Source organism: Xiphophorus hellerii, chromosome 17 (genome assembly GCF_003331165.1).
Source record: "Xiphophorus hellerii strain 12219 chromosome 17, Xiphophorus_hellerii-4.1, whole genome shotgun sequence".
NCBI lineage: Eukaryota > Metazoa > Chordata > Actinopteri > Cyprinodontiformes > Poeciliidae > Xiphophorus > Xiphophorus hellerii.
In genome coordinates, this window is record NC_045688.1 from 3,259,579 (window position 1) to 3,403,757 (window position 144,179).

The 144,179-nt window shown below is 37.6% G+C and overlaps 1 protein-coding gene and 9 long non-coding RNA genes across 12 annotated transcripts; all 10 read left to right on the plus strand.

The window, feature by feature from the left end:
• The first annotated feature begins 3,656 nt into the window (after positions 1 to 3,656).
• On the plus strand, positions 3,657 to 66,223 carry phf21b (PHD finger protein 21B). 3 transcript variants are annotated; one of them, XM_032589762.1, is made up of 14 exons: positions 3,659 to 4,500; positions 37,333 to 37,377; positions 52,088 to 52,342; positions 56,864 to 56,956; positions 57,904 to 58,200; positions 59,120 to 59,242; positions 59,305 to 59,356; positions 59,432 to 59,508; positions 59,588 to 59,642; positions 60,557 to 60,573; positions 60,641 to 60,799; positions 60,871 to 60,937; positions 61,007 to 61,110; positions 62,608 to 66,223. In XM_032589762.1, the coding sequence occupies exons 1-14, from the start codon at positions 4,447 to 4,449 to the stop codon at positions 62,839 to 62,841; spliced, it is 1,632 nt and encodes a 543-aa protein (XP_032445653.1). In that variant the 5' UTR covers positions 3,659 to 4,446; the 3' UTR covers positions 62,842 to 66,223. The 3 variants fall into 3 exon arrangements, with proteins under 3 accessions (XP_032445652.1, XP_032445653.1, XP_032445654.1); XM_032589761.1 differs by having other exon boundaries at positions 3,657 to 4,500; positions 59,305 to 59,508; XM_032589763.1 differs by lacking the exon at positions 52,088 to 52,342 and having other exon boundaries at positions 3,660 to 4,500.
• Positions 66,224 to 71,653: 5,430 nt separating this feature from the next.
• LOC116736509 (uncharacterized) lies at positions 71,654 to 72,738 on the plus strand. Its single transcript, XR_004342589.1, has 2 exons — positions 71,654 to 72,072; positions 72,398 to 72,738. It is a non-coding gene; the product is annotated as an uncharacterized LOC116736509 (long non-coding RNA).
• A 1,943-nt stretch (positions 72,739 to 74,681) lies between these two features.
• Positions 74,682 to 75,766, plus strand: LOC116736499 (uncharacterized). The gene is made up of 2 exons (XR_004342582.1): positions 74,682 to 75,100; positions 75,426 to 75,766. It is a non-coding gene; the product is annotated as an uncharacterized LOC116736499 (long non-coding RNA).
• Positions 75,767 to 76,674: 908 nt separating this feature from the next.
• On the plus strand, positions 76,675 to 77,743 carry LOC116736501 (uncharacterized). The gene is made up of 2 exons (XR_004342584.1): positions 76,675 to 77,077; positions 77,403 to 77,743. It is a non-coding gene; the product is annotated as an uncharacterized LOC116736501 (long non-coding RNA).
• Positions 77,744 to 78,789: 1,046 nt separating this feature from the next.
• Positions 78,790 to 79,874, plus strand: LOC116736511 (uncharacterized). Its single transcript, XR_004342592.1, has 2 exons — positions 78,790 to 79,208; positions 79,534 to 79,874. It is a non-coding gene; the product is annotated as an uncharacterized LOC116736511 (long non-coding RNA).
• A 1,203-nt stretch (positions 79,875 to 81,077) lies between these two features.
• Positions 81,078 to 82,162, plus strand: LOC116736507 (uncharacterized). The gene is made up of 2 exons (XR_004342587.1): positions 81,078 to 81,496; positions 81,822 to 82,162. It is a non-coding gene; the product is annotated as an uncharacterized LOC116736507 (long non-coding RNA).
• A 1,553-nt stretch (positions 82,163 to 83,715) lies between these two features.
• Positions 83,716 to 84,800, plus strand: LOC116736498 (uncharacterized). The gene is made up of 2 exons (XR_004342580.1): positions 83,716 to 84,134; positions 84,460 to 84,800. It is a non-coding gene; the product is annotated as an uncharacterized LOC116736498 (long non-coding RNA).
• Positions 84,801 to 87,668: 2,868 nt separating this feature from the next.
• On the plus strand, positions 87,669 to 88,753 carry LOC116736508 (uncharacterized). Its single transcript, XR_004342588.1, has 2 exons — positions 87,669 to 88,087; positions 88,413 to 88,753. It is a non-coding gene; the product is annotated as an uncharacterized LOC116736508 (long non-coding RNA).
• A 1,202-nt stretch (positions 88,754 to 89,955) lies between these two features.
• LOC116736514 (uncharacterized) lies at positions 89,956 to 91,041 on the plus strand. Its single transcript, XR_004342595.1, has 2 exons — positions 89,956 to 90,374; positions 90,700 to 91,041. It is a non-coding gene; the product is annotated as an uncharacterized LOC116736514 (long non-coding RNA).
• Positions 91,042 to 92,594: 1,553 nt separating this feature from the next.
• LOC116736497 (uncharacterized) lies at positions 92,595 to 93,688 on the plus strand. The gene is made up of 2 exons (XR_004342579.1): positions 92,595 to 93,013; positions 93,339 to 93,688. It is a non-coding gene; the product is annotated as an uncharacterized LOC116736497 (long non-coding RNA).
• The last annotated feature ends 50,491 nt before the right edge of the window (positions 93,689 to 144,179 follow it).

The following is a 144,179-nucleotide window of genomic DNA, read 5'->3' on the forward strand; positions in this document are numbered from 1 at the left end:
TGCCCGCTGCAGGCTGTTTGATTTCTAAATATCCCACGTTAAACATTTCCCGTCAGGCGGACGGCAGGATCAGCCAGGCTTCGCTGGGTTCTGCCAGAAATGACAGATGGCCGGTCCAGGCCTGGCCCGAGGTGGACTGTGAGATAAAACTAACGTCCAGCTGATAGAAAGTCTGTCTGGGTTCCTACTCTGCTTTAAAGGGAAAATCCGTCTGAGGTAAACTTCACCTGATAGCTGCATGATTCTCCTCTTTGGGTTAATTCTGCAGTGGTTCAGAACATTGTTGATGTTATTTAATCAGATTGATGACCCTAAATTTATTTCTATTTCCACAAATGCATCCAGTATTCTTATGTCTTCCTGGCTGCTTTTCCTAATTAATTCTCTCCTTGTCTTACAACTTTAGAGGTTTGCAGTTCTGCCACATTTAGTTGGTTTTTTAAATTGTTTTATAACGTAACCCAGCCTTAAACTTCTTAACTTTCTATCTGACGTGTTAGCTGTGTTCTTCGATCTTCATGATCCTTTTTCTTTACTAATGTTCTCAGACAAACTTTATTTACCAATAAGGTAACTTCTGAAGGCCAATGGTTGATCTGGGTTGTTAAGGCTACCAGTGTAAAAAGGGCTGAATAAAAATGTATGCCAGTTTTCAGATTTTTATTTCTAAAACAGCATGTATTATTTTAATCTCCATTCTTTTGGTATAAAATTCAATAAAACACTTTGATGTGTTTCCTTGTAATGTTGCAAAATATGAAACCTTGTAGGATTGTGAGCATGAGCTTTGGTTGTTACTATATTAAGACTCATCTTTAGTTTAATCTTGTTGGTTGTTGTTGACTCATTTTTGAGCTTTTGTCTTCTTTCCGGTTTGAGTGAATTTTTCCAGCTATATTATGTTTTTCAGTCCATTCCAAGCTTTTCTAGAAGTTTGGAGGAAAACTGAAACAAAAGCTTTGTCCTTGTTCTCCATTGTGGATGATCAGTAGTCCGACCACGACCTGAAAAGCCACGTAAAATCCAAATAATGGTTGAACAGAAACACTCTGGGTGGTGGGGGCTCAGAATGACCTTCCTGCTGCAGCTCTGCAGGAAAGTAAATAAAAGTAGAAACAGTTAAGCAGCTGCTGTCTTCATGTGAAGTCTGTGTCGGTGACGGAGCAGCACCGGGAGGACTTCGGGAGTTTCAGTCGTTCAGCCGTGAAATGGAAATTAGCAGCGGTTGTAGCAGCAGAGCTGTCCGGTTGGGGGAGGGGTCAGCTGGAGGGAAGCTGCCGACACTGCTGTAACTTTACTCAGTCATTCTGGTCAATGTTTACACGAGCTAATCCATTTTCAGCTCAGCAGTGTTGTTGTAGTTAGCCAAACTGAAGAGTGTAGCTTGAACAGAGACGGATTCCTCTGTCCATGGTGCTACTTTCTCTTGTTTTACTTCTCATCGTGATTTTAAACATACTTTAAAACACCCAGAAGGATTGTTTAGCTTCTTATAGCCCCCATATTTGTTTCACTGGGATGTAATTGTTCATATTAAAGTTGGTTCCGTCGACTAAAACTACAAAATCAAACATTAACTGCCATTTCTGATTCTCATCAACTCTCAGATCACATACTCCTGCGTGCAACCCCACCCCCTCTGCTGCTGATTGGCTGTCCTCCCTGTCGCTTTAAGGATACAACTCCTGATTGGCTCAGCGCTCCCGCCCTCTTTCCGTCATTGACCAATCATCGCTAAGGTGAGGTGGGAAGAGGTAGGAGGAGGTGTTGGGGGTAAGGCAGAGAGAAATGGGGGAGAACCGAGAGGATTTCTGAGAACAACCTGAATCGTTTGACCTCTTTGTGTTTGCAGAGCCAACTGCTTCACAAAAACATCTTCATCTAGAGGCTTTTAAAAGTCAAATCTACATTTGGTCTTTTATTTGTACTTCCTCACTCTCTCTCAGGAAGTTGTAGCTGTGAATGTTCATGCTGCCATTTTTAAACCTGCTGTTACACTGTGGTAATGATCCATGTTGGAGTGTGAAGAAACAACAGAACTGTTTAAAAGTTAAAAATAAAGCAAAAATAAACCCCCCAGTTTACTAAAAAAAAAAACAGCAAAGCGAATCAAACCTTTATTAGTTGAAGTATTTTACTGGGATTTTATGGGATAGACCAAACAAAGTTGTGTATAAGCATGATTTAAAATTAAAATTACACATTGTTTTACTGGACTTTATACATATATATTAATTTTCTTTTCCAAAATAAATTCCAGTGCAACCAATTAACTTTAGAACCCAATTATCAATAAACTTCATCTGTGTCAAAGAAAAAGTTCTAGAAAATTTTAATGCAAGATAAGGTTATAAAACAATATCCCAAGGTTTGAACGTCTAACAGAGTGTGATCCATTATTCAAAAATGGCAAAATTATGACACAAAAGTGACAGGTTGGGTAAGAAGAGCATTAATGAGAGACACAGCTAAGAGGCTGAGGGTAACTCTGGAGGTGCTGCAGACACGTACAGCTCAGTTGGGGTTGGAGCCGCTGACAGTACTTGACATATTTTCCTTTTTTGTGTAGACTAGAAGGAAAAAACAAAAATATGTTTAGTTTGTTTCAAATCATAGGGGACTCAGCAAATACAGGGCAATCCTGGGAGAAGATATGTTCTCTGTTTACCTGAAAACAGGACAGAATACCTAAACTGTCAGCCAGCGCAAAAGTTGAATAGTTTAAGTTGAAGTGTATTTACGTGTTGAAATGGTCTAGTCAAAGCCCCGACTCAAATCCACCCTAGAATCTGTGGCAAAACATAATGTGTTCAGATGCTTTCCCCTCAATTTGATTGAGCTTGAGTTGTGTTGCAAAGTAAAAGGGGTAAAAATATTCATCTCTAGGTGTAAAATCCTCCAGTGGAGACGCTTTGGTCAAACTAAATCAGAATTATGGATGGTTTTGAAAAGAGCTATCAATAAGTGGAGTTATTTAAACTGAAAATAAAATGCTGGAGAATAAAAAGCAAACATATGTTCAGGAAAACAAAACACTATTTTTGTATTAGTCCAACACAGTAATATGAAGTGTAGTTCAAACACAAATTAAGTTTATTAGCTGAATATATTCCACTGAACTGTGACAGGAGTTTTCATGAGAAGGGAGCAGAATACAACAGCCTAACCAGAAAGACTCGGTTTCTCCTTATATTGCATGACTCCATGTAATTTTTATCCACCTGCTAAAAGCCCAGGCAGAACTACTGGCTGCTACAAGCTGAGGAAAATAATCCACAGTTAAATTTGAATTATTGAGCTGCAAGAAACTGAACTTTTTATGAGACAAGCAGAGAAATGTTAAAGTGGTTGGGATATAACTGTTCAGGGAGCAGAAAAAATGGATTCAATCTTCAATGGGAACTAAAGTGTAATGGCTGAACAGTCCAACCAGCATAATATTAAGACTGGTTAAGGTACAGATGTGTCTCTGCTCACCTTCCTGCTTCTTATGTGTAAATCATTTTGTAACTTTTTTAATCACCCAGTCAAACTAAACTTTATTAATGAAACACTAGCATTAAAAAAATGGATGATTTTAATCACTTAAGTTTTATTTTTTACAATTTCAGATTGAGATTGAGATCCTGCTTGAAACATATTTTTGGGGGTTAGGTAAAGTTAAATAAAATATTGTTTGGATATGTGGATCAGTTTAGACACCTAAATGAGAAGATATGCATGTTTTGTGCATTAATGTGGCAGTAAATATGGCTCACATAGCTGTATTTCTGTTTGAATTTGTTATATAGAAAAAATATACATTGTACAGTTGAATAATAAATAAAATAACATAGAAAAGCAAAATATTTATAACAATAAATGTTCATTAATACTACTAAAATAATATATAGACATGTAAATATGTATACAACGAAGTTATTTTGTCTCTACAGGTACAACAAAAACACTTTGTAGCTCAGAAATCACTCCTGGCTGTGATTCCTTTACTTTGCTCCATGTGTTTAGTGCGCATGCCCAGTCAGTGGGGGTCTGCTCCATCCGGGAACTTCAGAATTACCATTGACAGCCGAAGCGCAACTTTTCCTCAGGCAAAGTGAAATCAAGGCGCGGACTCGGACAAAATATAGTCCCCGATTTTTAACTCGAAATTACCGAAAGGAACGGCGAACCGGTACCGCTTTGGACCCGTCCAAGTTTGACTGTGCCCCGGAGAGCAGCCGTGCCGTACTCGGGCCCGTTCCGTGGGGTTTGGAGCACTTTTGGAGACGGGCGGAAAGTGGGTGATGAGTCCCAGCCTGTGTAAAAAGAAGCGAGAACTTGCTCTGCAGCCTGGAGTAGTTCTTCTTTCAATTGTTATTGTCGCTTTAAAAAAAATCTTTAATTCACTTAAACTTGGTCTCGGCCGCGTCCAAAGTGGGAGAAAAGTGTTTTCCTGGTGGGAACATGGAACTACAAGGCCTACAAGAGGCGCTGAAAGTGGAGCTCCAGTGTCATCAGGTAAGTGAAACATGGTGTTGTTTCTGTCCCTATTTATCGCTGTTTGGGAGAGTGAGAGATCAAACACTCCGAGGGGGAAGGAAAACTATGCGACATGCCGCTGGGAATGGGAATGTCTGTCACTTCCAAGATCAACAATTAAAGCTACTTTTCTGCACTACTTTGTCCGGTGATGGAGGCTGTTTTGTGGGAGAATTTGGAGTGTTGATGCGGGGATGCTGGCTGACTGTGGCGATCAGGACGCGACCTGAATATTTATGAGCTGCTACAAACTGAGCCCGCTTTGTTACCTCCCTGTTTTAAACTTCACACACTTTCAGGAATCCGTGATTTTTTTTTTTTTTTTCTGCTGCCGAATTGTTTTTGAAACTGGGACGGAGCTGGACCCACAGGTTAGCGGTTTGTTTCCGGGCTTCCAGCCGGTATGGCTGGCTGCTCGGCGGAGTGAGGCAGAAACTTTATCAGCATAAATCTGCTCCGGTTAACATCATCAACTCTCTCCCAGAAATAACCCAACCTGCCTTTTTATTAGCCTCACATCGACTTGAGTGTTGGGAAGTTTCCGTAAACAGCCCCCCGGGGGAGGACTGCAGCTCTGAAGTGTCCGTAGCTACGCACTGGATGGAAAAGTGGCCATCTTTTCTTCTCAAACTTGTGCAATGTTGAAAGATTTTAGCGTCCATTTTGAGTGGGTCGAACAGGACTGAAGTTGGTGTGCAGATGGAAGTAGTCCAGTAAAGGGCCATTCCGCAGTTTTTAAGGAGTCTAAGCTAGCTTTAGCTTGCTCTAGCTTGTCAAACTAAAATATTTGGACTGGTCCAAGTCTTCCTAGAAAAACCCAGTATTTAGTCGGGGTTGAACTTTGATTGACTTATTTTACACTCGTCAGACATTCTTTCTAACAAAGTTTATGATTTATGCAACTTTTATTAGTTTTAATTGTCAATTTATGAATGTTAAATATTTGATTCTAGTAGGTATGGGCATTTATTGTAGCAATTATAAGAATTTTGATTTATCATAATAAATTCCAAGTAATGATGCCAGGTTGTTACTATTTTATTCACTGTTTCTTCCAGGAGAGCATCAATTAATTCAAAAATATAATTAAATTATGTTGTTCTGTTGAGCTTACGGATAGAAATCATGCTGTCCCTGTTGTGTTAAGAAGCCTATTACAAAATGTTTTCTGTTTTTTAAGGACAGTATTGGTGTTTGTGGAGCTGCAATGCAATTACAGTCATATTTTTCCCTAAAACGTCTACGAATAATTTGTTTTTTATCATTGTGGCAACAAATACCACAAAATATTGTGATAATTTCAAAATGCGTTCTACCAGAGAAATGGCATTACGTTGACTAGTCCACTAACTGCTCTATATATTTATACCAAAGATATTCTTTCTGATTTATTTAAACCTTTATGAATTATAAAAACGTTTTTCTTCTCTTGGTTATATGGAGCTTCACTGCATACTAGTAGATGCAATATTCATATCAGAAAGGACTGTTTGGAGTGCAGTAATTGTTGGCTAAGAGTTATGAATTTGCATTTTTTACAGTAATGTAATATTTCAGAGATTTAATCTTGCAGATGCTTAATTCACATCACAACAGAAAATAGGCATAGTTTAAGATTAATGTAACAATATTTACTAATAATTTTGCCTTTGGGATATTTTCTAATACTTTGGTTTCTGATTAAAGATAACAGATGTAACAGAAGAACACCAAGGAAAATATCCCAAAGGATTTTCTGACATAAATAAAGCAAAAAGTTTGTTCTTCTATAAAAAAAAATAGTTTTCACAAACATCAGAATGAATTTTTAATCCTGCAGTTGATTTAGCATCATCCAGTTTAAACTTTACTTTAGATGTCACAAGGAATTCAGTCTTAAGTTTTTTGGCCATTTACAAATAAGATAAAGGTTGCAATTATTCTAAAGTGTGTTTAGAAGACTTTGTGTTTAGTTTGAAATACATCAGATCCAACTTGTTGTATTGTAAAGTAGATGAGTCCCTTTTATGGTGGAAAAAAGCATTAAAATTTACAAATACAATAGTTTTCATAAATCTGTGTTTAGAGTCATTTATACTGGTCTTGTCTAGATGCTATATATTGCAAAACTGTCCCATCTAATCTTTAATTTAAAAATACAAATATGGTTTCTTATGCATTAGAAATGATCCAGTCCAGTTTTGAGTCATTAAAGTATTTTAAATTTAAAAGTGGAGCTGCTGAAATCCAGCCCAGAGTCCCTTTAAAAACAGCGGAATGCTCCTTTAGTGAAGCAGCTTCAGTCGGAAGCTGCTAATCAGACACGAACTTCAGCAGGTCGACGTGTTTCAGGAGAGCCGGAGAGAGTATGTGGCCTGACTCAGACTTTTTCAGCTCCGCAGCAGAAACCAGCCCAGCCTGGATCCGTTTCGTGTTAAAACGCAGTTAAACACTTCGCTTTGGTTACTTTACGCTTCTGTCTGCTGGCATTATTTCTTCTTGGGTCACGTGACAAACAGCGATCCGTTTGATTCGCTCTTAATCACGCTTTCACTTTTCTTTTCTTTTCGTTTCTTTGTTGATCTTTTTTTATGTGCTGCTGAGGCTCCTTCGCGGTTCCGGTCGGTAACTTTGAGGGCGGCTCGGCGCGCAGTGCAGCCGGGGAGGCAGCAGCTCAGGGCGGATGCTGAGCGTTCAGCACCACGGCCAGCTCCTCCTGGTTCTGCTGCTGCACCGACCCAACTTCCACAGCAACGACATCCAACACTTTTCCCGTCATGCTTTGCTTGTTTTATTATTTTCTTTTCCAGCTTTAGTTTATGATTAAAACTTGTGTTTAAAAGAAATCTATCTTTGTAGAACAATGAGGCGTAGGAGGGTGAATCTTTTTATCCTTGTTTTTGTTTTTTGTTTTTTTCAGTTTTGTAGTGGAAGCTTCCATTTTGAGAGGGTAATGGGGGTGGCTTCTCCCCCCCACCCCCTCCCACCTCTCTACAACATGGAGAGTAAAAAAAAAAACTCTGCAGAGTTTAATGCAGGAGGAGGAAGAGGAGAGGAGGGGAGGGGGATGGGCCCCATTCATGCCTAACATTACCATTTTGATTGCTTTGATGCTGTTTTTGGTTTGGATGGAGGATGGAGGGGGAGGGGAGGCAGAAAGCCCAGTCAGCACTCGCCGCCTGGCTGCACCGCCACGTTTCTAACTGCTACACTCATCTCTTACTTTCTCCCTGCTAATTCATGACACGCTACTTTTCTTCCCCGTGAAACGATCCCACTTTCTCACTCCAGTCACGTTCAGCTGCATGTCTTTAAACCTGTAATGACGCTTTGCACGCCGTTTGAGGTGTCCCCACCCTGAAAAAGATAAAAAAAAAAAAAAAAAAAAAACCTGACTGCACTTGAACACACCAGAGATGACCTCTACCTGCCAGTCTGTTTAAAATGACACAGCAGCAGCAGGAGGGGAAATCGACTAGCAGCAGAAATGTTAATTTTAATAATTATTAGTTAAAGTAAGCAACTTTTTAATTTACATCATCCTATTTTAACGAAAAGGAGTTAAAACCACTTGGCCTTAAACTCATTTTATTTCATAACAATAAACTTAAAGTGATTGATATTCATAAAGCTGTGCATTATTGTGACAGGAAAGGAGTGTAGCATCAATTAATCACATGATAAATTTGTTTACAGAGATGTTCTAATCCATTCTTTTATTTGTTTTTATTTCCATTTTATTTATTGATTTTGGTTTTACTTTGGATATCTCAAATATCTTTCAGTTCCAGTTTTAAATGTTCTTCACAAAATTAAAGTTTATTTTTCTTCAGAGAGAAAACCTGCATTATTATGGCTTTCCAACCAAGGACTCAAGTCAAGACAAAAAAAACTTTTTATAAAACATTTATTTATATTGTTCTGCAATTCATTATGCATAAGTAAAGTGTACATGTCTTTATTCATTTAAAAAATGTTATTTTTCATAATTCAGCGTGGTTTGGGGTTGGAACAGATTATAATAATTTTAGTTATTATTATTCTAATAATAGTAATGTATTATTAATATTCTAATATCAAAATTAGTTTGATATTTGAACAGATTGATGTTTTATCTCAATCACAGAACAAATTAAACTCGTATCTCGAGCTTCTGCTATACTTAAACCATTTCTCGTTTGATTTTGTAAATGTGGTTGTTCTGGTTGACCTTTGGCCTTTGGGCTGCTCCAGAGTTCCCATGAGCCTCTGGGGTTGGAATTGAACTGAAAGTCGTGTTTGTTCCAGACGAAGGTTTGGGCCGTTGATGTGATGTTTCCTCAGGTTATACGTCTGAATTTCTCTTCATTTTTTAAAATATTTTCCGTTGCATTTGGGGAAAACTAACTGAAGGGAAACTTGTAGTCTGATTTTATGGTAAATATTTGATTCCAAGGTGCTAAATGTTGCTAACTATATAAATCCTTAAATACATTCTCCTCTGAGCTCGTTTTCTGGTCCACCATGTTTTTTTGGGGTAATCTGGATAGCTTTTTCTGCTAAAATGTTCAGATTTTCTCCTGCTTCCTGCACAAAATCAGAGGCCTTGTTATCTGATCCTTTCTGTCTTTTCATCCTATTTTAAAGTAAACAAAGTCTAAAGTGGGTTATTAGTTTGTTCACATTCTTTTCATTTTGTGTAGAGAAGATGACACACTTCAGAATAAAACAGTTTAAACGTTTAAAAGAATAAAAATTGATTTTTCATCTTGAATGCTGTAGTCTTGTAACTAATCATATTTGCTTCAGTAACTTTATTATAAAGTATCACTTCTCGTAATTGAGTAAAATGTCTGTATACTGTGAATAACTTCACTGAATGAAGAACAAACTTGTTTTAACCAAACATTCACCAGATGCACCTGCAGTTTTTTGTTAACATTTCATAAGTTTTATATTGAAAGAAACTGATTGAAATTTTTTAGTTCTCCTGATTTTGTTGTTTTTACAAAATTATAAATTAGATATTTTCATTTTGGGTTTTTAAAATACCCAAATATTTATTTGAAACATTCACTTATGAGGTTTTTATGTTAATTTTAACATTTAAGCTGAAACTTCCTGAGTAAAGTCAGCGGAAAATCTGATCTGCAGCAACACCATGAGTTGATAAAATCAGTTTGTATTTCTTGTTATTTTCAGACTCTGGTCGGGTTTCAGTGTCAGGTTGAACCTGTAGCGGCTCTGAGGGAATATTAAAGTCCACAGTGTTTTGGGGGGGAAACCTGCAGGTCGTTTCATGGCCCCAGTTTGAGGTTTGGAGGTGGAAGTTAATCCTCCTGTTGTTTCCTGCTCTGCTATTTATCGACGGACGGATGGAGATGGGAACGAAGGATGATCAGAAACTGGAAATAAATTAGGAGGAATGACTTGAATTTGACTCTCCTCGGGTTTAAATTTGGCCTTGGACGAATCGATTCCTCCTGGTTCTGCTTGGTTTGCTCTCCGTTGCGTCATGGCGGCGGGCCTCACCGGCCTGTCAGGCAGCAGATGGGGGGGAGTTGGAGCCTCCGCTCCGGCTTTTCCCCTCCGTGGTGAACCGGTGGATTTCTCCCTGAGGAGAGCGAACGTTTCGCTTCAGTCCGACGTGTTTCCGGAGCAAACCGTTTCTGAAACAAAACCCGCAGCTCCTTGACTTGAAAGCCGTCTGCAGGCAGCATCCGTAACCATGGATACGGCCGCTTCTTCCTCTCCGGCTCTGTGATCGTCACTTTTGAATGTTTTTTGAAATTTGCTTCGGAGCAGATCCGTTTAGAGAGCGAGGATGATGATGTGGAGGCATTTTAAATTTAAAATAAATGTTCAAATTAGAACTGCTGTGATTCTGGACGGATGGCTGAGCAGACGCTATCGCTAATTTCGTCTGCTTCCAGACCGCTGGGATATTTCTGTTGCAGGACAGGTTATCCGTGCCTTCTTAAAAATGTGTCTAAAGTTAAAACCTTGAAAATGTTTTAAATTCATTAAAAATAAAGTTGGCATTAAATAAGTTGATCACAAGTCTTAAATTTTTCTGTGGCAGGACTTTTTATGAAGTTTATTTTTCACGTGAAACTTTTCTGTCAGGCAAAGTTTGAGTCACCTGCAGACATCTTCATTACGTTCCGGCAGGCGGTTTAGGCTACCGTTAACAAGCTGCTAATATCCTTGCTGGCTTCATTTCAAGTTTATTTCTATCGCACATTTCGACAACAAGGCAGTCCAAAGTTCATCTTAAAAACGCCAACCTATCACAGAGTAAGTGTAAATTTATTGCTAGTTGGCCGGACTACATTCGTCTTCGCCAGTGGCTCACTTTTGTTGGTAACCCATGCTATGCAACGAGTAATACTGGGAAAACGAGTTTAGCTACTACTACTTAAAATGTGACGCGTATTAGTGCCAATGTAGACAGAATAAATGAGTAAATTTCCACCAAAAAAACTCATAAATTTTGAGATACATTTTTTTTCTTTTTAGAAATAGGAAATTGAAAAAGTCGAAAATTTGCCAGAAAAAAATCTAAATTTGAGATTAATTTCACATATCTTATAAATATAATAACACTTTTAAAAAACCCCCAAAAAACTAGAGAATTTTCTAAGCTCGTAAGGTTGAAAATTTTGAACTTTTGGAAATTTTCTGATTTTCAAAAGTCAAATTTTCAACTTTTTGAGTTCAGGAATTTCCACTTTTTCCTGGAATATCTCTGAGATTAATCTAAATATTTGAGTTTTTTATGGAAGTTTGCTCCTTTTTTTTCTATCTACATTGGCCCTAATAAGGCAATGTAAATATGCAATTTTTATGTGCATTTCTGTCATGCTACTGCTCTTAAGTTTCTTTCATAATGGTCTTAAGAAGTCTTAAATTTGAGTTGGCAAACCCTGCTAGAAGTGAATATTTAGAAGTTTGATTTCTTCATCTCGCCCTGAAAGCGGCTGCTCTGATTGGCTAGTTGCATCCGTTTTTCAGCTGCTGAGTGTCACACGCTGCCAAGCAGGAGAAATGGGGTTAGTCTGGAGCAGCGAGTTGGTGGAAAGTGATCCTGACCTTATTTAGGAAGCATTTTAATGATACATGATGCTGCTTCCTGCTCTGCTCGACTGGAGAAGCCGCTCGCTTTCCACTTAATCCATGTTTGCAACGACACGTGTAACCTCTCGCTGTAGAAGACACAATCCAGTTAAATCATACCCAGTTAGTTGTTTGAAAATAAACCGTGCTGTGTGAAAACGAGCTGCTGCGCCACATGAAGCTCCCATTTAACCCAGTTTCTCTGCAGATTATCCACCTCTTGTTTCCCATAACGCTGTTTATGCTGCACTAATTGGATTAGAGCGATTTATTCAAGCGTAATAAGCATTTTTTAGAGACAGAAAAGTGGAATAAAAAGGTTTTAGAAGAAGACCTGTTGGGTGAGGTTGGTGCTTATTCAAAACAGAAAAAAGGTTGCTGAGCGGCTGTTAACGAAGCAAACGGTGGGATTTTAGTGGCGTTCTCGTTAGGATCACTTTTCTGGCCCATCTGGACTCCTTCAGGCTTTCTCTGTGGCCATGATGAGTTTTTTCAACGGGAACCAGAACCAAACCAGATTATAGTTTACAATTTCTCAAGATTAAACTGTAATTTTCTTTTTCAAACCCGGTCTGAGAGTTTCACATGTTGATGTTAGAAGTATTGTTTTAGTTGCATCCTTTGCTACAAATGAGGAATCGTTCACTAAAGGAATGCTACAGTATTGCATTTTAGGCAATAAAATGTTTATTCTTTTATTTAAAAAGGAATTTAATCATTTTGTATTAGTGTTTTTGTGTATTTCTAATAATATGTAAATTAAGCCAAAGTGGTTAAATGAAAAGCCTGCAGAATGTGCTATTTTATAAAATAAATCATCTGACTAATTGATTACTAGAATGATCGTTAGTTGCAGCCCTAGTTGACTCAAGTGCAGCTACCTTTGGGTGAAATATTAAAGGAATGGGTGCAGCTAGCTTAAAGCTGACTGCGTGTTCTCATTCTCACAAAGTCTGGAACGATTTTGCTTAATTTTTAAACCATAAACGCTGCATCGGTCTGATTTCACGGTTTCTATCGCTCGTCTGAAGCTGCCCACTTTTGAGCCTCTCAAGTTACCTAGACATCTTCATTTTGCAGTTTTATCGACTTAAATTAGCTGTTAGCCAACAGGAGGCATCAGAGTTTATCAGCTGTTCTGTCAGGATTCAGCTGAAACATTTCAGGATGAAACTGGAGGCCTGTTTGTTTGTGAGAAGCTGCTTTTCGGCTTCTGTTTCATCTCTTGTTGTCTTCCAGCTTTAAGTCTGAGAGCTGAGATGAATCTGGAGGACACCCACGCAGCAGCAGCAGCAGCAGCTTCGTCTCAGAGGAGTAAATATCTGCCCTGCTTTTCTTCTCCTGATCCTGACTCTGCTGCCACTCCGCTCCCCCCATCCGGTATTTTAGTTTGTATTTCTTGCAGACCTGCTTTAATCAGCTCTAGGAGAGAGAGAGAGAGAGGTTTAATTAAGAGCAGCATTGCAAGAAACCCTGCAATGACTCTTCCTCTGGGATGATCCTTCCTCCTCCTCTTCTTCTTTAATGCTGCTCAGATTTAGAGGTGAAGGTTTCTCTGGAAACTCTGACCTGCAGCACTCAGAGTTTCCCAGAATCGACTTCAAAACGAAAACACGAGGCTGTCTGCCATCTTATTTACTCTTTCTACATTATTCTAACCTCTTCTTGAAGTTTGAGATGAAGGAATGAGACACTTTCCCCTCAGGAGGAAGTGACACATTTTAGTCTAAATCAAGTCTGAAATCAAGCAAAGAATTAATGTTGTGTGTTTATCAATAAAAAAAGAAAACAGGAGAAAACGCAAAACATCAGGCCTCAGAAATTAATGCAACTCCTATAAATGATTAGATGAATATACTAGGAAATATAACCTACAATATGTGTGAATATTTATACACATAAAATAAAAATGAGGTCAGATTGAATAAAAAATAAATGTTCAACTTAATATTTGAAAGCAGTTAAATTGTAAATTTTAACAAAAATACAAAGAAAACCACAAAACTTTAGTATAAAGGAGAAAAAAAACAAAAAAAAGCATTTTAATATATTTATTTTTTTTACAAAAAATTTAAAATGTTTGAACAAGAAACAATTCAAACATATTTTATTTATTAAATAAAACAAACATACAAAACCCCAAAACAAAACAATGAATGTTATCATATGAAAATCCATGGATGACGCATGAAATTGGTGCTCTGCTGTATTTAACGTGTTACATAAAATTGACTTTTCTGAGCTTTACAAACTACTTTTTAGCGCCATGCTCCAAAAACATGTTTGTAAACGGCTTCACAGAGAAACATTGTTGTGACGACTTCCTGCAGGGGGAGTGTCGGAAAGAGCAGGCGCTTCTTAAAGAGATTTCAAGCCATTAAATTATGAAATCATGTTTAATATAAACAACATTTTTATAACAACTCAAGGTAACATAGTTAGTTGATGTTGCCAGTTTATAGCAAAATGTTCCTGGTAGGGCTGTTATAAATGAATATTTTAGTAATTGAGTAATCTATCGATTATTTACGGCACCTTCGTTCGTCACACTCAGAAACTCATCCACCACCCATGTACCGCCACCCGTTTCTTCAGACTGGGATGATATGAAATTTATTGTGTGTTTTGTCCGTAAAGCTACACTTACACTGTAACCACCAACTACTCAGCCGCCCGCCGAGTTCAGTCTATCACCTGTATAAATACTCCTGTAGCTCTTCCCGCCGTTCGCTCTGAACCAGCAGCTCCTGGAGGAGAAAGGCTGCCGTACTCCAGGCATCACGCCAGTCATTTTAAGGATGCTTATTGGTTCCCCAAAACTGATGAAAACCTGGTCATTATCATCAATCAATAAAATCCCCATGGGCCAAACTTGGAAATTGAATGTTATGCTGCTAACACTTAGCTTTTGTCAACAACTCAGAGGCGGAAGTCAGAGCTCCACGTAACGCAAATAATGTTCCGACCGGAACACAGTGCGCAAAATAATAAAACATAAATTAACGAATCTTTGAGGCAGGTAAGTTTTCCTCGAGGAATTTTAATAATCGAGGTACTCAAATCATTCGAGGAATTGTTTCAGCCCTAATTCCTGGAAAATACATAATACTGCCCTTTTTATAATTGGACAGTTGTTCTTATTGTAATCGGAATAAAAGCCATAAAGTATTGTGACTAAACTTTGAGCCTGTTTTGCTCATCCCTGGTTATGGGTTCACCTTTGTTTTGTAAATCTCAGAAAAACTTCTTGTCATGAAGAATATTGAATTATTGTCATCATAAATTTAAATTGTGAAATGTAAAACTGACTGAATGTTACTTTAACAATTTTCTGCATTGTTTTTTCATCAGTAAAATCAAAAATATGATTAAATGAAGTCAATTTAGTGATATAAATAACACTTTTTTATGTCCTAAAGAAGCCGATTTTAAATCGATATGTTTCTCGAGAGCAGTATTTATGTTTGTGGGGCTTTGAATGCTGCGCTGCACTGCAAAAACACAAAATCTCACTAAGTAATTTTGGTCTAGTTTTTAGTGCAAATATCTTAGTATAGTGAAAATAAGACAAAACTAACTTAAGTAAGTTTTCATCTAGATATTGGAACTTGTTTTAGTCAATAATTCCTTAATATTGTTGAAAATTTACTAGTTCCACTGGCAGATTATTCCACTTATAACATGGGAAATATTTTTTGTTACAAGTGAAATATTCTGCAATTTTAAGAAGTTATTGACTTAAAACAGGCTTCTATGTCTGCTGAAAAGTTATTTGTAAGTTAGTTTTATCTTATTTCAAGTGTACTAAGATATTTAAACTGGAAACTAGAGAAAAAAAACTTGTTAAGATTTTGTTTTGCAGTCTAGTACAAAAAAGATTTGATTAAGGTAATTTTTATCGTTTTAACAATAGAACTACAAAATATTGTGGTGCTGGAGGTCAGGTTTGCCCAGCAGCTGATGAAGTTCTGCATCTTCATCAGTGAAGAGTGAATCTGTGCAAACAGCAGCAGAAACTCTGAGTGTCATCAGCTCAGCAGCGGCAGCAGCTTCTTTATTTGTTGCGCTCGCAGCCGTCCCCCCGGGGAAATAAGGGGAGTTTGTTTGTAAAATCCGGCTCCTTGCAGGGAGCAGGAAGTGAAAACGGAGCAAATATGGAGGCTGAGTGACGGAAACAAGATGAGCTTCACTTTCACTGCAGATCCGCCATCATCAATACGAAATATCCAATCAGATAAAATGTAAGGTCTGAATAGTGAAACCAGAACACAACTTCCTTCAAACCCTTCATAATAAAAGCCTCAAACCGTTACCCAATGTGCTGAACATTTAAGTGTCTTTTAGAGCAGTGGTCCCCTATTTAGTCGCGCTGACCGGTCAGCCCTGCGCAGTTTTGCTGCGGACCGGGGGGGAGGGGGTCGTAAGTATCGAGTCGGGGGCGGGGGGGTTAGGGCTTACCCCCTCGTTTTTCGCGTTGTTACGTTCCAAAAAGATCCCGCGATAGGCGAAATCCGCGAAGTAGGAACCTTTATTTTTTTTTACAATTATTATACAATGAAATACTCCATAATACATTGAAACCAAAGAACAAAACCTTTTTACAGGCCCAAACATTTAACAACTAAAAAGTACTGTATAAACAATTTTTTTTTTTTTTTTACAAATACTGTACTGTAAAATAATAATTTTAATATGAACTGAAGGCGGATTCCCGTGCCCGGATTGCGGAGATCAGCGCCGCCCCACCGAGACCTGAGTTATTGGATTAGAACCGGAGAAAATAAAAAATGATTATGAAAAAAAACAAAACAAAGTACAGTAGGACAAACAGTGACTCCCGTGTATTTCACTGCTCTTCTGACCGAGCCGCTGCATCCTGACTCCGCTCTGTAACGGGTTTTTCTTCTAAAGCCCGCGGTGCAGGTGTGTTTTTTCGAGAGAAGAACATAGTTATCGGTAGCTGTTGTCGCTCTTTTTTCTTCTGGGCAAAAAGATTCTTATAAACCGACATGCCACCATTGATTATGTTAAATTAAGCAAGCTGTTTTACATATGTGTACATATTAAACCGCAACGTTGTTGACACACAGGTAGAGAAGAAAGCGGAGAGACTGTTTAGCCAATCAGAATGCAGAACACAATGCATGATGCAAATCCGCGAAGCAGCGAGACCGTGAAAGGTGAACCGCGAAATAGCGAGGGTTCACTGTACTCCGATGTTGTTTTGTTACTCATTCTGCTGCAAGTTGGCTCAATTTTGACGCGCAAGACGTAACAGGTAAAATCCGGTTTAGGATTTTCAAAATAAAAGATCCGGAAGTAGTTCATTATTTCTTGCGTGGCCCGGTACCAATTGGTACGCGGACCGGTGGTTGGGGACCACTGTTTTAGAGTCTTGTTAGGGCAACTGTAGTCTTCTTTCAATCCAGAAGTTTTATGGTGGATTCCTCATTCCACAAGTCAGTGTGCCCTTGGGCAAGGCACCAATTTATATTGATGTAATAATCGTGAGTTTGATTGGGTGAAGTTTAAACCATTTTGGGCGGTCGGTCCGTTCATCTTCTACACTGTTGACTGGCTTCATGCAAACATGAAGCCATAATATAAAAATAATAAATATAAAAAAGTAAACCTATAATAAATATTTAAGAAGTAATGAATAGACACGTATTAAATTAATACAAAGTATAAAATAATAAAATAAATATAACAAATAAATGAATAAGTCTAAAATAATAATTATGTATTAAATAAATATAAAAAATATTAAATATAGAAATAAATTAAATATGACAAATAAATAATTGTAAATAAATACAAAAACGAAGAAAATAAGTTTCAAAAATCTCTCCAAGATAGAATACTAGCACTTACAGAAACTGAAAATAAAACACATACTATATTCAACTTTTAAAATAGAAAAATTAAATAAAAATAATCCTTCTTAATTTTGAAAAAATTTTAATATTTTAGGATTAAATGAACATTGATAGAAGATAGTAGTAACATTTGTTATTAATATGATTTAAAAAACTGTTCATGAAAAATACTTGAGTTGTAAAAAGACGAGATAACAGGACAAAGTAATGCAGTGCTAGTCCAATGTTTATGTAGAAATTCAGTGTTTGTATAATTTAATAATTCTCTAAATAATCCCAATAACATTTTGCAAAGTGCTGGTAGAGCACTATTTAGATTAAAAGTTTGTATCCTTGGAAATAAAAGCTACGCCTAAACAAGCAGACACTTTTGACCATTTTCTGGTGATTCCTGCCTCAGTTTGGTGAGCAGAGTGAAGACGGGCCGTCCATCAGAAAAGCCGAACCCTGCAGACATTTTTCTTGTCGTCAGGTTTTGGAGGTTTGCAGGTGAAATCGTCCCGGGGCTCCAACAATTTGTCATCTTCTTCTTTTTCTCTCTTCGGGGAATCAGGCGGTCACGTGGCGGCGAGCTGCGCAGCTCGGATTATCCTCCTCAAAAAGCCGTGAAAATCGCTGTAATAATTCAGAAATTGCCTCTGTGCGCCGGCCTCCAGCGCTCCGTCCTGTGTTTGTGTAGCAGAGACAAAGTGCCTCTTTGACTGCTGCGTAATTTGGATGTTTTGTTTTGTTAGAGGGTTTTTTTCTTTTCTGCCCTCTTTTTGTGGTTCCTTCAGAGCAACTCCGTGTCATCGCTCAATTTCATGCAGGCCTGAAGTTAATCCTCTCACTTTCATGGGTAGAAAAGTGGTCTCTATGTCTGTAGGCAGAAATATATACATTTATTATTGCACACACTTCTGTAGTGCTCATTAGTTCCAGTTTTTATTCATTTTTCTGATTATTTACAACTGGCTGGAGGATGTAGATGCACACTTAGCCTGAGGTCGTACAAATTGCCGCTTCATAATTCTTAGGCTCTTATTTTGAAACCACTTTTGAATATTTAAAGTTGTTTTGTCTTAGTTAAATTCAAATCAGATATATTAAATTAACCCCAAAGGGACATAAATACTGTTGTAACTCATAATATCCAATGTTCTTGAAAGACTTGTAGATGCTAATGGCTGTAGCTCCAGTAGCAGTCAGTCCTTCAATGAATCTGAAGAAGCCTCTGACTGAAGACATTCTGTTGTGTAACAGTAAATACGGTGCTAGAAGTTGTTCGTAATGCTCTCTGTTTCATGGAAAATCCTAAGTTTAATATATATTCTTTTAAAAAAAAAAGCTAATTTGGGACCACAACCTATCGCAAGTAGCTAAAACCTGCTGAAACTTGTAACTTCTGCTCCAAAAACAGTTTAACTGCATATTTTGATAGTTCAAACACCGGAATATACCTTAATAATCCTTGGTGGAAACTGTCTTAGCTTTACAGCAGAAGCTAACCTCTGCGGTTTCCTTATTGTCGCTTTTGGGGATTCGGCCAGTCAGCACCAAGGGAAATAAACGGCGCTTCTGGGTTGGCTGCTTTCCAAACGTCGTCCATTAGCGTGTCAAGCAGCATTTCCAAGTTTCTTTGTCTTACAAATGTTTTAGATGCGTTTTACAAAAAAAAAATCAGTGAATAGATAAAATTTCTGATAATAATTTGGGAAAATCTACGAATACTGAACCATAAATAAGCTTCAGTGTAGCTGGAAGAGTTGGCTAAGAACTGCTGAGAATGAATCGCTCAGGTGAAGCCTGGAGTTTTTTTCACCAATGCCCTCTTTGGGTTTCCATAGTGATGTCAGGGCGGCCATCTTGTTTGACAGCTTCTATTTATTTGGACATTGAATTCAGGTCAAATCTTTGACAAAGTATTAGGGCCAGATTAAGATTTTTTTTTAAACTTTTATTTACCAGAATAAAGACATAATATTAGGAGAATCAAATTCTAGTAATTTTATGCAACCTAATACACACAAAAAATAACAAATTAAAATGAGAAATGTTGAGCATCTTGTGAACTTATATGTTGATATTTAAGAGAAATACTTCATCCTTTAACACATCAGAATGAAACGATCATCAGTAGCAGGACTTTGAAACAATTCAGTCGTAACTCTACCCAAGCTTTTTCATTAAATTTATTTATTTTTTTGACTTTAAGATGTTATTCCAGTAAAATTGTCTTTATTCTGCTGATAATATCATGACTATGTTCTCATAATTAAACAATGTTTCTCGTAAGCTGGCCTTGACTCTCCACTATCCAACTCACAGAAGGGATGATTGAAATAAAAGCCATTTTTTGAAAATATTTTCACCCATTTTGATTTATTTTACCACAGAGGAAGCAAAAAAAACAATTGAATAAAATCAGACCCATGTTCAGAACAAATCTGCAGTTAAATAAGAAGAAAAACTAAACATTTTAAGCTGTTTCCATGGATTTAGCGACAAAATGTTGCTTTAACAAAGTAAAGTCATTTTCCGTCTCCTGAGGAATCAAACGGATTATTGCCGTCTCTTTTCTTTGGTCTATTTTTGTCATTTTTTTTTCAGTAGATTCTTCTTCCTGTTTACAACCTTCTCCAGCTACTTCCTCCTCGTTGCTGGTAGACATGAAACGTTGCGACCTATCGGTGACCTGTTGGTGACCTTTGGGGACTTCCTGAAGGGCTTCAGGTGGAGTTAATGCCGGGAAGCGTTGGGTCGCTGCAGCAGGATTCATTGATTTTCTGTCTCTCTGTCGTCTTCATCCTCATCCTCAGCCTTAATGAACTTCCTCTCAGCTGCGGCAGTTTCGTGTCACAGACAGCTGATGCGATTCGCTGCTTTTAACGTGACATCAGAGGGTTTGGAGACGGGGAATCTGAGACTGACAGTCATTTTTTTTCTCATCCTGCTCCTCCTCCATCTAGCGTAAGGAATGTTTTTCTGAGCCACAGACTGGCTGTTATATAATGTAAATATTCCACATGATGTGTGAAGCGTTCTCAACACGTTTTGGTGGTTTAGTTTCTGCTGCGTTGAGTCGCAGCTGCAGGGGAAACAAACTGTCCCAGATGAGAAGCGGCCACTGGTTTTGGTTAAATAAGACATGAAAACTGCAGATCGTTGAGTCTGGAGGAGATTCAGTTTAAAGGAAACTGTGGGTGGAGGAATCCACCAGAGAGCTGCAGCTATCACCGCAGAGGTTTCACTATTGTTGTCATGAAGGTCATTGCAGATTATCTTTGTATTCAGAGAGTACGGTGCAGCAAAAGGGACAAAATTAAGACTGTGAAGTGGCTAAATATATATCCCTCTGCTTTCCCAACATCCTTCCTGACGTTTTCAAAGACCAGAGTTCAGTTCAGTTCAGAACTGTCTAAAGTGGGCGACTGTGGCTCTTTGGTAGAGTAGTTGTCTTGCGATCGGAAGGTTGTAGGTTCGATTCCAGCTTCCTCCTGCCACATGTCGATGTGCCTCTGGGCAAGGCACTTGCCTACTGATCAGTGTATAGATGTGTGTGTGTTTGTGAGTGCATCTGGGTGAATGTGACTCCAGTGTAAAGCTCTTTGAGTGGTCAAAATGACTGGAAAAGCGCTATATAAGTTCAGTCCATTTACCATTTAAAGAATCGACTCTGGTCTGTTTAAAGTGAACAAACGACTCTAGTGGTTCTGGTTCTGAAAGGATTCAAGACTCTTTAACATTCAATTAAATCAAAGTTCTGCCTTCAGGACTTTGAACAGATTCCTAAATCTGAACAGATTCCTAAATCTGAATGGATTCTTGAACAGATTCCTAAATCTGAATTGATTCCTATATCTGAACAGATTCTTGATTGAACAGATTCCTTTTCTTACCCAGAATCTTGAAGATTTTCATGAGAGCAGATTTCTGATGGATCATATTTGATATATATCTATATTTTGTAATTTAATAACTTTTTTGTGATAATTTTAATTTGAGTGTCACTGACATAAATCTCTTGGAACAGAGACCTGGCCAAGATGGCCGCCATACAAAAGAATTAGAATCATCCACTTTTAGGCAGGAAGCTTAAAAAAAGGTTAAAGTTCAGATCAGAAACCGGTTCTGTTTTCCTCGATGTGCTGACCTTCCCGAACAGGAAGTGAGGTTGTTGAAGCTGCTGCTTTGAGGAATGAAAACTCGTCTTCAGCTGAAGGCAGCAGCAGCAGTCTGCGCTGCAGCGTCAGTCTCCACGATCCGGCAGCCGGAGAGGGAAAGTTTTCTGGCTCGTCTTTAATTTTTTATTCATCCTCTGAACTAAAGAGGTCAGCCTGATTAAACATGCAGCGCAGCGCTTTGGGGAGCGGAGGCTCCTCCTGACCCCATTCTACGCTTGTTCCAGCAGTTAAAACCAAGTTTATTGTTTTAAAACCAGCTGGACGTTTGTCTCTAAAGCTGCTGAATCAGCTGATCCTCCTGATGGGTTTAATAAATGTGTAATTACCCAGAAACCATTAAAAGATGCTAAACGAATTTTCCCGCTAATTATGGTGTTACTTTATCTCCTAACGGCTGCAGCCACGTTTTCATCGCCTTTCCTGTCCTGGATTTCAGCACTGTTACTTGTATCCTCTCTGATTTCACTCATTTGTCACTTTGTTCTGTAGTTTGGTGATTTTAAAGCTACTTTAGCCATGAAACGCTAACAGATGGTTTAATCTACCTAAAGTTGGTCAATTTATTTGAAAGTCACCTTCAATCTACAGTTCAAATACTATTTATTTAAAATGATTTAGTTTAAATAATTTGGTTTTGATTTTTTAAAAGTCAGAAATCTAAAAAATAAAAATATATTTAAAAATATAGTAACTTTTATTTATTTTTTCTTAGTCAAAAATGAAATAAGATAAGTAAATGATTATACTATGCTTTAATACTTTAGAAAAAAATTAGTAAGATAAAAATTTTTTGTACTTTTTAAAATTCAAAATAGAAAAAAATATATTTTTTTATAACAAAATAAATATGTGCATCAAACAAATGGGTTTTGTCTCCTATAATATGTGGAATATTTATTCTAAATTATAAAACGATGCAAAACTCTTTTATTTTGATTTTTATATTTTATGTAAAAAATAATTTCTTTGGTTTGTGTGTAAAGAGAAACCAGGATTGTTTTTTGTCTTTCTGCAGCTGGTTCCTTCTCAGCCCTCATTTTCTGTGTTGTGATGAGCTTTTTGGTGTGTGTGTGTGTGTTCGTGTTCATTAAGGCTTTTTCTGGAGCCAACAATGGAGTCTCTCTGCCAGCTAAACACACATCAGCAGAAAGAGGTCAATTATAGAGAAGAAGTAACAAAGCAAGAAGAAAGCCCCTGAGTGTTTGTCTTGATTAGTCTTTGTTATGGAAACCATTTCACAAATCGGACGCCTGCTGACATCCAGCTCTGATTTTCAGCCATGAGCTTTATGTGATTTTAAAAAAAAACTGCATAATTTTTCTTTTTAGACACAACTAAACTTCAAAGTAGCTGCAGGAAAATGTTTAATTTAGAAGGGAGTGTTTCTGTTTGCTGGTTCGTAGACGACGGAGTTCATCAAGGCTCACTTCAAAGCCCGTTTGAAAAATTGATCAGGCCGGATCGGAGCTGAAGTGGATCTCAGTCTGAGTTTTTCACTCGCTTTGCAAACAGAAATCTCTTATTAATTCAGCTAAAAAAAGCCAAAATTGGGTCTGAAATTCTAATTTGTCTCAACTGAATATTTTAACTGAATTATTCCATTTTATAAATGTCAAACAGTTACTTTTCTAAAAAGCAAAGTTTCATGTTTTTTCATCTTTTTATGCTGCACATCAGCTCAGTTGAAAATTTTTTAATATTTTAGCTTTAGTTTAAAATAAATTAAAACTTGCAACTGAAAAAAAACAACTTACAACTGACTTTTAATTTTATGTTCTATTTTAATAAAAACAAAATTGTAATAAAAATTATACTTGAACCTAACGAAAAACAACACTTTTTTTATTACAGAATAATTTTTCACCTCTTGGCGAACTTAAACATTTATGTTTGATTCATTAATTAGAAAATTATAATATTTTATCAAACTGTCGTATTAAGGTGTTGCTGCTTTGAATGTGTGAATTTTCTGCACATTTGTTGACGGTTTTATTTGTTTTAGTTTTAAATATTTTCCCACTTTGAGCTCAAAGCCTCTCTGGGACATCAGGACCAGACTGGGAGACGCCGTCCCATCCAGGTTGTTGTCCTCCATCACCCTGCAGGTCCACTGGGACTCCTTCTCTCAGTGAAAGGTCACGGGGTCACCTGCCTGGTAATAGCAAAGTGTGGAAATGTCAGTGAATTTAAACATTAAGAACCTGGAATTCTGCTGACTCATCAAAAATCTGAAACTTGAAATCAGTTTTTGGACAAAAGTCTCCATGATGTTGTCCTCCCCCCCGCTGACCGGGATCTGATCTAGGATCAGATGTTAAGGAGATGGAGGGATCTCCGTGGCGACTCTGGGATCACGCCTCCAGTAAGCCGCCATGAGCCGTCAGGTCTGCGCCTAGGAGCGTCTAATCCTGCCGTCCCCTCTTCAATCTGATCTCCAGCGTGGCTCCAGGCGTCGCTGCTTTAATGCTGATAATGCTGCTCGGGTCTGTGTGAAATCTAAGCTCTGAAATCCCTTTAATCAAAGCGGCAGCCGTACAAACACGGCCTGGAAAAGGGCCGAGTAACGACTTACCACCGCAGTGTTTCCTGGTTCTGATCCGATCTCCTCCTGAGACGCTAATAACGCCTCTGATTTCACTGAACACCGCTTTGTTCTTTTACACTTTGTTTTTAACTTTGAGCTATTTTCATTTTAACATAAATGCAACAAAATATGCATTTTTAACAACCTGCAGAAAACCTTAAGTTTTTCCTAAACTTTTTTATGTTTTTGTTCTGGTAAAGGTATTTTGGTAGCAAATATTTGATCCATAGCAGTAATATTTTTATCAAAATCTTTAGTTTGCCAGTGGCGTCCCCAAATGGGGGGTCAAGGGTGGCCGTGGCCCCCCTATTGAAAAACGCTGGCCACCTTATTGGCCCCCTCCAGAGTCATACAGAGTTCTCTTCTTCAATGAAGACATAAAAATATGTATATATTTACAGAGATAAATATTACATAGATAATTAGATTTTTTTTTTTAGCCTAAGATTTCTACTGGCCTGGTTTGGTCACCCTTATAAGACATTCGGTAGTGCTGCTGCTGTAGTTTGCAGCCTGGACTGGAGTTAAAACGTTGAGTAGCTCCGCCCACTTTCCCCACTTCCAGCCTAACGGCTCATTTAAGGCATTTCCTGCTCAATGTCCTCAACAAAGTTAATATTGGGAAACTTTTTCTAACAAAGATTTACCTAACCTAGTAAAACGATGTCTGCTCTCCGTAGATTGACTTAATTTGTAATGTTTTTTCTGCATGTTTGGTTGATGTTTGTGACAATGAAAGCGTTTTACTAAGCGTTTTGAGAAAGCGTTCCTTTGATTCAGTACTTGGTTGTAGTTTGTGGTGAAGGTTTTTACTCTGGACGTTCCTCCAGCGTCTCGACCAGCACTTCACTTTTCTTCTTCTTCTTGAGGAAACGTCCGTTTCTCTCCTGCCTCTCCATATTTTGGTCCGTTTCTGCCTGGAATTGGTTCTCCTGGTCCCAGTCCCAGAGCTGTGGCTGTAAACCAGTGAGGCAAACTCTTTCTGCTCCAATGTTTGTTATTGATGAGCGGATGAAGGTGTGATGAAGAACTGCTTGGAGTGCCGACAGTCTGTCTGCAGAACTCGGCTTTAGAGCTTAAAACATTGATGCTGATTTATTTATCCTGCTCAGATCCCACTTTTATTAATCTTTATTTTCAAATTTGATCCTAATTCTTAGTATGACTCAGCGTTTAATAGATTTTTTTTTTTCTGATTCCATTATTTTTGTCCTTATTTTACAGATTTTTTTAAACATAGTTTTGTCTCCGTTTACTCAAGTTTTACCCTGATTTTATCCTGTCTTATTTATTTATTTATTTATTTATCTTTTAAATTCTGGTTTATTTTTTGCTTTCATCCTAATTAATTTTATTTTTTTATTATGATTTACTACAATTTTTACTTTCATCCTGAATACTTTTTTATTATTATTTTTATTTCTGGTTTATTTTAATTTTTACTTTTATTCTATTCTGTTTATTCCAGTTCATCCAAATTTTTAGTCTAAGTTTTATTCAGATTTTTGTCCCTGTTTGTTATAATTTATCCCAGTTTTCTTTTAGTAATTATTTTTTATTCTCCCAGATTTTGCTCTGGATAGATTCTACTTTTTTCTACACCTTCTAACCTTTTTTTTTACCCTCGTTTTTATTTTAAATAGTTTTTGTTCCTTTTTTATCCTGATTTTATTCCACAGTTTTGATTTTCATCCGATTTTTATCCTGGTATTAAAGCATTGACTTTAGATAAGTCTGGAAAACCTTGCAGTAATGTCTCTAAATTCTCCGTCTGGTGTTTTCTCTGACAGAGCTGTAGTGAAACCTGTTATATGTGTAATTAATTGTCCCTCAGCTCCAGCTGTGTTGACCAGGCAGTAAATCCACAGCTGGATCTCTGCTGAGACGTTTGCTGTCAGGTTCGGAGTGAAAATGTGAAAGAGAGGAAGAAAAAAAAGTGATTCTGTGAGTCACTCACCTAAAAATATCAGGCGTTCAGCTTCAGTTCTTCCTGCCGGGTTGCGCTGACCTGTGAGTCAGCGCTCCAGCTGGAGTCGGCGCTCCAAAGAGGGAAACCTGCCGGAGAGGACGGGATGGGAGCGGGTCGGGCCCAAAATGGCCGCCGCGAACGGAACTGTAACTTGGAATGAAAAAATGGTTGAACTGTAACAGTGAAAATGCAGCATTGAGGACATCAATCTAAACTTTTTTAACATTTCCAGTTTTAAGTATTTGTTACCTGATATAAACAGACTAAAATTCTGGACATTGTTTCCTCTGCAGACGCTTTCTGATCAGTTTCTCTGTTTTTAGTCGCTTAAAACCACAAAGCTGCACAGCGAGTCTTCGTGCAAACACTTCCACATTCTGATTGATTCTCTGTGATGCTGCATCTTTAAAAAATTAAAGCTAAAACAGTTTTATATATTAAAGCTAAAAACAAGCTTGCTCCTGCCTGTTGGCTGGAGACTTTTAGCATTTCTGCGAACCTTAGTAAGATGCTCAGTTTTTCCTTGAACTTCAGTTCAAGAATAATACTAATAAAACTAATAGTTTTTTTGACAGAAATGTACTCATTGTTTTTTTTTCTATCTACAATGGCGTTAATACGCCATCCTAAGTATTCATGTTTAAAGTTGTTTTAGTAAAGATTAGGGCTACTGAAAAAAGTAAAAAGAATTTTGACTTTAATGTCAGAATTTTTCACTTTAACCTCAGAATTCGGACTTAAATCCCAGGATTCCAACTGTTTTTCTTAGAATTCAGAATTGTTTTGTTCCAGATTGTAATTTCTCCTCCGCAGTTTTGACTCTGAGACTTTTGACCCATGTGACATAAAGTTTGGACACCGTTGGGATAAATCATTCCAACATGGCCGCCCATCTTAAACCAGGCTGCTGTTGATGTTTGCAGAGTCTTGGTTCTGTTGATCCAGGCTGAACTCGTTGTGGATCAGAGCAGCAGCCTCTTCTCTCTCTGCTGCAGCCAGAAGATGGCATGATTCAGTTTCCTGTTCTGCCTCTATTAATAACGGCCATGCTTTAAAAGTCTGTAAATAATTTTAATTTAATTTAATTGGTTTATTTGGTAGGGACAGACATACAGCGACATAGACAAACTGAACAAAACAGCAGTCCCATGTTTACGTCATAGTGCAATAGCAACAGCTAATTCGCAGCACTTGTCCCTAGATGGGCTTTTTAAAAAAAACAAACCTCTAAAAGTTAAAATAATAATCGAAACAGTGAAACATGAAACATCAAAAGTGGGTACAGTTCTGTTTTTGACATAACCAGAGTTTTGTTTGCTTCTTAAACATGCTGAAACTGGTTACAGACTTTAAATCAACAGGAAGTGAGTTCCAAACTGCAGATCCTCTCACGGACAGAGCACTTTGAGCAAAAGTGATTCTTCGAAAGGGAACCTTACAATTTCCATTTGAAGCTACTCTAGTAGATCTGCTGTTGCCCTGCAAATCATCACCGTCTCTCTTGTCTGAATGCAACAGGACCATATTTCTCTCCTGGTTTAAGGCCGATCCTCTGAACTGAGGTCAGATTTAGGGGAGGAACCAACAGAATGGAGGTGAATCGTTCTTCAGAGGGAAAATAATCCATTTGCTTAATCACGTCTCTTAAAGTGTGCAGCCAAGTTGCCTGGTAACTGAACGGCAGCAGAAACAGTCGACTTGGAGTCGTATTTAACAAAAGCAGCAGGCACAGTGTTTAAATGCTGACGTGTTCAAGGCCTGAACACACACAGAGCTGCTCGAATCATTCTGCTTTTATCCTCCAGAGAACACGACTGTTGCCTTGAATCTTTGTCCTTCTGGTTGAGTGAAGCAGCTTTGGCTGCTCTGGGATCAGGTTATCTGGTTTCCATGAATCATTGAAGACTGTTTGGATCCAGTTAGTTCTAATAATTCCTTCAAAATCGTATTTTCCAGCTTTTTAGGAAATAACGAACCCCTCCTTGTTTTTTATTATTGATGATTTCTCTTTTAGTTTATCTCATAATTATGATTTTTGATGCCTTGATTTAGGAGTAATTCCCAAAGTTAAACAACATTTTTATTTTGGGTCAAATGAAGATCTTAAATGCTCTTAAAGGGTCAGTTCTGCCAGAATGTAAATGGTAAAACCCATTACAAAATGTTTAAATATTAATAAATAGTCATCTCTCCATTCATTGAGTACTTCTTGAAATTAAATAAAATTGAACATCTTTGGCTCCCTCCAGGATTTTATGGTTTTCTTTTTTTTTTTTGCAATCTAAATCTTGATTTTTGTGGAGCTACTTTAGGAATATTTGCAAGAATTTTTGCGATATTTGTATGACTGTAAATGTGAATTTACAGTCATACAAATATGACTGTAAATTCGCTAATGGATGATAATTTGACAGGCTGAGGAGCAGAAGTAGAAGAACGAAATACTGCCACCTGCAGGTTGGAGTTGGCATCGCTTAAACTAAATGTGTTCAACCGTTTTTGTGGAAAATTTGCAGATAACTTAAATATACATTCACGCGATAAAAAACAGAAATCTGTTGATTTTTGCATGAATTTGTGCGATCGTTGATGTAATTTGGCAGCAAACAGATAAAAACTGCTTTGATTTGATCGATTTAAAGCAATATGTGAGCAAGCAATTGTTGAGACCTGAGAGACTGGGATTCAAGACTTTTATGTTGCTAGGCAACAGTACCACCAACCACCGATTTTTAATTGGACTTGGGTCTGGACTTTGACTAAGCCATTATTGCCTCAATATTCCAGGATAATTTTGTTTCTGTTTTATGTGTTGCTTTTGGTTTATTTTAGATAATAAAAACATCTTCCTGTAAATGTTACTTACAAAATTTAAGTTTATTGTCTTTGATAAAGCAATATGTTACTTAAATGGTATCTATACAACAATATTATTGTTTGTCGCAACCATTACTATTTATTATCCAGTACATTTGTTACAATTAAAGCCCTACTGTGAATATTTTTGCAGGAAGCTACAGCAAACCACAGGATAAAAGCCTGTTTTGGTGTTTTTTTGTCTTCTTTTCTGGTAATATCAGCAAATTTCTGGTTAAAAACAGACAAGTAGTTGATGTTGAATAATTGAGACTCTGGGTTTTTTATTTGTTTTAATATTCCTGTGACGAAAAGCAGCTGGATGTGAAATCTCACCTTCTGAACTGATTCTGGAGTATTTATGAGCTGCAGCGTCGGAGGAAGAGCAGTTTGTCGTCTTCAAACGGTTAAAATGTGTGTTTGCAGGCGAGGAAGAGGGGGGTGATGTTTGGGAGAGGGGGTGAGGTGTGAAGGTGGGGGGGGGGGCATGTCCTTGCTCTGGTTGTTGGCGGCTAACAAAGAGCGCTGCGTAACGAACGGGACTTTAATTTGTTTTTCCTCGACGAGGTCGACGAGAGTGATGACTCTCAGCAGCAAGAAGAGGAGGAGGAAGAGGAAGACTGATGATGGGAGATCTGAGGCAGGATGGGGGGCAGGAAAATCAACCAGGAAGTCATTTCTCCTATTTTAACTGAGTGCATGTAAACGCATCAAGCCTGATATTGAGGAGGAAAAAAGGAGGGAAGAATGGACCGACTGGTGAGATGCTACGCCGTTTCCATGGCAACAGACTGAGGATGCTCATGGATGCTGGAATATTTTGATGATGGAGGAACTTCACTCAGTCGTTGGCGTTTGATGTTTGAAGCCGTGTTGATATGGAATATTCTGGAAAACGTCCCGGAGTCTAAATCTAGAATTTGGCTGCTGACCCAAATCAGCCCGATTGGTTCTGACCGGCAGCCGGCTGGTCTGAAACAAAAAATCTGTTTTTATTGTCGTTAAGTTCTCTCACTTCTGATCCCAAAACTTGTCAGTGTGGAAGCTGTTACCCAGGCAACGTGTTTTAAAGTTTATTTTCAGAGTCTTTGAGGCGGTTTAAAAAGGAAGTTGGAGAAATCAAAGTGATTTTTACTTTTGATTCTGGATTTGGACCGAGAGGAAGGTTTCACTCACACCAGTCCTGTTTAGTCTGCTTTAATCTAGCTCTAGTTTGTTTGTTTAGAAAGTCTGGTTCGTTTGTGGAGGTGTGACTGTGATCCAACACTGTAAAAAATGAACTCTGGTCCGCCTCGGTTTGGTTCAGTTGAAGTGAACTCTGGTGCGGTGTGAACGCAGTGGACCGGACCCCTCTCCTAAAGCAGGGAGTGGACTGCAGCGCAGGACATTCTGGGCAAATAGAACCAAAACAAACGTCTGAGTCTAGTGTTAGCAAGAGAAATGGCTCATAACCTTTTACCAAAGACTAAAGAGAAATCCTACAACCGCTAAAACCTGACGCCGCTCCAGTTTTGTTTACATTTTGTGAAGAAGGAAGTTGTGTTCAGAGTCTTCTATCTTCTATCCCCCCAACTCAATGTTTACACTCAAACATGAAACTAGCTACAAATACATGCACAATTATTGAACCATATATCTTTAACAAGCATTTGTAGAGCCTCCTGCACAACCAACAATAATGCAGCAAGTGGTTTCTAGATGATAAATCAGCAACAATACAGTTGTCTTTTCCAGCAGCCATTTTCTTGACTGTTTTTAACCATCTTTTCCATTGAATAAGACATCCAATGTTTGCATTAAAGGTGGTTATATTTCTAATATATCAATAATCCAGAGGCTGAATGCATTTCCAGCTGTTTGCTGCTGCAGACGTTTGTTCAGCTGGTGATAAACCGCTCTGAGCTCGCAGTGTTTCTTCTCCTGGACTCATTTAACCCTGAGCTCAGACGAGGCGATGCGCCCTCTCTGCCCTCTGACACACATTGTGTTTCTACACGCAGTCCGCCTGGGACGCCAGCTGCTTTGTTTGCCGCTCCATGGAAATGTGAGAAAACCAATGAAAGCAGCAGAATGAGGCTATTTTTTGTGTGTGAGCTGAATAAAGATGAATTAAAATCAGCAGCCAGTAAGTTTTCTTCCTGTGAAAGCGTTCAAATTAATTCCCTATTACTGGCTTGCTTATCGAGAGCTGCACAGACACAAAGATACAGACAAACAGTGAAAAGCAATTAAAAATAAATGGAGTTTGGGGGAAAAAGTGCCTGAGAGAGCGAGTTCGTCTGCAGCCAACTTTACTTTTTTGTGTTTTTGCTGCTGTGGACGTTTTGTCACCATCCTGGGGCGCCATCAGCCTAAACGGCCAAATTAACCCAATTATTCAGAGCGAGCTGAAGTGGCGCTGCTGCCTTCAGGCGCCGTGGTTTTTCCTGAGCGTTGTCCCTGGATGTGTGTGGCGCAGACGCAGTTGGCTTCGGCGCCACACGGCTCCACGTCAGAGCGGCGCTTCGGCGCAATTTTTATTCCCCGCCGTCAAGGAAGAGGCAACAACTGTTCAAAGAAAAGCTGGTTTCCGTAGCAACGTGCCAAATATAACTAGACTCGTTCTCTGCAGTGATGAGGAGTTGTTAGACTGGAGGAGCCAGAACAAGCCGCAGTAAACAGCAGCGGGCGTTTCATCTGCAGCAGTCATGCAGCGCTGCATTTGTCCTGCAGCAGATTTAGTTACAAAAGACGGACTGGAGCGCCGGACCCTGAACTCACCATCACTGTCTGAACAATCCAATCCAGGTCTGATATATGTCCGTAACCAGCCAACACCAAGTTCTAAAGTGAGCTCAGAACTGGCTGAAGACCAATTTTAAGGTCTGAGGCGGTCTAGTCCATGACTAAAACTGGAATAAAACCAACAAAGCCATTTGTTACTGTTGTTAATTCAGCTCACAACCAGTTCATAAAATGTTTCTTTAGGTCAAACCAATAGTAACATCAGTGTGAAACCAGTGGATTCCCAATTTAAACACCAGTATGAACCGGCGCTGGTGATATAAAAAAAAAATACATTTTTGATTTTCTTTTTTCATACCAGATCTGATTTACAATTTTATTTTTCTCTTGCTTTCTTTTCAAAAAAGAAACTACAAATAAAAGAAAATATTTTCAAAAAGTAGCTTCTGTGAGTCGTACAACTGAGAATGTTTAATTACTGGAATGTAGTCATAATATTAGCAGAATAAAGACACAATTTTACCAGTAGAACGTCTTAAAGTTACGAGAAAAGTCATTGGAAAAAAAACGCAGCTTGGATGTTTTTTTATTATTATTATTATTCATGTTGGACTTCCCATAACACTACTGCTTCATTATCTTAATATTACAACTTTATTCTGGCAATATTACGACTTCAAGTAATTAATAAAGACAAAATGTAGTCAGGCTTTATTATTACGTTGTAGAGTTGACCTGAATTTAAAGTCCAAATAAGTAGAAGCTGTAAAACACGCTTGTCAGACAAGATGGCCGCCCTGCACACAAGGAGTGGATTGATGAAAAAATATCACAATTATCCAAAAATTAAATCTTTAAAAACCAGAAATTTGATTATCGCCCAGTTCTGGTCTGAACCTGGAAACTTCACACCAATTCTTAGTCATTTAAAACCAATCTGAGACACTTGCATCAAATCAAAGTCCAAAATTGACTAAAATGAGAGTTAAGCTGGAATAAGACGATCTAAAACAGAACACTGGTTGCTTTAAACTCAAGTCATATCTAAAGTTTCTCACATATGAACCAAACTGGTCCAGAACCAGTTTGAAACCAGTTTGAAACCAGGCTACTGGAACAGGCAGGAGCTCTAAAAACCTTTCAGATTTTGAATAAATGAGTTTGGAGTCATTTTATGAGCAGAAAAACAAAACATATCTGTAAATTTAATGAATTAATCAAATGGATAATATTGCTTATAAACAGAATAGATCTTAGATATTTTACTCTTAATTGGACGAACAGTTGGATTATGGCTCAGATTAATCCAGATTAATCCAGCTCTGACCATTTGATGAAGGAAACCTGCTTCAGTTTTATGTTTTTTATTTCCTCTGCCGACGTTTTCATCCGAAATGTTTACACAAACCAAACTCAGCTTCGTTTTCTGCAGGTTTCTTTGGGGAGATATTGATCTGGAATAAAGCTGCTGATGAAATGAACCGAAATGAGAATGAAATCTCTTCCAGCGGTGTTTAATGTTTCAGGCTGCAGTGAGAAACTCTGCAGAGATTGAGTCAGAAAATTGCTTCTTCAGTAGAAACCGGAGTTCAGTGAAAATTGGAATCCTGTGAAACATTATGTGCTGGAACATTACACGGAAATGATCAAAGCTGGGAGGAATTGCTCTTGTTGGAAAACTGAATGAGGAGCACAAAGGCTCCATTTCACTCCCAAACCTCTTTCTGTGGGAGAAAAGCCGAAGCAAACAGACTCCACCTGCAGGTTTCAAAAACACGCCGAGAGGATTCCAGGAAGCGTTCCTGTTGTTTCGATTCAGGTTTAACACCTCCATGTTTCTAAATGATGGCTTTAGTGTGATTCACAGCCATTGTTCAGGCAGGTGAAGCCGACAGGAGTGACAGGATGATAATGATGTAAAAGCTTGAAAGAGCTTCGGCTGAGAGCTGCGGCTTTTAGTTAAAGGTCTGAACAGAGCGGCTCATTACGCCCATCAACGTCCATTTTTACCTCCAGATCCGATTCACTTCGTCTTAAATCCATGAAAAAATGTCAGATTATCAGTAAAATTAATCCAAAAATCTGTCAGTAAAGGATGCAAAACCACATATTTATCAGACCATGTTTAACATATTTGGACATTAAGAGGCAAGATGTTAAAATAAATCTCTAAAATCTCCAAATATTTTCAGGAACCTGGAATCTGCAACATTTACAACCTAAAGAGACGTTTTTACTCTCCGCCCAGCAAAATAAATCTCATTAAAAACCGCAAATGTCAAATAACGTTTTTTAAAAAGTTGTTCATTTTTATTTTAAATCCTAAAAGTAGAAATAAAATTGTTTCTTTAAAGACTACAACAAATTTGGCAAACTAGATATTTATCTAAATTTACAAGATTTACATATATATTATAAGGTTTTTTGTGATTTGATAGCAAAATAGCTCTTTATTTATAAATGTTGCAGCTCCTTGGTCAAACCCCAGATTAGAACTAGAAGAAACTCCTCAAACACCTGAAAGTGAGAATTGGCACTAACTTTTTCCCAGCTTGGAAACACATTTTGAAGTTAAATATGCATTTATAACTTAAATATGTTTTGATTTATGTCCTGTAAATACTGTCAACACTTGTAAGAAATCATCCTGATTTGATGCCTAATCATGCAAAGAAACGCTGAAATCTTCCCGGTTTTTAAAACAAAATCTGGTTTTTATGCTTCTCAGGGTTCAGACTGCTGACAGGTTTCTCACTCCATAATGATGTCTGATAATAACAGCTTCCTCAGGTGTTTCTCCTCCATCAGAGATAACTCTGTCAGCAGGATCTCTGATCAGCCTCTCCAGCCTGTAATGGATTTTTTTTGTGCTTGCTCCTTCGCGTTCAGCCGCAGAGACGGAAGACAATTTCATTTACCTGCAGCTAATGAAAAGCTAGTTTTCAGTGTGATAGTGGGTCGCCGCCTTCCTGCCTGCAGCTGAAATGAATGACTGGGTCATCTGCAGAGGCCCGTCTGCCGCGCCGTAAACTCAAACCGTTTTCCTGCTGTCTGCGGCTTCCTGACGTTTCAGAGGAAAAACAGGCAGGAGCAAAAAGAAAGAGGGAAATCTGGTGAAATCGTCCTGCTCTGAATGGCTGAGACAAGATGAGTGGGCGCCTTGGCTTTAAAAGCTTTCCTGTTTTTAGTCATTCAGAGGCTGAAAAACAACCAGTGAGTGGTTTGTTTGTTTAGTTTAGTCAGGAAGGTGTATGAAGAGTTCAAGTTCAGAAGCATTAAGGTGAAACGAAGGCAAGGCCACAGAGTTTTCTTAAAGAAAAGCTGATTTGCTTCATTCATCCCTGAGCAGATTATTGGGTTTGTATCTTGGTGTTTAGAAACGTGTCTGAAAAGATTTTGGTTTGCAGAACAGATTCATTTCTTTCATTTCTTTGAGTTTGGCTGCAGAAGGAACATTATGGACCAGATGCTACTGAAAAGACGTGAGCTGATTAAAAAAGCTTTTTATGACGGTCAAATGTCCAGGATTAATGAAGAAACGCACTTCTGTCCACCGTCTCTTCTGTTTGTCTCATTGCTTCTCTCTTTTTCTCTTTATCTCTTTCTTTTCATTGTCTCTTCCTCTCTGTCTATTGCTTTTTCTCTTTTCATCTCTGCTCTCTTTCTGTCTTTTTCATTGTCTCTCAATCTTTCTCTTTTCTGTCTCTTTCTCTCTTTCTATTGGTTCATCTCTTTCTTTTGTCTCTCTCTTTTGCTTTTTCTTTGTTTCTCTCAGTCTCTCACCTTCCCTGTCTCTATATCTCATCTGTCTCTCTTTCTCCTTTTCTGTCTTTTTCTCTGTCTGCCTGTATTTTTGTCTCTTTCTCTCTATCTGGTTGGCTCTCCTAGATAGATATAGGTAATCTTATTGATTTATTTTTATGGCCATTTCATTTCTACATTAGTAGAAAATGAAGCCAGGATACAGATCTGTAGCAAAGATTGTGTTTTGTAAAACTCAGTTGTATTATTTTTATTTAGTATTATGTTGATTTAAAAAAAATATTGGAACCCATGAAGAAGAAAATCTCCCACGAATTGATCCCGGCAGGAATTAATTTTATTATTGAAATAGTTCATCTCTTCTTTAAAAAAAAAACCCAGCATGTTTGGTATAATTTAGGTATTATAAAGTACCTAAATTGTATTTTATTTGTGTGTGTGATGCGGTTGTAGGGAAAACTTTCAGTTTGTTTGTTTTTTTTGCGAGACCTTTCTGCTGTAAGTTCACCAGATGTTCAGTGGAAGAAAATCTGAAACTTTTCTTAATCCTGGGCTGTGATTGTCTTCATGATAACTCTGTTTTGGTGGAAATAATCAGATAATAATCCTGATGTTATAATCAGGATAATAATAATCCTGCTAATAATCCTTAGAGTTCTTGGGTTCTTTGTGGCGTAGCGACAGTATCTGAAGCTGAATGAGTCTCTGGTCATTTTCACTGTAACTTCCTCCTGCTGGAGCTGTGAATATGTGTGAGCCACACTTCTAATTGAGCGCCGACATGTGGGCACATGTTTGGTCGTCATGCTGCTGTCGCTCTGGGGACCGGCCTCTTTCCTCCGCCTGCAGCTCCTTACACCTCCTCCACCCATCAGACGGCCGCCTGTCGTTTCCTGTCTCTGACCTCCAACACCTCGGCCCGTGGCAGAAATTACTCCTCAGGCCGGCTTGTCTGGACTCGGCCTCTTCTTTGTCTTCTTAATGTAGATTGTTGATGGAAATGCTTTTTTCTTAGTATGTTTCTTTCTTTTCTAATGTTCTTTTAGTTTTTACCAAATTTTCCCCCTTGGTGTGACTACATCAACCCTTTTTTAGGGCTTGCATTGGGAGGGATGTATGATTTTAACATTTTAACACATCAGACCAATATAAACAACCAATATTTACTTCCATCTTGTTGCCATTTGTTTCTAGAGGATTGTGGGAAGTCTTAGGCTGCATTCACAGCAGCCATGTTTAGTCCGCTTTAATCCAGCTCCAGTCTGTTTGGGTAGAAAGTCTGGTTTGTTTGGGGAGGTATGATCGCGTAATCGAACTCTGGTACGCCCACAAACCTCGATTTCTGTTCGGTTGAAGTGAACTCTGCAAACCGCAACTCCCTGCTGTTTCCAGATTTCCCCCGTGTGAAAAGCAATGCATACAGAACAAATTTATCAGCCTGACTGTCGTATCAGGAAAAAAATAAATAAAAAGGTAAAGTCTGGACCAAGTTTTTATTTTCAGATCAGACGTTTGGAGCTCGCAGGGTGAGGAAAAGGAAGAGGAGGAGGAGATCATCAGGAGGAAGGAGAAAATAAATCATTTTATTTCCTGATTGCTCCAACCTCCTGCTCTGCCTCCCGTTTTCCTGAGATTCAGGAATGATTTATGGGAACATTTTGCTCCTCTGGTCTTAGTTGACTTGTGTAGATTAATTCCGGTCATTTGCAGCTGCAACAGCCAATAAAACCAGGTTTTATGGAGTAAATATTAATCTCTTAAAGTAATTCTGTTCCTGAAGGTGTTCCTCTTTCTTTACAGAACCAGACGTTGTGCAAAGGCCTCAATGAGCTTCAGAACGGCCAGGTAGGCACCTGCTTTCTTCCTCTGATCAGCAGTGGTGGCCTTAAAGGGGATGTGTTATGTAAAATTCACATTTTTCATGTTTCTGTTCTACCATTTGGGTCTTAACTGCTTCTAAAAATAGTCAAAATGTAAAAACAAAAAATAACACCAAGCTGTTTATGGCAATAAGTCTTTTTTTTTTTTTTTTTTGGTGTCTGGAAAATGAGCCGTATCAAAAACATCCATAATGTAACATTACCAATCAGCAGCTGCTGCCCGTTACCTAGCAACCCAAGCGGAGTTTTGCCCGTTACCTAGCAACTGAAGTGGAACTCCAGCACATTTGTGCGGCTGGTTTTACTGGTATACAATGGCTGCTGGAAAAGACAAATGTTTTGTTGTCGACTTACCATCCAGAAACCACTACTTTCTTTTTCTCTGTGCAGGAGGCTCCACTTCTGCTTTTCAAAGATGTGCAGTTGTATAATTGTGCATTTGTTTGCAGCTATTTTTGTGTGTGAGTGTAAACGTTGAGTTTGAGGGCACGGCTAGTAGCAGCTTATTTACATTTAAAGTGACAAGAGGCCAAATTATGCTAACAGCTTATTTTCTAAGAATGATTATGTTAAAAAAAAATGTAATGAACATGTTTTGAATAGGCCATAGACATGTCATAACCTGTTCCACGATGCATAATGGGTCACCTTTTAAGTAAAGTACAAATGAACAGAGAAAATGTCTTCTGCCACACGTCCTTTTTTCCAAAAATAGTTAAGAATTATTGACTTAAAACAAGTTTTCATACGTTGCTGAAAAGTTACTTGTAAGTTAGTTTTACTGAGATATTTACACTGGAAACTAGACCAAAAGTACTTGGTAAGACTTTGTGTTTTTGCAGTGAACTGGATAAAAGATGGTTAATCGTGAGCCTTTAGTCGCTGTACTTTCAGCGAGCGGCTCTTTAACGGTCTGCAGCGACTCTCTCCTCAGGCTGCAGACCAGAGGAAGGGAGAAGTGAAAGGATTCATTATCCGTCAGTTTAATTTCAGCGCTGCGATTCATTACGGAGTGGAAGTCGATTCTGGCCTGGCGTTGCGGCTGCGCTGCGTTCTGCAGGAGAGACGAAACCTAATTAAAAGTCTGTGATGGGTGGATAATTGTTGCAGCGCAGCAGCGTGTGTAATTAAGGCTGGATCGCTTTTACAGGTTTATGTTGTAAATATGCATTTTATCTCCTCAGCTGCTTAAAGCAGAATTATTATATAGTTTCTGCTTACAACCGTCAAGTTGTAGGAGCTGTTTATATCATTACTGCTGTTGTTAGCTTAAGGAAGTGATTAAAGCGCTCCTTTAGTCTAACAGGAAACAGGAAGTAGAACATCTCTGATGAAAGCAGCAGAGCAACAATTCGCCCAGGTTTGGGTTTCTCTGAGCCAAGATCCTTCAAAAAGCCGAAAGGAGGGAAGAGTACTTTCCTCGGTTTCCTCCCTGAGGTGTAATTAGAGCCAATCAGGAAGATCAATTCCAGCATCATAATACAGCAGAGAGGAGCTGCTAAATGATCCAGCCGGTTCCTCTGCATTTAAAGAGGCAGTACCATCTAAAATCAACTGATTGGAGCTTTAATTATGTTATAATATTATTTCCCATCAAAAACAGACCTGGAATGTTGCTTTGATTATTTCATGCATGTTTGGGAAAATGCCTGTTAGGACCTAGCCCCGCCTTCAGGGATGAAGCTCCTCCCCCACTCAGCTCCTGCAGACTAGCCAGCAACAATTAGCAGACACCTAGTTTAACTTCACATCTGCTGAGCTCATTATAGCAGCTACGTCTCAGAGCAACTCTGGTTAAAAATATTGTTAAAGGGTTAATAAAAGAGCCATGTTGGGATGACATCCTGGAGGCGGAGTTACAGAAAGAGCAGGAGTTTTTAAAGAGACAGAGGCCCAATTTTAGAATGTTAAAATACAAAGTCCAATTTCTTTTTATATATACTTTATATATTCAGTATTTTTTTAACAACTGAAATTAACATAGTTAGTAAAATCTTGGCATGAAGTTTGTACGTGTGAAAATGTCTTCAAATATCAAACCATTTGAATTTAGTTTTGTTATATTTCACATTCAAGTTGAGGCATTTTCAAGTTCAATAAACAACTTTTAAAAAGCCCCAACACCAAGAATACAACAAATTTCAAACTATTGCTTAGAAAATGAAATAAATGAATTCATTTCTCAAAATACAGGAAAAATGTAATTTTTTTGTATGAGAACTAGTCTGCAATTATCAACAGATAATTTTTGTTTATTAATTCACTCAGATGTAATTGCAATGATCTGATCTTAAAGTCAAGCTGTGATCGCTGCAGGTTTTGTCACTTTGTCAGCCTGAAGTGTAAACAGTTTGACAGAAAGCAGAAGTAAAAGATGCAGTGCAGGAAAAGCAGACTCGGATCCAGCTGAGATGATGGCCGCCGCCATCAGAGGGACGAATGGAGAGGAATAAATGTAAGAAAATAACCAGGAGACCCAAAATAATCTTCCTCCTCCTCCTCCTCTAAGCTCCTGTTTTTTCCTTGGAGCACAGAGTGAAAGAAGCTAATCTAAGGCGCCCCGCTGCAGACGTGGAAAGTGTTCACTTCACATCCATTCGGCCAATATTTACCTGCTGGCTCAAACCAAACGGCTGATCCTGGAAGCTGTCGCGTTCAGCGAGGCGAGAAGAAGATAAAGAAAGACTGGCTGCAGAGAAACGGAGCTTCATACCTGCTAAACAAACATAGATACGCTTTCAGACGGTTTCAAAATGACCAAAACAAAGTCTGAGGACAAAACTCAACCTTCAGAGGTTCCTCTGTTCTTCCTTTAGGCTTCCTGAAGGTTTTTCTTGCTTCAGCAAAAACACTTTTGTCTGAATAACTGTCAGATAATCACAAACTTGATTTTCCTGAGACTAGATTTTAAAATTTTCTCAAAAGTGTAGTGTGTATTTTTCATACTGAACCCCTTTTACTTTGACACCATAAAATAAAATCCAGTAAAATAGTCTTATAATCAATTAATATTTGAAAATTTAACCGTATAATTCCAGATGTCCTCTGAAGGCTTCATGCGTTTGTTATTCCTAGATCACACTGCAAGATTTCCTCGTCTTGCAGTCTTACGGACGCCTCGATTATCGGGATTAAGACTGACGCGATTAATCCGATTAATCAGTTATTGAAATAATCGTCAACTAATTTAGCAAACCTAATTTGAAATAGAATTGTCCTCTGAAACAGGGGATTTCTTCATCATTACAGCTGGAAACACATGAGCCTGAAATGATTAATTGTGATTAACCGATTATTGAAATAATCGTCAATAATTTTTAATCTGAATACTCCATTTAACGATTAATTGATTACTAAATTAGTTGGCGATTATTTCAGTCGATTAATTGCGATTGTTTCAGCCCTAGATAGAAACAGTCCCCAAATTGATCAGCAGAAGAAGCCTAATCATCCTTTGCTGATTTAAATTGATATTATTTTATTTCACCGTTATGAACTGTTTTCATAAAGAGGAAACGGATACATCAGGAACACCATCTGTTGGGTTATTCTGGGAAAATCGTATCATCTGTCATTCGATGTGTTTGTGTTAACGGATCCTTCTGAGTGATTCAGACTAAAGAAATCATCGCCTCACCCTCCCCTCATGAAGACCACCCACCCCAGTGCATGTTGGGATGTTTCCTCTTCGCCCCAGGCTGAAGGAGGGGGGTTGTTGTCGGGCGGAGAGCGTCCCTTTGTCCGCTTCTCGTCCCTCTGGACGCCTGCAGGAAGTTCTCAGATGTCTGCAGAGACGCAGACGGACCGGCCTGCAGATGTTCACGTTTCTTCAACACAAACTGCGTTTTAAAACGATCCCAGAGTTTCTTAACCTCTGATTTAGTGCAAAAGTTTTCCTCCAGGTAAATGCTGTAAGCATCTGGTTCTGGGATCTTCTGAAAGCTAAAAGTCTTTATGACTCCAGATATTCCTGCTGGTGTTGGGATGAATCCAGATTCAGTCTGAACACATCCAGGATCCAGATTAGGATGTTAGTCTGAGTGTTTTTTGTTTCTGCTCTTTGTCTGCCTCCATTGTCTGCAGGAGTCCATCTGCTGGCCTCCTCTTCCTCCCCCTCCTCTTCCTCACTCTTCCTGGCCCCTCAGTCTGCCTCCCCGTCCTCCTTCCTCTCGGAGTTCAGGAGCATCGTCAGAAAACTTTATAAATCTAAAATATTTCTTTATTTTGACTGTTTAACACAAACACATCAGATAGCAACAATTAGGACAGTGGTGGAAAATGTTAACTATTGACAGACCACATAATTCATAAAATAAAATTTATTTTTCCCCATTTTTTTATGAAATCTCTAAATCAACAAAGATCCAAAACATTAAAAAGGCTTGGGACTGACTGTTGCCTTATTGAAAGAAAAACAGGAAATTTCCAAATTTTGGGGGCCATCTGTTGTTTTCTATTTTGTTGACAAATATTTACCATTCTTGACTTTTGGTCAGGGGCTGAAAAAAAATAAAAAATTCTAGGGCCACACTTTGAACACCCGAGAATTATGATTGTTTTAAAGACGAGTTTGAACACAGACTAGGTTTAGATTTTTATGAAAAAGAGCTTAAAATAAATTAAGTGATTTTATTTCAGCTCCACTTTTTGCGTCTATTTTGTTTTGATAGCAAAATTAAAATCTACTTAGTCATTGACTTTGTGATCCATATGGCAATGAACACAAATTTAGCTTTTTAAGTTTTATAAAGAACAAAAATGTTTTTATGTCCAATCTGTCTGTTTGCTGTTTTTTTCTCATCTTATTTTTTCTATATTTAGATTTTGTAAAGGGATTGAGAAAAAAAATATTGCACAATTCTTAAAATATTGTAAAAGTAGCACTAAAAATGTTTGACATTTTAGCTGTCAGAAGGAAACATCTCCTGTAGCAGTCTGTATTGCAGCGGTTTTGAACAAGCGTCTGACTGAAAACACTGCTGCATTCTTTATCATCTTGTTCAGCTGCAGTAATGAAATAATCTGTTGAATAATTCATGGATTAATCAATTTACTGGATACTACTGTACGTGTGAAATCCCAAGTTTTTCTTAGGCCTCATCCAACTTCATTTATTTAAATGAATGTAAAAACTAGAGTCGGGTTGTCGCAGCTTCGTCTTGATGAGATGTCAGAATGTTTTAGTCTCTTGTTTTGATATTCTTAACATTTCATCTGATTTAAATCTGTTTTACACCACAGTAAGAACAGTTACATTTAAATTTTAACTGCCAGTGGGAGACTTCAATCTAATTTAAGGAAAACTTTCAGTAACAACTTAAATATTGACCTTTGGAGATTTTTAAGGTTTTTTTTCTCCAGGTGTCATCCAGAATCCAGCTTTTAGTTTCTCCTCTCTCCTGGCTTGTCTGTGTGGAAGATAAAACATTCAATCCATGGCGTTTGCTCAACAGATGTCCTTAATCCCGGCTAATCCCGGATGTTAAACGGTTGTTTTCTCTGTGGCAGAGCGTGGGGCTCTGAAGCTTCCCAGTTGGTCTCCCTCACATCCCCTCTGGTCCGTGCAGATTTTACATTTCCTAAAATAAGATAAACCCCAAATTATTTCCCTAGACAGACACTTAAATAAATAACTCAAGAACTAAAATAAATACATCAAATTAAAATATGAAGTTAATTAAATATTCTATCATGCTTTTACAATGTCAGTCAAAATATTTTTATTTATTGAGAGGTGAAATGAATAAATGATTTTATTGTTTGTATTAAAAGTGAATGCTAAGAAAAACAAATTGTTTCATAAAACACATCATCCATCCAATCTAAATTCAGAAAGTGAAGATCTTAATGGTGGAGGAAAGCGTTAGAACTGTTTGAGAGGAATAGCTTGGAGAACCAACAAACCGGCAACCTATGAAGGGATTTAAAAGCTCTCTGTGGTGAACCCAGTCTGCCTGTATCTACACACACTTCAGTAAAAACTGTAATCCAAAAATAAAACTGGCAGCGTTTAGACAGGTGTTTAAATTTCTGCTCCAGTTCTGACCTGCATTTTTACACTGTTTCACATAGAAATGTGTTCTGTGTCTCTCTGACTCTGTCATAGGAATAGTTTATATTAGTGAACCATTCAGTGATTATGCCTGGAAAATCTAACTTTTCTCCATATAAATTGGTATAAATTTACCCTATTTTCTTATCTGATTAACTTTATGCTCACAAACATCATCTGAGTTGCCTCAGGAAGTAAACAGTCTGGCCCTTTACTTGCTGCATAGAGGATCTTTGGGGATAGTAAGAGAGCTTACTCTGTTGCATTTTCATTAAAAATGTGTTTTCTAACAGGGAAAAAGTCTCATCCTGATAATAATTCCTAACAGTAACATTAAGAGATCTGTGGCTAAAAAAAAAACATTTTTTAGAAAAACAGGCTTTCAGTATGTATAGGCTTTTTATTCTGACATATATGTAGTTTAAAATAGTTTAAAATATATTATGTTCAGTTAGAAAGAATTAAAACTATTTTTATCCCATTTTTCATTTAAAAAAGTGGAAAATATTCAGTTTAACTTTAACCTATTTGATCTCTAATTGAGCCAGTAATTCCTTGTATTACATGGATGAAGCTCCTATTTTTTCTTTTTCTTTATTGTCTGCGGTTAATAAAAGCGGAGCGGAGATTCACCTCTGCTTAGCGCTTCGTTTCAGATGTAGTTTGACCTTCTCTGCTCCTTGCGGCGGCTGCCGGTCGATATTCTGAGCTTTGGCTCAAGGTTTGAACTGTTGGCTTCACAAATAAATGTTTTCATGACAGCGATGACCTCCAGCCACATCCTGCTGCTGCAGCAGGTTCTGATCGGGCTGTTTGGTTTCTGATCCACTCTGAGGAAACTCCAGACTAAAACAGTGGAAAGATAATTATAAAATATGTTATAAATAAATAATAAAAAAAAACATATAAATAAAATACAAAAAAATAAACTAAATATATAATAGTATAATGTGCAATAGTTATAAATAATATATAATATATATAATAGTTATATGAATAATAAAAGAATGAAAAATAAATGCTAAAACCTGGCAAATTTAAACTATGTGTCACAAAATTCATTAAATAAAAAACTAAAATAAAATTTTTGTAGTTTTACCTGCTCAATAATATTTTAAGAAATTATTAAATCTTTAAAGAACCAAAACATAGAAAAAGGCTTTAGATTGTTGCCATGATAAAAGAAAAACAGAGAATTTCTAAATCAGTTGATTTCTGGTTTGTCAGACAAATTTTTACTGTACTTCACTTGTAGTCGGTGCCCATCAAAAATTATTAAAAGGGCCAAGAAATGGCCCATGGGCCACACTTTGAACACCTCTGCTATAGACAATATATAAATATACACAGTGTGCAAACTTTATTATTGATTTAAAACTGTAAATAGTTAAAAAATAAAGTAGCAAAGTAATAATCAGTAGAGCGTGTTATGTAATTAGATTCTTAAACATGTTAGTCAAGATATTATATGAAATGTTTATAATTAATAAAACAAGATAAATTCACATTGCCAGTAATAATAAAAGTAAAGTTACAGAATAAAACCATAAAAAGAAAGTGGAAATAATGAAATATTTCTCTTGAGCAATGTGGCAGAATTCAAACCACTTCCTAAAACTTGTATTGGACAGGAAATCAAAATGTCCCTTCAGTATAAAAGCCTCCTGCTGACAGAATGAAGACCCCACTCTGAGCTTTTAATTTGGAAACGGGTTCAGGTGAGATGCTTGAGTGAAATTGAGCTGCTGTTTGTCTTGCCTCAGTGCGGTTGTTGTGGTCAGGACCCCCGCCGCTCCCCTGATGTCTCTACATTAAAATAAAATCCGAGTTCAGCCCGACTCGAGCGGAGCGGCCATGCTGTTTCACTCCTAATGAAACCTCGAGTTCTGAGCGTGAGCTTCGATCATTTAGGCTTTTATTGAGAAGAAAAGCAGACGGCGGCGATGCGTTTTCGATTAAATCCCTGCAGGTCAGCATGAAGCTAAAAACGACTCGTAAGCTTTTCTGACACCTTTGATTATAAAGAGAAAAAATTTTATACAAAAAAACAGCCTGAATGTAGCGAAGAAAAAAAGAAAATCTGTTATTTTAAAAACTAATATAAACACAACCTGTTGATAAAATGAGACTAAATAAGTTCAGAATCGAGGTGGACCGTACAATAAATTATGTCAACAATCTACTAAAACCAGAGACCAGGCCTTAATTAAATAACTTAAATAAATCTGTGTTTTTTCAAATAATCTGTCTTTTTTCCATAACTTCAAACTCAAAATATATGGATTAGATTAGATTGTTTTAATTTTTGAAGTGTGTAATGTAAGTTTGACCTTCTGGTCTTTGTAAACTGCCTTCATCATCACCACCATGAAGGATAATATCTTGACTTTTTAAAAAAAATAAATTTAAGAAAGATATATGATTCTGAAATTCAGCAAATAGAAATAATCATGGAGAACCAGGAATTAGACTAAAATCGATAAGCAATATTCTGCTTTTCACTTTGAACATGAAAGTCAGTCGGCCCAAGGCATATGCGAGTTAAACGGTTGCTTAAGGCCTCCACACCACCAAGGGGCCCCCAAGAGCATGACTTGATTTTATTTTATAGTGATTGATCTAGGCCTATCACAATGGAAAAAATTTGGGATGATAAATTGTCCCAGAAGCTACTGCATTAAATGATAATATTGTTAGTCTGAGACCATTTTCAGTTAATATAATGGTAATAATGCAAGAACACATTTTCAAAGATCAATGAACTTTCAGTTCTAATGAGGATTTAACTGGAAGACATTTTAAAATATTTAAAAAACAAAATGAATTATGAAATCTCTGTAAACAAAACTGTCCTTTAAAAAAGGGACTAGTTGAGTATGAAGTGGTAGAAAGAGAAAAATGATAAATTATTTGCTTGTTTAAATTTAATATACGATTAATTTATTTATTGCGACAGGCCTATTCGAATTCAAAAATACTTTTTTGATCCCAAAGAGAAATTAAAATTTGTTGCAACTCAACAACATTTGAGGATTAAAAATCTGCTCTGGGCCCCAAAAAGATTTGGGCCGGCCCTGACCTAATTGGGAAAAAAAAGAAGAAAAATGACATTTTTGCATTAACTTTGCTTCCTTTGTTACATCTCTGTATTAAAAGCAGGATTTATCTAAATAATAATCTTAAAGACAAGGTAGATTTTTAAAAAATGATTCTTTGATGTAGTAATAATGTTTTATTGATCGGTTGATCGGGTCGTTGGTGTCCTGATATTTCCTTCCCTCGGTCACATTCCGATGAACTCTGAGTAAAAAAAGCCGCTGCAGGCGCGTTTGATTTGCATTTAAATGGATTTATTGTCGGGCGGAGACTGACCACATGATGTGGGAAATGAATGGAGCGCCGGCCGCTTCCTCGTGTTTGTCTCCCGGCTGCATAATGAACATTTTAATGTGATTGTTATCTGCCGGCGGGCGGGAGAACCGGAGCTGTTAGACTAACAATCAGAACTGCTTATTATGGAGGCCGAAACGCAGAGGTATTGATTCAGTTCCCGAACAGAATCAAACGGAGGCGACAGTGAAAGGAGTTTTAATCGTCTCTGCAGGGAAGCTGCTGTGAAGGCTGTCAGATTACAGGAAGTTACAAACAAGAAACAGGAAGAGAGCGACGATGGACTGCAGGTTTATTGGTCTCTCCTTATGTCCTTCCTTCAGTGTCCTTTCCTTCCTTGCTAGTTTGTTTTCTTTCCTTCCTTCTCCTTCCTTTGTTCCTTCCTTCCTTCTTATTGTTCATACTGGCCTCGTTGAAGACGCCCACAAGGAGTTGAATGAGCGTTGATACCAGAGACTCCATGATGACCTTATTGTTGACCTCTATAACCTGATATTTCCAACCCACGTCCCAGAACTGGAGAATCTTCTTGGAAGAAATTCCTTCAGGTTATCAGAAGTCAAGTTTCCTTCATTTAAAACTCTGAAAACTGAAGAAGAAGAGTGGACCAAAATGGCTGCCAACGGAGATGCTGATGGCTGCTGGGGAAAAATGTCTCTGTTACACTTGAACTTGAAACATTTAAATCTTAAATTTAAATGCAATCTGGAAGAAAAACCAATGAGAAACATAAACAAACGTTTATCTTCAGTAAACTGATTTTCCAGACATGAAATCAACAGTTAACAGGTGATTCAGACCATGAGGCAGTTAATCCTGCTGTCTCCATAAAATATTCATGAGTTCATCCCCGATCCGATCAGAGGAGCGTCGTTCTTGTGTCGTCTCTCCGTGAAGTCCCACAGTGAGCCGATCCTCCTCATCCCGATCCCATTCCAGCTTCTTGTCTGTTCCTCCTTTAACAAAATTCCAATAACAAACCAAATATTTGAGTTTAATTTGGGCTGCAACTAGAGATGGGAATGTTTCTGTGTTCAGCGATTTGATTTAGACATGATTTTAGATTCAGAATTCTGCAAAAACAAAATCTCACCTAGTATTTTTGGTCTAGTTATAGTGCAAATATCTTAATACCCTTGAAATAAGACTCAAAAGTAACTTCAAAGACACTTTAAGGAGCTTGTTTTATGTCAATAATTCCTTAATATTGATCCATTGGAAGATTATTTCAATAAAACATGGGAAGAATATCTTGTTATAAGTTAAATAATCTGCCAGTGAAACTATAAGTTTTTCATCAATATTAAAGAATTATTGACTTAAAACAAGCTCGTATTTCTTGCTGAAAAGTTTTGTAAGTTAATTTTGCCTTATTTCAGGAGTACTAAGGCAAAAACGTACAACTTCAGCGCATTTTAATATCAATTTTTAAGTCTTTTGAATCAATTCAGAATTGAGTAGAGGTGGGCCCTATACTCGCCTACCTTGAACTAGTTCTAAGTTTGAAATAGTTCTAAGATTGTGGCTTTTTTATTGTTGTCATAGCAACTGGTATGACAGTCAGGGATGCCTACCAAGATGGCTGTCAGCTACAACGTTTCCTGAAGTGAGACGTTACATGAGAGCTACGTATTGTGATTTCCTGTACAATCTATTTTTTCTGCACTTCTAGCTGCAACTAACAATTATTTTAGCTACCAATTATTCTATCAATTATTTTGATGATTAATCAGATAAAGTATTGCTACATTCTGCTGCCATTTCATTTAACCTCTTACACTTTTTATATAATATTTTAAAATATGTTTAAAGAACCAAATAATTAAAATCATTTTTTAAATAAGAAAAACCTTTATTTCCTAAAATGTGGTAATATAGCATTAATTTTGTGAATTTGAACCAGGTGAAGTTAAAACTGCCACTTGAAGAGATTTGGGTAAAACATATTGACAGATAAAGGTGAAAAATGCAAAATAAAGATATTTTTTGTACAATTATAGCTTATTTACTGCTCTAAACTGGTCATTTTTTCAGCAAATGGCCTTTGAGTCTGTATACTCCAGTTAATTATTGATGGATTTCTAAATTAGTTGAAGATTATTTCAATAATAGATTAATCACGATTAATCGTTTCAGCCCAAGACAAAAAGTGAATTTTTAAGAATGAAAACCCTCAAAACTTCGGTACGGAAACACCAAACACCTGCAGCTCATGGCGGGAGTTTATCTGCTTCCACTTTCACGGCTCTGAAACTTATTTCCAAACATTGCTGCGGTCCAGTACTGTGGATTTGACGTTGTTTTGTCCCTCTGGGAATAAGAAAAGCAGCCGCCCGTTTCCTCAGCCCCTTCCAGGACTGAAGCAGCTCGCTGGTAAATGGAGTGTAAACAAAGAAAGCGTTTGGCAGCCGCGCTGATGGAAATCTGAACAGCTACTAATGCGTTTTCCAGCGGCCTCCTTATCTCAAAGGCCCCATCAAAACAGCGAACATAATGAGCCAGGATAATCCAGTCAGCTGGCCGTAAACAGCCCAGAATGACCTTAACTATGGACTCAGAGAGCCGAACACGTTCTCAATTAAATTTCTCCAGTCGAGAGGCTCAAAATGCTCCGTTTTCCTGCTGAGTGAGCAACTTTACACCAGAAACCCCCTAAAACCAGGAGAGGAAAAACTGCTGACTCATGATAACATATCTCTAGATTTTAGAAGTTTCTTCATCTTAACTCAGATTTTCTCAGATTAAATGTGTTAAATTAATGTTTTTAAAGTATAAAATGTGGAGCTGTGAGGGCGGTTGTGGTCTGCAAGGTCCAGAACTTCACAAAGTGGATCACAGCTGGAGTAGAGAGCCATCAGCTAATCTGAGATCACTTCCTGTTCAGGATGGAAACATACACATCTCCCCCAGTTCTCCCAGTGGTCAGGTCCTGGTGGGTTCTGGGTCGGCTGGTTTCCCAGTGAACCTCTGAAGGAGGAAAACCAGGATTCATCCTGAACCATGAACCAGATCAACCTGGACCTTTAAGGAGAGGAGCGTCCTGCGTCTGTCCTTCCTTTCTTTGTTTGTTTTTTCTAATGTCTGTTCATTCTATCCTTTCTTCCTTCCTTCCTTCCTAGTCTCTCTCCCTTCCTTTATTTCTTTGTTCTTTCCTTCCTTCCTTGTTCCTTTCCTTCTGTATCAGTCGTCCTGACGACTGGAGGAGACGAGGACGACTCAGGACTCTATTTAGCTTTAAAGTTAATTTATTTTCAAAATATTTACTCTTTTTTCTTTCCCTTTTGCCTGGAGTGAAAAACTAAAAGTGTAGGATTAGATAAAGGTTTTTTGTTGTTTGTTTGGTGAGAAAAGCGAACTCAGATCCAGTTTCTGCTCCGATCTGGATGAGATGGCAGCAGAAACCGGAGCAACGGCGGTAGAAAAGCTGCTGCTGATGTGCAGCTTTGATGTTCTGCATCATCAGCTCTCAGGCCGCGGCGAGGCGGCCAGCAGAAAGCCCGTTTCCTCCACCGTCATTAGATGAAAGGTGAGCAGCGAGCGTACCCTGATGAAAGCTGCTGCATCCTCGCTTAACTCTGCAGAAACATGGAGAAAAAAACTCGTTAGCGGCTCGTTAGCGGCTCTTATGGCCGCACTAATGCGTTCTGTCAGGTAGATCCTCTATCCGGATGGATCCACGGATCTTTCAGCTTCACTGGTTCCACAGCCAGGCAGAACCACGACAGTAAATAAAACTCAAATAGTCAAAAAATCTAAAACAAATCCAAAGTGTTTTATTCTTAAATGCTGTTGTCAATTATAAATTTTTATAAAATCAAACCAAATGTCCAGTCAGTACATTGTTTTGGCCATTTTTCCTTTTGATCGGCAGTTTACTTTAACTATTCCACACAGGCTTGTTGTTGTCTTGCTGATGATAAACCTGTCCGTTGACGGCCTTTGACTAGTCCGTGTGGGTATCTGTAATACTGTGGGAAGTGATGGGGACAGGCTTCCAGCTCATTTTTGGTTTTCTTGGTTCATGCACTGCAAAAACACAAAATCTTACCAAGAATTTCTGGTCTAGTTTCTAGTACAAATATCTTAGAAAACTTTAAATAAGACAAAACTAAGTTACAAGTAACTTTTCAGCAAGAAATAGCAACTTGTTTTAAGTCAATATTTTCTGAAATAATCTGCCAACAAGATATTTTTCCTATATTGTAAGTTAAAATGTTTCACCAGCAGATTATTTTGCTAACACTAGTACTTTTAATAAATATTAAGGAATCCTTGCAAGTTAGTTTTATTTCAAGTGTACTAAAACACTTGGACATAAACTAGACTAAAAATACTTGGTAAGAATTTATTTGCAGTGTGTCATGTCTTAGCAGTTTATTTTCATCCGACTGCAATCAGATGAATAACTACAACCTCCACACAGTTTTTTTAATTCTGGATTTTCTTGTTGCTTAGAAATTAAATAAAATGAATAAAACTGGATGTTTGCAAAAATAACGAACGTCCACAGTTAAAAGTTTTTTGTAACTTTATTGTTGATAGATTGTTTGAAGATCAATCTATCAACAGGATGTGGATTGGTTGAATTAAAAAGAAATAAAATTCCTCCCAGCATTGAGATAAACTGCAGTCATTCCGACATTCGCTGCTGGTTCCTCTTATTTTAAGGCTTCCTGTTTGATTAAAAGTTTATTTTTAGTGCGCACCGTTGTTAAAAGCTCCATGAATACGATCCTAGGTGTGTCTGAACAGCTCTGAGCGTTTTAAAGTGTCCTTTTGTGTACCTGCTGACCCCGTCCCTCCAGGAGGGCCCGTCTCGGGTCTCCAGCCTGCAGAGGCTTTAAATGAGTGACCTTTCAGACAATAGGAGGGGCCCCTGCTCTGAATGGCGAGCGGCGGGCCAGCGGGTCCTGAAGCAGGCGGCTGTTCGGGCCGCCTGCGGATTCCATTGATTCCCTGAAACAAAAGCTTCCCAGGAAGCTGCTGGTGGACCCAACAGGTTCTGGATGGTTCTGGTTTGTTATTATTTATTTGCTGGAAGATGAACATGTATTTAAAACTCTCAGGGTGTTTCTGGAAGCTCGACTGTTTTTGTTGCCTTCCTGAACAGAAATATGAAATATTTATAGCGGATAAAAAGGAGTGGGGAAACCTTTTTAGAAGAAGCCGAGGAAGGTGCGGTTAGGGTTGTCATGGCGACGAAGTATCAACTCACCTGCCTGTCTCCCCGCAGAAGCTGGCCGTCCGAAGCTGTCCCGTGGGGACCACCAAGCCGCTGTCGCTCATCAAGCCCCCCAGCCAGGGCATCGCGATCTCCGTGGTGCCGGCCAAGGCCCCCGTTTCCATGGTGACCGCGCACATTAACGGCCAGAAGGCGGCGGGGCCGGAGCCGCTGCAGGCGTCCCCAATAAACCTCCAGGCGGCCGGTGCCGGAGTTGTTCCGTTCAGCGGCGGCAGGAGAGCCGGGGAGCTGCTGGCTCCCTCCCAGGTAACCCTCACCTGTAGAGTGGGCGGGGACGGGTTCTCCTCTTGGGTTGGCCGGACTATTTAATATTAAATATCAATATTTAATGTATAAGAATGGAAGAGTTAAAAGTCTGGTGGGACTTTTTTGTCAGGCAAAAGTTTGAGACATCTTCATGGAGGCTACCACTAACTAGTTGCAAATATTAGCTAACTAGCTTCATTGCGTTCTTACTCAAGCTGTTGAGGCTACCGCTAACTACCGTAGCTGCTAGCTAGCTTCGTGTTGCGACTTGGTGACTTGAAGCGGTTGAGTCTACTGCTAGCTAGCGGCTAGTATAACCTTTCTTCGTTTATCATGGGTAAGTGTACATTTATCGCCAGTTTCGTAGGCTGTTTTTGGGGGGGGTTGCTCTTTTGCTCTTTTGTTAGTTTTTGCTAATCGACGTTCATCGTGTGCAAATAATGTTAGGCATGTGCAACTACGTAAAATAAGGGATTTCCTGTTGTACCTTTCTGTCATAATACTGGGCTTAATTTTGAGTTGGTGAAACCTGTATAAATCCTGATCAGTAAATATTGCTAGAAATCCATATTTTCCTTATTGTTTTCCGATGGGCCTGCGCTGCAGCCTTGTGTTTCCTGTTTGTTGGGATTCAGGCTGCAGCCTCTCTGGCTTTATATTCTGCTTCATAAGCTGGGATCAGAGCTCCATGGCTGTAATTTTTCAGCAGTTAGAGAGAAGAGGGCCCAACCTCCTGGCCCTCAGGCTCAGTCTCTACCCGTCTTCTGCCCATCCTTTCACTTCACCGTGTCCATAAAGGAAAATGAGGTGATTATCTTTGGCATTTTCACTGTTAAAATGAATGATTGTGGTTCAGAGTTGAGGTTTTTGGAGGGGAACCCCCTCAATCATCAGATGTCATCACAGACTCTTAGTTTCTTATTTAAACTCCAAAATGAGGTGTTCAAAGTGAGGCCCAGGGGCCATATGTGGCCCTGAACCGATTTTGTGTTGCACCCGACCACAATTCAAGAATAAATTAGGACAAAATGCAACCGAAAGCAGCACAAAGTGAGCTATTCCAAGCTTTCTGTTTTCCTTCTGTTGTCATGGTAACTGGGACCACATCTACTCATTGAATTGTACACCTTGGAGCACCCAAATCTGCTTTTAATTACTGTACAAAGACTTGGCTCAATAGATATGAAGACTGACCTACATTCTGTTTTTAATGCTGAGAATGATTAAAATATTTTTTTTCAGTTTTTTCTAAATTGAGCCCAAAATATTCAGCAAAATGGATTCCTTCCATTTAACAGGGAAAAAATATTTGAAGTTTTCTATCTATGATCCTGTTCTTATAAAAGAAAATCTGATAATTGTACTTGTTTAATTGGAATAGTTAATGGTTGAGTAGGTTAAAAGAAATCACGGCATTTTGGTGATTTTAGTTTTTAAAAATGATTTTCTTTTTTTCCCCACATGACAAAACTGCCTGTGTTTTCATGATGCAATCATGTTTTTATTGCACTAAAAATAACAATGTAGTTTCAATGATGTTATTTTTTTAGGAATATGTTGTTTCCTGATCAGGTCATAATGAAAACCATTGACGTATTCAGTCAGAGTGAGTGCTCTCACTCGAGACGAAGCTTTTCTCTTAAGGCTCTGCCAATCACAGGCTGTTTTGGCTGCTAATTCTGGGATCAATAGTAATGAATCAGTGAGTTGGTTTTAGTTCTGCCCTCCAAACTGCAGCAAATCAAAGCAGAAGATCTGAATCCAATCGCTTTTTGTAGGGAGTTTTTAAGGTTCTTTATTTTTTTTATATAGGTTTTTCAGGTTTATTAGGTTGAGAATCCAACAAGCTGGAAACTTTAACGGACGTTTAAAAACACTTTTTAGGCATCTTAGACTTCCAAGTTCAACTCAAAAGTTTCACAGAGATGAACTGATGTGTCAGCTCTGATGAAGAAGCAGTGTTGCCGTGGTAACCACCTCGCTCGACCTCTCACCGCTCTAGAGGTCAAGCAAACTCTGTGAACTCTTCTCCACCCTCGGTGAACTCTGACCTTCAGGGTCGCTGAGTGACGGATGGCGACGTTCAAACATCATCAGGCTCTATGAACCCGGTGTGTTTACTTTAACCATGACAGAAATATTCCCACCCTGACACTGCGGGTGTTTATATATGTGAAGTGTGTGGATGTAAACACAGCTGGGTGTTTATCTCAGGTTACTGAAGGCGGTCAGGGATGAGGAGCGCCCTCTGCTGGCTGCTGCTGGAACAGCGGCTTTAAAACCCAGCAGAAACTTGAGACAAACTGAAGGCAGCGCTTCGTTCCAGCTGATTTCTGCTGAGTTCCGGTTTTACTCGGAGATGATCGACTCAGAACAAACCTGTCGTCTTCCCTGCATGCCTTCATCCTGACTGCTGCGTGTGCATAACCTCCTCCTCTTCCTCATCTTCATCCTGCTGTGATGACAGGAGCAGCGATGACAAACTCCTCCTTCCTGCCTCCACCTTGACCGGCTGCTGGCAGTCTCCTCACATCTTCTCTCTAATTCATGTTTTTTTTCTCTATAATTGAATTCTTTTATTGATTTGGAGATTTTATTTGCGTTTTATGCCTCTCAACCTCTGCTCCACTGTAATAATCTCATTTCTAGATGCAAAACAAAGAGCAGTTTGAGTCGTGAAGAAACCAAACATCAGATCTGCTTTGATCTTCTCCTGTTTTAAATCCAAACTGTTTGAGTAAAACAAGCTGCAGCATGATTGACATTTATGATAATCCAAAATATTTTACAGCTTTTTTTTTGGGATTCTCTTCAGAAAAATATTGATTTTAAATATTTTCAGGTCTCCATAAGTAATATTTGCTTTGCATAAATTGTGCCTTCTTATTTTAACATTTTATCCATTCTGTGATTTTTACTTAAATTTAGAAATAGATTTTTTTTCTCCTAATCTTCTTCTTTGTGTATTTTGGGGCTGCAATTAATGTTTCATTTAGATTATTCTAAATTTGTTTAGAATTGATTATTATGCATCTAATAACTTCAGCCTGTTTTATACAATATTAGAGATACATTAAAGGTGCAAATAAACAAATCGGTGCCTTTATAAGTAAGAAAATAAACATTTTCTTGCAAAATGTAGCATTCAGTTAACAAACATTCGATCAGTTGTAGCAAAAATAGATTTACAGACAAAAAAGGTTTGTTTTTTTTCTCTTAAATGCAAAATTTATGCATCTTTTTTATTGTTTGGAGTTTTGGCTCAGTTCCTTCTGACCGCCTTTTTTAGAGTCTTTAGTTAACGATTAATCTGATTAATCGTTTCAACCTTGATGTGCTTCAAACTTTTAACTGTAAATGTGAGGCAAACGACTCAGGATGTTTATTTCCATCTCATTTTGTCTCCGTCAGGTTTAAATCATTTGTATTTAAAGCCGCAGCCAATCAGAGCTCAGTTTTAGTTTCTGTTTGTTTCACAGAAATCTCTGATCCAGGATGAGAGGAAGAGGAGGAGGAGGAGGAAGAGGAGCCCTGAAGGTGTTAGGTTTGGAGAAAACAGGCAGCAATTACAGAAATGAAAGGCCTGAAACTGCAAGAATCCTCGGCTCTGCAGTTACCATGGCAACTGACCTCTGCCGCCTCCTCCTCCCTCTTCATCCTCGCCGAGCTGCTTTGCAGCACAATACGACGAAACGAAAGGATTTCACAGAAGAAGAAAAGAGAAGAGGAGAAACTTTCACCTCCTTTACTGGAGAAGATGGAGCGCTTAAACTGGTTTACAAGCTGGGTTTAAGCTGGTTATGAACTGGTTTATAGACTGGGCTTAAACTGTTTTAAATTCCGCTTTAAAACCTTGATTTAAACAGATTTACATTCTTGTTTAGATTTTGTTTTAAACTGGTTTGTATTCTAGTTTAAATTCTAGTTTTGGATCCTTTCATTTCCTGGCCTGTTTTAATTGATTTCTGACTGGTCTGTGGTGACCTTGGACTGGATTTAAACTGGTTTGGTTATGAACTTGTTTTATGGTCTGGTTCCTGCTCCGATTTGGACTGGTTTTAGACATTTCAGTTAAACTGGTTTTGGACTCAGTTTGAACCCAGTGTTGTGTTGTAATGGTAATGGTCCATTATGTTTTTTGTGAGGAACCATCAGAGTAAAGTTGATATAAATCAAATATTTTTGTTTCTAATAAACATTTTGGGAGGATTTTAATCTCTCCCTTGGAGAGATTTTTGATCGTTAAAATCCATCGGATTAAAATCAGCCTGCAGGTTCTGTTGGTGAGGAAACGGCGCCCCCGGTGGTTAATGTTTGCAGCCACATTTATTTGTTCCACCCAGTACATCTTGAAGTCTTTGACTGAACCTGTTGTTTTCACTGCTGAATTGTTTTTTGTTTTAAAATCCTTAATGTTCAGGAAGTTTCACATCATTTATGGACCAAAACAAAAACCCAGAACTTGTAGAACCTTCCTGTGAAGGTCGTCCTCCTAACTGGCTCTGCCTGTTGCGTTTTCAGATGCTGGGAACTCTCACTGCTCTGCCCATCAAGGTGCCTCAAGTCAGCTCTCTGCACCGGCTGGCAGGACAAGCAGCCACTGTGCTACCTCAGGTAAACCGGGTCACTTTGACCTTTAACTGGGTCAAACTGGTTTCAGATGAACTGTTGTTGCTAATGTAAATATTAAACCTGCCACAATGAGCAGTAAATCAATTAAAAAGAGCGAGTATTTCCATTACTATGCTTGTTCATGCAATTTTATTGAAAAGCTGCCATTTTGAATAATCGTCAAAACATTTGACATACAGTACAAAAAGATAAAATAAGTTTATTTTATCTTTTTACAAAAGTCGTAATTGGAAGTTTTGCCTGTTTTCCTGGTCTGAGCTGAATAATGAACAAGTTTTGAACAATAGATCAATTAATCGCATGATAAAAACAAGTTTGATAATTTCCATTTGCATTATTTATTTATTTTTTTAATCTTTTCTCTCTTTCTACCAAAAATGAGGTGATAAAAGTCTCCAGTCTGGTATTTTGGTCTTAAATAGCAAATTTTTTTCAAGGACAATTTTGTTTCCAGAGACTTGATTGATTTTATTTGTTGTTTTGTATATTTAAAATGTCTTCCAGTTCCAGTGTTAAACATCCATTGCAATTTACAGCTTATTGATCTTTGAGAATATGTACTTGCATTGTTATTCCATTAGCATTATATTACTAGAAAATGGTCTCAAAATAACAATATTATCATTTATTGCAACAACTTTTGGGACAATTTATTGCCCAGTAAAAGTTATTATTGTGACAGTCTGCTAAATATGAAGGAAAGTGATTTATTTGGGGAAAATCTGTCTAACCAGAAATTAAATTGCAGGTTCTGTCCAGCAGGTGGCAGCAGAACATGTTAACCTTCAGTTTAATTTGGATATTTAGCAATTTTCACCTTTTATTTCCATGTATAACTTATATTTTTCTTGCTTTTTATTCAGAACCCAACATAAAACTACTAAGTTATCCCAACAAGACAATAAACCTGTGTTTTTTTTCCCCTACAGGTCAGGCCAAAGACCCAGATCCCCGACAGCCTCCCCCACAGTCCCTGCCAGGAGCTGCAGCCGCTCAGCCTGCAGAGAGTCACAGCTGTGGTCAGCCCCAAGAGCCAGGCCCCCACCCTGCCCACCGCCAACAGCACCTTCAGCTCCGACCACCAGCAGGTCAGCCAGAGCAACGCCTCTCCGTCAGCAGGTCCCGACCTGGGCCACGCCTCTGCAGGGCCCGGCGTGGCCTACGCCATCATCGCCGCCTCAACTGCCACCGGGAAAGGCGTGTCGGCAGTCAGCGAAGCCGTAAAGGTACAGGCACGTTTCATAAAAACATCTTAAAATCAGATGACTGATGAGGCAGAGAGTGTTTTTTTTTTTAAACCTGACAACTTCAAAGGTTTTAGTAGCTCAGATACTTAAAAGATCAAACTGATGCAACAACTCTAAAGTTAAACTAAATATAGGTGGCCTGAAAGTCAAAACTCAGGGTAAAAATTTATCTTTCTTAAGATTAAATTAAAGCTGAGTAATATTATTAGGCTTTCAAACTCTTTAGGTACTCGGATTGTTTCTCACATTCAGGATTGCCACTCATCCTGAAATACGTTAATCTTAAATTTAGCTTGTCAGGATTATTTAGTCTTGTATATTCTGGTTTTTTTCGTTAGATTTTTCTGTCAGGCACAAGTTTGAGTTTCACTCGTGTCTTCATTGCCTTCTGTGTTTCTCTAACATTCCCCAGCTAGCTAGCTGTTTTGCATCAGTCATGAATTTAGTGTAGATTTATCGCCAGTTGATACATTTTCTTGGAGATATAAATTTGAACTTTGAGTTGTTGAAACCCACAGACATCCTGACGTCAGGATGTGCCTGTGCCGCTCTGCTCAGTCCTGCTGCATGTTCCCAAAATAATTCCTCTTCCTGCTCATTGTTCAGTTTTATCTTTACATTTAATTTGTGTAATTTCCAAAGATGGGAAAAGAGCTTTAAACAGTGGAGATCATCTAATCTTAAAGCAAATTTTACAACTTTTATCTTTTCATTTAATACTAAAAACAACTAGTCTGCTTTGCCTTTTAAATGTATTCATACCTACAGGTTTTGCCCAGGGTGGCATTAGAAAGGAGCCCCCATGAACTATAAGATAAAATCTCTTTTGTGTCCTGAGCAAGTTGGCTTGTGCAGGAAGTTTAAAAGCTTTCTTTTTGTTTGTTTTTTTTGTTTCCAGGTGATAATAATCCAGCCGCAGGCCCCCAGCAGCACCGATGGGTCCCCAGCTGACCTCCCTTCACAGGAGGCTCCCACCGTAAAATCTCCTCCAAAGAAGAAGAAGAAAGAGGAGGACCCAGAGGTGAATCAGCTTTATTAGAGAACTGATGGAACCAGGAAGTGACTCTTCTTCTTCTGTTGCAGAAAATCGCCTTCATGGTGGCCCTTGGCCTCGTTACCACAGAGCAGCTGGAAGGTGAGTTCACTCCGACTCCCAAGCTGGAAACAAACGGAGCCAGCCGAGTCTTTAGAGGTCCGTTTTGCTTTTCAGAGATCCAGATGAAGAGGCAGGAGAGGAAGAGGAGAAGCACAGCCAACCCAGCCTACAGCGGCATCTTGGAGCCCGAGGTGAGAACCTCCAGAAACTTTTCCAGACCTTCGTCTTTCTGGGAGGCTTCAGCTGTAACCTCTTCCTGTTTGTGTGCAGCGGAAACGCCTGCCGTCACATTACCTGAACAGCTCCCTCTACCTGTCGGCACGAGGTAACGCAACTCCCAACCTGCAAAAAAACAAACTCAACCTGACCAGAAACAATCAGAGCTCCATAATTACAAAGTTTTCTATCAGAGTCAATGGGAATAAACTTGTAACTTTTAATATGCCAGGGTAAAATATAGACTCTAATCATAATATTCACTAAAATAGCCAGATTTGATGTGTATTTAGTTACCTAACATGCACTGATTGTCAGAAACCTTCAATATGTAAAGTGAAGTTTATAGAAATTTGACCATATTTATACTTAACTTGCAAATGACTCAATTGAACTGAATTATTTCCCATAATTCACATGGAAAATTCCAGTTTTATCAGCACCAGAATAATCTAGACTTCATGCAGTGCTCAGATCACTAACACCAACGCATCAGTTTTACAGTGCTGTGAGAAAGTATTGGCTGCTTTTCACTGCGAAAACTCACCAAGTATTTTTGGTTTAGTTTCCAGTGTAAATATCTTTTTAAGTGCATTAACTAACTTACAAGTGACTTTTTAGGAAGTTCTAGTTTCACTTAAAATATGAGGAAAATATTTACACTTTCTAAGACTTTGTGTTGGTTGTTCTTTCAGTAAATGGCCTCGTTTTGACTTTTTATACTCCATATAACGGTTAACAGATTACTAAATTTAAACAGCATAAAGAAGATGCATTCCAACTGCATTTCTGTTTTAAATAAACATGTAATTAAAAACTCGTTGGGCTATCACCAATCTACTGTTGGTAAAGTCCTGCTGTTGATCATGTGACGCCAAAAAACCTGAGTTTTTTTCCAAATTGTTGCGTTTCCATTAAACTGCGTCATTATCGGTTAGATTTTATCGCAGCGCGTCGATCCTTTCTCACCGTTAACTCCTAACACGCGCTAACCTCTGCTCTGCTCCATTCACACGCTAACAGAGGATTTCTGCTGGAAGGTAGGTCAGGTCACATGACTCGGTGTCGCAGCTTGGCGACCTCTGCTGACGTCTGCCGTGTTTGCAGGAGGAGCTGGAGCATGACGACCGCTGCGCCGTCTGTAAGGAGGACGGAGAGCTGCAGCTCTGCCACAACTGCCCCCGAGCCTTCCACCCCAGCTGCCTCCACCCGCCCATCAGAAGCCCCCCCAGAGGCGCCTGGTACTGCCCCAAGTGCCAGAAGAAGGTGAGTTCAAACGCAATGAGGTCGCTGCGGCGACAGCAGCGGAAACGTGACGCTGTTACTTCTGCTTTCAGGTCCTGAACAAGGAGAACCTGTCGTGGCCTCAGAACTTTGTCCAGTCCTACGTGACGCACAAGACGGGTGAGGCGCCGACATTCGGTTCTACAGCGGGGAGTCGGGTTCTGGTTCTGATGGAATGTGTGTGTGTAGTGAGGCAGGAGGAGAAGCGGCGGCTGCTGAGACGAAACAACGAGTTGAAGAAGGAGTGCGCTCACCTGGAGGAGCAGGACAAGAACCTCAACAAGACGCTCAAAGTAAAAACAACAGAACACAAAACCTAACCCAACATTTTTGGTTTAATGTTGGGTTAGTGCCAATATTAGCATAGTTAAAATAAAAATAATCTGCAAGTAACTTTTCAGCAAGATATGAGCTGGCTTTAAGTCATTAATTCCTCAATACTGATGCGAAAGTTGTAGTTCCACTGGCAAATTATTTCATTTATAACATGGGGAAATAATCTGCCAAGGGAAGTAGCAGTTTATCAAGGAATTATTTAAAACTTACAAGTAAGTTGTTTTTTTTAAATGTGATTTCAAGTGTAACAAGACACTTTCATTAGAAACTAGACCAAAAATGCTTGGGAAGACTATTTTTGAAGTGCAAAAAATCTTTGCCTGTAAACGTTCCACCTACATGAGGACATTTTTCTGCGATGATTTGAGAGCACGCATTTTCATTTTGAAAGCAGGATTTCATATCTTTTGTTCTCAAAACTTGTAGTGTTTACTCAAACCTTTCTCCTTGCTTACGAAACATCTTGCTTTTCTAACAAAACTGCACAGTTGCCTGGCAACCTCTTGGCCAATAGAATGAAAGTGATACATGACTCGATGTTGCTACAATCGGCTATTATCCATTGTAGCAACCTGCGCCACCCACTGGATGTAGGGAGAAACTACGTCAGCTTCTCCGTAGCACACTAAACATCCACCAGCAGTGCTACTGATCTTAGGCAGGAGTTTGTTCACCCAACCAAAGGCAATGGATCCTGGATACCAACCATGTCACAACATGATATTTATTTAGATAGCTAGACATCATGTCGTGACTATGTTGTCTTTGGTTGGGTGAACAAACTCTGGTCATCTGGCAGATGTTTAGTGTACTGTGGACCAGAAAGCTGTCGTTGTTGCTCCCTACATCCAGTAGGTGGCGCAGGTTGCTACAATCGATAACTGCCACATGGGCCTAAATTCCAGCAGATTTAGAAAAATCTGCTGGAAGGAATGAAAGTACAATACTTCCATTCTATTGGCTGAGAGGTTGCAAGGCGACGTTGCCAAAGGGCTGTTCCAAAGCTAGCAGAGAGTTCTGCAAGAGAAAGTTTTGAGAACAAAAGACATGAAATCCTGCTTTCAGTCTGAAAATATGTGCTCTTGGATTATGGCAGAAAAATTCCCCCATACACCTCGAACTTTTCAAGTGGTAAAGATTTAGCATCACCTGGTTTAAAAGAAAACTGAGCACAACTTCCTTCTTCAAACATGTAAACAAAAATAAAGTCTCATCAGTTGTACAATTTCTCTTTTGCCTTTAAAAGACTACAAGCCATTTTTTCAGCTAGCATGTTTGTTTTGGTTTATTTACCCCATTTAAGAATGTGATCTACTACTACTACTTTCTACGCTAGAAAGTAGAGGTTCAACTTTCTACTCTAGAAAGTAGACCAAAAGTACTTGGTAATATTTTGTGTTTTGCAGCCTTACTTTTGGCCCTAATAGAACTCCATACGCTCCGTTTCTCTGCAGGTCTGCATGGACCAGAGGGATCGACTCCTCGGTTTGCAGCGCGACACTCAGGCGTCGCTCGACCGCATCAAAACACTCATCAGGCTCATCCAGCGGGACCAGCTGGTCCAGGTCACCATGACGACCATCGCCACGCTCCCCCAGCTGTGGATGAAACCCATCAGCACCGCCGCCATGGTGGCGGCGCCGTCAACTGCGCCGCTGCAACCGGGTCAAGACGACGTCGCCAACTAGACCCAACGTCTCTGAAGTGTTTTCAAACCCAACACCTACAGTGCTTAACGAGATTTTTTTAAGTTATTTTCTATTTATTCTTCGCCTTAATGTATTTATTACGAACCGGTAGAATCCAGCTTCCGAGCGGCTGTACAGCGATTTATCCGAGTAGACGTTCGTTTCCATCCTGTGAACAAAGTTCCTGCCATACGACTTCAGGAAAACGTTTCCACACGCAGACGAGCCTTCAAACAAAACAGAGAACTACGATTTTCTCAGTATTTATAGAGTTAAAGTCAAAGAAAAAAATATTTAAGATTAAACTACAGAAATTAGCTTTTTAGTGCAGATTTTAGTATTTTCATGCCGATGCCTGTTGATAAATGTCTGGAGTATTGAGGGGAATCACTGTACATACGTGCTTTCATCATCATCATCATCTAAACAGATGAGACTGATTGGACAGGTTCAACTTTTCCTTAAGACGCAGAAAGAAATCTTTACCACTGAATGGATATTAAAGGTGTAAAACATCTCAAACACTAAACAATTAACTGATTATTAGTGTTTTGTTGGTAAATTCAGCTTTACTTGCCACTTTCCTCAGTTAAAGTCAAAGCGCCAAGAGCCTAAACTTCACATTTTCTAAAAGTGTGCAACGTTTGAACAGCTCAATAGAAGGTCCTGGAGTGGCCTAATCAAAGTCTGGACTTGCATCTAATTCACACTTTGTGGTTTGACTTTAAAGTCTCCAAATTGAAGCAATTCTGCAAAAAGAGGGTCAAAATTTATCACCAGCTATCAGAGCTACAGAGAATTTACTTTTTATTTTTTACTCTGGAACAAACAAACTCAGTGGGCGGGATTAAGGGAGAACCTGGCGTCTGATTGGCTGTTTCAAACTGCAAGGATTCTTTCAAGTTTACTGGAAGGGTAGAAATTAACTTAAGTTGTATTTTATTTACTACAAACTCTAGGTGACCAACTCCAGCATTTATATCTTTAATAATTCATTAATAAACTCGCTGGTTCTGTCAGACAAGATTAGCATTAGCTAACACCGGCTAACACTCTCTCCTGAACTTGAGAGATTTCAGACCAAACTAGATATAAAAGCTGCAGTTTGTCACTACAAATTACAAGTTAATTATGCTATTAAAGCTACTCCTGCACTTTCTGCTGAAGATATTGATCTCAGAGTCATACCAAACTTTGAAGGAGTTCTCTTCACTTTCGGGTTGAAGCAGCCAATCAGACGTCAGGGATTCCTCTAGTCCCGCCCACTGGGTTCTATGGTGAAGTAGATAGTTTAAATTCATAAAGTGCTTCGGCAAAGGAACATGAAATAATTTTGTTTTTGTTTCTGCGTCTTAAAGGCAAATGGAAACTCGCCCCAGCGAACGTGATGCATCCATTCCGCCCCTCCCTCTTTAACCAGTATGGAAAATATGCCAAAAACGTTTTTTTGTGTGTGCATTTTATATTTTCTGTGTATTCTGAGCGAAAGATGAACACTGCCTCACATTGTTTCAGGGTTTCAGTCTTTGTTGTCGTATCAGTTTTTTTTATATTAACAATAAAATAGAGAAAAGAAAAGCAGCAGAATCAGGACGTCTCCGTCGAGCTGCAACAACAGTCGCGAGTCTTCCTGCCGTCCGGAGGCGTCCCGCTTCAACGCTTCCATCGTTTTCTGTTTTTTATTATTAAGTTGTGGTACTGTACTCAACCAATCAGTGGAGGTGCAGCTCTCTGATGCACAAACATGAACAAAAAGCAGAGAAAAAATAAGTTTTTTTTTATCAGAAAAGACGATTAGAATCATATCCAGCTCACCTGTTTGGTCTCTGAAGGATCAACGCTGCAGGACTCTGAAAGTCTGTTCACCTTTTCTGCTTTAAGCTGCAGAGAAAAAACAAAAACAGTCAGTTTAAAGCAACATTTACAACTTCACCTGAAAGCAAAATCAGCTTCAATTTTAGTTTGAAAGTTAGAAAAAAATACTTTATATTTACAAGACAATAAAAAGAAAATTAGCAGTTGCATGCTAAAATAAAAATGTATAACCCATTTTTTGTTCTTTTACATCATACGACTGAGTCATTTTGGCATCAATGAATGCAATTAGATAACGTTGCTCAGTTCTACAAAAAATTTAAGATTTTTAGACACATTTATATCAAATATCTCTGAACCATATGGAGAGGACAAGTCCTCAACACATCTGAAAATAAAATAAAAAATGTACTTTTGTTTTATTTTTATTTTACAATAAAAGTTTTTTATTTAAAAAATAGAATTTAAAAAATGTAGGCAGCAAATTCTACATTGAATAAAAATCAGTAAATGCAATCAGATGAGTTAAAATTGTTTAATTTTTCTGGTTTTAATTTTACACAGGCCCTTTTAAACATTTTGTTTTCCAATATACTAAGATGTAAAAAAAAAAAAAAAAAAGAAATGACAAATATAGAGTGATGTTCAAAATTAGAAAAGCCAAAAAAAATCATCTTTCCTAGTTTGTTTTTTTTCCAGAATTTTTATTATTTATTTTATAATTGCTGTAATGCGCCGTCGTAGAAAATATTCTTTGAACCAATCTGGAAGTGAAGCTGCCTGGAAGTTTTAACTGTACCAGCTCTACTAGTGCTGATGCCTTTGATAATTTTCTGCTTAAAAGGTGAACAGACAACTTTCAGAGCAACTAAAGTAAATATTTATATCAGATTTATTTTTATTTCCTGTAAGACAAGTTTCGGAGCAACTTGAGGAAGTAAATATTTACTCAAATTACCTTTTGTTTCCTGCTGGTGGCGCTCTTTCAGAGTCCAACCTGCCTTCATGAGAGAATAAATCATCATCAGTTAGTCTATAACATAAGAGGGCTTTTATTTTGAAATGTGCCATGTGATGCATATCAAGTCCTCACCTGAGAGGTGAAAGTTCAAACCGAGATGGAAACCATATCAGTTTAAAAAAAAGAATAATAAAGAGAATCCCACTTTCCTCCTCCTCCATCCATTTCTAGGAATCTTCTCCGGGAGAAACTGTGCAGTGCTTAAACAAATCTATTTTACTACACAACACAACATTTGAACAAAACAAAAAGAAGAAAAAACATTTTTATATTCTTTTATCGAGGAGCCAAGAGAAACCAGAGGAGTTTGTGTAGATGGAGGTGAAGTAGAAGTTTCTGTTCGTCAGTGGAAGCGGGGAACTGTCCGGTGGATAGTGTGTATAGGAAGTGTTTGTCTTAAATATGCCAACGTAGTTTTTCCTTCTTTCTGATGCATTCAAACGCTGATGGACGGAGGATCGATGGTTAAAGAGTAGTCTCACCTTTTGTACCAAGTTCTTACAAAAACATGGAATCATTAATAAACAAAGTCAAGAACAAAATGGCCAGAGCTTTGTGTGTTTTATAAAAAACGATTCTGGAACATTTCAGGTAAAATTCACTAAAATATTAAACAGAATAGTTATGGAGAAAAAGTAAAATAATGTACAGAATTAGATGGAAAAATACATTTTGGTAGCAAATGCTACATGAGATAAAAAGTAAATGTAATGATTTCTTAAGTTACCTATATAATGTATATATACTGCTCAAAAAAATAAAGGGAACACTTAAACAGGTGTTTAACACTTAAAGTGTTCCCTTTATTTTTTTGAGCTATATATATGATATATTTTGCATCATATATATAGTATGATGCAAAATTTCAGCAGAAATTTGTCATAGTATAGTATGATGTGAAAAATGAGTAAAAGTGACTCATAGTATAGTATGATATGAAAAATTAGTAAAAATGAGTCATAGTATAGTATGATATGAAAAATTAGTAAAAATGAGTCATAGTATAGTATGATATGAAAAATGAGTCATTTTTACTCATTTTTAAATTTTACATCATACTATAGTATGATGTAAAATTTGACCAAAATTCAGTCATAGTATAGTATGCTATGAAAAATGAGTAAAAATGAGTCATAGTATAGTATGATATAAAAAATTAGTTAAAATGAGTCATAGTATAGTATGATGGGAAAAATTAGTAAAAATTCAGTGATAATATGGTATGATATGAAAAATTAGTAAAAATGAGTCATAGTATAGTATGATGTAAAATTTGACCAAAATTCAGTCATAGTATAGTATGCTATGAAAAATGAGTAAAAATGAGTCATAGTATAGTATGATGCAAAATTTGAGCAAAATTCAGTCATAATATAGTATGATATGAAAAATTAGTAAAAATGAGTCATAGTATAGTATGATGTGTAAAATTATTAAAAATTCAGTCATAGTATAGTATGATGCAAAATTTGAGCAAAATTCAGTCATAATATAGTATGATATGAAAAATTAGTAAAAATGAGTCATAGTATAGTATGATGTGTAAAATTATTAAAAATTCAGTCATAGTATAGTATGATGCAAAATTTGAGCAAAATTCAGTCATAGTATAGTATGTTATGAAAAATTAGTAAAAATGAGTCATAGTATAGTTTGATATGAAAAATTAGTAATAATGAGTCATAGTATAGTATGCTATGAAAAATTAGTTAAAATGAGTCATAGTATAGTATAATATGAAAAATTAGTAATAATGAGTCATAGTATAGTATGATATGAAAAATTAGTTAAAATGAGTCATAGTATAGTATAATATGAAAAATTAGTAAAAATGAGTCATAGTATAGTATGATGGGAAAAATTAGTTAAAATGAGTCACAGTATAGTATAATATGAAAAATTAGTAATAATGAGTCATAGTATAGTATGATATGAAAAATTAGTTAAAATGAGTCATAGTATAGTATGATGGGAAAAATTAGTAAAAATTCAGTGATAATATAGTATGATATGAAAAATGAGTAAAAATGAGTCATAGTATAGTATGATGTGAAAAATGAGTAAAAATGAGTCATAGTATAGTATGATGGGAAAAATTAGTAAAAATGAGTCATAGTATAGTATGATGGGAAAAATTAGTAAAAATTCAGTGATAATATAGTATGATATGAAAAATGAGTAAAAATGAGTCATAGTATAGTATGATGTGAAAAATGAGTAAAAATGAGTCATAGTATAGTATGATGTGAAAAATGAGTAAAAATGAGTCATAGTATAGTATGATGGGAAAAATTAGTAAAAATTCAGTGATAATATAGTATGATGTAAAATTTGAGCAAACATTTGCCATAGTATAGTATGATGTGTAAAATGATTAAAAATTCAGTCATAGTATAGTATGATGCAAAATCTGAGCAAAAATTCAGTCGTGGTATAGTATATGAAAAATTGGTAAAAATGTAAAAAAAAGTAATTTTTTACATCATACTATAGTATGATGTAAAAAATTACTTAAAATGAGTCATAGTAAATGAGTCAAATTTTACATCATACTATAGTATGATGTAAAATTTGAGCAAAATTCAGTGATAGTATAGTATGATATGAAAAATTGGTAAAAATGAGTCAGTATAGTATGATATAAAAAATTAGTTAAAATGAGTCATAGTATAGTATGATGTAAAATTTGAGCAAACTTCAGTCGTGGTATAGTATGATATGAAAAATTAGTAAAAATGAGTCATAGTATAGTATGATATGAAAAATTAGTTAAAATGAGTCATAGTATAGTATGATATGAAAAATTAGTTAAAATGAGTCATAGTATAGTATGATGCAAAATCTGAGCAAAAATGAGTCATAGTATAGTATGATGTAAAATTTGACCAAAATTCAGTCTAGTATGCTATGAAAAATGAGTAAAAATGAGTCATAGTATAGTATGATGTGTAAAATTATTAAAAATTCAGTCATAGTATAGTATGATGCAAAATTTGAGCAAAATTCAGTCATAATATAGTATACGAAAAATTAGTAAAAATGAGTCATAGTATAGTATGATGTGTAAAATTATTAAAAATTCAGTCATAGTATAGTATGATGCAAAATTTGAGCAAAATTCAGTCATAGTATAGTATGCTATGAAAAATTAGTAAAAATGAGTCATAGTATAGTTTGATATGAAAAATTAGTAAAAATGAGTCATAGTATAGTATGATGGGAAAAATTAGTTAAAATGAGTCACAGTATTGTATAATATGAAAAATTAGTAATAATGAGTCATAGTATAGTATGTTATGAAAAATGAGTAAAAATGAGTCATAGTATAGTATGATGTAAAAAATTACTTAAAATGAGTCATAGTATAGTATGATGTAAAATTTGAGCAAAATTCAGTCATAGTATAGTATGATATGAAAAATTGGTAAAAATGAGTCATAGTATAGTATGATATGAAAAATTAGTAAAAATGAGTCATAGTATAGTATGATGTAAAATTTGAGCAAAATTCAGTCATAGTATAGTATGATATGAAAAATTGGTAAAAATGAGTCATAGTATAGTAGGATATAAAAAATTAGTTAAAATGAGTCATAGTATAGTATGATGTAAAATTTGAGCAAAATTCAGACGTGGTATAGTATGATATGAAAAATTGGTAAAAATGAGTCATAGTATAGTATGATATGAAAAATTAGTAAAAATGAGTCATAGTATAGTATGATGTAAAATTTGAGCAAAATTCAGTCATAGTATAGTATGATATGAAAAATGAGTAAAAATGAATCATAGTATAGTATGATGGGAAAAATTAGTAAAAATTCAGTGATAATATAGTATGATGCAAAATTTGAGCAAAAATTCAGTCATAGTATAGTATGATATGAAAAATGAGTAAAAATGAATCATAGTATAGTATGATGGGAAAAATTAGTAAAAATTCAGTGATAATATAGTATGATGTAAAATTTGAGCAAAATTCAGTCGTGGTATAGTATGATATGAAAAATTAGTAAAAATGAGTCATGGTATAGTATGATATGAAAAATTAGTTAAAATGAGTCATAGTATAGTATGATATGAAAAATTAGTAAAAATGAGTCATAGTATAGTATCATATAAAAAATTTGTTAAAATGAGTCATAGTATAGTATGATATGAAAAATTAGTAAAAATCAGTCATAGTATAGTATGATATGAAAAATTAGTAAAAATGAGTCATAGTATAGTATGATATGAAAAATGAGCAAAATTCAGTCATAGTATAGTATAATATGAAAAATTAGTAATAATGAGTCATAGTATAGTATGCTATGAAAAACGAGTAAAAATTAGTCATAGTATAGTATGATATGAAAAATTGGTAAAAATGAGTCATAGTATAGTATGATATAAAAAATTAGTTAAAATGAGTCATAGTATAGTATGATGTAGAATTTGAGCAAAATTCAGTCATAGTATAGTATGATATGAAAAATTAGTAAAAATGAGTCATTGTGTAGTATGATATGAAAAAGTAGTTAAAATGAGTCATAGTATAGTATAATATGAAAAATGAGTAAAAATGAGTCATAGTATAGTATGATGTAAAATTTGATCAAAATTCAGAGATAGTATAGTATGATATGAAAAATGAGTAAAAATGAGTCATAGTATAGTATGATGGGAAAAATTAGTAAAAATTCAGTGATAATATAGTATGATCTAAAATCTGAGCAAAAACTTGCCATAGTATAGTATGATGTGTAAAATGATTAAAAATTCAGTATAGTATGATGTAAAATTTGAGCAAAATTCAGTCGTGGTATAGTATGATATGAAAAATTAGTAAAAATGAGTCATGGTATAGTATGATATGAAAAATTAGTTAAAATGAGTCATAGTATAGTATGATATGAAAAATTAGTAAAAATGAGTCATAGTATAGTATCATATAAAAAATTTGTTAAAATGAGTCATAGTATAGTATGATATGAAAAATTAGTAAAAATCAGTCATAGTATAGTATGATATGAAAAATTAGTAAAAATGAGTCATAGTATAGTATGATATGAAAAATGAGCAAAATTCAGTCATAGTATAGTATAATATGAAAAATTAGTAATAATGAGTCATAGTATAGTATGCTATGAAAAACGAGTAAAAATTAGTCATAGTATAGTATGATGGGAAAAATTAGTAAAAATTCAGTGATAATATGGTATGATATGAAAAATGAGTAAAAATGAGTCATAGTATAGTATGATGTGAAAAATGAGTAAAAATGAGTCATAGTATAGTATGATGTGAAAAATGAGTAAAAATGAGTCATAGTATAGTATGATATGAAAAATGAGTAAAAATGAATCATAGTATAGTATGATGGGAAAAATTAGTAAAAATTCAGTGATAATATGGTATGATATGAAAAATGAGTAAAAATGAGTCATAGTATAGTATGATGGGAAAAATTAGTAAAAATTCAGTGATAATATGGTATGATATGAAAAATGAGTAAAAATGAGTCATAGTATAGTATGATGTGAAAAATGAGTAAAAATGAATCATAGTATAGTATGATATGAAAAATGAGTAAAAATGAATCATAGTATAGTATGATATGAAAAATTGGTAAAAATGAGTCATAATATAGTATGATATAAAAAATTAGTTAAAATGAGTCATAGTATAGTATGATATGAAATATGAGTAAAAATGAGTCATAGTATAGTATGATGTAAAATTTGACCAAAATTCAGTCATAGTATAGTATGATATGAAAAATGAGTAAAAATGAGTCATAGTATAGTATGATGTGAAAAATGAGTAAAAATGAGTCATAGTATAGTATGATGCAAAATCTGAGCAAAAATCAGTCATAGTATAGTATGCTATGAAAAACGAGTAAAAATTAGTCATAGTATAGTATGATATGAAAAATGAGTAAAAATGAGTCATAGTATAGTGTGATGGGAAAAATTAGTAAAAATTCAGTGATAATATGGTATGATATGAAAAATGAGTAAAAATGAGTCATAGTATAGTGTAACCTAAGTGTCATTTTAAACCTTCATGTCCTCTGATTTTCTACTTTTGCCTTTTAGCCTTAATCTCGCGATGTTTTAATAACCTTAGGAGTGGTTCTCGCGAGATTATTTAGCCAATCGTGGCTAAGTATTGGGGTCACGTGTACCGTCGCAGTTTATTGGCTCGGTATATTAGCTGGAGCGAAAGGCATGAAGGTTAGATCGCGTCGGAAGGAGCAGAGCTGGCAGGTCAGTTAAAGCGTAGTATCATTTAATGTCTGTAAATATGTACGATGCTCACTTAATGTACTGAACTGTAGGAGCCCATTATTGTGAGCCGGAAAGGGAGATGGAAAAGATCCGGTAGTATGACACAAAACTGCGGAACTGGTGAGTGTTGTTATGAATGACTTAGCGTTGGCTTGTAATCACTGCTATTGTGTAGCCACTAAAAACTGATTGAACATTGCTTTTGATAACCAAAACGGGTAATTGAAGTATTTATTGAGCACTGGTTTGTATTAGTATTTTATATTTCATGTTAATTGATAATATGGCGTATATTTATTGAATGTTTCATGAATGTAATTTATATTGAATTTTAGATTTATTGCAATTGATTGAATATGATAGAATTATTTATTGAACCGTGTATACACTAAGAATATTAGAAAATATAATTATATTGAGGAAGTGGTCCTGTTTTGTTGTTCAGGCCAGATGGATGGTGAGCTATGAGACCAGGCCTAGAGCCAAGGAAGGAATTCACCTGTTGGTGATTAAGGACTGTTTACTTCTCCTACCCAGCCGGTAGGAGAATCCTACAAAGGACTCTGCTCCTTCTTTGATTGGACTTTCATTTACCCAAGACGTGAATCAAGCTCCGGATACTCGCCTTGTTGGTGAGCCTGATTGATCCCCATTCGGGGTGGATGGACTAAGGGGGGGTGTGAGATGAACTTTAACTTTGGGACCGATTAATTAATTAGTTTTTTTTTTTAATTGTTTAAATCACTCAAGTTTTATTACAAAATAATTACAAAGTAAAAAAAAAAAGGAAACAAAATAATAAATCACTTGAGAATATTAATGTTTAATAACAAAAACAAAAAATTATCCATGAACATTTAAATAAGATCTGCTGCTGGAGATCCGTCAGAAAATTGTTTTATTTTCTGCAAAAAAACAATTTTTTTTTGTTTGGTTTCTTAGTTTTGTGCTTTTTGTTTAAATTTAGAAAAAATTTCCTATTCTTCTGTGTGGCCTCCTGCCTTGCTGTGGGTAGCAGCCTTGGTTTTTGTTATTTTTAGATTAAAGCATTGATTTTTTTTTTTAATGGCTATGTCTGAGGTTAGGGGTAACCTCCATTTTAGCACCTGTTCATATCTAAATTGTAGTGTCTTTCTATTTTGTATTTGCTTTGTTTAACCCGAGTCTAATCTGCTCATTGTGCATGCACTGTCTTTTTAAATTTTTTTTAAGAAATATTATAAACATTGTTTAGAATATCTGAACCAACTTCAAAGTATCCAAGGAGACCAGGCATGATGCCTTTGCATTTTCCTAAAAAACAAATCTCAAATAAAGAATTATTTATTGAACCGTGTATACACTAAGAATATTAGAAAATATAATTTTGATGTGATGATGTGAAAAATGAGTAAAAATGAGTCATAGTATAGTATAATATGAAAAATGAGTAAAAATGAGTCATAGTATAGTATGATGTAAAATTTGATCAAAATTCAGAGATAGTATAGTATGATATGAAAAATGAGTAAAAATGAGTCATAGTATAGTATGATGGGAAAAATTAGTAAAAATTCAGTGATAATATAGTATGATCTAAAATCTGAGCAAAAACTTGCCATAGTATAGTATGATGTGTAAAATGATTAAAAATTCAGTATAGTATGATGTAAAATTTGAGCAAAATTCAGTCGTGGTATAGTATGATATGAAAAATTAGTAAAAATGAGTCATGGTATAGTATGATATGAAAAATTAGTTAAAATGAGTCATAGTATAGTATGATATGAAAAATTAGTAAAAATGAGTCATAGTATAGTATCATATAAAAAATTTGTTAAAATGAGTCATAGTATAGTATGATATGAAAAATTAGTAAAAATGAGTCATAGTATAGTATGATATGAAAAATGAGCAAAATTCAGTCATAGTATAGTATAATATGAAAAATTAGTAATAATGAGTCATAGTATAGTATGCTATGAAAAACGAGTAAAAATTAGTCATAGTATAGTATGATGGGAAAAATTAGTAAAAATGAGTCATAGTATAGTATGATGTGAAAAATGAGTAAAAATGAGTCATAGTATAGTATGATATGAAAAATGAGTAAAAATGAATCATAGTATAGTATGATGGGAAAAATTAGTAAAAATTCAGTGATAATATGGTATGATATGAAAAATGAGTAAAAATGAGTCATAGTATAGTATGATGGGAAAAATTAGTAAAAATTCAGTGATAATATGGTATGATATGAAAAATGAGTAAAAATGAGTCATAGTATAGTATGATGTGAAAAATGAGTAAAAATGAATCATAGTATAGTATGATATGAAAAATGAGTAAAAATGAATCATAGTATAGTATGATATGAAAAATGAGTAAAAATGAATCATAGTATAGTATGATATAAAAAATTAGTTAAAATGAGTCATAGTATAGTATGATATGAAATATGAGTAAAAATGAGTCATAGTATAGTATGATGTAAAATTTGACCAAAATTCAGTCATAGTATAGTATGATATGAAAAATGAGTAAAAATGAGTCATAGTATAGTATGATGTGAAAAATGAGTAAAAATGAGTCATAGTATAGTATGATGCAAAATCTGAGCAAAAATCAGTCATAGTATAGTATGCTATGAAAAACGAGTAAAAATTAGTCATAGTATAGTATGATATGAAAAATGAGTAAAAATGAGTCATAGTATAGTGTGATGGGAAAAATTAGTAAAAATTCAGTGATAATATGGTATGATATGAAAAATGAGTAAAAATGAGTCATAGTATAGTGTAACCTAAGTGTCATTTTAAACCTTCATGTCCTCTGATTTTCTACTTTTGCCTTTTAGCCTTAATCTCGCGATGTTTTAATAACCTTAGGAGTGATTCTCGCGAGATTATTTAGCCAATCGTGGCTAAGTATTGGGGTCACGTGTACCGTCGCAGTTTATTGGCTCGGTATATTAGCTGGAGCGAAAGGCATGAAGGTTAGATCGCGTCGGAAGGAGCAGAGCTGGCAGGTCAGTTAAAGCGTAGTATCATTTAATGTCTGTAAATATGTACGATGCTCACTTAATGTACTGAACTGTAGGAGCCCATTATTGTGAGCCGGAAAGGGAGATGGAAAAGATCCGGTAGTATGACACAAAACTGCGGAACTGGTGAGTGTTGTTATGAATGACTTAGCGTTGGCTTGTAATCACTGCTATTGTGTAGCCACTAAAAACTGATTGAACATTGCTTTTGATAACCAAAACGGGTAATTGAAGTATTTATTGAGCACTGGTTTGTATTAGTATTTTATATTTCATGTTAATTGATAATATGGCGTATATTTATTGAATGTTTCATGAATGTAATTTATATTGAATTTTAGATTTATTGCAATTGATTGAATATGATAGAATTATTTATTGAACCGTGTATACACTAAGAATATTAGAAAATATAATTATATTGAGGAAGTGGTCCTGTTTTGTTGTTCAGGCCAGATGGATGGTGAGCTATGAGACCAGGCCTAGAGCCAAGGAAGGAATTCACCTGTTGGTGATTAAGGACTGTTTACTTCTCCTACCCAGCCGGTAGGAGAATCCTACAAAGGACTCTGCTCCTTCTTTGATTGGACTTTCATTTACCCAAGACGTGAATCAAGCTCCGGATACTCGCCTTGTTGGTGAGCCTGATTGATCCCCATTCGGGGTGGATGGACTAAGGGGGGGTGTGAGATGAACTTTAACTTTGGGACCGATTAATTAATTAGTTTTTTTTTTTAATTGTTTAAATCACTCAAGTTTTATTACAAAATAATTACAAAGTAAAAAAAAAAAGGAAACAAAATAATAAATCACTTGAGAATATTAATGTTTAATAACAAAAACAAAAAATTATCCATGAACATTTAAATAAGATCTGCTGCTGGAGATCCGTCAGAAAATTGTTTTATTTTCTGCAAAAAAACAATTTTTTTTTTGTTTGGTTTCTTAGTTTTGTGCTTTTTGTTTAAATTTAGAAAAAATTTCCTATTCTTCTGTGTGGCCTCCTGCCTTGCTGTGGGTAGCAGCCTTGGTTTTTGTTATTTTTAGATTAAAGCATTGATTTTTTTTTTTAATGGCTATGTCTGAGGTTAGGGGTAACCTCCATTTTAGCACCTGTTCATATCTAAATTGTAGTGTCTTTCTATTTTGTATTTGCTTTGTTTAACCCGAGTCTAATCTGCTCATTGTGCATGCACTGTCTTTTTAAATGTTTTTTAAGAAATATTATAAACATTGTTTAGAATATCTGAACCAACTTCAAAGTATCCAAGGAGACCAGGCATGATGCCTTTGCATTTTCCTAAAAAACAAATCTCAAATAAAGAATTATTTATTGAACCGTGTATACACTAAGAATATTAGAAAATATAATTTTGATGTGATGATGTGAAAAATGAGTAAAAATGAGTCATAGTATAGTATGATATGAAAAATTAGTTAAAATGAGTCATAGTATAGTATGATATAAAAAATGAGTAAAAATGAGTCATAGTATAGTATGATGTAAAATTTGACCAAAATTCAGTCATAGTATAGTATGCTATGAAAAATGAGTAAAAATGAGTCATAGTATAGTATGATGTGAAAAATGAGTAAAAATGAGTCATAGTATAGTATGATATGAAAAATTAGTTAAAATGAGTCATAGTATAGTATGATATAAAAAATTAGTTAAAATGAGTCATAGTATAGTATGCTATGAAAAATGAGTAAAAATGAGTCATAGTATAGTGTAACCTAAGTGTCATTTTAAACCTTCATGTCCTCTGATTTTCTACTTTTGCCTTTTAGCCTTAATCTCGCGATGTTTTAATAACCTTAGGAGTGATTCTCGCGAGATTATTTAGCCAATCGTGGCTAAGTATTGGGGTCACGTGTACCGTCGCAGTTTATTGGCTCGGTATATTAGCTGGAGCGAAAGGCATGAAGGTTAGATCGCGTCGGAAGGAGCAGAGCTGGCAGGTCAGTTAAAGCGTAGTATCATTTAATGTCTGTAAATATGTACGATGCTCACTTAATGTACTGAACTGTAGGAGCCCATTATTGTGAGCCGGAAAGGGAGATGGAAAAGATCCGGTAGTATGACACAAAACTGCGGAACTGGTGAGTGTTGTTATGAATGACTTAGCGTTGGCTTGTAATCACTGCTATTGTGTAGCCACTAAAAACTGATTGAACATTGCTTTTGATAACCAAAACGGGTAATTGAAGTATTTATTGAGCACTGGTTTGTATTAGTATTTTATATTTCATGTTAATTGATAATATGGCGTATATTTATTGAATGTTTCATGAATGTAATTTATATTGAATTTTAGATTTATTGCAATTGATTGAATATGATAGAATTATTTATTGAACCGTGTATACACTAAGAATATTAGAAAATATAATTATATTGAGGAAGTGGTCCTGTTTTGTTGTTCAGGCCAGATGGATGGTGAGCTATGAGACCAGGCCTAGAGCCAAGGAAGGAATTCACCTGTTGGTGATTAAGGACTGTTTACTTCTCCTACCCAGCCGGTAGGAGAATCCTACAAAGGACTCTGCTCCTTCTTTGATTGGACTTTCATTTACCCAAGACGTGAATCAAGCTCCGGATACTCGCCTTGTTGGTGAGCCTGATTGATCCCCATTCGGGGTGGATGGACTAAGGGGGGGTGTGAGATGAACTTTAACTTTGGGACCGATTAATTAATTAGTTTTTTTTTTTAATTGTTTAAATCACTCAAGTTTTATTACAAAATAATTACAAAGTAAAAAAAAAAAGGAAACAAAATAATAAATCACTTGAGAATATTAATGTTTAATAACAAAAACAAAAAATTATCCATGAACATTTAAATAAGATCTGCTGCTGGAGATCCGTCAGAAAATTGTTTTATTTTCTGCAAAAAAACAATTTTTTTTTGTTTGGTTTCTTAGTTTTGTGCTTTTTGTTTAAATTTAGAAAAAATTTCCTATTCTTCTGTGTGGCCTCCTGCCTTGCTGTGGGTAGCAGCCTTGGTTTTTGTTATTTTTAGATTAAAGCATTGATTTTTTTTTTTAATGGCTATGTCTGAGGTTAGGGGTAACCTCCATTTTAGCACCTGTTCATATCTAAATTGTAGTGTCTTTCTATTTTGTATTTGCTTTGTTTAACCCGAGTCTAATCTGCTCATTGTGCATGCACTGTCTTTTTAAATTTTTTTTAAGAAATATTATAAACATTGTTTAGAATATCTGAACCAACTTCAAAGTATCCAAGGAGACCAGGCATGATGCCTTTGCATTTTCCTAAAAAACAAATCTCAAATAAAGAATTATTTATTGAACCGTGTATACACTAAGAATATTAGAAAATATAATTTTGATGTGATGATGTGAAAAATGAGTAAAAATGAGTCATAGTATAGTATGATGCAAAATCTGAGCAAAAATCAGTCATAGTATAGTATGATATGAAAAATTGGTAAAAATGAGTCATAGTATAGTATGATATAAAAAATTAGTTAAAATGAGTCATAGTATAGTATGCTATGAAAAATGAGTAAAAATGAGTCATAGTATAGTATGCTATGAAAAATGAGTAAAAATGAGTCATAGTATAGCATGATGTAAAATTATTAAAAATTCAGTCATAGTATAGTATGATATGAAAAATTAGTAAAAATGAGGCATAGTATAGTATGATATGAAAAATGAGCAAAATTCAGTCATAGTATAGTATAATATGAAAAATTAGTAATAATGAGTCATAGTATAGTATGCTATGAAAAACGAGTAAAAATTAGTCATAGTATAGTATGATATGAAAAATGAGCAAAATTCAGTGATAATATGGTATGATATGAAAAATGAGTAAAAATGAGTCATAGTATAGTGTAACCTAAGTGTCATTTTAAACCTTCATGTCCTCTGATTTTCTACTTTTGCCTTTTAGCCTTAATCTCGCGATGTTTTAATAACCTTAGGAGTGGTTCTCGCGAGATTATTTAGCCAATCGTGGCTAAGTATTGGGGTCACGTGTACCGTCGCAGTTTATTGGCTCGGTATATTAGCTGGAGCGAAAGGCATGAAGGTTAGATCGCGTCGGAAGGAGCAGAGCTGGCAGGTCAGTTAAAGCGTAGTATCATTTAATGTCTGTAAATATGTACGATGCTCACTTAATGTACTGAACTGTAGGAGCCCATTATTGTGAGCCGGAAAGGGAGATGGAAAAGATCCGGTAGTATGACACAAAACTGCGGAACTGGTGAGTGTTGTTATGAATGACTTAGCGTTGGCTTGTAATCACTGCTATTGTGTAGCCACTAAAAACTGATTGAACATTGCTTTTGATAACCAAAACGGGTAATTGAAGTATTTATTGAGCACTGGTTTGTATTAGTATTTTATATTTCATGTTAATTGATAATATGGCGTATATTTATTGAATGTTTCATGAATGTAATTTATATTGAATTTTAGATTTATTGCAATTGATTGAATATGATAGAATTATTTATTGAACCGTGTATACACTAAGAATATTAGAAAATATAATTATATTGAGGAAGTGGTCCTGTTTTGTTGTTCAGGCCAGATGGATGGTGAGCTATGAGACCAGGCCTAGAGCCAAGGAAGGAATTCACCTGTTGGTGATTAAGGACTGTTTACTTCTCCTACCCAGCCGGTAGGAGAATCCTACAAAGGACTCTGCTCCTTCTTTGATTGGACTTTCATTTACCCAAGACGTGAATCAAGCTCCGGATACTCGCCTTGTTGGTGAGCCTGATTGATCCCCATTCGGGGTGGATGGACTAAGGGGGGGTGTGAGATGAACTTTAACTTTGGGACCGATTAATTAATTAGTTTTTTTTTTTAATTGTTTAAATCACTCAAGTTTTATTACAAAATAATTACAAAGTAAAAAAAAAAAGGAAACAAAATAATAAATCACTTGAGAATATTAATGTTTAATAACAAAAACAAAAAATTATCCATGAACATTTAAATAAGATCTGCTGCTGGAGATCCGTCAGAAAATTGTTTTATTTTCTGCAAAAAAACAATTTTTTTTTGTTTGGTTTCTTAGTTTTGTGCTTTTTGTTTAAATTTAGAAAAAATTTCCTATTCTTCTGTGTGGCCTCCTGCCTTGCTGTGGGTAGCAGCCTTGGTTTTTGTTATTTTTAGATTAAAGCATTGATTTTTTTTTTTAATGGCTATGTCTGAGGTTAGGGGTAACCTCCATTTTAGCACCTGTTCATATCTAAATTGTAGTGTCTTTCTATTTTGTATTTGCTTTGTTTAACCCGAGTCTAATCTGCTCATTGTGCATGCACTGTCTTTTTAAATGTTTTTTAAGAAATATTATAAACATTGTTTAGAATATCTGAACCAACTTCAAAGTATCCAAGGAGACCAGGCATGATGCCTTTGCATTTTCCTAAAAAACAAATCTCAAATAAAGAATTATTTATTGAACCGTGTATACACTAAGAATATTAGAAAATATAATTTTGATGTGATGATGTGAAAAATGAGTAAAAATGAGTCATAGTATAGTATGATATGAAAAATTGGTAAAAATGAGTCATAGTATAGTATGATGTGAAAAATGAGTAAAAATGAGTCATAGTATAGTATGATATGAAAAATTGGTAAAAATGAGTCATAGTATAGTATGATATAAAAAATTAGTTAAAATGAGTCATAGTATAGTATGCTATGAAAAATGAGTAAAAATGAGTCATAGTATAGTATGCTATGAAAAATGAGTAAAAATGAGTCATAGTATAGTATGATGTAAAATTATTAAAAATTCAGTCATAGTATAGTATGATGCAAAATTTGAGCAAAATTCAGTCATAGTATAGTATGATATGAAAAATTGGTAAAAATGAGTCAAAGTATAGTATAATATGAAAAATTAGTAAAAATGAGGCATAGTATAGTATGATATGAAAAATGAGCAAAATTCAGTCATAGTATAGTATAATATGAAAAATTAGTAATAATGAGTCATAGTATAGTATGCTATGAAAAACGAGTAAAAATTAGTCATAGTATAGTATGATATGAAAAATGAGTAAAAATGAGTCATAGTATAGTGTGATGGGAAAAATTAGTAAAAATTCAGTGATAATATGGTATGATATGAAAAATGAGTAAAAATGAGTCATAGTATAGTGTAACCTAAGTGTCATTTTAAACCTTCATGTCCTCTGATTTTCTACTTTTGCCTTTTAGCCTTAATCTCGCGATGTTTTAATAACCTTAGGAGTGGTTCTCGCGAGATTATTTAGCCAATCGTGGCTAAGTATTGGGGTCACGTGTACCGTCGCAGTTTATTGGCTCGGTATATTAGCTGGAGCGAAAGGCATGAAGGTTAGATCGCGTCGGAAGGAGCAGAGCTGGCAGGTCAGTTAAAGCGTAGTATCATTTAATGTCTGTAAATATGTACGATGCTCACTTAATGTACTGAACTGTAGGAGCCCATTATTGTGAGCCGGAAAGGGAGATGGAAAAGATCCGGTAGTATGACACAAAACTGCGGAACTGGTGAGTGTTGTTATGAATGACTTAGCGTTGGCTTGTAATCACTGCTATTGTGTAGCCACTAAAAACTGATTGAACATTGCTTTTGATAACCAAAACGGGTAATTGAAGTATTTATTGAGCACTGGTTTGTATTAGTATTTTATATTTCATGTTAATTGATAATATGGCGTATATTTATTGAATGTTTCATGAATGTAATTTATATTGAATTTTAGATTTATTGCAATTGATTGAATATGATAGAATTATTTATTGAACCGTGTATACACTAAGAATATTAGAAAATATAATTATATTGAGGAAGTGGTCCTGTTTTGTTGTTCAGGCCAGATGGATGGTGAGCTATGAGACCAGGCCTAGAGCCAAGGAAGGAATTCACCTGTTGGTGATTAAGGACTGTTTACTTCTCCTACCCAGCCGGTAGGAGAATCCTACAAAGGACTCTGCTCCTTCTTTGATTGGACTTTCATTTACCCAAGACGTGAATCAAGCTCCGGATACTCGCCTTGTTGGTGAGCCTGATTGATCCCCATTCGGGGTGGATGGACTAAGGGGGGGTGTGAGATGAACTTTAACTTTGGGACCGATTAATTAATTAGTTTTTTTTTTTAATTGTTTAAATCACTCAAGTTTTATTACAAAATAATTACAAAGTAAAAAAAAAAAGGAAACAAAATAATAAATCACTTGAGAATATTAATGTTTAATAACAAAAACAAAAAATTATCCATGAACATTTAAATAAGATCTGCTGCTGGAGATCCGTCAGAAAATTGTTTTATTTTCTGCAAAAAAACAATTTTTTTTTTGTTTGGTTTCTTAGTTTTGTGCTTTTTGTTTAAATTTAGAAAAAATTTCCTATTCTTCTGTGTGGCCTCCTGCCTTGCTGTGGGTAGCAGCCTTGGTTTTTGTTATTTTTAGATTAAAGCATTGATTTTTTTTTTTAATGGCTATGTCTGAGGTTAGGGGTAACCTCCATTTTAGCACCTGTTCATATCTAAATTGTAGTGTCTTTCTATTTTGTATTTGCTTTGTTTAACCCGAGTCTAATCTGCTCATTGTGCATGCACTGTCTTTTTAAATTTTTTTTAAGAAATATTATAAACATTGTTTAGAATATCTGAACCAACTTCAAAGTATCCAAGGAGACCAGGCATGATGCCTTTGCATTTTCCTAAAAAACAAATCTCAAATAAAGAATTATTTATTGAACCGTGTATACACTAAGAATATTAGAAAATATAATTTTGATGTGATGATGTGAAAAATGAGTAAAAATGAGTCATAGTATAGTATGATGTGAAAAATGAGTAAAAATGAGTCATAGTATAGTATGATGCAAAATCTGAGCAAAAATCAGTCATAGTATAGTATGATATGAAAAATTAGTTAAAATGAGTCATAGTATAGTATGCTATGAAAAATGAGTAAAAATGAGTCATAGTATAGTATGATATGAAAAATTGGTAAAAATGAGTCATAGTATAGTATGATATAAAAAATTAGTTAAAATGAGTCATAGTATAGTATGCTATGAAAAATGAGTAAAAATGAGTCATAGTATAGTATGATGTAAAATTATTAAAAATTCAGTCATAGTATAGTATGATGCAAAATTTGAGCAAAATTCAGTCATAGTATAGTATGATATGAAAAATTAGTAAAAATGAGGCATAGTATAGTATGCTATGAAAAATTAGTAAAAATGAGTCATAGTATAGTATGATGTAAAATTATTAAAAATTCAGTCATAGTATAGTATGATGCAAAATTTGAGCAAAATTCAGTCATAGTATAGTATGATATGAAAAATTAGTAAAAATGAGGCATAGTATAGTATGATATGAAAAATGAGTAAAAATGAGTCATAGTATAGTATGCTATGAAAAATGAGTAAAAATGAGTCATAGTATAGTATGATGTAAAATTATTAAAAATTCAGTCATAGTATAGTATGATGCAAAATTTGAGCAAAATTCAGTCATAGTATAGTATGATATGAAAAATTAGTAAAAATGAGGCATAGTATAGTATGATATAAAAAATTAGTTAAAATGAGTCATAGTATAGTATGCTATGAAAAATGAGTAAAAATGAGTCATAGTATAGTATGATATGAAAAATGAGCAAAATTCAGTCATAGTATAGTATGATATGAAAAATGAGTAAAAATGAGTCATAGTATAGTGTGATGGGAAAAATTAGTAAAAATTCAGTGATAATATGGTATGATATGAAAAATGAGTAAAAATGAGTCATAGTATAGTGTAACCTAAGTGTCATTTTAAACCTTCATGTCCTCTGATTTTCTACTTTTGCCTTTTAGCCTTAATCTCGCGATGTTTTAATAACCTTAGGAGTGATTCTCGCGAGATTATTTAGCCAATCGTGGCTAAGTATTGGGGTCACGTGTACCGTCGCAGTTTATTGGCTCGGTATATTAGCTGGAGCGAAAGGCATGAAGGTTAGATCGCGTCGGAAGGAGCAGAGCTGGCAGGTCAGTTAAAGCGTAGTATCATTTAATGTCTGTAAATATGTACGATGCTCACTTAATGTACTGAACTGTAGGAGCCCATTATTGTGAGCCGGAAAGGGAGATGGAAAAGATCCGGTAGTATGACACAAAACTGCGGAACTGGTGAGTGTTGTTATGAATGACTTAGCGTTGGCTTGTAATCACTGCTATTGTGTAGCCACTAAAAACTGATTGAACATTGCTTTTGATAACCAAAACGGGTAATTGAAGTATTTATTGAGCACTGGTTTGTATTAGTATTTTATATTTCATGTTAATTGATAATATGGCGTATATTTATTGAATGTTTCATGAATGTAATTTATATTGAATTTTAGATTTATTGCAATTGATTGAATATGATAGAATTATTTATTGAACCGTGTATACACTAAGAATATTAGAAAATATAATTATATTGAGGAAGTGGTCCTGTTTTGTTGTTCAGGCCAGATGGATGGTGAGCTATGAGACCAGGCCTAGAGCCAAGGAAGGAATTCACCTGTTGGTGATTAAGGACTGTTTACTTCTCCTACCCAGCCGGTAGGAGAATCCTACAAAGGACTCTGCTCCTTCTTTGATTGGACTTTCATTTACCCAAGACGTGAATCAAGCTCCGGATACTCGCCTTGTTGGTGAGCCTGATTGATCCCCATTCGGGGTGGATGGACTAAGGGGGGGTGTGAGATGAACTTTAACTTTGGGACCGATTAATTAATTAGTTTTTTTTTTTAATTGTTTAAATCACTCAAGTTTTATTACAAAATAATTACAAAGTAAAAAAAAAAAGGAAACAAAATAATAAATCACTTGAGAATATTAATGTTTAATAACAAAAACAAAAAATTATCCATGAACATTTAAATAAGATCTGCTGCTGGAGATCCGTCAGAAAATTGTTTTATTTTCTGCAAAAAAACAATTTTTTTTTTGTTTGGTTTCTTAGTTTTGTGCTTTTTGTTTAAATTTAGAAAAAATTTCCTATTCTTCTGTGTGGCCTCCTGCCTTGCTGTGGGTAGCAGCCTTGGTTTTTGTTATTTTTAGATTAAAGCATTGATTTTTTTTTTTAATGGCTATGTCTGAGGTTAGGGGTAACCTCCATTTTAGCACCTGTTCATATCTAAATTGTAGTGTCTTTCTATTTTGTATTTGCTTTGTTTAACCCGAGTCTAATCTGCTCATTGTGCATGCACTGTCTTTTTAAATGTTTTTTAAGAAATATTATAAACATTGTTTAGAATATCTGAACCAACTTCAAAGTATCCAAGGAGACCAGGCATGATGCCTTTGCATTTTCCTAAAAAACAAATCTCAAATAAAGAATTATTTATTGAACCGTGTATACACTAAGAATATTAGAAAATATAATTTTGATGTGATGATGTGAAAAATGAGTAAAAATGAGTCATAGTATAGTATGATATGAAAAATTAGTTAAAATGAGTCATAGTATAGTATGATATAAAAAATGAGTAAAAATGAGTCATAGTATAGTATGATGTAAAATTTGACCAAAATTCAGTCATAGTATAGTATGCTATGAAAAATGAGTAAAAATGAGTCATAGTATAGTGTAACCTAAGTGTCATTTTAAACCTTCATGTCCTCTGATTTTCTACTTTTGCCTTTTAGCCTTAATCTCGCGATGTTTTAATAACCTTAGGAGTGATTCTCGCGAGATTATTTAGCCAATCGTGGCTAAGTATTGGGGTCACGTGTACCGTCGCAGTTTATTGGCTCGGTATATTAGCTGGAGCGAAAGGCATGAAGGTTAGATCGCGTCGGAAGGAGCAGAGCTGGCAGGTCAGTTAAAGCGTAGTATCATTTAATGTCTGTAAATATGTACGATGCTCACTTAATGTACTGAACTGTAGGAGCCCATTATTGTGAGCCGGAAAGGGAGATGGAAAAGATCCGGTAGTATGACACAAAACTGCGGAACTGGTGAGTGTTGTTATGAATGACTTAGCGTTGGCTTGTAATCACTGCTATTGTGTAGCCACTAAAAACTGATTGAACATTGCTTTTGATAACCAAAACGGGTAATTGAAGTATTTATTGAGCACTGGTTTGTATTAGTATTTTATATTTCATGTTAATTGATAATATGGCGTATATTTATTGAATGTTTCATGAATGTAATTTATATTGAATTTTAGATTTATTGCAATTGATTGAATATGATAGAATTATTTATTGAACCGTGTATACACTAAGAATATTAGAAAATATAATTATATTGAGGAAGTGGTCCTGTTTTGTTGTTCAGGCCAGATGGATGGTGAGCTATGAGACCAGGCCTAGAGCCAAGGAAGGAATTCACCTGTTGGTGATTAAGGACTGTTTACTTCTCCTACCCAGCCGGTAGGAGAATCCTACAAAGGACTCTGCTCCTTCTTTGATTGGACTTTCATTTACCCAAGACGTGAATCAAGCTCCGGATACTCGCCTTGTTGGTGAGCCTGATTGATCCCCATTCGGGGTGGATGGACTAAGGGGGGGTGTGAGATGAACTTTAACTTTGGGACCGATTAATTAATTAGTTTTTTTTTTTTAATTGTTTAAATCACTCAAGTTTTATTACAAAATAATTACAAAGTAAAAAAAAAAAGGAAACAAAATAATAAATCACTTGAGAATATTAATGTTTAATAACAAAAACAAAAAATTATCCATGAACATTTAAATAAGATCTGCTGCTGGAGATCCGTCAGAAAATTGTTTTATTTTCTGCAAAAAAACAATTTTTTTTTGTTTGGTTTCTTAGTTTTGTGCTTTTTGTTTAAATTTAGAAAAAATTTCCTATTCTTCTGTGTGGCCTCCTGCCTTGCTGTGGGTAGCAGCCTTGGTTTTTGTTATTTTTAGATTAAAGCATTGATTTTTTTTTTTAATGGCTATGTCTGAGGTTAGGGGTAACCTCCATTTTAGCACCTGTTCATATCTAAATTGTAGTGTCTTTCTATTTTGTATTTGCTTTGTTTAACCCGAGTCTAATCTGCTCATTGTGCATGCACTGTCTTTTTAAATTTTTTTTAAGAAATATTATAAACATTGTTTAGAATATCTGAACCAACTTCAAAGTATCCAAGGAGACCAGGCATGATGCCTTTGCATTTTCCTAAAAAACAAATCTCAAATAAAGAATTATTTATTGAACCGTGTATACACTAAGAATATTAGAAAATATAATTTTGATGTGATGATGTGAAAAATGAGTAAAAATGAGTCATAGTATAGTATGATGCAAAATCTGAGCAAAAATCAGTCATAGTATAGTATGATATGAAAAATTGGTAAAAATGAGTCATAGTATAGTATGATATAAAAAATTAGTTAAAATGAGTCATAGTATAGTATGCTATGAAAAATGAGTAAAAATGAGTCATAGTATAGTATGCTATGAAAAATGAGTAAAAATGAGTCATAGTATAGCATGATGTAAAATTATTAAAAATTCAGTCATAGTATAGTATGATATGAAAAATTAGTAAAAATGAGGCATAGTATAGTATGATATGAAAAATGAGCAAAATTCAGTCATAGTATAGTATAATATGAAAAATTAGTAATAATGAGTCATAGTATAGTATGCTATGAAAAACGAGTAAAAATTAGTCATAGTATAGTATGATATGAAAAATGAGCAAAATTCAGTGATAATATGGTATGATATGAAAAATGAGTAAAAATGAGTCATAGTATAGTGTAACCTAAGTGTCATTTTAAACCTTCATGTCCTCTGATTTTCTACTTTTGCCTTTTAGCCTTAATCTCGCGATGTTTTAATAACCTTAGGAGTGGTTCTCGCGAGATTATTTAGCCAATCGTGGCTAAGTATTGGGGTCACGTGTACCGTCGCAGTTTATTGGCTCGGTATATTAGCTGGAGCGAAAGGCATGAAGGTTAGATCGCGTCGGAAGGAGCAGAGCTGGCAGGTCAGTTAAAGCGTAGTATCATTTAATGTCTGTAAATATGTACGATGCTCACTTAATGTACTGAACTGTAGGAGCCCATTATTGTGAGCCGGAAAGGGAGATGGAAAAGATCCGGTAGTATGACACAAAACTGCGGAACTGGTGAGTGTTGTTATGAATGACTTAGCGTTGGCTTGTAATCACTGCTATTGTGTAGCCACTAAAAACTGATTGAACATTGCTTTTGATAACCAAAACGGGTAATTGAAGTATTTATTGAGCACTGGTTTGTATTAGTATTTTATATTTCATGTTAATTGATAATATGGCGTATATTTATTGAATGTTTCATGAATGTAATTTATATTGAATTTTAGATTTATTGCAATTGATTGAATATGATAGAATTATTTATTGAACCGTGTATACACTAAGAATATTAGAAAATATAATTATATTGAGGAAGTGGTCCTGTTTTGTTGTTCAGGCCAGATGGATGGTGAGCTATGAGACCAGGCCTAGAGCCAAGGAAGGAATTCACCTGTTGGTGATTAAGGACTGTTTACTTCTCCTACCCAGCCGGTAGGAGAATCCTACAAAGGACTCTGCTCCTTCTTTGATTGGACTTTCATTTACCCAAGACGTGAATCAAGCTCCGGATACTCGCCTTGTTGGTGAGCCTGATTGATCCCCATTCGGGGTGGATGGACTAAGGGGGGGTGTGAGATGAACTTTAACTTTGGGACCGATTAATTAATTAGTTTTTTTTTTTAATTGTTTAAATCACTCAAGTTTTATTACAAAATAATTACAAAGTAAAAAAAAAAAGGAAACAAAATAATAAATCACTTGAGAATATTAATGTTTAATAACAAAAACAAAAAATTATCCATGAACATTTAAATAAGATCTGCTGCTGGAGATCCGTCAGAAAATTGTTTTATTTTCTGCAAAAAAACAATTTTTTTTTGTTTGGTTTCTTAGTTTTGTGCTTTTTGTTTAAATTTAGAAAAAATTTCCTATTCTTCTGTGTGGCCTCCTGCCTTGCTGTGGGTAGCAGCCTTGGTTTTTGTTATTTTTAGATTAAAGCATTGATTTTTTTTTTTAATGGCTATGTCTGAGGTTAGGGGTAACCTCCATTTTAGCACCTGTTCATATCTAAATTGTAGTGTCTTTCTATTTTGTATTTGCTTTGTTTAACCCGAGTCTAATCTGCTCATTGTGCATGCACTGTCTTTTTAAATGTTTTTTAAGAAATATTATAAACATTGTTTAGAATATCTGAACCAACTTCAAAGTATCCAAGGAGACCAGGCATGATGCCTTTGCATTTTCCTAAAAAACAAATCTCAAATAAAGAATTATTTATTGAACCGTGTATACACTAAGAATATTAGAAAATATAATTTTGATGTGATGATGTGAAAAATGAGTAAAAATGAGTCATAGTATAGTATGATATGAAAAATTGGTAAAAATGAGTCATAGTATAGTATGATGTGAAAAATGAGTAAAAATGAGTCATAGTATAGTATGATATGAAAAATTGGTAAAATGAGTCATAGTATAGTATGATATAAAAAATTAGTTAAAATGAGTCATAGTATAGTATGCTATGAAAAATGAGTAAAAATGAGTCATAGTATAGTATGCTATGAAAAATGAGTAAAAATGAGTCATAGTATAGTATGATGTAAAATTATTAAAAATTCAGTCATAGTATAGTATGATGCAAAATTTGAGCAAAATTCAGTCATAGTATAGTATGATATGAAAAATTGGTAAAAATGAGTCAAAGTATAGTATAATATGAAAAATTAGTAAAAATGAGGCATAGTATAGTATGATATGAAAAATGAGCAAAATTCAGTCATAGTATAGTATAATATGAAAAATTAGTAATAATGAGTCATAGTATAGTATGCTATGAAAAACGAGTAAAAATTAGTCATAGTATAGTATGATATGAAAAATGAGTAAAAATGAGTCATAGTATAGTGTGATGGGAAAAATTAGTAAAAATTCAGTGATAATATGGTATGATATGAAAAATGAGTAAAAATGAGTCATAGTATAGTGTAACCTAAGTGTCATTTTAAACCTTCATGTCCTCTGATTTTCTACTTTTGCCTTTTAGCCTTAATCTCGCGATGTTTTAATAACCTTAGGAGTGGTTCTCGCGAGATTATTTAGCCAATCGTGGCTAAGTATTGGGGTCACGTGTACCGTCGCAGTTTATTGGCTCGGTATATTAGCTGGAGCGAAAGGCATGAAGGTTAGATCGCGTCGGAAGGAGCAGAGCTGGCAGGTCAGTTAAAGCGTAGTATCATTTAATGTCTGTAAATATGTACGATGCTCACTTAATGTACTGAACTGTAGGAGCCCATTATTGTGAGCCGGAAAGGGAGATGGAAAAGATCCGGTAGTATGACACAAAACTGCGGAACTGGTGAGTGTTGTTATGAATGACTTAGCGTTGGCTTGTAATCACTGCTATTGTGTAGCCACTAAAAACTGATTGAACATTGCTTTTGATAACCAAAACGGGTAATTGAAGTATTTATTGAGCACTGGTTTGTATTAGTATTTTATATTTCATGTTAATTGATAATATGGCGTATATTTATTGAATGTTTCATGAATGTAATTTATATTGAATTTTAGATTTATTGCAATTGATTGAATATGATAGAATTATTTATTGAACCGTGTATACACTAAGAATATTAGAAAATATAATTATATTGAGGAAGTGGTCCTGTTTTGTTGTTCAGGCCAGATGGATGGTGAGCTATGAGACCAGGCCTAGAGCCAAGGAAGGAATTCACCTGTTGGTGATTAAGGACTGTTTACTTCTCCTACCCAGCCGGTAGGAGAATCCTACAAAGGACTCTGCTCCTTCTTTGATTGGACTTTCATTTACCCAAGACGTGAATCAAGCTCCGGATACTCGCCTTGTTGGTGAGCCTGATTGATCCCCATTCGGGGTGGATGGACTAAGGGGGGGGTGTGAGATGAACTTTAACTTTGGGACCGATTAATTAATTAGTTTTTTTTTTTAATTGTTTAAATCACTCAAGTTTTATTACAAAATAATTACAAAGTAAAAAAAAAAAGGAAACAAAATAATAAATCACTTGAGAATATTAATGTTTAATAACAAAAACAAAAAATTATCCATGAACATTTAAATAAGATCTGCTGCTGGAGATCCGTCAGAAAATTGTTTTATTTTCTGCAAAAAAACAATTTTTTTTTTGTTTGGTTTCTTAGTTTTGTGCTTTTTGTTTAAATTTAGAAAAAATTTCCTATTCTTCTGTGTGGCCTCCTGCCTTGCTGTGGGTAGCAGCCTTGGTTTTTGTTATTTTTAGATTAAAGCATTGATTTTTTTTTTTAATGGCTATGTCTGAGGTTAGGGGTAACCTCCATTTTAGCACCTGTTCATATCTAAATTGTAGTGTCTTTCTATTTTGTATTTGCTTTGTTTAACCCGAGTCTAATCTGCTCATTGTGCATGCACTGTCTTTTTAAATTTTTTTTAAGAAATATTATAAACATTGTTTAGAATATCTGAACCAACTTCAAAGTATCCAAGGAGACCAGGCATGATGCCTTTGCATTTTCCTAAAAAACAAATCTCAAATAAAGAATTATTTATTGAACCGTGTATACACTAAGAATATTAGAAAATATAATTTTGATGTGATGATGTGAAAAATGAGTAAAAATGAGTCATAGTATAGTATGATGTGAAAAATGAGTAAAAATGAGTCATAGTATAGTATGATGCAAAATCTGAGCAAAAATCAGTCATAGTATAGTATGATATGAAAAATTAGTTAAAATGAGTCATAGTATAGTATGCTATGAAAAATGAGTAAAAATGAGTCATAGTATAGTATGATATGAAAAATTGGTAAAAATGAGTCATAGTATAGTATGATATAAAAAATTAGTTAAAATGAGTCATAGTATAGTATGCTATGAAAAATGAGTAAAAATGAGTCATAGTATAGTATGATGTAAAATTATTAAAAATTCAGTCATAGTATAGTATGATGCAAAATTTGAGCAAAATTCAGTCATAGTATAGTATGATATGAAAAATTAGTAAAAATGAGGCATAGTATAGTATGCTATGAAAAATGAGTAAAAATGAGTCATAGTATAGTATGATGTAAAATTATTAAAAATTCAGTCATAGTATAGTATGATGCAAAATTTGAGCAAAATTCAGTCATAGTATAGTATGATATGAAAAATTAGTAAAAATGAGGCATAGTATAGTATGATATGAAAAATGAGTAAAAATGAGTCATAGTATAGTATGCTATGAAAAATGAGTAAAAATGAGTCATAGTATAGTATGATGTAAAATTATTAAAAATTCAGTCATAGTATAGTATGATGCAAAATTTGAGCAAAATTCAGTCATAGTATAGTATGATATGAAAAATTAGTAAAAATGAGGCATAGTATAGTATGATATAAAAAATTAGTTAAAATGAGTCATAGTATAGTATGCTATGAAAAATGAGTAAAAATGAGTCATAGTATAGTATGATATGAAAAATGAGCAAAATTCAGTCATAGTATAGTATGATATGAAAAATGAGTAAAAATGAGTCATAGTATAGTGTGATGGGAAAAATTAGTAAAAATTCAGTGATAATATGGTATGATATGAAAAATGAGTAAAAATGAGTCATAGTATAGTGTAACCTAAGTGTCATTTTAAACCTTCATGTCCTCTGATTTTCTACTTTTGCCTTTTAGCCTTAATCTCGCGATGTTTTAATAACCTTAGGAGTGATTCTCGCGAGATTATTTAGCCAATCGTGGCTAAGTATTGGGGTCACGTGTACCGTCGCAGTTTATTGGCTCGGTATATTAGCTGGAGCGAAAGGCATGAAGGTTAGATCGCGTCGGAAGGAGCAGAGCTGGCAGGTCAGTTAAAGCGTAGTATCATTTAATGTCTGTAAATATGTACGATGCTCACTTAATGTACTGAACTGTAGGAGCCCATTATTGTGAGCCGGAAAGGGAGATGGAAAAGATCCGGTAGTATGACACAAAACTGCGGAACTGGTGAGTGTTGTTATGAATGACTTAGCGTTGGCTTGTAATCACTGCTATTGTGTAGCCACTAAAAACTGATTGAACATTGCTTTTGATAACCAAAACGGGTAATTGAAGTATTTATTGAGCACTGGTTTGTATTAGTATTTTATATTTCATGTTAATTGATAATATGGCGTATATTTATTGAATGTTTCATGAATGTAATTTATATTGAATTTTAGATTTATTGCAATTGATTGAATATGATAGAATTATTTATTGAACCGTGTATACACTAAGAATATTAGAAAATATAATTATATTGAGGAAGTGGTCCTGTTTTGTTGTTCAGGCCAGATGGATGGTGAGCTATGAGACCAGGCCTAGAGCCAAGGAAGGAATTCACCTGTTGGTGATTAAGGACTGTTTACTTCTCCTACCCAGCCGGTAGGAGAATCCTACAAAGGACTCTGCTCCTTCTTTGATTGGACTTTCATTTACCCAAGACGTGAATCAAGCTCCGGATACTCGCCTTGTTGGTGAGCCTGATTGATCCCCATTCGGGGTGGATGGACTAAGGGGGGGTGTGAGATGAACTTTAACTTTGGGACCGATTAATTAATTAGTTTTTTTTTTTAATTGTTTAAATCACTCAAGTTTTATTACAAAATAATTACAAAGTAAAAAAAAAAGGAAACAAAATAATAAATCACTTGAGAATATTAATGTTTAATAACAAAAACAAAAAATTATCCATGAACATTTAAATAAGATCTGCTGCTGGAGATCCGTCAGAAAATTGTTTTATTTTCTGCAAAAAAACAATTTTTTTTTGTTTGGTTTCTTAGTTTTGTGCTTTTTGTTTAAATTTAGAAAAAATTTCCTATTCTTCTGTGTGGCCTCCTGCCTTGCTGTGGGTAGCAGCCTTGGTTTTTGTTATTTTTAGATTAAAGCATTGATTTTTTTTTTTAATGGCTATGTCTGAGGTTAGGGGTAACCTCCATTTTAGCACCTGTTCATATCTAAATTGTAGTGTCTTTCTATTTTGTATTTGCTTTGTTTAACCCGAGTCTAATCTGCTCATTGTGCATGCACTGTCTTTTTAAATTTTTTTTAAGAAATATTATAAACATTGTTTAGAATATCTGAACCAACTTCAAAGTATCCAAGGAGACCAGGCATGATGCCTTTGCATTTTCCTAAAAAACAAATCTCAAATAAAGAATTATTTATTGAACCGTGTATACACTAAGAATATTAGAAAATATAATTTTGATGTGATGATGTGAAAAATGAGTAAAAATGAGTCATAGTATAGTATGATGTGAAAAATGAGTAAAAATGAGTCATAGTATAGTATGATGCAAAATCTGAGCAAAAATCAGTCATAGTATAGTATGATATGAAAAATTGGTAAAAATGAGTCATAGTATAGTATGATATAAAAAATTAGTTAAAATGAGTCATAGTATAGTATGCTATGAAAAATGAGTAAAAATGAGTCATAGTATAGTATGATGTAAAATTATTAAAAATTCAGTCATAGTATAGTATGATGCAAAATTTGAGCAAAATTCAGTCATAGTATAGTATGATATGAAAAATTAGTAAAAATGAGGCATAGTATAGTATGATATGAAAAATTAGTAAAAATGAGGCATAGTATAGTATGATATGAAAAATGAGCAAAATTCAGTCATAGTATAGTATAATATGAAAAATTAGTAATAATTAGTCATAGTATAGTATGATATGAAAAATGAGTAAAAATGAGTCATAGTATAGTATGCTATGAAAAACGAGTAAAAATTAGTCATAGTATAGTATGATATGAAAAATGAGTAAAAATGAGTCATAGTATAGTGTAACCTAAGTGTCATTTTAAACCTTCATGTCCTCTGATTTTCTACTTTTGCCTTTTAGCCTTAATCTCGCGATGTTTTAATAACCTTAGGAGTGATTCTCGCGAGATTATTTAGCCAATCGTGGCTAAGTATTGGGGTCACGTGTACCGTCGCAGTTTATTGGCTCGGTATATTAGCTGGAGCGAAAGGCATGAAGGTTAGATCGCGTCGGAAGGAGCAGAGCTGGCAGGTCAGTTAAAGCGTAGTATCATTTAATGTCTGTAAATATGTACGATGCTCACTTAATGTACTGAACTGTAGGAGCCCATTATTGTGAGCCGGAAAGGGAGATGGAAAAGATCCGGTAGTATGACACAAAACTGCGGAACTGGTGAGTGTTGTTATGAATGACTTAGCGTTGGCTTGTAATCACTGCTATTGTGTAGCCACTAAAAACTGATTGAACATTGCTTTTGATAACCAAAACGGGTAATTGAAGTATTTATTGAGCACTGGTTTGTATTAGTATTTTATATTTCATGTTAATTGATAATATGGCGTATATTTATTGAATGTTTCATGAATGTAATTTATATTGAATTTTAGATTTATTGCAATTGATTGAATATGATAGAATTATTTATTGAACCGTGTATACACTAAGAATATTAGAAAATATAATTATATTGAGGAAGTGGTCCTGTTTTGTTGTTCAGGCCAGATGGATGGTGAGCTATGAGACCAGGCCTAGAGCCAAGGAAGGAATTCACCTGTTGGTGATTAAGGACTGTTTACTTCTCCTACCCAGCCGGTAGGAGAATCCTACAAAGGACTCTGCTCCTTCTTTGATTGGACTTTCATTTACCCAAGACGTGAATCAAGCTCCGGATACTCGCCTTGTTGGTGAGCCTGATTGATCCCCATTCGGGGTGGATGGACTAAGGGGGGGTGTGAGATGAAACTTTAACTTTGGGACCGATTAATTAATTAGTTTTTTTTTTTAATTGTTTAAATCACTCAAGTTTTATTACAAAATAATTACAAAGTAAAAAAAAAAAGGAAACAAAATAATAAATCACTTGAGAATATTAATGTTTAATAACAAAAACAAAAAATTATCCATGAACATTTAAATAAGATCTGCTGCTGGAGATCCGTCAGAAAATTGTTTTATTTTCTGCAAAAAAACAATTTTTTTTTTGTTTGGTTTCTTAGTTTTGTGCTTTTTGTTTAAATTTAGAAAAAATTTCCTATTCTTCTGTGTGGCCTCCTGCCTTGCTGTGGGTAGCAGCCTTGGTTTTTGTTATTTTTAGATTAAAGCATTGATTTTTTTTTTTAATGGCTATGTCTGAGGTTAGGGGTAACCTCCATTTTAGCACCTGTTCATATCTAAATTGTAGTGTCTTTCTATTTTGTATTTGCTTTGTTTAACCCGAGTCTAATCTGCTCATTGTGCATGCACTGTCTTTTTAAATTTTTTTTAAGAAATATTATAAACATTGTTTAGAATATCTGAACCAACTTCAAAGTATCCAAGGAGACCAGGCATGATGCCTTTGCATTTTCCTAAAAAACAAATCTCAAATAAAGAATTATTTATTGAACCGTGTATACACTAAGAATATTAGAAAATATAATTTTGATGTGATGATGTGAAAAATGAGTAAAAATGAGTCATAGTATAGTATGATGTGAAAAATGAGTAAAAATGAGTCATAGTATAGTATGATGCAAAATCTGAGCAAAAATCAGTCATAGTATAGTATGATGTGAAAAATTGGTAAAAATGAGTCATAGTATAGTATGATATAAAAAAATTAGTTAAAATGAGTCATAGTATAGTATGATATGAAAAATTGGTAAAAATGAGTCATAGTATAGTATGATATAAAAAAATTAGTTAAAATGAGTCATAGTATAGTATGATATGAAATATGAGTAAAAATGAGTCATAGTATAGTATGATGTAAAATTTGACCAAAATTCAGTCATAGTATAGTATGCTATGAAAAATGAGTAAAAATGAGTCATAGTATAGTATGATGTGAAAAATGAGTAAAAATGAGTCATAGTATAGTATAATATGAAAAATTAGTAATAATGAGTCATAGTATAGTATGCTATGAAAAATGAGTAAAAATGAGTCATAGTATAGTATGATGGGAAAAATTAGTAAAAATTCAGTGATAATATAGTATGATATGAAAAATGAGTAAAAATGAGTCATAGTATAGTATGATGTGAAAATGAGTAAAAATGAGTCATAGTATAGTATGATGGGAAAAATTAGTAAAAATTCAGTGATAATATAGTATGATGTAAAATTTGAGCAACATTTGCCATAGTATAGTATGATGTGTAAAATGATTAAAAATTCAGTCATAGTATAGTATGATGCAAAATCTGAGCAAAAATTCAGTCGTGGTATAGTATGATATGAAAAATTGGTAAAAATGAGTCATAGTATAGTATGATGTAAAAAATTACTTAAAATGAGTCATAGTATAGTATGATGTAAAATTTGAGCAAAATTCAGTGATAGTATAGTATGATATGAAAAATTGGTAAAAATGAGTCATAGTATAGTATGATATAAAAAATTAGTTAAAATGAGTCATAGTATAGTATGATGTAAAATTTGAGCAAAATTCAGTGATAGTATAGTATGATATGAAAAATTGGTAAAAATGAGTCATAGTATAGTATGATATGAAAAAATTAGTAAAAATGAGTCATAGTATAGTATGATATGAAAAATTAGTTAAAATGAGTCATAGTATAGTATGATATGAAAAATTAGTAAAAATGAGTCATAGTATAGTATGATGTAAAATTTGAGCAAAATTCAGTGATAGTATAGTATATGAAGAATTAGTAAAAATGAGTCATAGTATAGTATGATATAAAAAATTAGTTAAAATGAGTCATAGTATAGTATGATGTAGAATTTGAGCAAAATTCAGTCATAGTATAGTATGATATGAAAAATGAGTAAAAATGAATCATAGTATAGTATGATGTGTAAAATGATTAAAAATTCAGTCATAGTATAGTATGATGCAAAATTTGAGCAAAAATTCAGTCGTGGTATAGTATATGAAAAATTAGTAAAAATGAGTCATTGTATAGTATGATATGAAAAAGTAGTTAAAATGAGTCATAGTATAGTATGATGTAAAATTTGATCAAAATTCAGAGATAGTATAGTATGATATGAAAAATGAGTAAAATGAGTCAATAGTATAGTATGATGTAAAATTTGAGCAAAATTCAGTCATAGTATAGTATGATATGAAAAAGTAGTTTAAAATGAGTCATAGTATAGTAATAATATGAAAAATAAGTAAAATGAGTCATAGTATAGTATGATGTAAAATTTGATCAAAATTCAGAGATAGTATAGTATGATATGAAAAATTAGTAAAAATGAGTCATAGTATAGTATGATATGAAAAATTAGTAAAATGAATCATAGTATAGTATGATGGGAAAAAATTAGTAAAAATTCAGTGATAATATGTATTATCTAAAATCTGAGCAAAAAACTTGCCATAGTATAGTATGATGTGTAAAGTGAATTAAAAATTCAGTATAGTATGATGTTAAAATTGAGCAAAATTCAGTCGTGGTATAGTATGATATGAAAAATTAGTAAAAATGAGTCATAGTATAGTATGATATGAAAAATTAGTTAAAATGAGTCATAGTATAGTATGATATGAAAAATTAGTAAAAATGAGTCATAGTATAGTATGATATGAAAAATTAGTAAAATGAGTCATAGTATAGGATTGATATGAAAAATGAGCAAAATTCCAGTCATAGTATAGTATAATATGACAAATTAGTAATAATGAGTCATAGTATAGTATGCTATGAAAAAACGACGTAAAAATTAGTCATAGTATAGTATGATATGAAAATGAGTAAAAATGAGTCATAGTATAGTATGAGTGTAAAAATGAGTAAAAATTAGTCATAGTATAGTATGATGTGAAAAATGAGTTAAAATGAGTCATAGTATAGTATGATATGAAAAATTGGTAAAATGAGTCATAGTATAGTATGATATAAAAAATTAGTTAAAATGAGTCATTAGTATAGTATGATGTAGAATTTGAGCAAAATTCAGTCATAGTATAGTATGATATGAAAAATTAGTAAAATGAGTCATAGTATAGTATATGAAAAATTAGTAAAAATGAGTCATAGTATAGTATGATATGAAAAATGAGCAAAATTCAGTCATAGTATAGTATATATGAAAAATTAGTAATAATGAGTCATAGTATAGTATGCTATGAAAAACGAGTAAAATTAGTCATAGTATAGTATGATATGAAAAATGAGTAAAAATGAGTCATAGTATAGTATGATGGGAAAATTAGTAAAATTCAGGTGATAATATGGTATGATATGAAAAATGAGTAAAAATGAGTCATAGTATAGTATGATGTGAAAAATGAGTAAAAATGAGTCATAGTATAGTATGATGTTGAAAATGAGTAAAAATAGAGTCATAGTATAGTATGATGCAAAATCTGAGCAAAAATCAGTCATAGTATAGTATGATATGAAAAATTGGTAAAAATGAGTCATAGTATAGTATGATATAAAAAATTAGTTAAAATGAGTCATAGTATAGTATGATATGAAATATGAGTAAAAAATGAGTCATAGTACAGTATGATGTAAAATTTGACCAAAATTCAGTCATAGTATAGTATGCTATGAAAAATGAGTAAAAATGAGTCATAGTATAGTATGATGTGAAAAATGAGTAAAAATGAGTCATAGTATACTATGATGTGAAAAATAAGTAAAAATGAGTCATAGTATAGTATGATGTGTAAAATTATTAAAAATGAGTCATAGTATAGTATGATGGGAAAAATTAGTTAAAATGAGTCACAGTATAGTATAATATGAAAAATTAGTAATAATGAGTCATAGTATAGTATGATATAAAAAATTAGTTAAAATGAGTCATAGTATAGTATGATGTAAAATTATTAAAAATTCAGTCATAGTATAGTATGATGCAAAATTGAGCAAAATTCAGTCATAGTATAGTATGATATGAAAAATGAGTAAAAATGAGGCATAGTATAGTATGCTATGAAAAAATGAGTAAAAATGAGTCATAGTATAGTATGATGTAAATTATTAAAAATTCAGTCATAGTATAGTATGATGCAAAATTTGAGCAAAATTCAGTCATAGTATAGTATGATATGAAAAATTAGTAAAAATGAGGCATAGTATAGTATGATATAAAAAATTAGTTAAAATGAGTCATAGTATAGTATGATGTAAATTATTAAAAATTCAGTCATAGTATAGTATCATGCAAAATTTGAGCAAAATTCAGTCATAGTATAGTATGATATGAAAATTAGTAAAAATGAGGCATAGTATAGTGTGATGGGAAAAATTAGTAAAAATTCAGTGATAATATGGTATGATATGAAAAATGAGTAAAAATGAGTCATAGTTATGTGTAACCTAAGTGTCATTTTAAACCTTCATGTCCTCTGATTTTCTACTTTTGCCTTTTAGCCTTAATCTCGCGATGTTTTAATAACCTTAGGAGTGATTCTTCGCTGAGATTATTTAGCCAATCGTGGCTAAGTATTGGGGTCACGTGTACCGTCGCAGTTTATTGGCTCGGTATATTAGCTGGAGCGAAAGGCATGAAGGTTAGATCGCGTCGGAAGGAGCAGAGCTGGCAGGTCAGTTAAAGCGTAGTATCATTTAATGTCTGTAAATATGTACGATGCTCACTTAATGTACTGAACTGTAGGAGCCCATTATTGTGAGCCGGAAAGGGAGATGGAAAAGATCCGGTAGTATGACACAAACTGCGGAACTGGTGAGTGTTGTTATGAATGACTTAGCGTTGGCTTGTAATCATTGCTATTGTGTAGCCACTAAAAACTGATTGAACATTGCTTTGATAACCAAAACGGGTAATGAAGTATTTATTGAGCACTGGTTTGTATTAGTATTTTTATATTTCATGTTAATTGATAATATGGCGTATATTTATTGAATGTTTCATGAATGTAATTTATATTGAATTTTAGATTTATTGCAATTGATTGAATATGATAGAATTATTTATTGAACCGTGTATACACTAAGAATATTAGAAAATATAATTATATTGAGGAAGTGGTCCTGTTTTGTTGTTCAGGCCAGATGGGATGGTGAGCTATGAGACCAGGCCTAGAGCCAAGGAAGGAATTCACCTGTTGGTGATTAAGGACTGTTTACTTCTCCTACCCAGCCGGTAGGAGAATCCTAACAAAGGACTCTGCTTCCTTCTTGATTGGACTTTCATTTACCCAAGACGTGAATCAAGCTCCGGATACTCGCCTTGTTGGTGAGCCTGATTGATCCCCATTCGGGGTGGATGGACTAAGGGGGGGGTGTGAGATGAACTTTAACTTTGGACCGATTAATTAATTAGGCCCGAGCAGCAAAGCGCTGCGAAGGCCTATTGTTTCTGTACTGTTTCTTATAGTGCCCCGAGCAGGCAAAGCGCTGCGAAGCCTATTGTTTCTTGTACTGTTTCTTATTAGGCCCGAGCAGCAAAGCGCTGCGAAGGCCTATTGTATCTGTACTGGTTTCTTAATTATTATTATTCTTCCCACCTCTTCGTGTGCCTTTTTGGGGGCTTTATCATATTCAAAACTCACCAACTGGCGGTCGCAACTAGAAAAATTAAAAAATTTGAATTTTAAGGTTGGCGCAAAAATCGCAAAAAAAAATTGCTCAACGGCAGCAACTAGCAATTTTCTGTGACAACATGGTATGAACGTACTTCATCGTAGAGACATGAAATGTGGTACACTTGTAGAGCTCACCAAAAGACTCAGAACTTACCTTTAATGTTATAAGCCAACTATCACAGGAAGTCGGGCCATTTTGTAGTGAACGTCCATTTTTTACCTCGATTTTGACGTTACAAGCCTTCGTATTTGATCGAACTCCTCCTAGGGATTTCGATTGATCGACTTCAAAACTCGGTCAGTCTGATCATAAGGCCATGTTTGATTTAAGTTATCAAATTGGTGAGTTTTGGAGCATGTTGAAGGGGGGTTAGCAGGGGTCAAGTTCACCTACTCGCCATGAAAACACGAAACTCTTATATTTCCTATACAAAAAACACATAGAGGGACCAAACTTTCAGTGATTGATCGTCATCGGGTGGCCTACAATACCCTATGGTCAAATGATGACATCACTTAGGCCACGCCCCCTGAGAACAGGAAGTGTCATGTTTTACTGTGAACGGTCGCTATCTTAGCCCTTTGACCTCATCAACATGAAACTGTGTCCAGAGACAGAAGACATGTTGGTGTGTTGAGTATTCCAACCCCGACCGGCTGCGATGAAGCAGGTGGGCGTGGCGGCGTTGCGAACGCCGTCGAATTTCGTTTGGCTCTGAATTCCACAATTTCGGGCCCAGCTGCTCCAAACTCACTAGGATGGATCCTTATCCACCCACCGACAGGAATTCATAAAAAAATTGGTGGGCGTGGCCTAATTTCTCTATAGCGACCCCTAGAGTATTTTAAATGAACAGCCCCAAGCCATGCTTTATCCTAGAATTACGAAACTTGTGTACATATGTGTATCTTGTCAGGACGTACAAAAAAGTCTATTAGAGCCATGGTCGAAACCCAACAGGAAGTCGGCCATTTTGTATTGAAGGTCCATTTTGGACCTCGAGTTTGACGTTTACAGCCTTTGCATTTGATCGAACTCCTCCTAGGGATTTCGATTGATCGGCTTCAAACTCGGTCAGTCTGATCATAAGGCATGTCTGATTTAAAGTTATCAAATTGGTGACTGTATGAGCTTGCTGACGGGGGGCTACCAGGGGTCAAAGTTCACCTACTCGCCATGAAACACGAAAACTCTTATATTTCCTATACAAAAACACATAGAGGGATCAAACTTTCAGTGATTGATCGTCATCGGGTGGCCTACAATACCCTATGGTCAAATGATGACATCACTTAGGCCACGCCCCCTGAGAACAGGAAGTGTCATGTTTTACTGTGAACGGTCGCTATCTTAGCCCTTTGACCTAATCAACATGAAACTGTGTCCAGAGACAGAAGACATGTTGGGTGTGTTGTGGATTCAAGCCCTGACCGGCTGCGATGAAGCAGCTGGGTGTGGCGGCGTGGCGAAGTGACCTGTAACGCCGATGCCATACGTTTGCTTCTAGATTCCACATGTTTCGACCGAGCTGCACCAAACTTGGCCTGACACATCCTGGTCTGATGCCTGACCAATGCTATGTCATCATATTATGACGTCATCTAAGCCCCGCCCCCTCACAACAGGAAGTGCCATTTTTTTTCCTTGGAAAGCTCTGTTTATGGCTCTCTTGACCTAATCAAGTTGATTCTGTGTTGATGACAGATAGGAAGTTGATCTCGCTTGTTTTAAAGTGCCAAGAGTTTTCAATGGCGGCAACGCCGTTCGTATACGTTTGGCTCTACATTCCACATATTTTGACCGAGCTGCATCAAACTTGGCCTGAGTGATCCTTTGACCTAATCAACATGAAACTGTGTCCAGAGACAGAAGACATGTTGGTGTGTTGTGGATTCAAGCCCTGACCGGCTGCGATGAAGCAGCTGGGTGTGGCGGCGTGGCGAAGGTGACCTGTAACGCCGATGCCATACGTTTGCTTCTAGATTCCACATGTTTCGACCAAGCTGCACCAACTTGGCCTCAGTGATGCTGTTGTGATGCCTGACAATGCTATGTCATCATATTATGACGTCATCCAAGCCCCGCCCCCTCAGAATGAATTAGAGAGATCTTCTGTGTAATTACATAATAAACAGTACATGTTCGTCGTTTGTAGGGCAATGCTGCCCTCTGCTGGCCACTGAAATAGTTTCATTATTTCAGTAATTCGACACCAGAGGGCAGCATTGCCCTGCAGATGAAATTCTTCGATTTTGTAATACACAGGAAAAAATGAAAAATTGGTATTTCTAACACAAAAACTCACAGAGACTCCAAACTTTCAGTGATTGATCGTCATCAGGTGGCCTACAATACCATATGGTCAAATGATGACATCACGTAGGGCCACGCCCCCTGAGAACAGGAAGTGTCATGTTTTTACTGTGAACGGTCGCTATCTAGCCCTTTGACCTAATCAATATTAAACTGTGTCCAGAGACAGAAGACATGTTGGTGTGTTGTGGATCCAAGCCCTGACCAGCTGCGATGAAGCAGCTGGGTGCGGCGGCGTGGCGAAGTGACCTGTAACGCCGATGCATACGTTTGCTTCTAGATTCCACAAGTTTCGACCGAGCTGCACCAAACTTGGCTTGAGTGGTGCTGGTGTGATGCCTGAAAATTCTATGTCATCAGATTATGACGTCATCTAAGCCCCGCCCCCTCAGAACAGGAAGTGCTATTTTTTTCCTTGGAAACTTTCATCTATGGCTCTCTTGACCTAATCAAGGTGATTCTGTGTTGGATGACAGATAGGAAGTTGGTCTCGCTTGCTTTAAAGTGCCAGAGTTTTCAATGGCGGCAACGCCGTTCGTATACGTTTGCCTCTACATTCCACATATTTTGAACCGAGCCGCATCAAACTTGGCCTGAGTGATTCTGGTGGGATGCCCGTCGATCCTAACGTCATCATATTATGACGTCATCTAAGCCCCGCCCCCTCGAACAGGAAGTGCCCGTTTTTTTCCTTGGAAAAGCTCCGTTTATGGCTCTCTTGACCTAATCAAGATGATTCGGATGATGAGCTCTGTCATTGCTCGCTTCTGGCTGAACCGTGTGGGCGTGGCCAAATGGCGAATATCAGTCCCTCGCCATATTCATACGTTTGGCTCTAATTCACACATGGGTCATCCGATTGGCTCCAAACTGGATATGTATGACCCTTTGTTTCACCTCTAAAGAGCCCAACGGGATTGAGATGTAATTTGGCTCCACTGCGCCCCCTAAGTTAATACATCGGCCGTATCTCCTCGACGCATCGACCGATCTGCACCAGATTTTTTGACAGTCGTCGGGGATCGCCGCCGAACGCATTCACGCGTGTCGCCCGGTGGTCGGGCGGGGAAAATGCGAGACAGCTTCTGCGGCGGCTGGCGGGCGGCGGTGCTGGAGACTGCGCCGGAGCTTCCGTGCTGGCGAGCGGGCTGCGGCTCTGGAAAACGCGCGAGAGCTTCTGCGGTGGCCGGAACCCCCGCGGTGGCCAATAGGCCGGAGCGGCGCTTGCTGCGAGGGCCGCCCGAGGCTGCTTGCAGCTTTAATTATTATTATTACGATTCTGCCCCCCCAAAGAGGCGCCTTTTTGGGGGCTTTATCATATTCAAAAACTCACCAAACTTGGCGGTGCGACTAGAAAATTTAAAAATTTTGAATTTTAAGGTTGTCGCAAAAATCGCAAAAAAATTGCTGAACGGCGGCAACTAGCAATTTTCTGTTGACACAATGGTATGAACGTATTCATCGTAGAGACATGAAATTTGGTACACTTGTAGAGCTCACCAAAAGACTCAGAACTTACATTTAATGTTATTAGCCAACTATCACAGGAAGTCGGCCATTTTGTCTTGAACGTCCATTTTTTTCCTCGATTTTGACGTTTACAGCCTTCGTATTTGATCGAACTCCTCCTAGGGATTTCGATTGATCGACTTCAAACTCGGTCAGTCTGATCATAAGGCATGTTTGATTTAAAGTTATCAAATTGGTGAGTTTTGGAGTATGTTGAAGGGGGGTTAGCAGGGGTCAAAGTTCACCTACTCGCCATGAAACACGAAACTCTTATATTTCCTATAAAAAAACACATAGAGGGACCAAACTTTCAGTGATTGATCGGCATCGGATGTCCTAAAATACCCTGTGGTGAAATGATGACATCACTTAAGCCACGCCCCCTGAGAACAGGAAGTGTCATGTTTTACTGTGAGCGGTCGCTCTCTTAGCCCTTTGACCTAATCAACATGAAACTGTGTCCAGACACAGAAGACATGTTGGTGTGTTGAGGATTCCAACCCTGACCGGCTTTGAGATAGCAGCTGGGCGCGGCGGCGTGGCGAAGTGACCTGTAACGCCGATGCCATACGTTTGCTTCTAGATTCCACATGTTTCGACCGAGCTGCACCAAACTTGGCTTGAGTGATGCTGGTGTGATACCTGAAAATTCTATGTCATCAGATTATGACGTCATCAAGCCCCGCCCCCTCAGAACAGGAAGTGCTATTTTTTTCCTTGGAAACTTTCATCTATGGCTCTCTTGACCTAATCAAGGTGATTCTGTGTTGGATGACAGATAGGAAGTTGGTCTCGCTTGCTTTAAAGTGCCAAGAGTTTTCAATGGCGGCAACGCCGTTCGTATACGTTTGCCTCTACATTCCACATATTTTGACCGAGCTGCATCAAACTTGGCCTGAGTGATCCTGGAGGCTTGCCCGTCAATCCTACGTCATCACATTGACGTCATCTAAGCCCCGCCCCCTCGGAACCGGAAGTGCTTTTTTTTCCTTGGAAAGCTCTGTTTATGGCTCTTTTGACCTAATCAAGGTAATTCGGATGATGAGCTCTGTCAATGCTCGCTTCTGGCTGAACCGTGTGGGCGTGGCCAAACGGCGAACATCAGTCCCTCGCCATATGCATACGTTTGGCTCTTATTCACGCATAGATCATCCGATTGGCGCCAAACTGGATATGTATGACCTTTGTTCTGCTCTAAAGAGCCCAACGGGTTTGAGATGTAATTTGGGGAAAATGCGCGACAGCTTCTGCAGCGGCTAGCGGGCGGCAGTGCTGGAAACTGCGGCAGAGCTTCTGCGGTGGGGAGCGGGCTGCGGCTCTGGAAAACGCGCGAGAGCTTCTGCGGTGGCCGGAACCCCCGCGGTGGCCAATAGGCCGGAGCGGCGCTTGCTGCGAGGGCCGCCCGAGGCTGCTTGCAGCTTTAATTAGGCCCGAGCAGCAAAGCGCTGCGAAGGCCTATTGTATCTGTACTGTTTATTAGGCCCGAGCAGCAAAGCGCTGCGAAGGCCTATTGTATCTGTACTGTTTCTTATTATTATTATTACGATTCTGCCCCCCCAAAGAGGCGCCTTTTTGGGGGCTTTATCATATTCAAAAACTCACCAAACTTGGCGGTGGCGACTAGAAAATTTCAAAATTTTGAATTTTAAGGTTGTCGCAAAAATCGCAAAAAAAATTGCTGAACGGCGGCAACTAGCAATTTTCTGTTGACACAATGGTATGAACGTACTTCATCGTAGAGACATGAAATTTGGTACACATGTAGAGCTCACCAAAAGACTCAGAACTTACATTTAATGTTATAAGCCAACTATCACAGGAAGTCGGCCATTTTGTATTGAACGTCCATTTTTTTCCTCGATTTTGACGTTTACAGCGTTCGTATTTGATCGAACTCCTCCTAGGGATTTCGATTGATCGACTTCAAACTCGGTCAGTCTGATCATAAGGCATGTTTGATTTAAAGTTATCAAATTGGTGAGTTTTGGAGTATGTTGAAGGGGGGTTAGCAGGGGTCAAAGTTCACCTACTCGCCATGAAACACGAAACTCTTATATTTCCTATAAAAAACACATAGAGGGACCAAACTTTCAGTGATTGATCGGCATCGGATGTCCTAAAATACCCTGTGGTGAAATGATGACATCACTTAAGCCACGCCCCCTGAGAACAGGAAGTGTCATGTTTTACTGTGAGCGGTCGCTCTCTTAGCCCTTTGACCTAATCAACATGAAACTGTGTCCAGACACAGAAGACATGTTGGTGTGTTGAGGATTCCAACCCTGACCGGCTTTGAGATAGCAGCTGGGCGTGGCGGCGTGGCGAAGTGACCTGTAACGCCGATGCCATACGTTTGCTTCTAGATTCCACATGTTTCGACCGAGCTGCACCAAACTTGGCTTGAGTGATGCTGGTGTGATACCTGAAAATTCTATGTCATCAGATTATGACGTCATCAAAGCCCCGCCCCCTCAGAACAGGAAGTGCTATTTTTTTCCTTGGAAACTTTCATCTATGGCTCTCTTGACCTAATCAAGGTGATTCTGTGTTGGATGACAGATAGGAAGTTGGTCTCGCTTGCTTTAAAGTGCCAAGAGTTTTCAATGGCGGCAACGCCGTTCGTATACGTTTGCCTCTACATTCCACATATTTTGACCGAGCTGCATCAAACTTGGCCTGAGTGATCCTGGAGGCTTGCCCGTCGATCCTACGTCATCACATTATGACGTCATCTAAGCCCCGCCCCCTCGGAACCGGAAGTGCCGTTTTTTTCCTTGGAAAGCTCCGTTTATGGCTCTCTTGACCTAATCAAGATGATTCGGATGATAAACTCTGTCAATGCTCGCTGCTGGCTGAACCGTGTGGGCGTGGCCAAATGGCGAACATCAGTCCCTCGCCATATGCATACGTTTGGCTCTAAATCACACACGGATCATCCGATTGACGCCAAACTGGATATGTATGATCTTTGTTCACCTCTAAAGAGCCCAACGAGTTTGAGATGTAATTTGGCTCCACTGCGCCCCCTAAGTTAATACATCGGCTGTGTCTCCTCGAGGCATCGACCGATCTGCACCAGATTTTTTGACAGTGGTCGGGGAGCGCTGCCGAACGCATTCACGCGTGTCGCCTGGTGGACGGGCGTGGAAAATGCGCGACAGCCTCTGCGGTGGCTAGCGGGCGGCGGTGCTGGAAACTGCGGCAGAGCTTCTGTGGTGGGGAGTTGGCTGCGGCTCTAGAAATCGTGCGAGAGCTTCTGCGGTGGCTGGAACCCCCGCGGTGGCCAATATGCCGGAGCGGCGCTTGCTGCGAGGGCCGCCCGAGGCTGCTCGCAGCTTTAATTATTATTATTCTTCCCACCTCTTCGTGTGCCTTTTTGGGGGCTTTATCATATTCAAAAACTCACCAAACTTGGCGGTCGCAACTAGAAAAATTAAAAATTTTGAATTTTAAGGTTGTCGCAAAAATCGCAAAAAAAATTGCTCAACGGCGATTGTCCCTTTAAACAACCTCTCACCTGCACTTCTGGGAGAAGGCTTCACATCTAAACCTTGCGGAAAGTCTTCGCTGAAGAGTTGGAGCTGCTATGGTTGCAATAGGAAGGCTAACATCACATTATATCTACCGGAGGAAGAATGGGATGCAACTCAAGTTTACATGTTAGTTGATGGCATCTTTTAGAAATGTAATACATCTTCACACTTAAGCTAAAGTACATAAAAAGCCAAGTCTTGGACAGATTCTTTGCTTACATCAGCTTTAGTTCAAGTTCGTTAACTCAAAACTCACTAAACAAGACGAACTTTTGTTCTGTTTTATGTTTAGCAGTTGGTTGGATGTTGTTGGTTTTTTTTAAATTAAATAGATCTTGTAGGTGTTTTTGATTGCGATTCCACGGTAAGCAAACCTTTAGTTGCATCAAAACACAGGTTTTGCTTTAAACTGTCTTGCTTTGTGTTGAATGCAGAGGGAAAACCTCTGGTTGAAGATCCCAGCTTGCTTGCAGGTTCAGAGCGGCTCGGTGAGAACCGACACCCGGTGGTGGCGGGGTTTTAATTGAGGCAGCTCGCAGAAATCCGCATCATTCACCGCAGAGTCGGTGAAATTAAGCTATTGATTTTCCTTTTGAGTATTTATCTGTGTGTCTACTCATATCTGGATGGAACAACAAGCGAAAAAGACAAAGAGTAGGATCGACTAATTAATAATGAATTTAGCCTCTGGCAAATTGAATTTGTAATTTCTCGCCCGTTCCTCTTCTCCTTTAGTTAAATCGCTCGTCTTGAATATTATAGACGGCGTTCAGCTTTTAATACTCTCACAACCCATAAAGCGCACGTTGTAAAACCGAACTGCTTGTGGATTTATTGTATTTTTATTTTATTTTTTTTTCAAATAAAAAAAAAAGCCATCACCTGGTTTTATGTCACCAGCTGCAGCGTGTTAAATGGTCCAGCCGCAGCCCCGCCTGCATTAGCCTCCGTGTTCACTCTGCATATCTAATTAGTCTCTGCAGTTGCATTTCCCTCTGAGCTGGAGGAGTCGTGGAGGGTCTGGCTGTGATTTACGGCCATGACGGAGGCATGTTTAGGAAAATCAGTGAAGCCGAATTGGACTTTTTTTTTTACTCGTCGTGAGATCTTGGCACAGCTCGCGCACGACGACGAAGCGGGTCGGCTTCAATGCCGCCGTTTCGTAACTACGGGACTATCAACTCTGCACTTGTTTGTGACACAGATTTTGGCTGTTTTTAGTCTGGCCGCCGGCCCGGTGTTTAGCTTCCAGATGCATTTGTCATCTTCGTTTCGATAAGAATCATCCTCGACTGGCTCTGAAGCGGCTCTTGAGTAAGACTGGAGTGCAGCACTTTGCTTTTTGACCATCAGTTATGACGTCTGGAAGTGCGGTGCTTTTATTTTTATGCCGTTTGATTACTTTCATTGACATCGACAGACCTTCTAAAAGTCTTGATGAAAGCTAGTTCATTTGTTTGATGGTTGTTTTTATTTGTTTTTACTCCCAAAGGCTCTCTGGCACATCACGAGGGAGCAATGTGCTTTTTTTTAATTTATTAACTAATCAATCAACACATTACTATGTACAGCACAGATACCACTGAACAAAATCATCTGTCTTGTCGCCATGAGCAATTAATCACATGATAAATTAAAACAGGCTCAATAATATCCATTTGCATGATTTATTGTTTTTCTTTTTTCTCCCTCTTTCTACCAAAAGCTAGAGGGCAAAAGTCTTCAGTCTGGTGCTTTGGTCTCAACCAGCCTGTTTTTGAAGGCGAAGTTGTCCTTCATAATCATTTTATAGTTTGTTGTTTTTGTTTATTTATTTTGGATATTTAAAATGTCTTCCAGTTCCAGTTAAAATGTTCATTTAGAATTTAAAGTTTGATGTTTGAGAATATGTTTTTTTTTACATTATAGCCGTTCAATTCCTACCGCATCACTTGAAAATGGGATCAAAGCAGCAATATTATCGTTTATCGCGATAACCTCTGGGACAATTTATCGTCCAGTAAAATGTTGTCATTGTGACAGATCTGTTGATGCGTATTAACATGTTTAGGCTATTAAAATATGCAGTTATACATGCATTTACACAGGGCTGCAAGTATTCACTGACTTTAGCGATACACGGGTATCGGGGGTCAGGGTCTGTGATTTCTGACCCCCGCAAATACAAGTGTATCTTATTGTGTGACATAGAAAACAAACATATCATGTTGGGGATTTATTACAATGATATAACTTTCTTAGTCCAAATTATTGGAAGACAACGTTGTCAAAGAAGTTGCAGACAGCTTGCACAGTTTCTAGACTGGCTGGATTCTGGTGACTAAAAGGAAGCAAGAAGAGGATCTGTGATCAGCCCAGGAGAGGCCCACCATCTCAACAACGTGAGAGCATTTTTCCCAAATCCAGAGATAAGATACGGGTGTTTTGCGGGCCGGAAGTGTGAGCTTCTTCCAGCATATCACGTGCTTCCAGTGGGAAGTTGACGAAACATTGGATTATGGAAATGTCTCTGAAAGTACACAGAGCCGGTGGGTATTAAAGAGGTCTGGCATGTGGCGCAGTTGGAGCCAACAAATCCAGATTTTGGCATTGATCAGCAGACTTCCAGGCCTAATAAATTAGTTGTTTTATTCAAATCAATGTTGTAATTGTTGCTGCATTCCCTTCGGATGCTGTTTTTTTTTTTTTTTTTTCCCTGCTGCCTCCTAACTTCCCGGATTTGCTGTCTCACACCGTTTCTCTGCTTCGCTCCGCAGGTGTTTCTCTCGATCGGACCACCTGGCCCTGCACATGAAGAGGCACATCTGAGGGTCGGAAAGGAGAGGAGTGGACGAGGAAGACGACTGGTGGAGGATGAAGAGGAGTAGTGGCAGGAGAGAGGAATGGCCGGAGAAGCTACAAAACCGTTAAAGAGCAAAAACCCTCAACGGTTGCTTCGAGGATCTCCATCGGAGAAGAGGGGGAAAAGGAGGAGACGAAGAGTAGCTAGATTGTTGTTTTCTTTAATATTACACATTCACATTTTGCAGGCAGTACACACTTCGCACATCCGTCTTCTATTGCATCATCCCGGTGAACCCTGGCTGCTCTCTTGCAGCTCGCGGGTCTTGGACACTGCCAAACCGTGCTTGAGTCGCTCGACGAAACACTCCGCCGCCTTACTTTCTTTCTGTGTATTCAACCCGTTTCAATTAGTGAGTCATTTTGGTGAAGAAGCAGTCCAGCGGGGTCGGGGGGGAAACTCTTTAATATTCACTTAGTCAGTGCTTTCAAATACTCAATGTTTTACTTGCCGTTTTTTTTGTGGGTGTGTGTTTTCTTTCCTACATGAAACACATGAGGAAATATCATCCGCCGCACTCAGCTGTAATCTATGTTGGGAGAAAAAAACAACAACGACGCGGCGTCTGCGGGGGAGAGACGCCATGCGGATCGAGACTGACAATCGACGCCCCTCTCCACCCCCCTCTCTCGCCCGACGGGGCGTTTCGGGGCGTTCGTGGGAAATCGGTCAGCAGATGCTGCTTGCAGCTCTCAGGCTCTCCTCCGAAGAAAAAATAAAAGGGGGAGTTCGCATCTCTCGACCTTCGCCGAGACGCCTGCCGCCTTCCGCCGGCCATCCGACAGAAATGCGCAGCGACACTTTCTTCCCGTTTTTTTTCTACTTTAAAGAACAATAATCCTTCTTATTGCTATACATAATTTTGGAAAAAAGGAAAAAAAAAAAAAAAAGAAAAAAAAGTAAGACATTTTTGCGCTTTTCTCTCTTGGAGAAAACTTCTTAGAGCTCACTGAAATGTTAGAGGAAGACTGGATGTCTAAGGTGACTTCAACAAAATGTGTGGGAAGCGAAGGAGAGCGTTGTTGGTCTTTTTTTTTTATATTCCCGTGCGCTCTGACTCTGCAGACTGTGTGAGCAGCCGATGGATGGGGTGAAAGAAAAAAAAAACTGAAACAGCTCAGAGTAAAGGATCGGTGTTTTATTTGGACTGAAATAAAGCAAAAAGCAGAGAGGTCTTCATTTTTTTTTCTCTCTCTGGCGCTCTTTCTGCCCTGCAACCCAACACAGCTCAAACACAGAACAACAAACCCCAGGATGACCCCCCGCGTTCTTAAGAGGGAGGACTCGCTCGCGTAAAAAAAACTGGCAAACTTTTTTTTTTTTATTATTCATTAGTCTCTTCTTTTATTCTGAAAGTCATCCATGTGCGTTTCCACCCAACTCAGAGGATCCATCTTCCTGGCAGCACTGCAGGGCGAGAACTGGGGGCTCAGAGAGCTGCTGTTTAGCTTTTTGCTTCTTTTTTTTTCTCCCGCACATGGGACTGAAGATGCCAGCTTTCACGTTCGTATGTTGGTTTTGGACAGAACTGGTCACACAGACCCCCGGCGACTTCGCCTGTTTTGTATCCATTAACTGCACTTACTTCTTTATTTTAATGTTATCTGTGGCTTTTTTCTACAGCTTAAAATAAGAAAGAAAAAATGAAACACAATGGAAAAAAAAACTATAAAAGACTGTTAAAAATACTACACAAAAAACAGCTCTTTCTCTCCTCTTTACACTTTGCATACAGAACAAGCACATGTACTTCCGTCAACACACACACACACACATTTTGCAGTTCCTACGCTCCTGGCGCCTCTCAAGATAAGACTATAAGAAATAGAAAAATAATTATTAAGCTAATGAAGAGAGTTGGAAAACAAAACGCAGCATGGCAGGCTTTATTGCAAACACACACACACACACACACGCCGGCTCATGAACACACACAGACAGACAGACAGACAGACTCACACTCTTCGTGGAATTACATGTTCTGTTCCCAAATCTTTTTTCACAGTAGGAATTTAGCAACTGTTGTTTGGTGGAAGAGTATCTTAGCTCTCGGCTGGAGGTAACAATCCCAAATCCTTTTGAAGTGAGAAATCGGCTTGTTCTCAGCTCCAACAGTCACCCACAGAAACCCTCGCTGCAGTCTGCGCCTCGTGTTTAATCGGTTCCTGTACCGTTGGCGACGGTCGGTGTTTTGTAGTCGGCGGGTGAGGAAGGGGGGTGAGGGGGGCGGCTAAACGGTAAAACAAGTGAAGCAGATAAAATCGTAAAACCGGTAAAAAAAAAAACAACAAACTTTGTCAGCTAGCTGCTTCTGTAAAATGTGGTTTCTTGGGAAAGTCTCCAGAAACGTCGATTGGAAATTGGGAAATCAGCGTCTGAATTCCCAAATGCAGGTTCGATTCGACAAAGGAGGCTGAGCAGCATTCATTTAGAAACTTGGAACCCGAACCTTCCAGCGCTGCCCACTCGGAGTGCATTTGGCCAGTTCTACGACGACATCGACTACGATGAGTGTTTAAAAACTCAAAAACAAAGCTTTTAAAAGGGGCTGTGTGTAATTTTTAAAGCCAGCTTTTGTTAGAAGATTATAAGGAGTTACCTGCAGCATACAGCTTCATTTAGAATAAATCCAGATTAGTTGGTCTCAGAGCTGGACGCTGTAAGCCAGTCTCAGAGGGAACAAGATCAAATGGAATCTTTTCTTTTTTAAAACCAATCCAATCGCCACCCTCAATTTCCTGTCAATAATCATCACATTCTGTGTGGTTAGATTTAAATATTTCCAGAATAACATTTGCATAGACTGATATGTCATTTCTCAGTCCAGAGTTGGTATTGAGATGTTAAAAGTCCACCTTGGTCACCACCTAATTTAGGTTACACTAAATGAAAGTGTAAACCTAAAATTTGCACTTTAGGTTAAACCTAAAGTGTAAACTTTAGGTTATCAATAAGAAAAGATATTAACTTTTCTTACCTACAAAGTTATATCTTTTCAGGTAAGATATTAACTGCTTACAATCTATTAACAGAACCCCTGAACTCTCTCCTTTGAGTTTTCAATGCCTTGAAAATTATGCCTTTTTTTTTTTTTGTCAATGCTCAGAATTTGGAGAATTATTCCAAAACAACAAAATTAAAACTCGTCAACGAAAAATCCGAGCGGATCCCTTTGACGTCGCTCCCTAAATTATGCAGAATCTCTTGCCGTCGTTCGTTTATGAATTTTTAACCAACGCTCACAGAAATACCTAGGAATTTGTTGCTTCATCACCGGGAAAAACTCTCCTCCGTCTGTCGGATCACCTGCTGGGTTTTCAGGACCGCGCTCCTTCTTTCGTCTATGCGACCCGAATGCGAACGACATTAAAAACCTAAAATAAAATATCAGGATGGCGCATCTCTGAATGCCGACTTTCTTTGCTCAGTGGTTGCAGGGAAAACAAAATCACGAGCCTCGCAATCCTGGGGGCCTTTCAACGCCAACGCTCTCACGGCTGCTCCACTCCGCCCACCAACACCTACATGCCCTGTAGCAGACAGTCCAACGCTCACTGATGCAGCTGGGTGAGGAAGCAGGTTACTGAAGCTGGTCGGGGGGGGGGGGTGAGGGAGGATTTCGACTCCCATCATGCCCAGTCATTGTGCCAGTTGGCCTTGCCAGCATTCATTAGGTGAAAACGGTGGAGAAAAAGAAAGCCCCCTGAAGGGTGGAGGACAGGTAGGCAGGGTAGAGGGGGTTGGGGGGTGTATATATATACGGTGCAGCCTTTGAACAATCGATACAAAAACCTCCAGCGTGGAACTGCCCTTCAGCCACGGGCAGAGTCTCTCCGGTCAGAGGAGACCAGCGGGGCGCCGCCTCTGTACGAGTCCTGTGTATCTAACGGCAGCTTTCTCTACTAACTCTTCTCTGTCTATGTATGCAGTCAGGGTATAAAGTAAGTGCACCCTTTTTCAGTTCTTTAGGACCTAAATAGTAGACTATCTGGTTCAAAACCGAAGGAGAGCAACGTCATAAAGCCCAACACTGCACAGTGGTCGGTTCCTTAACACACTGTAAAAACACAAAAAACTTACCAAGTATCTTCCTCTAGTTTTTATAGTGAATCTTAAAACACATTAAAACAAAACTAACTTGCAAGTAACTTCAGCAAGATGTAGAAGCTTGTTTCATCCTTATATTGATGAAAAAAAAAGGACTAGTGATGGGGGTGAAATAATCTGCCATGGGAAACGAGTTACTTCATCATCAATATTTAGAAACTATTGGTCCTTAAGCAAGCTCTTATATCCTTTTATATCTTGCTGGAAAGTTATTTGTAAGTTCATTTTGTCTTACTTCAAGCGTTCTAAGATATTTTTCAATGGAAATATGAACAAAAATACTTGGCAAGATTTGTGTCTTTGCATTGCAAAAACGCAGAACAGTTTGTACAAAAGTGGTCGTACGTTACCAAAATCCATTGAATTTGATGTAACAAAACTGGGGCCCGAGCCATGAACTGAAATATAATCATCGAATAAAACCGCCTTTTAAAAAACAAACAAAAAAAGAAACTAACGTGTTCGAGCAGATTGGATCGGAAAGAGGGTGCAAATATTTTATCATGACCGCCTGAAAAAGAACCTCTTGTTTTTGATTTCAACACAAAATCTATGTTGATGTTTTTCCTTTCCTTTTCATTTTGCATAGAGATGCGAATGGAAACTATCCCATATGGGGAATACAATCATGACGAATGTGGGATTGTTGCACTTTTGTGACTTTTGATGGCTTGAATGTTGTGTGTTTTTTGTTTTTGTTTCAGCCCCGTTATGCATACTGTGAGCACATCGGCCATTTATCAACTGCTTTTAACTGCTTTCCTAGTGTGCAACCATGTTGGGGGAGACATATGATACAGTTGGAGTTGAATTATTGTTGTTGTTTTTTTAATTTCCCTCCAAAAAAGTGTTTTCATATATTTATTAGGGTTTTTCCTCTGGCTCTTAATTTATTCACTCATCAATATATCCCACGACGCTTAGTGAATCAGAGGAATAGTAGTAAAATCCAAGGACATGTCATGCACCTCACGGGACTTTCCGATTTGAAATGCGGTAAAATCCCATTCTCGATTTAGCCGAAATCAATTTCACATTTCGTTATCTTTCAGGTTACACCACTATTTTTCCCTAATGCTCAGTTAAAACTGCAGCTCTGTCAAACCGTAAGCAAATAAACTCTCTTCCTGAAACAAATTTCTCCCCCTCCCCTCAGACATTGACAGATTTCAGAGTCACTTCAGATGCAGCTTCGCATTTGGTCCCCCTTCCTGTCTCTCAGCCTGTCAGAGCGGGTTTCCTGTCACTGTGCAGCTCCGGGTCCCCTGTCGTCTCGGAGGCTCATCCGGGCCGGCTAGCTGCCACCGCGCGCTGCTCTGATTAGCATTGCGACTCCCAGCTCTTCTTGCGGCTGAGCTAATGAGATAGCTCTGGGTCACAGGGAAACGGAGTAAGTACGAGTAGAATAATTTTTTAAAAAAAAGAAAATACGAGGGGGGACCCTGAGCCACACAGATGCCAGCTGTCCGCAGCCAGATCTGATCTGGAACCGTTGCACAGAGAACCACAACATAGTAGTGAAACTTGTAAAAAATAACAAAAAGATCTAAGCTGAAATGGAAAAAGGAAAACTGGTTTTGCATATTATCTTAACATCACTTAATAATCTGCCTTATCTTGCTGATAACATTTCAATAAATGACGTTTTCTCTGCCAATTCCCCCCAGCTAGTCGATCCTCGCCGCCCGCCACCAAACCCTCCACCTGCTTTCACAGTTAAAGTGCCATTCCAGTTTGTTTCCATCCGTCCCTCCATCCTCACCTCTCCCTTCCCGTCCGCAGCAGTTGTCCACTGCGCTGTCAGCTGCAGGAATGCTGAATGCACACTTTATACGTTTTGCCCAAAGATTTGCATATTTGCAAGTGAACTGCTGTGAATGTAGTAGATGTAGTGGATAGACCCACGAGGCATCGTGGGATGCAGAAAACGAGAGACAGATGGAAGGTGGAAGGAAAGGGATTGTTTTCTTTTTTGTTTGTTTTTTGGTGGTTGTGTTTTTTTCTTACGCGACCATCCCGGTAGATCTTAATTACAAACTCTCCATGCTCCGCAACGTTCCCAGTCTGCTGGAAGCCGGAGCCGAACTCATTGCTCATGAATGTAAAATAAGGTGTTCATGGTGTTATGGAGGCGCCGGCGGCTTCAGCGGGAGGGAGGTAGCTGTAGTTCAACGTAACCGCTTAGGATACCGCAGGTCTGCTTGGTCAAGTCGTTCCGAATTAAACGTGGGCTTTGAGTCGAAGTGTCGGCCTTAACGTTATATAATCATCACAGGTCAAAGTTCACTATTCTCATGGGTCGATAAAGGTCAAGGGAAGTTGACATTTACTCGGAAGTTAATCTGATTGTGGGATTATTCCAGTCACACACTTGGTAATGTGATTATTTCAGAGCTAACCATATCTGAAGACAGACATTTTTTGATAATTTCAGCTTGGTGAACTTTATTAATCTGAATTTTACAAAGTTATCTTTATGTACGCCCCACACTTTACTGGGCACACCTTTTGGAAATTTAACTAACCTCTAATGTGGTGTATTGGGCATTCTTGAAGCAGTTCTGTTGTACTTTTCAGCTCATTTGCACACACACAGAAGACGCACTTCAAACCTTCGCATTATGTTTCACATTTGCTGCCTTTTCGTTTCATTTGAGAATTAGATTATGTTTCATTATACACTGTGCTTTTAGAATTAAAACGCCCAAACTAGCACATGTAACTTAAGCCTACCCATTACTACATGATGGAAAATAACCAATTGAGAGCAAGTCAATTTGTGTCTTTGATGATTCAGACACCTGCTCAGTCTGTTGTACCTCTGCTGCAGACGTAATTATCAGACGTAATTAATGATGGACGTATTATCGTGACAAGCTAGGTTTTTGAAAATGCTTATGAGTACAGAAGAATGTCTTCAACTCACTAAATACCAAGCTAAGCAAACAACCATCTTGTTACCAATCTTGCTAACCATTTAAACAACTAGTTAGCTCATCTTCTATTGTCTAGCTTGTCTGGTTATTAGTCTTTTTTTATAACCAATTTGTACCATGTTACGTCAATCATAAATACTGCAAATCTATGCAGTATCACTGGCATGTGTATAATAAGCATATCATTATTTTATGGTCAGGGTAAGGTGTAATTAATTGATTATTTATGTATTTATTTAGCTTCATTTGTTTCTTGCAGAGATGTAAGCCGCTCATTTTGGTAGTGAAATGCTTAAAATAAAAATAAAAAAATGCATTCATAAAAACACAGATTTAGCTTTACATAACAGAACTGTTTCATCATTTGTCCAAACTCCTTTCTAATCCACGTTTACAACGTACTGACAAACAAAGTTTGTAAAACTTGGTAAAAGAGAGCCAAAAAAAAAAAAAAGCAGCAGCCATTTGGGAGCAGATATTTGTAAACTATGACATGTAGGCCTTTGGTGATCCCTTCTGGTCCCGGGTAGAAGACTCCTCTGAGAAACCAAACTTTTGTTTCCACAGCTTCCCTCCACCTTGTCCTGAAGAGATATTGTTACTTCTGGCAGCTTTTTGTAAATAGTTTTAAGATCTCTCACGCAGACTTCTTTCTCTGTGTGAAATGATCGACGTTGTGACGCCACACCGTCCGAGACGTTTCTCTAGATCTGCTTTAGTTTTTGCAACCATTGCACTACGTGATCATACTTAGCTCTTGCACTCTACATGTGCGCACACTGCTAGCCTAGTCTGTTTGAGCACTCTGTCCAATATCCACTTAACATTTAACACACAGCCAGGATGCACTTTGCAGGACCGTTGTCTGCTGGTCTAGTCTCAACAGATCGGACTGTCGTCCAGTGAAAGGCCCCTTTTCTTCACCGTTACCCTGGGGGAGTCTGTTGTACCACGCTAACTTTCAGTCCTGCTGTGACTTGGTTGATTTTCTTGGTATCAGTGCCATCCAAGTGACTCCTTCTCTAACTATTGTGTTTGTTCATACTTGACGTGTTGGTATATAAGAGATTCACGCATTTTAACCCACTCACTTAATTTTTTTCTTTATTTTTTTGTCTGTACGTTTCACCTTACCCACCCTGCACCTTCCTGACCCAAACCTCAACAATCGGAGCCCTCTGTGGCCCAGCATGTTCTGGAGGAGTTTTCTCTTGAGCTACGCTCTTTGGTTAGACCGCGAAAGGTTTTCTGCATCGGCAGCAGATCTTTACAGTGCAATCTATCAATCTTTTATCCACTCTCCTGATCCCTGTAGGTGCTCGCTCTCTAGTTTGTACTTCTCTCCCTTTTCTCGCCTAGAAAGCTTCCTCTTATCTTCTGCTTCTAAATAGGTTTGGTACCAAAACTTTCTGGCATTTTAACAAGCAATACACTATTGTACATGTTTGTTCACCGACCAGATCGATCTCTTTATTGTAGTTGGGCTAAAAGTCTTTCAGAGGTAACCACTTTTATGATCTACTTTCAGAAATGTTGAAAGGAAACTTGTCTTGGTCAGCTTCTTCTATACTAAAGTTATTTCCTGTGAAAAATATTTGTCCCTTAGCAGATTTTCATTCTCTTTTTTTTTTTTTTTTTGACAAATTTTAATATCAGAAAGGGTTTTGAGATCATCATTTCCTTTAGCAGAGTAAAAAACCCAAAACATGTCAATATGACAAAAAGTAATTGCCCTAAAAGAGTGTTTTTTGCCACTGTTTGTGTCTAGAACTGCCCTTAAATTTCTATAATAACCCAGAAAGAGTCTTACATGACAGTGGAGGAGTTCCAGCCTCTTTTTTTGGAGAACTGTTTTTTAATTCAGCCACATTTAAAGGTTTTGGGTCATGACCAGTGTGTTTAATCATCTATTTAAAAAAGGAAAACGTTTCTTTGCACAGCTTCTTTTTTTTGATAATAATTGAGACCATCATTTGAAAACTGCTTTCTGTATTCCCTCTGGTTATATTTGTCTATTAATAAGAGTAGTTTGTTGATAACTAATGGAAGCCTGAAGCTATCTGGAGAGGGACAAATACTTCTTTACGACAGAGTACAAAAGGCAACTTGTATTGCAGTTGAAAGGTGTATAAGGAAGTTTCTTCTGCATATAATATTGTAATGTGAAAGTCAGCTGTGTAAAAAAGCAACATTGTCATAAAAAAACAAAGAATGTCCAAACACACTTTTGATCCTAATGCTATTGCTGATTGTGGACATACATTTTAAAACATCCTCAAAATCAGCTGTGTTTTTTTTTATTTATTTATTTCTACTAAATGTCCTTGAAATACTGACTGAATAAAATTTAAAATGACTGAAAAGGTCACAAACAAACGGATAAATGCTTTAAGATCTGGTTACGTTCCACTATAATTTGTAGCATGTACGGTTAAAAGCTGCTGGGTTGCAACAAGGTGTTGCTAATCGTCTCTCAGAATAATTCAAATGTTCCTTCTGGTATAGCAAGAAAACAAAACTCTAAAAGAGCCAATCATGGCTTCCACCATATATTACCACTAGTTAAATGTTGTCGTTTTTCAAAGTGGTTTTTTTTTTTTATCTATTAAGTGATTTAAAATTACATCTTCATCGTAAATTAACGTAAAAAAATAAAATAAAATACAAGCGTATCCGTTAGGCTGACCAACAGGGGCTCCTTGACTCGTGGTTCATATCAACATCATAATCATAAACCTTCACCCTACATCCCACTCCCCTCACCACCACCTCTGTTCAGTTTCTCTTATTTCTAATTCGTTTGTTTTACTTGCAATTTTTTGCTGTACAAAGTGTTTAAAATATTATTTGTATTATATGATGTTAGTATGGTAATGTTCTTTATTAAGGAAGAAGAAAATTTATTTTTGTTACCGGTCTGTTTCATAATTCTTTTCTAAATTGGTATTGTAAGATATCTATGCAAGAACTGTTAAGTGGAGCATTTTTATTTAAGAATGTAATATGTGTAATAAATGGTAGACTCTGGTTATGGCTCCTAGTGGTGTGTTTGTTTTAATTATAAGGCGCTCAGATTTAAAAAAACAAACCATCTCAATCTTTATAGTTTGTTCTAGAGCTGGAACCTCTGAACTCTGGATTAGGAAGATTACTCCCAGAGAATCTTAATCCCAGTTTGGAACATCTGAGATTCCTGAGCCAAGTTTTAATTCAATATGGCTGCCACACATGAAAGTTGTACTCACGACTTGTATTTAGTTTAATCAGTCACACAGAAAGTGATGTTTTGAACACGTTATTTTGGTACTGAATGAAACGCAGATGAGCACACTCATTGTTAAAAGCTTCTACTGCTACCAGTGGTTAGTCTGATCCCATAGCGCTTGACTCACCCTGTGGTTACAACAAGCGACAAGATGGCGCTGAAAGACGATGAACAAAAGCTAAAAATGGAAGAAGTTACACTTGCTTACTTACTGTACATAATGGTTTAAAAACAAAAGCAGTAAAGATATGTCAGGTATACTTTGGGCTCAAGCCTCTAAAGTAAATCAGTCGGGTCGGATCGAGGTCAAACACAATGCATTTGGGGCCGGGTTGGTATTTTTAGGCCCGATCTAACTCTAGTTGATAGTTTGAAGAATTTGGGTAATTTTGCTTCACTAGGATGTGAACTCTGAATGGAACCATGAATGATGTTGTCTGTAAGAAAATCCTAAAGGAGAAAGTCCAGCCATCATTGTTTGGCCCTAAGCTGAATGTCACTTTAACTACAGCAGCAGGACAATCCACATCAAATTAACAAGTCCATCTCTGAATAATCATAATTTAAAAAAACAAACATATTTTGTAGTTTTCTTGTCACAGTCTGGGCTTAAGCATGGTGTGCAGGCTCAAAAATCCTCCAATGTGGCAAAGTTCAATCAATTCCCCAAAGAAACGACGGTTGTAACTCCTGCACACCAGAGGCAAAACGTGTAACTGGCCATTTTTACTTCTCTCACAGGGTCAGGTTGTTTTGGATATCTTTCTCTCCCTTTTATAAATAAAAATATAATTGCACTTTGTGTTCACTTACTTTATGTTTCTCTATTTAAATTTGCTTCATGGTCTGAAACACCCGAGTGTGAAAAAGAAGAACATTTGCTTTTATTCACATTTGCTGTGAGACATCTTTACTTTCATCATTAATCTGTGTTTGGTTAAATGTAGAAAAAAAAAACATTGCAAGGAAGTGATGACTCAGTACTCCACAAAACAACCTTCTTGTTCATCACACTTTCCTATAAATTTACCTGAACATCATGCTGCTGCTGTAGTTGAACAAGCAGCAATTAAAGTCTCTAAATAAATCAGACACGCACAATATCCTCGGGGATGGGATTCCTCTTTGTTCGCCTCAGTGTGCTTTCTAAACAGTCACAGTCTTAACGACTCCAAATTGGATTTAAACAAGAAAGGAAACCCCATTACTTTCCTAAAAATCCAATTTGACTTTTTTTGAGTGCACGTTTTGGATAATTTACCTCCACTTTAAAATGAGGCTTTTTCTCTGCACAGTTTTAGATTTTCATCTTTTAAAAGAAAAAAAACAAACCAAAACAAAGATCATGTCCTTGTAAGAGACGACAAAAAAAAAAAAATCAGCTTCTGGTTCAGATACGCAGGGGCCATCTGAGTTTAAAAAAAATAAATAAATAAAAAAATCTTCTGGACCAGGACTGAAATCACCGTTGTGTGGTCATCCAGAGGTAATAACGAGTTGGACGGGGTTCTGATTGCTCCTCCGTTCCGGCCGTTTACGGCAGATGGATCCGTCCTGTCCGCCAGAAGGCGAAGAGCGCAGCCACGTACTGCGGGGAGACGCCGCTTCGCGTGGGAACAGGTCATATTCTCCACACTGGTGGTAAATTACGTCTTTATTACAAATTAATCCAGCCTCATGAATATATATGGCTCCCCCCTCCCTCGAAAATGGGTTCGCACTCTTTAATTAGCGCTTACTTGTCATTCAGCGAGTTGACACACAAACCAGTGTCATGCAGACAAGATGAGACGATCCAATAACTGATGGCTAATTGGGGATCAATTAAGCAGATGATGGGAGCTCATATATAGTTTATGGCCTGCTGTAAGTTTATTCTCGTATGGTGGGGGAAAAAAAGCTAATTAATTAATTTAAAGAGGCAGAACTGTTTTTATCTGGAAGGACAGAACTGATAGCCGTTGACCTGATTTAGTAGGCCTGTGTGAAGCCTGTCTGTAAATTCTAACTTAGCTTTTTTTTAAAATTAGTATTATTATTATTATTATTTTTTTTACATTTGTTTATGTTGTCTTTGCTTACCAGGCATTTTAAGATGAAGACATCTCAGCAAGGCCAGCACAGAGGATTATCATCGTTTCCCCGGCAGCGGGTCGCATTGGCTCGGCGACGACGGGAACTCGCAAAGCTGGTTAGTGCGGCCTGGTGGAAGTTTTGCACACGTATTCAGCGGCAGAGAGGCAGGCGAGGGAGCTCTTTATAATCTTATTCGGCAAGCATTAGTGTGTGGCGTTGTTGGCGAGTGTTTGCGGGACAGTGGTCAGCTTTCTATGACAGCACGACAGAACAGAAACGCGGCGCATGTTCGCCCCCCACCGACGCTCATCTCCGGGAAGGACCACATCAGCTCTTTGTGAGATGTGGTCTGCATAATCACATTGTGGCGCGAAAGCGAAAACTATCCCGACGACATCTGGTCAAAAAGCAGATGCAGCTCTAAAGTTGTTCCTGATAGCAGGGGGGGAGGAAATGAGAAGAAATCAGCACAGTCCAGCTAATTTAATGTAAATTAAAAGCTGCTGATGCTTTACTTACTTTTTTTCCCCCTGAAGTACATTTAAAACATGGGCTGTTTTTAGCATGTTTATCCTCAAACAACATGGCCACGGTCCTTTTGAGGTAATTTTGTGTATACAAAGCTCATGTTGCAGCTATGGTTCACTGAGTTCAAGCATCCAGATCAAAATGGGTTTTTTTACGCTTTGAAAAGTAATTTCTCCCATCTATGGAAGCAGAAAATGAGAAAGCCTTAAGTTGTCAATTTTCAAGTGATCCCCAGACATTTAGTCTAGTTTCATGTCATTTCCTAGAGAAGTCTTTTCTTTTGTGAAGTCGCAAACCTACCAAGACATGGTTGTCGACTGAAAATGACGGGTCAAGAAAGGAAAACGTTAATCAAAGACGCAGCCAGGGGTAATATTCTCCATGATAATATTGCCAGTCTTCATGGAAGATTGACAATTTAAGAAAAACTATTGTTGAACTTTAAAAAAAGCATTAAAAAAATGTATTTGCAGTTGCCACAAGCCAGCAATTGCATGGAAGGACGTATGTTCTCTGGTCAGGTGAAACAAAAATGTCAGTTTTTGGTCAACAATGTAAAATGTTATTTAAGTAGGACAAAAAATACTTTAGTTTTCTCTTTCCGCTACCCAATCACATCCTGTTTTGTGTTCATCTTTCACATACCACTGTAGTTTGTGGCATAATGTGACAAAATGAGAATAAACTCAAAAGCTGTCAGTTTAATTTGATATTTTCATCTTTCGTGCGATTGTCTAGATCTCTACCAAAAGCAGACACCTTTTTGGTTTTATTGTGATTTCAAAATATTTTAGAATTGCCACGAGATAGCAAGTATTTCAAAAATAATTAAACAAAGCAAATATCGTAAGAAAAGTGGATTATTTCAAGATAATCACACAAATAAATAAGTGTTCATCTTGGGATAAAGTCTTGGAAATACCTTTTCCAAAATGATTTGTTCAAATTGCTAGTAAATGGGATTGAAGTGACTACTGATTGGCTGTTTTTGTTGCTACATGGAGTTGCTATGATCTAAAATAGACATTAAGTCGGTCCTTAATGTCATATGTAGGACTTTTGTGAAGTTCTTCATCAGTTTGAGTTCTGTAAATACGCCGAGCCGTCCTCTGGGACTTTTACCTACCACACTGATCTAAAAATAACAAACCTCCAACTGTCTTCCTTTCGCTTTCTTCTGCCCTGAGGTACTGCAGCAACAAGCGTGTCCCAGGAGGCAGCGGTCATGTTTCTATTGCTCATTACCTGCTTGTCTTCCTAAATATCGCTTTAGCCGTGAACTTCATATCTTCTTTGCCTTACATATCCAATCACAACAAGAATCGGCCGGGCGTGAAATTTAACAGAGCGGGCGTGTGGGTGGGTATGGTGGGAGGTAAGATGCATCTTATCGGTTTTAATCTGCCTATTCAGGAGCCTATTTTTTTCTCTCACTGGAAATCAATGGACTGTTTTACCATTTGTTATAAAAGAAAAGCAGCTGTAATTGTGGAAAATAATCTTGGTGAGATGGTGTGAAGTCAAACTCATTTTGATTTCCTTGACTTAGAGGATGGGTTTAGCCTATAGCCTAAAATCAAGTTTTAAAGAAACTCAAAGCCTCTTGGGAAAAAACAAACCTTTTTACAGCCGTGATCATGGTGGCGCAATAAAATGAGAAATGGCGTTAAACAAGGGAGTAAAATATTAAACACAATACAAATTGATGAAGACTACAGGTGGAATAATCAGATATTTTGGAGTGAAAAAAAATTAAGCATCACTCCCCCACTTTTAAATGTTAACAGTGTTCAGATTTCTAACCAGTTAACGGTGGTTGTTCAAAAAACAACACAAGAAGAAGGTTTTCCCTTCTGATGTGTCACAAAGAAGCTGAAAGTTCTCCCAAGCTGAAGCAGTGAGCAAAGAAAACAGATTTAAAGAATTATATAAAACAGGCTTTTATTACGTGAATCCATCACAACCCAAGACACAAACTCAAGTGTACTTCCTGTCTTACTTCAAAAATAAGGCCCAGTTCATTAGGATTTTTTTTATTTAATTTTTTTGAAAATGGGAATGATTGAAAGTGGTGTTTTAGGGGACCCTAAACATTTTTCTTTTTTTTTTTATGAAACAGGTTCCTGAGTGTAAACCTTGTCCTTGCGTATTCATGTGAACAGTGGAAAACATTTTAGCCCAACTGCTAATCTGACCTATAACCTCAAATGCATCATATTTAACAAAAACAACGGCAGACATAACAGGTGACATAGTTTATTAATCCTAAAATCCAATGAGCAGAAGCGCGACTTTGTCGTCACTCCACTCAAAACACTCCAGTTGTGCTTTGTTGTTTGGCATTCTTGTTTTCATGTTTACTGCTAAACATGAAGCATAGTTCATGTTTAGCACCACCTACAGGTTTGGAGGTGTAAATGCTTCTGTTTTAGGCTGTTGTCAGTGCTTCCATGTGGATAACAACATTTCTCAATGCAGCTATTTTTGAAAGCGACAACCCGTTTTAGAGAAAAACTTTTCATTGTGAGTCTTGTAAGAGTCTCGACTTCCCAGCACTTGTAAAGGACCGATAATATCCTTGACATTATTTAGCCAAGGATGCTACAACACTACTTATGAGGTGTCAACCCTAAAGGGGGCTCATGATTGCTTAGACATAAACTAGAATCCCTCTCTCTCAAGACAAGCTTCACTTTGAGGAGAAAATAGTGGCATCTTCAGGTTTTGAGATCTCCTGGAACACCTCAAGCATGCTTTAGCGGTTACACTCCAGGTGAAAATGCAATAAATAAACCACAAAGAACACACTGTCAACAGTAGCCGCAACACTCAAGATCCCCCCTTAATAAGCTCAGAGTGAACAGACAACCCAGAGATCAATGAGGACAGTCTGAATGTGTTATTACATACCGTTTTTAATCCGTGTAAAGAAGCTCATCTTTGTGTTCTTTTTTATTCTCATTATTACAGTGAAAAATCAGAGCCGCTTTGAAGCCTACAGAGGAGTGTGAGGCCCTTATTTTTTTGATGTGTTTGCAGGATATAAATGAAGCAGGAGCTCCCGCCGAGTTGCTCTTGGGCAGCCGTGTTTTTCTACCACCGGCTTCCTGGTGCTCTGCTTCGTTTCAGGCTGCCAAACTCAATACAGCTCCTGCCAGCTGCTGAAGGTGGGAACCCTGATTAGCTGTGACTCTGTCTTCCTGAGTTTAAAACACGAGCTTCACCGCAGTGTCAGTATTGACGCTCAGTCTTGGCATTTAACTGCTCGTCTCCTGACTTTATTCATTCAAAAGTCTTCTCAGCAGCCGTGCGGTTGTTTAATGTGCGGCGTACAGTACGAGTGGAGAGAAATTTAAAAGCTGGCCCCCGATAATTGCGCGGAGATTACTGGTCAAGAGTCCACACTACGATGGGGAGGGGGTCACCGGAGCAGAGAGAAGTGGTTTGTGTAAAGTCTATCTTTACATGTTCTGATAAATGAACTAATTACAGCCAGAGTCTGCAGAGGGCAGCAGACAATCAAGTCTTTAGCTTATCTGCTGCTTACAGCCACTGAGGAGGTCAAACACATGTTAGCCTGCTATCAGAGTTAATCTCTGTTTCCCTGTCAGCCTCTCTTACCTCATGCACCTCATCTTAGCAGGTTTGGCTTGTACCTGCACAGAAAGCATATACTGTAGCTTTTATTTGGAAAAAAACAAAACTAGTTAGCTTTTGGATGTTTGTCTGTCCATCCATCTATCAATTATCTAAACCCTTTTGGTGTTGCTGGCAGCCTCTCAGACCAGTTTCAGACATTTATTTTGGAGTTCATGTAATATCCCTGTGTTTCCTCAAGTTACTGGTGACTGTCACGACACACACACACATGTCGCGGATGTTCTCTTCGGACCCTTTTCCTGACCAATACCATTGCACAATGGTAATTCTTCTGATGTTTTGCACTGATTGGTTGTATCCCCAAGAGCCGAAATATGGTAGACCTTAGATGTTTGCTTTGTCAGTAGAGTTAATACGGTGTCCACTTTGCATATTAATTGATACTCAGGTATGTTTGGTGTTTGAACTATTAAGATAGGTGACTATGCTCGTTTTTAAAGGAGGGTTTCAAGTTTTAACTATTAATTATTAGCAGATGGTTGTGGTCGCTAAATCCCTTGAATACTAAGGGTCCACTGTAACAATCCAAGCCAGGCTGTCATTTTCTTTGCTTTGCAAACATTATCATACATTTTTTGTTTTCATGTTTTCTTCTCAGATTGGGATTAGTGTACAAATCTTCAAATTATGACAAACAGGTGACAAGAAATTGCTACGACTATTTAACCTCATACATCAAAATGCAAATGATGTTCAGAATGGTCTAGGAAGTATTGCAGCATAATCGTCCATGAGAAACTAGGGGGGCATTCACATCAACATCCTCTCTAAGATGATAGTAGATGTTGTGCAGGAAATTTGCCTTTTCTGGCAAACAAATCTTGTGAAAATCTCCCACTTTGGCAGAATATGAGCACAGTGTGTCTCTCTTATCACCGAGAGTCAAATATTGAATGAGGGTACCTCCACCCTCTCCTCCTGTCTCCGTCAGAGCTTCTGCTGTTTGGTTGACTTTATCACCGGCTGCACTGTACAACCCCTTAAATTATTTAGAGCCTGCTCAGATTTAGAGAAAAACAGGACCAATGGAGGGGAGATATATTGTCTTAGAAAGCAACCTCTATTTTCTCTACTTCTGTCTCGCTGCACATCAGTTCAGTGTTAACCAGAGGAAAGTCTGTCCTCCTTTCTCGCTGCATTCTTGCAGAGACTATGTCGCCAACAGTAGATAAATTGCTGCACGAAGGCTTTAGCTTTATTTAGCAAAACCACATTTAACTCACTACAGAATCCTGACGTTCACATACTCACCTAAAATTAACACACACGACTTTCAGTTCAAACCTTTTCTTACGAGTCAAGGTCTCGTGTTGTTGCTGCAGCGTTTGCTTTAATGCACCTGAAACAAGAAGTAACACAAGACTCGATACAATACAGAAATGCAGCCATTTGTTTTGGCAGTCACTGCCAAAGAGGAATGAGCATTGCACAGACATATACAATTGTTTTCTAATGCCAGCGCCCTTAAAGGCACATCAGGGGTAAAATATGAATGTAAAATCTTCAACAAGCAAAGAGTGGTCAAAATATGTTGGCCATGTTTGTGTCTCACATTCTACGAGCCAGAGGAACATCTGGTCAAATTCTTCTAAAGAAAATGTTAAGTCATCATCAGTTTCTATGAAACAAATCAGAAACTTTCGTAGCATTTATGTTGTATGTGACTGAGGGTAAATTCTCCACTTCGCCAATTTTTCCCCCCTATTTCTTACCCTCCTCATAGCATTTTACACCCACGTATCTCAACTTTTGCATGCCGTTGTACTTCTCTTGGTATGCTTGTTTATTATTTTTCATATAGTTTATGTCATAGTGGATCCCCACCTGTTCGTAGATCATTCCAAATTATTTGCAGAAAATTCACAGTTCACAGATATGTTTTTAAAGGATATTTAAAATACTGGAAAGAAAATGCAGCTTGGAAAATTGAAATACCAATAATCAATGCTACTTGATACTTACAGTATTTGGCTGTTTTGCAAAGAAAAAATATTAAGGTATATTTCATGTTAGAAGTATTACCATTGGTGGTTTTAAGGGTTTTTAGAGGGTTCTCAAGTATTTGTGGATTTTCCCTAACTTCTGTGAATACGGGGGGTTCACTCTACTCCCTATTTTTATTTAGTGGGGTTCTGATCACAATGTAGACCATTTCAGTGTTATAACTCCTGATCATTTCAATAAAACTCAGACTTTATTATGTATTACACTCATATTAGCATGTTATCTTACAGTAGAAAACAAATAAATGAAAAATCCTTAAAATTAATGACTCGCAAAATTGGTGGATCCAACATGTTTGTTACTACAAACTACTGAAACATAGTGAAAAAAAAAGGAATTTTGATCCTTTGAAGTTTGGAGCGTGATCCTTTGCTTTCAGCTGAAGCCCAAATGCACTTTGTGCAGCAGAACAGAAAAAAATTGGAACATCCTCGTGAAAGTCTGGACTTAAACTGATTGAAATGATGTGGCACGACCTTCAACAGAACGCGCATGCTTGAAAACCATCCAACGGGCTTGAATTTGAAAAAACTCTGCAACGACGAGAGGGGCAAAACTGGAAATGTCTGGCAGTTGTTGCCACTGCGACGGGCACAACGAGTTCATGGGTTTGGGAGGCATTTATATTTTCACATATTGTGACAGCAGATTGGTTTGGATGACGTTTTCCCTTTGATACTTTAAATCATCTTTTGAAAACAGATTTTTTTTTGGGGGGTGTACATTTGTGTTTTCTTCTGAAATAGGGTTTTGTGATCTAAAACCTTTAAACGACTGAAGAAAGAAAACCGTAGAACTACATAAAGAGGGAAATGCCTTTCACAGCACTATATGTGATCATATTTAGTGTTAATCGACTTAGGTCGCAGGGCGAGGGTTAAGATGTTGAAGTGGCAGATTGAATCTGTAGGCTATACTTTACTAAAGCGAAGACTGTCGTGAGTGGAGCTATGCCTTTAACAGGAGAACATCAAGTTAGCATCAAGAATCTGACTCAAAAGAAGAAACATTTATGCTTTTGACCTGGTAAGGCCTCGGAAGAAAGAATGCCAGTGGCTAAGCTTTAAAAGGGGAAAACGGTTGAATAACATTTCATCTTAAAGGTCAGGATCCAGCGACTTGAAAGACTCGAGACCGAGTCATGAATGTGTGAGATGTGACGTGAGTTGAATGGAAAAGCCTCGGTAGCAGACGAATCGCAAGCGAGGGAGTTAATTCATCGATCGTCTCAAGATATCTGCCTAACATGATGTCAGCAATCGGAACAAGAGACTCAGAGAAGTGCGGAAGAGGTCCGAGGTGGAGGGTGTCGGGCTGTCCGTGCCGTTGTCCAGCGGTGACAGCGGAAAGCTTTGGTCGTGTCACTGCTCACCGCTGCTCCGCATCCACAGCGCTCACAACATGTCAGTGTTCCTGTTCCACATGGAGGGTATTGGGGCATTATTACCATCTGGCTATAAGGCTACACCGATGTCACAGACAGGCCACTGAACACACACAAAGGCGCGCGCCCGCACGTACAGTCGCTTACACACTGATCATCCAGACTGTTTGTGCTTGGAGAGCAACAGGGGGAAGGAGGAGGCGACACGGACATGAGTCTAGCTGCTGTGACAGTCCGTCCAAATTTACCGCCAGCACTCTGGTGGCAGTTGGCCTGGTTCCTCCTCGCCGCTCTGTTACATTCCCTCAGTCAGCTCTCGATAACACACACATGCTCTCTCCACACACACAGACCAGTATCCTCCAGCGGCCCTCATTGTCTCACTAGACTATCCATATGAGTCGTTCCTTCCCTACAGTAAAACAAACACAGACAACCTAATGCAGCCTTTTCTTTCCAGCTATGGGTCAACTAAAGATGTTTTTTATATATTTGTTTTTGCCTTCATTCACTTTGTACTGAATGAGTTTCGCTGCTGTGAACTTTTTGAGAATACTTTCTACACTCTGCCCTCATTTCTTTTCTGTGTGCCCTGAGCCCCACGGTTTTAAATGGATTCATTCATTTAAAGACAAATAAAGTGTTTCACCCTAATCTGAAAAGTTACACCTCATTTGTTACAGCAATTTAAACGTTTCCAGCCTGTCCTCTGGAATGGATGTCCCAGCTTCACAAGTAAAACTATGTTTTAAGTGAGTAAAGAGAGAAAAGTTATCCAACCCAACATGACCCTTTGTAAAAAAAAAAAATAGAAATCCTCCCCATCTTCTTAAATTTTGACCTAACTGTAATTAACCACGATTTTGTTGTTTTTGTTCACGATCCACAACCAGGTCTTAAAACGGTTTTATGTGTAGAATCAAGAAGTCACCTAAACAGGCCCTGACAAGATGAAGTATAGGCTAAAAAATCTCAGAAAGCGACACATCATGCCCCAATCTAACAAAGTCATTGACCTCTTATCAGTCTGCAAAAGCTTCAAATCCATTTTTAAGGTTTTGGGACTCCAGGGAACCATAGAGGGAGCCATTATCCTCTAATGGAGAAAACAGGGGGCAGAGGTGAACATTCCTGGGCAGGCGGCCTAACAACATTACAAGAGTTATTTCAGCAGTCAAACATGGTAGCTTTACTATGATGGTGTGGGTCTGATTTGCGGATTCAGGACAAATTGCTGTAATTGATGGAAACCATTGATTTTACTCACTAGCAGTTCTTAAACTGCATGTTCTTCAAGGTGTCATCCATACTTACATGCAGAAATTAGGCAAAGAAGAGTGGGCCGAAGTTGTTGCTAAGCAGTGTGAAAGACACTTTGGCAGTTATTGCAAATACTTTAATGTTGCCAATTTATCTTTGACTGATAATGAAATCGATTATTTTTACAATTAATTGAGTAATTGGAAGATCTCTCTCTTGTATAAATACACCAGCAGCGCTCTTCTCACCATTCACCTTGAAACGTTCACTGCACAGTTCCAGGACAACAAAGACTGTCGTACTCCAAGCATCGTGCCACTCAATTAAGGAACATTTATTGCCCCCCCCACAAAAAACAACAAAAACCCAGAAAATTGTACATTGCGCTGCTAGCATTTAGCAACAACTGGTAGGGGGAAGTCAGCGCGCTGCCCAACACAAATACCAATCTGGCCGGAACACGGTGCGCTAAATAATAAAACAAAATTTAATGAAGCTTTCAAGCAGATACATTTTCCTCGAGGAATTTTAATAATCGAGGTACTCGAATCATTCGAGGAATCGTTACAGCCCTAAATGAAACAAAAATATATTCCTCCTGTGGAGGATATTGATGAAGTGTTATCAGATGTAGAACACCACACAGCTCTTGGGAGCAGAGTGGCACTTCTTACATTTCCTAACACCAAACGAAGATCTTCCCAAAAGAATCTGTGCAACTCCTTGGCAGATAACGTCTGTCCACCAGCCTGCGCTCCGTCTCCACAGTAACCCAACACTACATGGGTAGTGCAGTGACTAGCGAGTGGTGGCAGTCTCCGCTACTTCTGTTACTGCTTTGTGTTTTAAACCAGATACTATGAACTTTCTGTTACTAATATTACTGATTTTTGTTCGCATTGATGCCAAATATATTCACAGTATTCTGCTAGACGATGCAGTGAAACATGCAGTTTTAGTCTAAATCAATATTTGCAACATTCAAAGCGGTTTCTGTCCTTCAAATCCCTAAATGACTACAGCTGTTTCTTCATTTTCAGTACTTTTTTTGTGATCATTGTATTTTGTCATAGTTTCATTTATCCCTGTGTTTCCCTGCAATACTGCCTCATGTTAGCCCTTTATCTTCCTGCCCCCCCTCACAGCTGTCACATATCAGTGTAATTAGACTCACCTGTTCCTTGTTTGAGTAATCATCATCCTCTGGACTTACGCTCTTGGTTCACTAACAGAGAGACACTAATAACACTAGACTGATAAAACACAAACACACATGAAAACAGCTTTGGATCGTGACACGGCACCTATTGCTGCAGTCACCCTTTAAATCTGTGGAGAAATCAAATCCAATTAAACAGAGATTGTTTTACATCACTAACAATGGAAATGGACATCGCCAACAGGAAGTTGGGGATTTTCAAAAAAAAAAAAAAAAAAAAAAATCTTTGTAACCAGCTGACAGTTTCAGGGATTATTTTGGGGCCACCAATAAACAACGAAAAAATCTGCCATGTCCTTTAATTCACTCTGGTGTGACCTTATTCATATTTGGATTAAGACTTTCCTTAATTTGTTGTGCGGTTGGCTGGCCCCGTTCCCTAACATTGTGGTTTCTCATTTCTCACATCTGTACATAATGCCACGTCTGACTAGGTCACACTGCAACTCTCTGATTGGTCAGCCCCCCGAATAGCCTGACGATAAAGCTGGGAGCGAAGATCAAGTCAGTCGTGCGTGACTTCTGCAGGAAAAGATTAATAAATTAACTTGTGTTGCAAATTTTCATTCAGCGTGGCGAACTGCTGCCAATTATGTTTGTTTTTAACGTATGATTTTGCCACGTTTTGACAAAATGCGATTAATAGAAGTTGAATATGGAAATTGTTTTCGTACCAAAAACTAAAAAGTACTGCAGCAAATGATTGCTTAAACAATATAGGATTAATTGCAAATAAAGTCACAGTACAATATACACATATTGTGTTTTACGCCAACTTTATGTAACAGACCAATACAATAGGAGCACATAATATTGAAATGAAAGCAAAATCATACATTACAAGAGTTTACAAGATTGTCACAAAAGAGCTTGAGCTGTTTTGTAAATAGGAAAAAATATCAGTCTATAAAAGTGTAAAGCTGGTAAAAACATTGAAAATGTGGCCAAAAGACAGCTGTACTTCCAGAAAAAGGTGATCTTTAATCCATTAATTGTCACAAATGTGTGAAATATTACAAAAACTTTTTATGTCACAATAATCTTTAAAAAATATATTTATCCATTTATTTGTATTTCCAAATTGTGCGCCACTTCGTGTTGGTCTGTCACTTAAAACAGACTTAAAAGAATAATTTTAGAGGTTGAACAAGTTAAAAAATGACTAAATATGTCAAATGGAGTGTTATACCTTGGTAGGTATAACACAAGGTTTCTGAGCGAGTTCTGTCAGTTTTTATGATATGAAGCTAAACGACATTGTCAAGAGACATGAGGTGGGCCAACAAACTAAAAATATTTTATGTAGCCCTCTATCTTCAGATGATTGCCATGTTCCAGAGAAAAGCTGGTTGTATGTATCCCAATCAGTCAAGAGCTGCACTTTTTTAGTTTGCATCAACAGCATCTAACGTGCTAACCGACTTTTCTCAAATGCAAACAGAAACTAGTTTTGCTCGCGGTACATATATATATATATATATATATCAATGCTGCATGGCTTGTTTTGAATACCGATGAATCTACAGCACTTCTCCCCGCTGAGTTTCACCTTGTCCGGCGCTCTTCTGAGAGCTTTTGGTCTCATTAATCTAATTTTCTCCCTTCTGCCTGCTTTCCTCTCCATTTTTTCCTCCCTCATCCCTCGTTTCTCCTCCCTCCTTTACAGACAGTGATCCAATTAGCTGCTAGCTGCCATGGCACCAGTTGCCTGCAGATGTCTGAGTGTGTACACAGAGGGTGTGGGTGTGTGTGTGTGTGTGTGTGTGCGGGCGTGCCCATGTGTTTGCGATATTACCGCACCGATACTGACTGCGTCTCAGTAACCTTGTGGTGTATTCTGACTCCCTACCTTACACTGACGGCGAGTTCTGCTGTTTAAAGGGTAAATGGAGCCGTGTAACTCCCTGATCACTTTGATACGTTGTAGAGGAAAGTGGGGCGGCAGGGGTGTTGGATTGACATTCGAGAATGCTTATGCCTTCCCCGCCGCTGTTTGGTTTGTTTTTTGTCATCACTAATTGGTTGGGTTCAGGCGTCACAATCGCCTTCGTACACCGTGGCGCCGAAGCTGCTTGGTTAAGTTTAAAACTCCGAGGGCGACGGAACAATGTCCTCCCGGTAACTGACTTGACAGATAAAGTCCAGGAGCGCAACTTTCTCCAAAGCATGGAAAGTGTGGAGCAAGGTAAACAAAGAAGAGTAAATATTTTACAGCAAATTACAGCACGAACCGACCCTGACATGATTTCTTTGTAATATTTTGGAAATATTTCACATGTATCAACTAAAATAACTTGTTCTAAAATGAACCCAATTTGGTAACACTTTATTCGAGGGTGTTCATAAGACTGACATGACACTGTCATAAACATCACATGACACCTGCTATGAACATGAAGGAGTCTTCATGAATGTTTATGACTGTTGTGATGAGGCATCATTTGGTAAATAATGACACTTTTAATGCAAAGTTGCTTTAAAAGTTGTATTAAAAGTGTCATTACTTACCAAATGACACCACATGACAACAGTCATAAACATTCATTAAGACTCCTTCATGTTCATAACAGGTGTCATGTGATGTTTATGACAGTGTCATGTCAGTCTTATGAACACCTTCGAATAAAGTGTTACCAAATTGGGTTCATTTTAGAACAAGTTATTTTAGTTGATACATGTGAAATATTTCCAAAATATTACAAAGAAATCATGTCAGGGTCGGTTCGTGCTGTAATTTGCTGTAAAATATTTACTCTTCTTTGTTTACCTTGCTCCACACTTTCCATGCTTTGGAGAAAGTTGCGCTCCTGGACTTTATCTGTCAAGTCAGTTACCGGGAGGACATTGTTCCGTCGCCCTCGGAGTTTTAAACTTAACCAAGCAGCTTCGGCGCCACGGTGTACGAAGGCGATTGTGACGCCTGAACCCAACCAATTAGTGATGACAAAAAACAAACCAAACAGCGGCGGGGAAGGCATAAGCATTCTCGAATGTCAATCCAACACCCCTGCCGCCCCACTTTCCTCTACAACGTATCAAAGTGATCAGGGAGTTACACGGCTCCATTTACCCTTTAAACAGCAGAACTCGCCGTCAGTGTAAGGTAGGGAGTCAGAATACACCACAAGGTTACTGAGACGCAGTCAGTATCGGTGCGGTAATATCGCAAACACATGGGCACGCCCGCACACACACACACACACACACCCACACCCTCTGTGTACACACTCAGACATCTGCAGGCAACTGGTGCCATGGCAGCTAGCAGCTAATTGGATCACTGTCTGTAAAGGAGGGAGGAGAAACGAGGGATGAGGGAGGAAAAAATGGAGAGGAAAGCAGCAGAAGGCAGAGGGAAAATTAGATTAATGAGACCAAAAGCTCTCAGAAGAGCGCCGGACAAGGTGAAACTCAGCGGGGAGAAGTGCTGTAGATTCATCGGTATTCAAAACAAGCCATGCAGCATTGATATATATATATATATATATATGTACCGCGAGCAAAACTAGTTTCTGTTTGCATTTGAGAAAAGTCGGTTAGCACGTTAGATGCTGTTGATGCAAACTAAAAAAGTGCAGCTCTTGACTGATTGGGATACATACAACCAGCTTTTCTCTGGAACATGGCAATCATCTGAAGATAGAGGGCTACATAAAATATTTTTAGTTTGTTGGCCCACCTCATGTCTCTTGACAATGTCGTTTAGCTTCATATCATAAAAACTGACAGAACTCGCTCAGAAACCTTGTGTTATACCTACCAAGGTATAACACTCCATTTGACATATTTAGTCATTTTTTAACTTGTTCAACCTCTAAAATTATTCTTTTAAGTCTGTTTTAAGTGACAGACCAACACGAAGTGGCGCACAATTTGGAAATACAAATAAATGGATAAATATATTTTTTAAAGATTATTGTGACATAAAAAGTTTTTGTAATATTTCACACATTTGTGACAATTAATGGATTAAAGATCACCTTTTTCTGGAAGTACAGCTGTCTTTTGGCCACATTTTCAATGTTTTTACCAGCTTTACACTTTTATAGACTGATATTTTTTCCTATTTACAAAACAGCTCAAGCTCTTTTGTGACAATCTTGTAAACTCTTGTAATGTATGATTTTGCTTTCATTTCAATATTATGTGCTCCTATTGTATTGGTCTGTTACATAAAGTTGGCGTAAAACACAATATGTGTATATTGTACTGTGACTTTATTTGCAATTAATCCTATATTGTTTAAGCAATCATTTGCTGCAGTACTTTTTAGTTTTTGGTACGAAAACAATTTCCATATTCAACTTCTATTAATCGCATTTTGTCAAAACGTGGCAAAATCATACGTTAAAAACAAACATAATTGGCAGCAGTTCGCCACGCTGAATGAAAATTTGCAACACAAGTTAATTTATTAATCTTTTCCTGCAGAAGTCACGCACGACTGACTTGATCTTCGCTCCCAGCTTTATCGTCAGGCTATTCGGGGGGCTGACCAATCAGAGAGTTGCAGTGTGACCTAGTCAGACGTGGCATTATGTACAGATGTGAGAAATGAGAAACCACAATGTTAGGGAACGGGGCCAGCCAACCGCACAACAAATTAAGGAAAGTCTTAATCCAAATATGAATAAGGTCACACCAGAGTGAATTAAAGGACATGGCAGATTTTTTCGTTGTTTATTGGTGGCCCCAAAATAATCCCTGAAACTGTCAGCTGGTTACAAAGATTTTTTTTTTTTTTTTTTTTTTTGAAAATCCCCAACTTCCTGTTGGCGATGTCCATTTCCATTGTTAGTGATGTAAAACAATCTCTGTTTAATTGGATTTGATTTCTCCACAGATTTAAAGGGTGACTGCAGCAATAGGTGCCGTGTCACGATCCAAAGCTGTTTTCATGTGTGTTTGTGTTTTATCAGTCTAGTGTTATTAGTGTCTCTCTGTTAGTGAACCAAGAGCGTAAGTCCAGAGGATGATGATTACTCAAACAAGGAACAGGTGAGTCTAATTACACTGATATGTGACAGCTGTGAGGGGGGGCAGGAAGATAAAGGGCTAACATGAGGCAGTATTGCAGGGAAACACAGGGATAAATGAAACTATGACAAAATACAATGATCACAAAAAAAGTACTGAAAATGAAGAAACAGCTGTAGTCATTTAGGGATTTGAAGGACAGAAACCGCTTTGAATGTTGCAAATATTGATTTAGACTAAAACTGCATGTTTCACTGCATCGTCTAGCAGAATACTGTGAATATATTTGGCATCAATGCGAACAAAAATCAGTAATATTAGTAACAGAAAGTTCATAGTATCTGGTTTAAAACACAAAGCAGTAACAGAAGTAGCGGAGACTGCCACCACTCGCTAGTCACTGCACTACCCATGTAGTGTTGGGTTACTGTGGAGACGGAGCGCAGGCTGGTGGACAGACGTTATCTGCCAAGGAGTTGCACAGATTCTTTTGGGAAGATCTTCGTTTGGTGTTAGGAAATGTAAGAAGTGCCACTCTGCTCCCAAGAGCTGTGTGGTGTTCTACATCTGATAACACTTCATCAATATCCTCCACAGGAGGAATATATTTTTGTTTCATTTAGGGCTGTAACGATTCCTCGAATGATTCGAGTACCTCGATTATTAAAATTCCTCGAGGAAAATGTATCTGCTTGAAAGCTTCATTAAATTTTGTTTTATTATTTAGCGCACCGTGTTCCGGCCAGATTGGTATTTGTGTTGGGCAGCGCGCTGACTTCCCCCTACCAGTTGTTGCTAAATGCTAGCAGCGCAATGTACAATTTTCTGGGTTTTTGTTGTTTTTTGTGGGGGGGGCAATAAATGTTCCTTAATTGAGTGGCACGATGCTTGGAGTACGACAGTCTTTGTTGTCCTGGAACTGTGCAGTGAACGTTTCAAGGTGAATGGTGAGAAGAGCGCTGCTGGTGTATTTATACAAGAGAGAGATCTTCCAATTACTCAATTAATTGTAAAAATAATCGATTTCATTATCAGTCAAAGATAAATTGGCAACATTAAAGTATTTGCAATAACTGCCAAAGTGTCTTTCACACTGCTTAGCAACAACTTCGGCCCACTCTATATCACACATCCCCGCACTCAGGGCTACGCCCTGAGCACGGAAAAACCGACTCCCAGCTCGATCCGACGCTCCTATCGAAACTTGAAAAATCAATGGGAGTCTATGGCAGCTATAGGAAGGGGAGGGCCAGGGCCACCAAACTCGGTGGAGACCTGGAGGGGTCGAGACATGTATACACACCGAGTTTGGTCAGCTTGCCGTTATACTTTGGAAGTTATCGAGCTTGTCCGAACTCGTCCGATGAATGGGAGTCAATGGCAGCTATGTCTTAGGAAGGGGCCACAGCCACCAAACTTGCAGGGTACGTGGGTCCCCTCAGACGATCTCTCGAGGCCAAGTATGGGCCCCATAAGTATTTTACTTTTTGAGTTATCGAGCTTGTCCGAACGCGTTTTCTGGTTTTCATCCTAATCCTAACCCTTACCCTAACCCTAACCCTACCCTAACCCTAACCCTTACCCTAACCCTAACCCTTACCCTAACCCTAACCCTAACCCTACCCTAACCCTAACCCTAACCCTAACCCTAACCCTTACCCTAACCCTTACCCTCCAAAACACACTCTGGTAAGGTTCCCCCAAGTACATATTTTCACAACACTTTGTGCAATTTTCAGGATTTCACCAACACTGGCCGCACTCAGGGCTACGCCCTGAGCACGGACGAGGCAACCTGCCGCACTCAGGGCTACGCCCTGAGCACGGACGAGGCACCTGCCGCACTCAGGGCTTCGCCCTGAGCACGGAAGACACTCCAACAACTCCAATTTTACTTCACCCAGGAACACTCTCCAGGCACTCGGGACACTCCAAAACACACTCTGGTAAGGTTCCCCAAAGTACATATTTTCACAACACTTTGTGCAATTTTCAGGATTTTCACCAACACTGGCCGCACTCAGGGCTTCGCCCTGAGCACGGACAACGCACACTGGCCGCACTCAGGGCTTCGCCCTGAGCACGGACAACGCACGGACAATGCACCCTGGCCGCACTCAGGGCTACGCCCTGAGCACGGACGAGGCACCTGCCGCACTCAGGGCTTCGCCCTGAGCACGGAAGACACTCCAACAAACTCCAATTTTACTTCACCCAGGAACACTCTCCAGGCACTCGGGACACTCCAAAACACACACTGGTAGGTTCCCACAAGTACCCCCAAAATACGACACTTAGAGCAATTTTTACCCTTTTTGCAAACTCCACCAACCGTGGCAAATGACATGTCTGCGGACTCGGGGGGACCGGCTGAGCACGGAAAACCGACTCCCAGCTCGATACGACGCTCCTAGCAAAACTTGAAAAATCAATGGGAGTCTATGGCAGCTACAACGACGGAAGGGGCCAGGGCCACCAAACTCGGTGGAGACCTGGAGGGGGTCGAGACATGTATACACCGAGTTTGGGGAGGATGGCACTTACGGCTTGGGAGCTAAATACGATGAGACGATTTTTCAAATGAATGGGAGTCAATGGCAGCTATGTCAAGGGAATGAGCTACAGCCACCAACTTACAGGGTACCTGGGCACCCTCCATGGGCTCTCGAGGCCAAGTATGGCCCCATACCTCTTTTACTTTTTCAGCCAAATACGATGAGACGACGACTTTTCTGGTTTCATCCTATATCCTTACCCTAACCCTTACCCTAACCCCTTACCCTAACCCTAACCCTTACCCTTACCCTAACCCTAACCCTTACCCTAACCCTAACCCTAACCCTTACCCTAACCCCTAACCCTAACCCTAACCCTAACCCTAACCCAGGACCACTTTCCAAGCACTCAGGACACTCCAAAACACACTCTGGTAAGGTTCCCCAAAGTACATATTTTCACAACAACACTTGTGCAATTTTCAGGATTTTCACCACACACTGGCCGCACTCAGGGCTTCGCCCTGAGCACGGACAAGGCACACTGGCCGCACTCAGGGCTTCGCCCTGAGCACGGACAAGGCAACTGGCCGCACTCAGGGCTTCGCCCTGAGCACGGACAACGCACCTCCCGCCCGCACTCAGGGCTTCGCCCTGAGCAGGACAATGCACCCTGGCCGCACTCAGGGCTACGCCCTGAGCACGGACGAGGCACCTGCCGCACTCAGGGCTTCGCCCTGAGCACGGAAGACACTCCAACACTCCAATTTTACTTCACCCAGGACCACTTTCCAAGCACTCAGGACACTCCAAAACACACTCTGGTAAGGTTCCCCAAAGTACCTATTTTCACAACACTTTGTGCAATTTTCAGGATTTTCACCAACACTGGCCGCACTCAGGGCTTCGCCCTGAGCACGGACAATGCACCCTGGCCGCACTCAGGCTTCGCCCTGAGCACGGACAAGGCACATGGCCGCACTCAGGGCTTCGCCCTGAGCACGGACAACGCACCTCCCGCCCGCACTCAGGGCTTCGCCCTGAGCACGGACAAGACACCTCCCGCCCGCACTCAGGGCTTCGCCCTGAGCACGGACAATGCACCCTGGCCGCACTCAGGGCTTCGCCCTGAGCACGGACAAGACACCTCCCGCACTCAGGGCTTCGCCCTGAGCACGGAAGACACTACAACAACTCCAATTTTACTTCACCCAGGACCACTCTCAAACCACTCAGGACACTCCAAAACACACTCTGGTAAGGTTCCCCAAAGTACCTATTTTCACAACACTTAGTGCGATTTTCACCATTTTCACACATCCACCAACCCTGTCATATCACACATCCCCGCACTCAGGGCTACGCCCTGAGCACGGAGAACCAACTCCCAGCTCGATCCGACGCTCCTATCGAAACTTGAAAAATCAATGGGAGTCTATGGCAGCTATAGGAAGGGAAGGGGCCAGGGCCACCAAACTCGGTGGAGACCTGGAGGGGGTCGAGACATGTATACACACCGAGTTTGGTCAGCTTGCCGCTTATACTTTGGAAGTTATCGAGCTTGTCCGAACTCGTCCGATGAATGGGAGTCAATGGCAGCTATGTCTTAGGAAGGGGCCACAGCCACCAAACTTGCAGGGTACGTGGGTCCCCTCAGACGATCTCTCGAGGCCAAGTATGGGCCCCATAAGTATTTTACTTTTTGAGTTATCGAGCTTGTCCGAACGCGTTTTCTGGTTTTCATCCTATATCCTAACCCTTACCCTAACCCTAACCCTACCCTAACCCTAACCCTTACCCTAACCCTAACCCTTACCCTAACCCTAACCCTAACCCTACCCTAACCCTAACCCTAACCCTAACCCTAACCCTTACCCTAACCCTTACCCTCCAAAACACACTCTGGTAAGGTTCCCCCAAGTACATATTTTCACAACACTTTGTGCAATTTTCAGGATTTTCACCAACACTGGCCGCACTCAGGGCTACGCCCTGAGCACGGACGAGGCACCTGCCGCACTCAGGGCTACGCCCTGAGCACGGACGAGGCACCTGCCGCACTCAGGGCTTCGCCCTGAGCACGGAAGACACTCCAACAACTCCAATTTTACTTCACCCAGGAACACTCTCCAGGCACTCGGGACACTCCAAAACACACTCTGGTAAGGTTCCCCAAAGTACATATTTTCACAACACTTTGTGCAATTTTCAGGATTTTCACCAACACTGGCCGCACTCAGGGCTTCGCCCTGAGCACGGACAACGCACACTGGCCGCACTCAGGGCTTCGCCCTGAGCACGGACAACGCACGGACAATGCACCCTGGCCGCACTCAGGGCTACGCCCTGAGCACGGACGAGGCACCTGCCGCACTCAGGGCTTCGCCCTGAGCACGGAAGACACTCCAACAACTCCAATTTTACTTCACCCAGGAACACTCTCCAGGCACTCGGGACACTCCAAAACACACTCTGGTAAGGTTCCCACAAGTACCCCAAAATACGA

Excerpts from the sequence above, each read along its gene's own strand:
- phf21b (XM_032589761.1), top strand. The coding sequence starts at position 4,447 with ATGGAACTACAAGGCCTACAAGAGGCGCTGAAAGTGGAGCTCCAGTGT. Across the intron at positions 56,957-57,903 it reads CAGCCACTGTGCTACCTCAG|GTCAGGCCAAAGACCCAGAT; the intron begins GTAAACCGGGTC and ends TTTCCCCTACAG. Across the intron at positions 58,201-59,119 it reads CAGTCAGCGAAGCCGTAAAG|GTGATAATAATCCAGCCGCA; the intron begins GTACAGGCACGT and ends TTTTGTTTCCAG.